Here is a 113508-nt window from a genome sequence, read left to right as displayed (position 1 = left end):
TTTTATTTTTATTTTTGAATCAAAGCTCATTGCTTTGCATCAAATCTCATTTATATATACTCCATATCGGGTTTTATTATTTTATATCTTAATCTCATCCATATGTACCTTAATCCCATTTATTTATATTTGATTTTATCTATTTTAATCTCATGTATTTATATTTTTGTTTAAAAACCCGAAATGCTTTGTACACTTTCAGTAACTTACATTTGAAATTCAGTAGATGCGTGTCTTAGTAACTTTTTAGTCAAATGATAAAAAAAATTGAAATTTCAAATGGGATTTTTCTTGGACCTCTTATTATGGAGTAGTTTTCTTTCCATTTGTTCTCACTCCTTAGCACATGCACATTGGACTATCAAATGAGATATGTTGCATCATGTTTATGTATGGTTTGTAGAAGAAATAAAATGAAAAATATATTAAATTTTAATATTTGATATTTTTTAAATAAAAAATATATCATATGTTAATGTTTGTTATTAAAAAATATAAAATCTTTTTCATCTTTACTATTATTTAAAAATTATTTTATAATTTATCATTTAATAATTATTTCTTATTTCTATATTAATAATATTCATGATTAAAATTTTATAATTTTATAAATAAAAAATATTAAATTATATTGATGGATATATAAAAATGTTTTCTATTTATTACATATTATATTATTACACATTTTATAATTCTTTTCTTTTTCAAATTAAAATTTTAATTTTTTTAATCATATTAATGCTCCAAGCACTATTGTTTATTAATGGGAGCAAGTACAAAACTTGATCATATTAATATGTCAGCATGATCCTAGTGCACACGTTGGAATTGGTTAACTCTAAAATGTTCTACCTGTCTTGTTTTACAAATTTCAATTTGGCTTCCTTTGCTAAATTATTTCACATATATTGTGAAGAGGAAATCTTTCTAATATTTTTTTTAAAAATAAATTTAAGTATTAAAAAAATTAAAAACACTTCTTAGAATCACTTTGAAATGCATTATTAATCTATCAATTGAGTTAACCTTTTCATGCAAGCATTGAGTAATGAAAAACAAAATTCACTATTATGTTATAAAACATGTAATTATTATTATTATTATTATTATTTTTAACAATCTTTAATTGGGGTGATAAATCTTACATAATTGTTTCAATGCCTCTAAAAATATTTTAGAATTACTAAAAGAATAACCTAGGTAGTATACTCCCACTAGATTATAATACTACACATATTTTGATTATTATAATAAAATATTTTTTTTCTTAAATTGAAAAATATTTTTGGTAGATCCTCAAAATTTTGTCAAATGATTGGTGTTTCACTTAAACTATTGACTTCAATATGAATTTTGATTTTATCTCAAATTTCAATGATTAAACTTTCATTATTGTAGGCATTGGCTCATCATATAGGCCAATTTGTAAAAAATACAGAGCACAAACAAAATATTGCACCAACCTTCATATTAGAGCATTTCTTTCTTCAACAAACATAATTGCAAGATATGATATCCTAGTGCACACATTGGAATTGGTTAACTCTAAAATGTTCTACATGTCTTGTTTTCAATTTGGCTCCCTTTGCTAAATTATTTCACATATATTATGAAGAGGATTCATCAAAGCAAGTGAAATCCAAAATCATCTTAAGTTATTTTATCAATGTTATCCTTGACTTCTACATGGTAAAATTTAGCATATTCAAAACATTTTTTACTCATAGGGGCATTTTTAGTATGAAGTTCGTTCAAAATTAAATGTTAACTATTAGGTTTGAGAGATTAGAATGTACGAGGATGTAACATTCTTGATTTCTATGTTGAGTTGTGTGATATTGTCAACTCTAGTTTCAATCTAGGTGAAAATCCTTAAATATAAGGTAGTAAGAAAAATCCTTGGGTATCTCCCTCGAGAATTTTGACCTAAGGTAACTACCATATAGGAAAGTAAGAATGTTGACTCCATGAGAATTGATAAATTTGTAGGGTTTCTTCAAATTTATGAGATATTTCTACTAAATTCTAAAAACCCGAAGTGTGTAGTCCTAAAAGCTTTTATAAATGAAGGTAATGAGTTTGACAAACCAAAGGATCCATGTTGATCTTTTGACCAACTTTCCTTTTTTTTTCTAAAAAATAATGTAAGATTACAAAAATCTCTTACAAAATCAAACTTGAAAAAGGGGAAATGGCCAAAAATTAAGTAGATGGAAAAAGAGAAGGGTTTGTCTAAAAAGCAAGAAAATTGAATGCTTCAACTGTAGCAAAATAGAACATATGACATTTAAATCCTAAAATAGTAAAAAAGCAATGCAAGTGACTTGAAATTATACCAAGTTTGATGATTGTGAGTGTGATGATTCCTGATTCCTATAAACGTAAAGTAAAAAATAATTTAGTTACTTATGTTGTATTTGTGACTAATTCATATTGTGATCCCTTTTTTTAAAATGAATCAAAATTATAAAAGTAAGTTTAATTTTGATGATATTCATTTTACCTATGATGCATTGTTTGTAAAAAGTCTCTTGTACACTTCAAAATTTGTCTTAATTTTATTTTTACTTTAATTGATTTTTTTGGCTCACTCATACCCTTTAAATCTTATTTTTTGTTATGTTATGTTATATTATATTATATATTTTATTCATTTATTTTTTATTTTACTTTTTTTCTTCTTTCCTTTTTTTCTTTCTTTTATTTTCTTTGCTTGCTTTTATTTTTTCCCTTCTCTCTCCCCATAACACCCCCCCCCCCCCCCCCCCCCCCCCTTCCTCTAATTGTGCTTGCATTTTTATTATTAATTTACAAATCTTGGGCTAAAACCTATAGCATGTGGGATATTTCTATTGAATTATATTTGTTAATTTAGACTCATTTTAATTGGTGATTAATTTAAAGTTTGATTTGAATATTTGTTTTGGATTTTGTATATTTTTTTATGTTTACATTTGAACTATTTTTGTAAGTTAAAGCGAGTTTCGTCATCGAATGAGAACACACGTGAAAAATATGGATCCACACCTCTATTATGCTTTAAAAGTTGAAAATGGTAATCTACTTAACGATTTGGACACCTTAAAAATTGAGGGACAAAAAAAACTTTTTAATATGGTAAAATTTAGTGTGTTTGAACATAATGTTATAATTGTTAAAAATATTGTTGTAGCAAAGCAGTTTATTGAAATGTGAACTATCGCGGATTGTTGCTTTTTTGTCGGTCCATTAATACACCTAATTCTTTGCTTGGAAGTTAAGAGGCATAACCATGGCTCTACTATGTGTTGAATAATTTTCACTACTCAATGGTTTAAAAACAAGAATGAAATCTAGTCTACCAGAACGATGGATCAATTGATAATTCAAAATAGGTGATTTTAGTGGAAAAAGAAGTGCAAAGTTTAAAGAAAAAATGTTCTATTTGATAAATATTTTTTTAAATAGTTTTAAAAAATAGTTTTTGAAAACTGTTTTTTAAAACAAAAACTTATTCGGAACCTGAAATATTTTCAACATGTTTTTAATATTTTTAAATATATTTTAAAAATAATTTTTGTCTAAAACTTTATTTTTAATTAATATACATATTTTATAATTAATTTTTAAAATAACTCTAAAAAATAAATGAAAACAAGTAAAAACAATTAAAAGATAGTTTTTGAAAATATCTTGTTGAATGTTCAAAATAAAAAACAATTTTTGATTGTGAAATACATTTTTCAAATTTTTTTATAAAAAATAAAAAATTCTAATACCCTAATTGTCTTGATTGATTGGATTTGAAAACACCAAGTGAAATAAACGTGCACATCAAATAATCATGTGTGCAAGTGAATGGAGGGCAAAACCTTTTATGCAACAACTAAAAGTTCACAGTTCCATGCGCATGGATGCTTGGGTCCCAAAGTCTCATCCTTCTTTGTTGCAAAGAGATTTTCTAAACCACAGGCTTTTTCGGAAAAACACAAGTGGTGCTTCACTGAGTTTTGGGTCAAAATGACCCATTTATTAAAAAAAAAAAAAAGGATGTAACTACTTTATGAAACTTATATTCAAATTGATTTCTTTGGTGCCAACTAGAAGCTTTGTCATTGTAGACCCTCATTTTGGAGTAAGTCTTTTTTATTATTTTTGAAGCACTTTGCTGACAGCATGATTTAGAGTGGGGGGCGGTTTCCTTTGGAGCCACATGCATGGGACGCATGGCCAAGAACACACCACCACCTCACCATGGTGGTGGTTGAAATGGGATTGGTTTTGAACAGAGGACAGAGAATGAGATAGGGAGCAGTGGAACGGGTGATGGGAGAGTTTTTCAAAGAGAAAAACGGGTGAGTTTTTCGAAGGGGGGGGAGCTGTAAGAAACAGAGACGGTTGGGAGAGAAAGAAAAAACAAACAGAGTTGGGTGAAGTTTTTTTGGGGAAGAAAAAATTTGGAGAGTGGGTTCTTGGGGCAGCTGGAGGGAGTGAGGGTCTTCATTTTTGAAGCGTAGCTGTAGGAAATAGGCAGAGAGAGCTTTTCGGTGAGAGTTTTTTTTTAGAGCAGAGAAGAGAAAAGGAAATATAAGAGTAGCAGCTTAAAAAAAAACAGGGGGGTTGAGCTAGCTGTTGGGGGGAGTGCTGGAAAACGTGAGTAGCTTGAGAGAGATGAGAAGTGGAAATCTAGCTTTTTGGGAGAGGAAAAGAGAGAGTTGGACTAACGCGGGTGGCAGCTTGAAAGAAAAACAGAAAAATGGGTGAGTTGAGCATGGAAACCGGGGAGGAGAGGGGATGAAAAATAGTGGAAGCGGATTCCGGAGGGAGAGGTAAAGTGTAGGATAAGATGAGACTGGGAGAAAAGATTTGGGTGTTAAGAGTCTGGTGGTTTTTTATTAGGAAGTTGTGAAGAAGTCATTACATGTAGTGGGGTTTCCTCAGTTTTTTTCCATTTGGGTTCCTTCTCAAAAGGTGATATTTTTCTATTTGTTTATACATCTTCTGGTTTTCGTTTTTGTTGGGATTTTGTGATGGTGGGTTAGAGAATTTCTGCATTGTTTTGGAATCCCATCTCTGTTTTTGAGTTCTTGACTTATTATCATCATAATGACGGTTGGAAATTTTGATTTGGTCAGCTAGGTTTTTCCGCCTAGAAATGGCACAACTGAGACTATGAGCATAACATAGCATGGAAAACTCAACTAAATGATGGGTCCCAACACTATTAGTTCATTTCCATTCTTCCCATTTTCTCATATAGCCACCAAACCTATTTTTTTCTCACTATTTCCTCCACTTAAATTGATTTCAATTCTTTTTCACGCGGGTGCAACCCACATTTCCATTTCGATTTTTTATAGACTTGTTTTTTCTTTAGGAGTCACACTTAGGGTTTTTCTTTCTTATTTTGTTTTTCCCTTAAAAAAAATAAAACAAAAATAAGTGGCGACTCCAAGTCTTTTCTAAAAATCATATTTTCACCAAATTAATTAAAAAGCGAGTTGCACCATTGAGTGGGAACGCAACGTGCGAAATGCGGGGTCCATAGTCACAAAAAATATTTTTTTTAGTCATTTTAATTAAAGTCTCAATTGACAACTGAGATTTCATTTTTTAACTGAAACCTCAATTGGCAACTGAGGCTTCATTTTTGAACTGAAGTCGTAGTTGCTAACTGATGCTTCATTTTAAAACTGAAATCTCTATTGGTAACTACGACTTCATTTTTGAGCTAAAACTGCAATTGCCAATTGAGACTTTAGTTAATTTTGTTTTTAAATTTAAATTTAATTAAAAATTATTAAATAATAATTTATTATTGAAATAAAAAATATATACTTTAATAATAAATTATTTATATTTAAACTTAAGAATCTAATATTACTTCAACAAACATAAATTGATAGATAGAAGATATTATAAATGAATATTTTATTTATTAATAAATTAATAATCTTAAAATAATAAATTTATATAACATATAAATAAGATATAAAATTGTATAATTTATTCATTTAAGATATTTAATTTATTGTTTTTTTAATATATTAATTTATTTGTATTATATCAAATTTATCCATGGGTTCTTTATTTGTGGAGGCATATGAGATTATATGTGTTTTTTTTTTCCAGCATATAAATGTTTAGTGGGTATTTTTTGTGACTTTGATGAAACTACTAAAATTTTTATTTTTTAGTAGACTTTTTCTAATTAATTTCATTAACTAATTTTATCAAAAAATCCATATATCAAAACTTAAGAGTATACTATTATTTCGATAAAGATAAATTTGTCATAATACAAATAAATTAATATCTTAAAAAACAACAAATTAAATATCTTAAATTAATAAAATATAAAATTTTATAACTTATTTGTATGTCATATAATTTTATTATTTTAAGATTATTATTTTATTGTATTATATTTATCAATTTATGTTTATTGAAGTAATACTAGATTTTTAAGTTTAAATATAAATAATTTATTATTAAAGTATATATTTTTAATTTCAATAATAAGTTGTAATTTAATAGTTTTTAATTAAATTTGAAAGTAAAAAAAAAAAATATTAACTGAAGCTTCAATTGGCAACTACGATTTAGGAGTATACTATTATTTCGATAAAGATAAATTTATCATAATATAAATAAATTAATATCTTAAAAAACAACAAATCAAATATCTTAAATTAATAAATTATATAATTTTATATCTTATTTCTATGTTATATAAATTTATTAATAAATAAAATATCAATTTATAATATCTTCTATTTATCAATTTATATTTGTTGACATAATACTAGATTCTTAAGCTTAAATATAAATAATTTATTATTAAAGTATATATTCTAAATTTTAATAATAAATTATAATTTAATAGTTTTTAATTAAATTTTAAAATAAAAAAAATAACTCAAACCTCAGTTGACAATTGAAGCTTTAGTTAAAAAATAAAGTCTCAATAGTCAAATGAGACTTTAGTTAAAAAAATAAAATCTCAATTGGTAATTGCGACTTTAGTTCAAAAACTAAAGTCTCAATTAGCAACTGCGACTTTAGTTCAAAAATAAAGTCTCAGTTGCCAATTGAGTCTTTAACTAAAATTTTGAAAAAAAATATATTTCTATGATATGCCTCCTAAGTAATATCAAATATCAAAGAGGCTAATTTAAACATAAATTTCATAAAATGGTTATATCCAATACTTTTTTATATAAATGGGAGATTTTGACCCAAAACTCTGCTTCACTACTATTTGGTCAATTTCATGAGATGCCCTTTGACGTGAAGGTCTTTTACATTATTCCCTAAAATCGATTTTTCACATTGACCTTGGTCAATAGGCTGTGCTTTAAGCTTTGTTTACTGGACACGGTTGTTCATTTGGAAGAATCAAGGAAACCCCCCTTGGTGTCCTGGAATTTTCTTTTTTCCACTTCTGACATTCCAGATAAGAGTGGGTGAACCAAGTACGAACTTTTGAATTGGTCCATTTGGTTCTTATTGCAATTCAGTCGACAGCAAAGGTGATTTCGTACATAAGGACTTACTGGGAATCTTCTCCATCAATTTTGTGTTTGGTAAAATCTGATATATATGCAAACACCAATGTCACTGTTGTTTAGAACATTACAAATCAAATGGTCCTTCATACCCTACTTACTTGCCGTGCAAAATAATGAGGTGAAACCATCTACAGAGAGGAACAAGCCCATAGAAAAAGACCATGTTCAAGAAAAAGCAAATTGGTTGTTTTGTAGCTGTTAAAACATATGCCCAATGTGACGAAAGAGTAAATTCCAAAAACAGAAGGAACAGAGTGTTGGGTTGAGTTATTTCCTTCTTGTGGAGGAAAGCCCAAAGCCCAAACATTTAAGGCTTCTTAGGCCTTAATGTATAAAAGGGAAGAAGAAACCGTTTTCTTTTTTTCTTCTTCATTTTTGCAGCCCTAGGAGGAAAGTAAGAAGAAAAAGGAAGAGAAAGTTAGAGATAAAAAGAAGAAAAAGAGCCATCGATTTTTTTGAAGTTAGAGAGAAGAAAAACGCTGATTTCTTTTCTTCTCTTTACTATCCAGATTTCATCAAACGGCCGATCCCGCTTTGTGTGTGGTCCGATCGACCTGAAATTTGAAGGAGAGATTTTCAACTCATTTATCTCTAATCTGAACGGTGGAGATCGGATTTGGAGTTCCAGAAGGTTGTTGTTTCAGTCCATGAACAGTGCGTCTTTGTTGTTGAATTTCTTCTCACCCGGGCAGTTCTGATCTTCAGCTTTGATCGAGATTAATTCGTGGTCTGATCGAGATGATTTTTGGTTAGCACATTTTTAACTCATTGATCTTCATTTTGAACGGTAGAGATTGGATTTGGAGTTTGGAACAGTGGTGATTTGTGTCCGGGAACAGTGACTCTATTTTGGTGAGATCTCTTCTTTGTTTTATGCAAATTGTTTTCTATTTGCCAAGACTAATTGTCTTGAGATATGGCTGATGTAAATCTCTAGTTTCATCTAGAGAGAATTGTGTAACCCATTGATTATATTAGTGGAGGGTTTAAGTGGCCTAAGGGTCCCGTGGTTTTTACTTCTCACATTTGGGAAGGTTTTCCACGCTAAAAATTGTTGGTGTTCATATTCTTGTTGCATTGGGTGAATTGTTGTTACTATATTAAATTGATTCCTATTAGGTTCTCACAAGAGGGGACAAAATCTGGTTATGCATTGTTTGCGTTTATCCCATCAAAGTGGTATCAGAGCATTGGTTCAAGATAATTTGTGCCTTGTGTAGAACAATGGAAAGCAATACAAGTAGAATGATCACTTTGAATGGTTCCAATTATCATGTTTGGAAAGGAAAAATGGAAGAGTTATTGTATGTGAAGGATTATTATTTGCCTGTGTTTGCTTCTGAAAGGCTAGAAAATAAAACTGATGCAGAATGGAATTTACTTCATCGACAAGTTTGCGGTTATATCAGACAGTGGGTAGATGATAATGTTCTCAATCATGTTAGTGAAGAGAAACATGCAAGGAGTCTATGGAATAAGCTCGAACAGTTATATGCTCAAAAGACTAGCAATAATAAATTGTTTCTAATCAAGAAGATGATGAGTTTGAAGTATCAAGATGAAACTCCTATGACAGATCATTTGAATACATTCCAAGGTATTATTAATCAGTTGGCTGGAATGAATATCAAGTTTGAGGAAGATGTGCAAGGGTTGTAGCTTCTTGGTACATTGTCGGACTCGTGGGAGACGTTTAGAATTTCTTTGTCTAACTCAGCCCCAGATGATATTATGAATATGGACTTAGTTAAGAGTTGTGTTCTAAATGAAGAAATGAGAAGAAAGTCACAAGGTTCTTCTTTACAGTCAAATGTCTTAGTTACTGAGAAGAGGGGGAGGAGTAAGAGTAGAGGTCCGAAGAACAGAGATAGAAGCAAAAGCAAGACTAACAAGTTTGCCAATGTTGAGTGTCACTACTGCCATTTGAAAGGGCATATAAAAAAATATTGTCGCCAATTGAAGAGAGATATGAAACAAGGGAAAGTGAAGGATAAGAAGAATGACAATGGTGGTGAAGATGATCAAGTTGCCACTACCACTTCAGATTTCCTTATTGTTTATGATAGTGATGTTGTTAATTTTGCTTGCCAGGAAACCAGTTGGGCGATTGACAGTGGTGCCTCCATCCATGCTACACCTCGGAAGGATTTCTTTACATCCTACACATCCGGTGATTTTGGAAGTGTTAGGATGGGTAATGATGGCTCAGCTAAAGCCATTGGTATGGGAGATGTACGTTTGGAGACTAGTAATGGTACTATGTTGACTTTGAAGAATGTTAAACACATTCCGGATATTCGCATGAATTTAATATCCACAGGAAAGCTTGATGATGAAGGGTTCTGCAACACCTTCCGTGATAGTTAATGGAAGCTCACTAGAGGTTCTATGGTGATAGCAAAAGGAAATAAGAGTTCCTCATTGTATTTGATGCAGGCAAGGGTAAATGATTCCAGTATCAATGCAGTGGATGATGATAGTACATTTGAGCTTTGGCACAACAGGCTTGGTAACATGAGTGAGAAGGGCTTGATGATTTTGGCTAAGAAGAATCTTCTTTCTGGTATGAAGAAGGGATCTTTGAAGAGGTGTGCTCATTGCTTAGCAGGAAAGCAGACCAGAGTTGCATTCAAAACACTTCACCATACAAGGAAGCCAGGTATGCTTGATTTAGTGTATTATGATATGTGTGGCCCTATGAAAATAAAAACACTTGGTGGATCTCTATATTTTGTGACTTTTATAGATGATCATTCAAGAAAGATTTGGGTTTATACCTTGAAAACAAAAGACCAAGTGTTAGACGTGTTTAAGCAGTTTCATGCGCTTGTTGAAAGACAATCTGGTGAAAAGTTGAAATGTATCCGGACTGATAATGGGGGTGAGTATTCTGGTCCTTTTGATGAGTATTGTAGACAACATGGTATTCGACATCAAAAGACACCTCCTAAGACTCCTCAGTTGAATGGGTTGGCTGAGAGAATAAATAGGACACTGGTTGAAAGAGTAAGATGCTTACTTTCGCAATCATAGTTGCCAAGATCTTTTTGGGGTGAGGCTTTGAATACTGTTGTACATGTTCTCAATCTTACACCATGTGTTCCTTTAGAATTTGATGTTCCGGATAGAATTTGGTGAAATAATGAAATCTCTTATGATCACTTGCGTGTCTTTGGATGCAAGGCTTTTGTGCATATTCCCAAAGATGAGATATCTAAGCTGGATGCTAAGACAAGACCTTGTGTATTTATTGGTTATGGTCAGGATGAGCTTGGTTACAGGTTTTATGATCTAGTGCAGAAAAAATTTGTAAGAGCCGAGATGTTGTGTTTATGGAAGACCATACTATACAAGATATTGAGAAGACTAATCCAATGGAGTCTCAGCATAGTGGTGATTTGATTGATTTAGATCCAGCCCCTCTGACAAATCTTCCTACACAGGTTGAAGATGAAGCACATAATGACCAACATGACATGGGTGATGTTGAAACACCCACACAGGTTGAAGATGAAGCACATGATGACCAACATGACATGGGTGATGTTGAAACACCCACACAAGTTGAGGTGGATGATGATGTTCATGAGCAGTCACCAGCAACAGAGGCTCCATCAGATATTTCACTTAGAAGGTCTACCAGACGGTATTCTGTTGATGACTATGTATTACTAACTGACGGGGGAGAACCTGAAAGTTATGTGGAAGCCATGGAAGATGAAAATAAGATGAAGTGGGTTGATGCTATGCAATATGAGATGGAGTCATTGCATGAGAACCATTCTTTTGAGCTTGTCAAGTTGCCAAAGGAAAAAAGAGCTTTGAAGAACAGGTGGGTTTACAGAGTGAAGCAAGAAGAACACACTTCACAACCTCGTTACAAAGCTAGATTGGTCGTCAAAGGGTTCAATAAAAAAAAAGATATTGATTTTGATGAGATTTTTTCTCCTGTTGTTAAGATGTCATCTATTCGTGTGGTTTTGGGCTTAGCAGCTAGTCTTGATTTGGAGATTCAGTAGATGGATGTTAAGACTGCATTTCTCCATGGTGATTTAGACAAAGAAATTTATATGGAACAACCAGAGGGTTTCGTACTAAAAGGGAAAGAGGATTATGTGTGTAAGCTGAAGAAAAGTCTTTATGGCTTGAAGCAAGCACCGAGACAGTGGTATAAGAAGTTTGAGTCAGTTATGGGGGAGCAAGACTACCGAAAAACTACTTCTGACCATTGTGTATTTGTGCAGAAGTTCTCTGATGATGATTTTGTTATATTGTTGCTCTATGTTGATGATATCTTGATTGTTGGTAGGAATGTTTCAAGAATTGATAACTTGAAGAAGCAGTTAAGCAAATCCTTTGCCGTGAAGGATTTAGGGCCAGTAAAGAGAATTCTTGGCATCAGAATTGAGCGGGATAGAGCATCCAAGAAGCTATGTATGTTACAAGAGCAATATATTGAAAAGGTGCTTGCAAGGTTTAACATGAGCAAAGCCAAAATGGTTAGTTCTCCTCTAGCTAGTCACTTTAAGCTAAGCAGCAGACATAATTCTTTTACAAATAAGGAGAAGGAAGACATGAGAAGAGTTCTGTATGCCTCAGCAGTAGGAAGTTTGATGTATGCCATGGTATGTACTAAACCAGACATAGCTTATGCAGTTGGTGTTGTTAGCCGGTTTTTATCGAATCCAGGAAGACATCATTGGGAAGCAGTCAAGTGGATTATGAGATATTTACGAGGCACTTCCAAGTTGAAACTCACTTTTGGAGGTGGGAAACCAATACTTGTTGGATACACTGATTTAGACATGGCGGGGGATGTGGATAATAGAAGGTCTACTTCAGGCTATTTGATGACATTCTTAAGAGGTGTTGTGTCTTGGCAATCGAGACTACAGAAATGTGTTGCACTTTCTACAACAGAGGTAGAGTACATTGCAGCAGCAGAAGCATGTAAAGAGTTGTTGTGGATGAAGTGTTTCATGCAAGAGCTCGGGTTTAAACAACAACGCTATGTGGTATACTGTGATAACCAAAGTGCTATTCACCTCAATAAGAATTCTACCTATCATGCAAGATCAAAACACATTGATGTGAGGTATCATTGGATGAGAGATGCTCTCAATGTCAACTTGTTTGAAATTGAGAAGATACATACAGATAACAATGGCTCAGATATGTTGACAAAGACACTACCAAGGGAGAAGCTTGGAGTTTGTTGTTCCATCGTTGGGATGGTGAGTCCCTCCACATAGTCGGAAAGGGGGAGATTTGTTGGGTTGGGTTATTTCCTTCTTGTGGAGGAAAGCCCAAAGCCCAAACATTTAAGGCTTCTTAGGCCTTAATGTATAAAAGGAAAGAAGAAACCGCTTTCTCTTCTTCTTCTTCATCTTTGTAGCCCTAGGAGGAGAGTAAGAAGAAAAAGGAAGAGAAAGTTAGAGAGAAAAAGAAGAAAAAGAGCCATTGATTTTTTTGAAGTTAGAGAGAAGAAAAACGCTGATTTCTTTTCTTCTCTTTACTATCCAGATTTCATCAAACGGCCGATCCCGCTTCGTGTGTGGTCCGATCAACCTGAAATTTGAAAGAGAGATTTTCAACTCATTGATCTCTAATCTGAACGGTGGAGATCGGATTTGGAGTTCCAGAAGGTTGTTGTTTCAGTCCATGAACAGTGCATCTTTGTTGTTGAATTTCTTCTCACCCGGGCAGTTTTGATCTTCAACTTTGATCGAGATTAATCCGTGGTCTGATCGAGATGATTTTTGGTTATCACGTTCTTAACTCATTGATCTTCATTTTGAACGGTGGAGATTGGATTTGGAGTTTGGAACAGTGGTGATTTGTGTCTGGGAACAGTGACTCTGTTTTGGTGAGATCTCTTCATTATTTTATGCAAGTTGTTTTGTATTTGCCAAGACTAATTGTCTTGAGATATGGCTGATGTAAATCTCTAGTTTCATTTAGAGAGAATTGTGTAACCTATTGATTATATTAGTGGAGGGTTTAAGTGGCCTAAGGGTCCCGTGGTTTTTACTTCTCACATTTGGGAAGGTTTTCCACATTAAAAATTGTTGGTGTTCATATTCTTGTTGCATTGGGTGAATTGTTGTTACTCTATTAAATTGATTCTTATTAGGTTCTCACAAGAGGGGATAAAATCTGGTTGTGGATTGTTTGCGTTTATCCCATCACAGAGTTCAGAGGATTTTACACGTACAAAGTTGGTTTTACCTGATTTTAAATTAGTATTCAAACTATAATACAAAAAAGATTTTATGGAGGGTTTGTAATTGGAGACAAAATGTTGAGTTTTGAATGTGAGAAGGTAAAATGTAAAATATAGGTAAAAGTTTAGGGTGTAAAATGTATTTAATGAAATTATAATGTAAAACCTATCACTTTCAACTTTTTCAAAGGAAGATTTCATATCCCATTAGTGTTATACGTTTATAACCTTCAAATAATAAATAATTTATTTTTTATTTTAAAGTAAGATAATCAATAATTTCAAATCTACTTTCTCTTTTGAAAAGATAACTTCCATATTTTATCTGAAATTAATTTTTTCAAAAGATAATTTGTAATTAATATTATAAAAAATATTGTAAATTTGGAAATAGTTTTAAAATTGAAATATAGTTGCATCCTTAAGTTCATGCTTATTTGGGATATATATATATATAAATTTTGGAAAGTGAATGAACAAACTTAATTAAAATAATTAAAATTATTAAGAAAAACATTTTTTATTTTTATTTTTAAATACTTTCTTGGAACTAAACATAACATCATAAGATTACAAAAATGATATTTTTTTTAGTAATTTAGTATTTTTCTTTAACTTTTCTAAGGACAATAAAAAAATTATATTATACTATACATATAAATATTTAATTTCTTGTCTTCAAAATTTTCAATCCAAACATAGGGATTTGTTTATTTTCTTTTGGGACTTAATTGAAATCAAATTACCTCTTTTTTTTTTGGCCTTTTTTTTCAACTTATATTTTTTTATTTGATATTTTCATTTGAATGAAAAAAAAAACCAAAAAGTTTAGGTTTTATTCTAATAAAGAAAGTGAGAAAAAACAATTTGTTTCATCTCAAACTTTCCCAAATCTATTCATATAGTATGTTTCTTTTTCTTGAATCTCATAAGTATTACCCAGCATGAGTCAGTAAAAGAAAATTTTATTTGGGTCAAGTCAAAGGGCATTTTTGGCTAGTAAAGGGTTTTTTTTTTTTAAATACCATAATTTTAAAATTTATTTTTCAAAATATAGTAGTTTAAAAAATATTTCCAAATCTATGGCACATTGTGCCAACAAAACATAGATATCAAGTCACGATTTTAGTATGTTTTTTTGAAATCATGTATTTGAAACACAATTTTAATGTAAAAATACTGAAATTGTATTTTCAATTCATGACTTCAATGTAAAGTGTATAAATTAATGAAATCGTATTTTGAAGACACAAGTTTAATACATTTTATTGAAATCATGTTTTGAAAATACTTCAATATAAAATAATAAAAGTAAAATAATAAAATCATGTTTTCAATAAAAGTTCTTACCAACCATATTTTTTTAGGCGCTAAGGTAAAATTACCTAAAAATATCAATAATTTATCTGTTTTAACATTTAATAATAAATTATAATGATAAAGATACTTTGATTTAATTTAATAGATAAAATGATAAATTTGAAATTTTTTTTTTTTAATCTTTTGCATTTCTTTTCAAATGTTTATTTAATTATTCAAATTTGTATAAAATTATAAATGGATCAAGGCAATGACTTTATGTAAATAATTAAGTTTATTTATTTTCAATTTTTTATTTTTTTATTTTTAATGTTTATTTATTTTCGATTGCTTTTTCTTTGTTATAATCTTTGAAAACAAACCTCTACAAATGAACTACTCTTCATGTATATAAAATAATTATAAAAGAAATTATTTAAAAAAAAAAAACATGAAACAAATAAATTAATTTACATAAAAAAAGAAAAAAAATGAAATAGAGTTATATCTCGAAAGAAATAATAGAAAAAAAGTGAAATGAAAGAAGTAATATTTTGAACTTTTAATTTTACGATAATATACTAAAATTATGTTTTTAAGATACATTTTAAGAATAATATACTGAAATTGTGGCACCAATTGCCATAATTTTATCATTTTTTTTTAAAGTACCACTTTTTACAAATATTTTTTCTTAATTTACCATAAATTTATCAAAAATTCGGCTGATAAAACCTTTGGAATTTCTTTTTCCCATTCAATGGTCATTTCTTCCGAAAACACTGCTTAATGCCCTCAACCTTTCGCCAATGGAAGAACGAGAAGACTCACCTGCAACAGCCCTAACTCTAAACACCCACCTTTGTGCAAAGGAGTGCAAATTGAATCTATCAAAGCACACATGCCCAGGTTGCTTTGTGCGCTCCTGTAGTCTTCCTTGTTAAAGCTCACAAGCAACAAACTAGGTGTACGGGCAAGAGGCAGCGGACCCAGTTCGTTCCCCACTCTCAATTTGACGATAATCTCCTCTTATCTGGTAATTTTTTTCTCCCGATTTTGTTCTTTTCACTACCCATTTGGCCTTTCTGAAGATTTGTCATGAGTGGATTTCGGTTACTATTGAGGAAGGCTCTGTTGTTTTTTCCCTTGAAATTTTGATATGTTTCGCCATTTTGAAGATGGTCACTAAGGCTGTATTGTAATTAGCTTGAGGAATTTTTCTATTTGGTCTTCATATTACAGTGTTCTCTTTTGCTGGTTTGTCCATTCCTTCACAGGTATGTTTTTATTTAATAAAAAAATTTCATACCTTTTGGCTGCTTTGAAGGTTTTTTGTGTAGTATTATGCGATTTGTAATTGGTTTGCGGAAGTTGAATGTTTTGTCTTCAAATTTCAAAGTTTCGATACAAATTTAGGGTTTCAAAGTTTTTTCATGGGTTGATTGTTAATTTATGTGAAGAAGGTTGCCACTTTTTCTTCAGATTTTGGTACTCATTTTCTGATTTTGAGTTTTTAATTATGGGTAAATTATAATATTGTTAAGGAAGTTTGTTGTGTTGTCTTCAGATTTCACTTACCTTTTTTGCAGTTTGATTTTCTTTTTTGGTAGATTATAATTTGCTCGAGGAAGTGAAGAGAGTCGCAGAATCGGCTCAGAGAACAAGAGTTAATTTGTGCAGACATTCTCATTTTAAGATTCCATCCCATCCTCAAGGCCTTAGTAATGCTACACAGAGTCATAGGACGAAACTCCTATTTCTCCCCAGTAGAATGTCGAAGAGGGAGAAAAATAAATCTGAATACAACCAAAGGTAATCATGTATTCATGAGATAACTAGTTGTCTTTAGTTTTAAGGAAGATTACTACATGTCCACTTATGGGTTGTTTGTTAGTTGAATTTGATATGATTTATGTTTTACATGCAGTTTCTATTTTCTAGCTTTGTTTTCATATCACTGTTATTTAAAAAATTAGTAGTCAAACTAGTTTTTGAACTCAATGAATCGTCTTTGGCCTTTATTTTGTTTTTTTTTTAATAAATAAATTAAGAATTGTTTTTCAGTTCTTAGCATTACAATTTTCATATCTTTTTTGCTAGAGATAAATGCATTACTTGGACGATTGAATGGCGGTTTCATTCAATAGACATTGTTTTACTCAACCATGGGTGAGCTCTCTTATCTATTCTTATCTTCAGGAGAGCTTTTATAATAGTCTTCCTACTCTATCAAATTTTATTGTTTCATTGATTCATTCAATGTTATGACAGAATAAATGAAAACTCAATCCTCTCATCTGTAATTGAGAACCATCTAAAGCCTGGGCCATGGAATCATAACCTCAAACCGATTTGTTGAGAGCAGTTGGACTGTCTCAAATTTTTCATTCGTAAATATCCAAAGGTATTTCCTTTTCTTTGCTGATTCATAGTTGTTGACTTGTTGACTGTCAACCCTCTCATCTGTAATTGAGAACCATCTAAAGCCTGGGCCGTGGAATCATAAGCTCAAGCCGATTTGTTGAGAGCAATTGGACTGTCTCAAATTTTTCATTCGTAAATATCCAAAGGTATTTCCTTTTCTTTGCTGATTCATAGTTGTTGACTTGTTGACTGTGCTGAACCCAACTTTATTATTGGATTGCATTGAGCTAGTGTTGAGGCCATGAGCCAAAATGTCAGCTAAGTAATAGCACATCATCCATGCACCATTTGTTAATTGGATTTTTTTACTGTGGTTTATTGTCCGTCCTCTTTGGAGATGGTCCATTTATGCTAGGCACTGCTGCTAAAATCTTTGAAATTGAGAGGCTAGGATTTGCTCAACTTGCAACATGCAGTGCATTGCCAACCAAAAAATTATACTTGTCTCTCTGGTTCTTTGGTTCAAATAATGGTTTATGGTGGGTAAAATAATTGGTCCCCCAACTGGTCTGTTAATAAAATACCTGAATTTACATTTTTTTCCCTGAATTTGGGAAATGAGCATCCTGGGTTGGGACTGATTTGGGTTATTGGTGGATGCTCTATTTGGGTTTCTGTTGGCCTTCAATTCTACTGCACCCATGTTACCTACGAAAATAATTTTCTACTATTTCCACCAGAACTCCAGCCATTACTTGATGTCTGCTCAAATATTTTCCACCTGTAGCATTTCCTTGTATATAACTTTCCTTGCTTTATAGTATTAAAAAAAGAAAAAAAAAAAAACACCATCAAAACATTTTTTCCCCTCGTGAACAAGAAAAAATTCTATCTGAAAAAAAAATCTAATCCTTCCATGTCACTGCAGGGCCCCAGGTCACCTTTCTATGAGTTGGATATAAGAGCTCCAATAAGACATCAATTAGCCAGTTTAGTTATTCTGGAGTAGCCTCTGATTCATGTTTTCCTCCCTTCACATAGCTATGATTTCAATGTCATTAAAGATGCCAATCCCTGTCGTCATCAACCAGAGCTTAGGAAATCTATTGCCATTGATCACCTAAGTCCAAAAGGCATTTCATTCAGGGAAAAGGAAATAGAAGAACATGGTGGTTCTTCAAATCCTTAGATTCTAAGATCTCATGAAGCATGTGACATCGACAGAAGCTAATAAGCCACAGTCCAGCCCCCCAGAAGAAGGAACCAGGCGAGAACATGGATTTTGATTTTGATCAAGTCTTGTTTGATGCATACTCTGATATAATTGCTCAAATTAATCCTGATGATTTTCTTGATTGGGAAGGTTACTTTTCCAAGGAAGTGAAATCTGAAGAAAGAATAGATTGTTCAGATCTTGGTAGAGTTTTTCCAGTGGAGGAATTAGAGGAAGAGGAGATTCCTGGGTGCTGAACAATTGAATGCTCATTGATCTATTCAAGACGAATAAGAGCTCAAAATTGAAGAATCATCTCCTTATTATTATTTTTAAACATTATGAAGCGCAAAGTTCTCAATTCTCCATGCATGACACATTCCCATTTAGATAGAGCCTAAGGAGGTTGTGAATTGAGTGATTGTGGGCACTATACCTCCATTGCTTTGTGATCAATGGCAATTTTTATGGTTGAAACTGCAGTCTCTGTTGATGGGGTTTCTCAAGTTCTGAAACCGCCTGGCTTCTTGATCATCATCGGATTTCTTCAGAGGGCCCACACATTGATGTCTTGGAGCAACACTTACTGTAAGTTATTTATGGTCTTGTCATTTTGTTTCTCTCCAGTGTCAAACTTTCTCTTCTTCCAGAATGTTGTTACTTCAAACAATTACTATGATTCATTTATACATTAATTAGCTATAGTACCTTTTATCTCATTTTTGACCCGTTGATTTTAGTTTGAACTGGTCCTCATCACGTGGAATCCACCAAACAATCTTATAGGTTTTAACCCAAAAGTCATAGGCAGTATCTTGACTTCAAAGAATTGAATTTTCTCATGATCTACTTAGATTCTAGCAGTTTTTCAGTGATCTGACAAGAAGTTGGATTATTTTGTCTAAAATTGAGTTCATCTCTACTACACCAAATCCAATGCAATCTAGGGAATGATTTCAACTTTGCAATAGAGATAAACTCGTCACCTCTATTATTACTCATGTTTTAAATCTTAATTAACCATTCTACTTCATCTACCTTGTCTTCATTTTGATTAAGGAAATTACCCTATAAATACTCCAGATATCTCTCTTGCATGATGGTGGTTTAGGATTATTTGTATTGGCTTCATAATGGTAAAGACAACTACAACAATTAGGATCTATTTTCGTCCCTCTATGCACAAGCAATGACTTGCCAGAAATGAATACTCTTTCCAACTAATGACAAAAAATGCCAAACTCCAATTTCTTGAATGTTAATTTGAATCATAGAAAAACATCCTGAGAGAAAGAAGCTTAGCAAAAGGTACTTTGGAAGAATATGGTGCATAACTTTGATACTTTAAACTTAAGAGTGTGCTCTGTTTTGAACTATGTGGGTCGCTTTCGGCAGTTGTTTGGGTGGTTGAATAACTTTTGAGGTTTGAGGTTTTGAGCTTTCCCAACAGTGTTCTACCTAAAAGTTACATCTTAATCATTAGGAAAGCAGAGCAAACTTAATAACAACAGAGATAAATCCCAAGTAATAACCAGTCCATCATCCATAACAATAAGAATCATGAATCTGGGTTTTCTTTGTGTTCACAAGTGTACTGGAATTCATTTCAATCCAATCTACTTTCATAAGGTCCAAACATATTGCTTACCTATAGTATAAACATATCATCATTGGATTGTGCTTATATGATGTCCAAATGTTCTGTATATGTAAGGGTTCTTCTTTTCTCAGAGTAATGCGACATAAATTTTAACAAAATCTGATCAAGTAAGTAGCTCCTTTGCATGTGAAAGTGCTTGTTGGGCGTCATATGCCTAGCTATAAGATGTAGGACAAGAAGCCTTGAACACTTTAGAATACTCTGTTGGCTTGGAGGTCTCAGGAGTACTGTAGGCGCCAGAGCAGCAGTACTCAGGCTTGTTGAATGGCGTGCATGCACTGTTACGAGCTACAACAGTACCATTCCTTAGAACTTACAGGTCCTTGGGGCATCTCTGATTCAAGTCTGAAACACATGTGACTGCCTTGCACTCACCAGACCCGCCGGAAGGGAATATCGACTCTAGCATGTTGTATCTATCAACTAGGCTAACATCATAAAAATCTACAGGGCTATCAAGGGTAAACTCTGCAAGTGTTGCTGGTGGTACACAACTTCCCTATCTTGAGTTGTCAAATGAATAGCTACAGCGGCCCTAAAAACGGCCTGACCACCCTTGTGTGGCATTGATATCTACTGATTGACCTGGTCTTAATTCAAGCCTGCCATCCATTAGTTGAGGTTTTCCAGATCCAGGTGTGATCCCCTGCCATAGAGTTTTCCTGCATCTATTTTGTAATGTGAAAATCACTGCATCAACACCTGAGAAGAATCAAGAACATAATGCAACATTACTACTTATATTTAGATGTGTAGATCAACCAAGTATCACAGGAAATGGGAAGTTAATTAGTGTATTTGCTAGTACCAAATACATAGAAAACCTAGAGAAGGTGAATATATGATGATGCCATTGGAAAGTACTGAATGTAGGTTGTGGAAATTTGGTGTCTCAAATAAAAAAAGGACTAGAGATTTGTATAGAGAGGATCAGCAACACACCACCCTTAAAGTGGGGTGAGCTAGTTTTCTAAATTAAGGCGTGGGGGTGAATCTCTGTTATGATATGTGTTCTGTTTTTCAAAGTGGCTAGCCATGTCTTGTTATTTAGAACAGCAAAAGAAGCCTAGGATTTTCCCTTTAGAAATAGATGTTTATAGAGGTGATCTGTTGCCATTTGGCATGCCTTTGGTTGTTGGATATTTGAGGGTTGTCTTGGCTTGAATCCAATATTTTTAACCATGCACTTGGCAGAAAATCAGATGACCTTTTTAAATTTAGAATTGTAACCTTCTCTAATGCCGGTTGTTTCAAAGAATATGCAGAATTCAAGGTATTTGGGGTACAATGTTTTTAGAATGTTTTAGCTTTAACGATAAGCCCATCTTGATGAAATCTTTCTGTTTTGTACAAAGATTGAATCCCCAACTCCATTGAGGACAAAACCTTATGTGGCATGCTTTTGTCTTTGGACCAACAGGGAAATAAATGTTAACAAAAAATTTAAGTGTAATGGAGTAATCAATTTTATTGGAAGAGCTTATTTCAAATTGGTTTGGGTTCTACTCTTTTGTAAGCATTGCTTGTTCTACTTAACTGTAATCTTAGCCTCAGGTTTAGAGCTTTACTTAGTGTATCATATAAATCCTGACAACATCCTTTTTAAAACAAAAGGTTGTTTCTAACTCTAGGCAATGAACATTAAAGGTTTCCTAAGTTGGTTTAAATTATTGTCTTTTCCCTGGAACCTTGTGGGAAATGGTGAATCAATAGACTTCTGGAATGACTATCGGTTTCCAACTAGGTGATATGGTCATGGCAGAGGCTCTGGACTCCTTTAGTCAGCCTTGGTTGATCAGCCAAAAACATACGATAAGAAACTATGTCTTGTTATATTATAATTCATTCTTAGACATGGAATAACTGTTAAGATATAGCTGGAGAGCATTGAAGCACCTGGGACATAGATAATAATAGCATCCATTATAGAATCAAATGCCTCAATTTATATCCCTCAAAAGGGTTAAAGTTAACTTCGGGATGACATATGAATGAGTGAACCATGCTTAAGGACATGCCTGGCTAGATTGCATATCAACTTAGCCCCATGTCCATCTGCACCAGCCTTCCAGCCTTCCAATCAAAGCATTGAACAACATCAACCATGGTATGCATCAAATTGGATACCAACAACATCCCTGGGCAGCCTCTGCTTACACTGCCAAACAAGACAAAATTGATGTTTTTTTCCTTAGTTTGTTCAAAATCCTCTTGTTCTTTCGAGCAAACCAAGAACCCTTTTATTGGAACTCATTAGGATCATCCCATTTCTCATGGTCTTTCATGCCAGATGTCACAGGTCATGGAAGGTACAGTCTGAGTGTTTCTTTCATAACTTCTTACAAGTAGGGGAGGTTTGGGATATCTGATTCTGGTGGCAAGTTTGTTAAGATTACCATTCATTTAGGAAGTCAAATCAATTTTATTAAAAGGGCTGTAAGCTATTCTTTATTTGCTTGTAAGACTAGAAAATTGGTTTGTAGCTGATTATCTCTATATGGAATTGAAATTCCATAAGCTTCTAAGCTTGGAGAGTGAATGTAGTTTGGAAGTTCTCCTCAATCCATTTGTTGTCTATCATTAATTCTATTGTGTATTTGGATTTATGTGGGGTCTTTTCTTTACAGTCCTCAAAGTTGGGTTCATGGTAATGTAGTTTTGGTGGAGTCAAAACGGCGTCGTAGGGCGCTTTTACCATAGATAGTGTAGTGAATTATAGTCTTTGTCCATGAAAAAATGGTCCAACCAGCCGCTTCCACGTGCTATAAAAAAATCTGGTGTGTAGATTGAAAGTGCTAAGCCACCCTAAAGTGTGACTGACGTGGCGGATCTTCCACCAGTTAGATCTCAGCTTTACAATTACCAAAGCACCCTCGTCGTTTGAAAGAAACGTCTCTCATGCTTCGTCAGTCCAGCTTTTTTTTAATGACTGAAATGTCCTTCTCTCTTTATTTCAATTTTGACAAGTAAAAAAGGAAAGAAACATTAAAAATTGGAAACCATATAAAAAGTTTAATGAAAAGAATGAAATTGATGGTAAGAATGAAAAATAGTAAAAAATAAAAATAAATAAAACATTAAAATAAAACTAAAAATAATAAAATTTTTATCTACTTTTTGTTTATATATATATATATATAAAGAATTAGATGAAATAGAAATACAAAAAGAGCTTCATCTACAGGAAATGATTATATTATTAAAATTCAAGAAATAAAAATTAGAAAGAAAAAAAATTTGTTGATTGACTTTTTAATAAATTTGGGGGTTGAAATGTTGCTTTTTAATAAATTTGGACGGTAATGTATTCAGTTTTAAATGAAAAATAAATTAAAATAATAGTTACAATTTGGAAAAAATAAAAATAAAATAAAAACTATTTGAATATTAAATTGATTTTAAGGAAGATTTTATTTATTATTTATTTTAATTTTTAGAGTAATATTTAAAAATATGACAATTTAATAAATATTTACAAGTTTATATACTTTGAAATAATCTAATTAAAAGTTATCTTGAGAACTTTTTATCATAAATTTGGAAGTGGTTTCAAAATTGAGATATTGTAATAAATATTTTACAAGGAAACGATGTTTCTATCAATCCCTCTTGAGTACGAATCCTGGGGAGGCCACTCTAGGTCGCTTTGGCACCAGAGCAAAAAATTTCGGGCGCCGCATTGGCTCAACCTAGGCATCGAGATACAAATGCACAACAATTGCATCATCAACCTTAACTGATATAATATTTAAAAATAGAAGAATGAAAGAGGATAACGAATAAGTCAAATAATAATAATAATAATAATAATAATATGAGAGATTAGTTAATGCTTATGCTAATCTTGATAAGAAGACTAGAGGTATAAATCATTAGAAACAACTAATTCTTCTCTTTCTTACATTTACATATAGGGTAACCGAAGGAGGTATATTTAGAAGATATGTGCAAGAAAAGGAAAGAAGAAAGAGCAAAAGGGGCCTCGTCAAGAATTACACTATTCAAAGATCTCAATTCTCATTTTAAGGTTTGGTTGCAGAGGAAATATAACTAAAATTTTTGCAACTCTCTTTTCAAATTTCCAATCACTCTTCTTATCTTTCCCAGTTCATTTTCTATATTCCCTGACAATGAAAAATGTTAAAAAGACTAAAACATATTAACACCACAAAAATCAATGAAGGCATGTATAGGTTGAGCAACTTTTAGGAAGTCTACATTTATTGAATATATATATATATATATATATATATATATATATATATATATATATAGTTATTTATGGATCCTATGGACATTATATATTTTATTATGGAACTAATATAACAAAAAGAAATATATAATTAAATCTAAAGCTACATCTGGTTCATGAAAAGTGCTACAAAGGACAAATGAAAAAAGTTAAGATTTTTTTTTTTTTTTTTTTTTATGTTTAGTTTCACCATAAAAAAATACGTAATAAAATTAAATATAATTATAATTAATTTAAAAAATTTATGTATTTTAAAATTATTTATTTTTACAAAAAATAATTTAAATAAATCAAATAACTTTAAATAAAAATAATAATTTATTAACTTTAGATCTTTTTTTTTTTTTTACCCTTTTTTTTTAATGTTTTTTCCTCATAATTTTTCGTCAGGAATCAAGAAAAAATTAAACCAAAAATCATTTAACCGGGCATGCCCATGTCCATGCACATGGGAGGACGTCCCTTCCTGGTTTGGGCTTGTGTTAACTTATTTATTTATTTTATTTGGTTAAATTAAATTACTTGGTTTTTTTTTTTTTCAAAATAAATATTAGTGTTACGATTTAAGTGCGGTTAAAATAAGAAAAATAAAAATTCTTTTCTGTCCCTTCCCTTAAAACACCAAACAAAGGAAAGAATTTCTTTCATCTCAATTCTTTTTTATACCAACTTTTTGGTTAATTGAAATCCATTTATTTCATTTTAAACTTTAAAGTTTATTAATTGGACTATTCTCCTTTTGGGTTTAGTCCCAAATATAATTTTACATTCCAATTTATTAAATTTTATACTGAATAAATTGAAAATTATGACGGTTAAATAAAAGAAAAATTTTGAAAAATAAATAGTTTTTAGACTTTATATATTTATTTATTTATTTTTAAACAGTAAAATTTAATATTTAACATTTTGTTTTTTATTTTGTCTTTCAACGTCTTATGAATAAAAAAAAAATCCTAAGTGCTATATTATTATAAAGTTATATTTGGTACCTGAAAATGGGACATAAGATTGAATATTTTATTTCAATTCTTATTTATCTATGAATATGAATGAATTTAGTGGTTTTAATTTTTGTGTTTTGTAAGATTACTTAGAATGATTATTTATTTCTACGCTAATGTTTGATGAGAATGAAAAAAAATAATAATAATAATAATACTCTTAACACATTATTTAAAGTAAATTTTTATTTTTATTTTAAAAATATCTTTTGAGAGTATTTTTGTTAAATAATAGAATTAAAAAAATAATACTTACTCAATAAATAAAAATTTATTATAAAAAAATTATATAAATATAATGGAAATAAAGTGGTAAAATTTATTATTATTATTACGTAGTTTTACAGTTTTACTTCACCTATTAGCATATGATAGAAGTTATCTACGTTGCATGATTTTAACTAAAATGACCAAAATGTTTAGAGTTATAATAGTTGAGAAATTTTTAGTAAATTTACAAGTTAGTAGTAAATATCAATAAATAATATAGGAGGAACTATTTTTTAATCTGGCTGCATTAGTACAACATGATATCTTATTATTTGTTTCCACCTTTAAAACTTAATAATAAAATTTAATAAAAAATTTCTATTTATCAAAAACGTTTTAAACTGTGAAATCTTTTCTTGGATATATTTATTTTTTTATAAATTTTATTATGAATATATCTTTATTTTCAATTTGTAAAATTAAATGACAAGATTACATATGTTAAAAATAAAAGAGATGCATATCCTAACTTACATTAATTAAGAGGAGATACATTAAGGAAGAATAAAAAAAATTATTAATAATAAAATAAATTATGCATAAATTAGTATTATGTGTTAATGGTTTATGTTGTCGGAATGTAGTAGATATTTTCATTTTTTTTTAAATACATTTTATGGTGGTGTAGAGATTTTTTGTATAAGAGTTTTTAAATTATAGTATGGATTTTAAATTTTTTTAAAAAAAAATTTTGAGTAAGCTTTTTTTTTCTATATATATTTGTTTTTTTGTCTGTAATAATATGTTATCTCAGTAATTTAAAAGAAATAAAAATTATTTATCCCAAATGGCTTAAAAAAACTTTGATTTTATGGATGTCCAATCATGCCATGCGCATGATTCCTGCTCAACTTCTTTTGTCTCATGCCTTTTTCCCATTTTGTTCCTCCATTCATCTCCATTCTGTTTTTAATCATGTTCTCTTAACTTAAACCATTTATTCAATTCAATACACTCTCCTTTTAAATCATTTATTTTAATTTTTATATTTCATCGATTTTCATCATCATATACTCACTCCAAAAATATAGGTATTCATTAATTAATTTTAGCATCGTATTTGTGTTTCATTATTGAGAAGGTTTTGAGTATTTTCTTGTTTTGTTACTGAATTTCATTAATAACTTGTTGATTAAACACTCAAAGTAATTTCATTTACTTGGCATCACAGTGAGCAAGTGTAAGGATTAAGTTCCTCCATTGTATTTCAAGCTTATGCATTATTCCTTATAATGTTGGGCGTTCTCTTCCAAGTGAAATTTCAAGGCAACAGTACTTCTCAATTTTAGAAGAATAATGCAATTTTCATATGATTGTTAGGTTCAAACTTCAAATGGATATATTATTTGTTATTATGATAACATAAGTCAATTTTATTTTTATGTTTTTCAAATAATTATCAAGTAAATGTATTATTTCCAAAATTTATCACGTACTAAGTTTCATCTATTGGGTTTCACTTATTTTTCTTTTTATTGTTTAATTATATTTCACCCATTTTCAATTTTCAATTTTTGTAAGAGACAAACATTATACTAACATAAACAATTTTTTTAAAAAAAATTGCACAACTTATGACCTAGGGAAAGTGAGTAGACATTGGAGCAATTCCGAAGGCCCACTAGGCCAACCTAAGAATGGTCGGGCCAGCATGGTCCGTTTACATGCCTATCTTTTTATTATAGGCTCACTTAACTGCATCTCTCAGGAAGTGAAACACAAACGGACCCCAATAAATTTCCCGACTCAATGCACTTCTTACAATTCTACCAAAAAATATCTAATTTCTCATTACATAATTTACATTCTCATTGAAAAAATGAGAATAAAAACATAATCAAGTTATGGCACAAAAGATTTTTTTTTTTTTTTAATTCTATCTAAACCTTAAAAAATTGAAAATAAGTAAAACAAAAAGATGAGTTATAAACCAAGCGCACCAAAAGTAAATCCAAAAGTGGGATAACTGGGTAGGGAGAATAATCTAAACAAGTAGACTTATCAATTGTTGAATCTATAGAAGCTGTAATCTCCCTAGACATTATGAATTATAGTCAATAATTTGAATTTCTTATACTGTTGGTGGGAAAGTTGATTCTTCTACACGACATCAGCCAAGAGGGATTATGAGACATGTACGAACTTTTTAAAAGACAAAAATCTTAAGAAACATAACCTATTAAGAAAATTTAAAAATAAGTAATTTTTAAAAATATTATGAACAACAATTAAAAATATGAAAAATATTTTTAAAAACTTTTGTAATGCATGTAAATAAATAAAAGATAAGATGAGAAAATTATTTTCATATTCCGAGCTGTAAAATAATTTTATTCCTAAAAATAATTGAAAAGCATTTTTAAAATCTGCTATAAAAAAACTATTAGAAATGTTTTTCAAAATATTATTAGACAAGCCTAGTATTGTCCTTAGTATTTTTTACTTATATAAAAAATTAATTTTTAGTGGTTGGAAATTATTATAAGTTTAAAATGTGTGTATATTTTCTTTTTACTTAATTTAAAAGAATTTATCCCACATCAATGGGGACAAAATATTTTTTCCATTTAATATTTTATCTCATGGTGTGATGTGTTTTTACTTTTCTTAAGCATTACAAAATTGTAGTGGGGCCTAAATCTCATTTCCCACTATACCTTAAAAGAATCAAGTGGGCCATTGTTAGTAACTTCATCCACCATGGTTATATTATTGATATCTTGATGGGAGAAGCTGTTTTTAATGTTGTTTTGATAGTAAAACATTGTATTTTATTGTTTTGTAAATTTTATCATCACTCGTATATTTATTTTTTATTTAAAATTAAATAAAAAATTAAAATTCTTAGAAAATACGAAAAAAAAGTATATCACAACTTATATTAATTAAGCGTCTTTATTTTCTATTCTAAAATGAAAAAACAAAATTAAAGTTAAGAAGAAAAAAGTGCATTCCAACTTACATTAATTAAGGGATGATATACTATGCAAATAAAAAATAGGAAAAATAATTAAAGGTTAAATAAATCACTTAATAAGTAGTATGGGTTGATGGTTTCATTATTAGACTATAATAAGGATTTCTTTTTCTTTTTCTTTTTAAATGCATTTCATGGTGGTGTAGAATTTTTTTTGTATAAGGGTTTTTAAATTATAATATATATATATATATATATATATATATATATATATATATATATATATATATATATATATATATATATATATATATATATATATAGATAGATAGTTGTGTTTTGTCCTAAATTCCAACTTCCAAGTTCCCCAACATTATATAAAAATCCCTAAAATCACCTACTTCTTAAGTTTCCTAACATTATATAAAAAGCCCTAAATTCACCTATTAGGGAAATGCTATTTGATGCACTACCATCACCATAACCTCAACCTCGTGCAAAGGTATCGAGTCGTTACTAATAGTAAAAAATAAATAATAAAAACAAAATGTATTCATTATTCTTATTATTATTATTATTTTGTACTTTTACCATTCATTATTCATATCTTAGCATATGGTAGAAAAGATGATAAAAGATTATTGTATAATTTTAAGTGAAATGATCAAAATATTTAAATAAAAAAGTAATAATTGATGAAGAATTTTTGGTAAATTTATAAATTTGTAATAAATATTGATAAATGATAAACAAAGTAGTTTTTAAAGTGATTGCAGAAGTTAAACATTATATCTTATTATGATTTTCCACCTTCAAAACTTAATAATAAAATTTGATAATAAAGTTCTATCTATTTAAAACTTTTGAAATATGAAATCTTTTATTTGACATCTTTATATATATACATTTGTGAATTTTATCTTTATTTTTCATTTATAAAATTATAGGATAAAATTAAAACATTAAAAATAAAAGAGAAGTATATCCCAACTTACATCAATTAAGAAAAGATATATTAAGCAAATAAAGTATAAAAAAATAATGATAAAATAAATCACTTATTAGTTAGTATTTAATGATTTACATTATTTGATTGTAGCAATGAGTTATATTTTTATTTTTGTGTATAGGGGTTCTTAAATTGTAATATATTTTTTTATTTTTGAGTTAGTTTTCTTTTCTGATATATAGTTTTTTTTTTTCTTTTTTTTTTGTCTTTGATATTGTGCTATCTGCAGTTTTAAAAGAAATGAAAATTATTTATCCCACATCGTTTCAAAATTAAAAATATTATATATATTTATTAAAACTTTGATACCCTTAAAAAAAAGCAAGTACAAAGCATTAAGCTAGACGCACAAAAATTCAACATCCATCCAAGCATGGCTTTCTGGATTGGCGGTCAACACCTACAAGTACAACAATAGTCGGAAATTGGGAAATTTCCAAACTGATTCGTCAAAATGTAGTAGGACTGCAAACCGTAAGTCTTCCGGGAGCAAGTAACCCTATAAATAACAGACAGGCTTCTTCTACAATATTCATTCCCCTCCCCTCCCTTCAGGCTTCTAAGCAAGAGCAACAGCATCTACAATATCTGCCATGGCCACACAACCACGGTATGCCGCCTTTTCTCATGTCCTGTTATTTTATGGTTGCCTAATCATGCCATACACGTGATTCCTACTTTCTTCCCCATGCCTCGCCCCTTATCCATTTTGTTACTCTATTCATCTCCATTCTGTTTTCGATATTCTTTTACCTTACTCAACCCATTTGTTTAATTCAATATACTCATTTTAAATCATTTCCTTCAACTTTTATGTTTTACTCATTTTCACCACAAGTATTCATCAATTAAATTTAACCTATGCGTGTGCCTTCATTTGATATATACTCATTTAAAAATATATCTTAACCCATTAAAATTCTCTCATGTATGGGTTTCAATAAAAATAATACCACCGTTGGCATCACTCTTTTCCCTCAACGCTCTTCTACTTGTGAGCACTTAATATTTCAAACTCTAGTTTTAGGCAAGGAAGAAAATATCGCCGAAACTAGGCGATATTTCGGCGAAATATCGGTGGGTGCCGACACGACATATAGTAAGGATATATCGCCAGTCAACCCTTGGTCAACGCAGGCGGTCAACTGTCAAAGCTCAAAATTGAGCCTTTTTTATCCTGCTGTGTGCATATAGTAAGGATATATCGCCAGTCAACCCTTGATCAACGCAGGTGGTCAACTGTCAAAGCTCAAAATTGAGCCTTTTTTATCCTGCTGTTGGGGGGATTCGAACCCCCAACAAAAGGTTTCCAATACAACTCCACTTCCACTAGGGCAAACATGCCCTTTGATAAATATTATGCACTATATAAATATATATCAAAACTTAGGATATAAATAAAATATTAAAAAAACACTTTAAATAATAAATTAATTATAACTATTTTATAATTAAATGAAAAATTTTCATTTAATTGATTAGTGAAAGATATCATAATTTTATTCATGGTGTTTTTAATATTATTAATATATTAAAAATTTATATATTTATCATCATTTATTTTATAATATATCATAATTTTAATATTAAATAGATTTTAAAATTAAACATATTATAATCACAATATTATCATCAAATAATATTTTATATAATTAAATAATCAATATACACTTATTAAATTTATATTTTTTATTAACATATATATATATATATATATATCAATTTATTTGAAAAAAATAACTTTAAAATGTCTATTATGTTTTTAACTTCATTTCTAAAAGTTTTATTTTATATTTTTATAAGTTTTGATCAATTTTAGGTTTACGGATTTTTTGTGTTAAAATATCCATCGAAATATATTATAATCAAATATTACAATATAATAATGAAATAATATTTAATATAATTTAATAATCAATATACACTTATCAAATTTATATTTTTTATTGACACTTACAATATTATATATATACATTAATTTATTTAATAAAATAACTTTAAAATATCCACCGATATTTTATGTCAAAATATCCACCGATATATCTATATCCGAATATATCTCCGATATATCCGATATATCTGTAAAATCAAAATACCTATATATCCGTAATTACCGACATTTTCATCCTTAGTTTTAGGTTAAATTTTCATCTCAATTATTTGCTTTTCAAATATACTTGTTGGATATTACATGTTTTATCCACTAAAACACAAAGTGTTGTTCTTCATATTTATGATGTACTTTTAATATTTTAAAATTATAATTGATTTAGATGATACTATATAATATTCTCTAAAATTAGATAAAAGGATTGATTTGATCATATTTATCTCATTTTTTTAATTAATACTACTAGTATCTTATTTTCACAAATCTAATTGAATTTCCTACTTATTTATTTATTGTTTTCATGACAGAACTTCATCAGCTTTCAACTCTTTCCTTACGATTTTGGGTTCAGCTACCCTTGCGAAATACCAATATGATAATGTTTCGCCCTTTGCGCAACACAATATAGCTATGCGAATCTCCTTGTTTGCAACATTTATATATTTCATGGTGGTTGTGGTTTATGAAATCCTTAATCCAGATGGAACTGTCAAAGTTGAAGATGATGGAAAATATCTCCTTATTTTGGGTCATGTTCAATTCTTAAGTGGAACAATAGCTATAACTTTGTTGATCCTGATCTTGATCCCATATTTTGGTTGGCTCCTCCTTGCCATATGGACCATGTTCTTAGTGAAAATAGTATGTTATTGGGATAAAACATTTTATAACTTCGACGTGTTCAAGAATAAAAAAAATGTCAATGATGGGGAAGGAGGACAAGAGGAACAACGAGCCCAAGTTTAGAGTAGGTTTGGCCCATAAGAGGTTATTAGTAAAATAAATAAATAAATAAAGCAAAAAACATATTTTGTTCTTGTAATTTCGAAAGTGTTGTATAAGTGTTTTATTTTTAGTAATGAGAGTATTTTTTTTTTTTCCTTTTTTCTTTTTCTCTATACATTGTTGGTGATTATTCTTCGCCGGAATACCACAAGGCTATGACATGTTTCATTGCAAATATGGTTTTATATGATAGAATTATGATTGAACTAATAAAACATATTTTCTGCATATTGTTTAGCTGGGCCTCCCAACTACCTCTCGGTAATATACTCTGAACATAGGAAATATAAACTAATAGCAAGTGCTAATTCTTTCCATTCTTACACAAAAAAACCCAAGGAAAAGGTATATTTAGAAGTTGCATTTTCTGTGTTCCCAAACAATAGAAAATTCAATACATGGCACAAAAATAGTGAATGCACTCCCATTCCTAAAAGCCCGTTCTAATCTGCAACAAAGTGAACACAAGATTGCTAGAAAGCCTACACGAAAACTATAACCCACCATGATTGAAGGCAGTAATATACCAATCTATCAGGTTCCATCATCTTTAACAAAATATCAAGGACATTAGCAGAATGGAAGGACATATGATCAATAAATTTATGTCAAAAATGAGAAAAAATACACATGAGAAAGTATTATAGATGTGCATACGTTTCGAGTCTTCAACATTCAAAAACCATCTCTAAATCAGCCATGACTTAGAATCTCTATATGTTTATACAATTTACACTGCAGAGATTAGAACCAGGAATACACATTCCCATATAGTCCAGAGCAACTCTTACCAAGGGCTCCATCTTTGTCATACCCAACCAAAGTACAACAATTGTAGTTGATGTGTAACAAACACAAGAAATTTATAAATTTCTGTAGTATTTCATGAATGAAAGATGTTACTAAACACCTGGAAGCACTCCAATGTTATAAAAGAGAACATAAGACTGAGAAATAAGGACTAAACCAAATATCCCATGTGACACTAAACAGTTGGCAGTAATAGATGCAACTCAATTTTCATAACAAAATAATTACAGCATCCTAGGAAGAGCCAAAATAAGGCCCTTCAATAACTCCATGATGTTGATACTCCATTAAAGAATAACCTTCGAGAACACTAAAGTCTACATCTACAAAAAGTTGAGGGTAAGGGTAAAAACTGAAATAATCTTTTTTTGAAGAAGTTGGTCACATAGAGCACCAGTCAGAACCAGTGTAAGTTATCAAAGCACGAGATAACATGAAATAAACAAATCTAAGTTCAACAAATTCACATTAGCAAGGTTAATTCGACCTTGGAATCAGTAACTCCAACTTTCATTCATAAACAATCATTCAATTTAGAAATAAAATGAGAACAAATTCTGCCAAACAACTCTGATTGGACAGCCAAACTATCATACTTCCTAATACCTTTCAACTTTTCAGTATATTTTGTATGGATAAAAAATAGATAAAATCTTCAAGTCAGGAAAGAACTAAGAATGGAAGTGTGACAGTTTAGTAAGATTTATCATTCATTTTAAGAAACCAACTGGAAAGGCTGAATTGTGGGCTTTTGCAGTTAAGTGTGTCACAAGTAGAATGGTTCTGAAGGTTTAAGACATTAGCAATGGCAAATGAAATTAAACATGGATATTGTTGATGCACTGTACCTGTTCCAACCGCAAAGAGAATAGAAATCGAGCTATCATGTGCTAATTTTATTCAAATTGCACAGAGATGGTACATGTCCTCCAATCACCATATGATCTATTGGCCATTAAATCTAAAATGCTGAAGCTACGAAAATTACATCCCTCAACTTCCACCTCCCAACTCCCCAAAAAAGGAAAAGAAAAAGAGGGTTCAAGTTTTCTTCTGATACAGCTTAGGACTTAGAGGCAATAGGAAAACAATATCCACCAACCACAAAATATCCTCCCTCCTTATGAAAAGAAAATAATTGATGATTGGGCAAAGAACAGAGAGACTTAAAAACAATCATAAGAATCATAATGAACAAGAATGCAAAGGATCCTAAACCACAATTGAAAGAATGTTTTACCAAGCACTCTTCTCCCCAGCTGAATAGTACTTGAGATACCACCTAACAAATTTTTTCAAGCCTGTCTGCAGATCTGTTGTGGGCTTATACCCGAGCTCCCTTTGAGCCAAGCTGATGTTGGCATGGGTAAACTGCACATCCCCATTCCTTGGCATCTTTATCATCTTCCTTTTTGCCTCCACCTTCAGGAGCCTCTCCAAAATGCTCACAAGATCCGTAACTGGAACTGGTGATGTGTTGCCCAAATTGAAAATCCTCAATTGAGCTGGCCCCTTCTTCTTCCCTCCACTACCAGTGCTCTTCTCCGCTGTATCCAATGCTGCCACACACCCCTTCACGATATCATCAATGTAAGTAAAATCCTGGGCAACCGTACCATGATTTGGTGCCTCAAAGATGGGAATCGATTTCTCCTTCAAAATATCCCGCGTGAAAAAGAAATACGCCATATCAGGCCTCCCCCAAGGTCCGTAAACGGTAAAGAACCTCAACCCAGTAAGCGAAAGGCCATATATATGATTATAAGTATGGGCAATCTCTTCGCCAGCCTTCTTGGTGGCGGCATACAGGCTGGCAGGCTGATCAGTCCGATCTCTCTCGGAAAAGGGTACCTTTGTATTGAGTCCATACACTGAACTCGAAGAAGCCCACACAATTGCAGGCTGTGGATTCGCCGATTTACAGACTTCAAGAAGATTAACAAGACCAGCAATATTACTATGAACATATGAACTTGGATTTTCCATTGCGTACCGAACACCAGCCTGAGCGGCCAAATGCATTACATGGGTAAATGCAACTACCTCGAATAGTTTCTTGAGAAGCTTTGAATCATTGATATCACCCTCGACAATGAATACACCTGTACGCTCAAGAAGAGCTTGTCGGGCACGTTTCAAGGAGGGATCATAGTAGTCATTGAAGTTATCCAGCCCGATAACGCCATCGCCGCGGCGCTTGAGTGCGGCGGAGACGTGGGTTCCGACGAATCCGGCAGCGCCGGTGACGAGGACAGAGATACCATTGCGAGCGCGCACTTTGGCCGATGATCGGACCCGCTTTTCCCAGGCAGGACCGCCCCAACTGTGGGTCCGGAGGGACCGCCGGGTGGGATCGGACGGCAGAGATGAAGATGACGGCGATAGGAACAAAAGATGAAAATCAAGCCCGAGAAGACGAAGGACCAAAATGTGAGCTTGGCAAGAGAGGAGTGCCACCTGAGTCTCTTCTCCATCTTGAACTTACCTGGGGTAGAAGGGATATTGTCAAGATGGGACATTTGCCTGAGCTGAGACTTTTTCCAGAGAAAATGATGGACTCTGAAACAAACCCAGATTTTCTCTTCTTGTGATTCCCCACAATGCGAGTGAAATTTAAAGGAAAGAAGAAATCTAGGGTTTGGGTTCCAGTAATGAACCTTGAGAAATTCTTGCTGTTGCTGTTGCTGTTGAGGAAAACGAAATAAAAGAAAAGGGTTTGTTCTCCTTCACCTCTCTACCTTACTGAGCATACATATGCATATATGGAATCTTGCAGTTTCTTGGAAGTATTGGTTGGTGGTGGTCGTCACATTTCGGGCTTACAGTTCTACAGACGAAAGATGGAGACATGATCGTGAATCAATGATTAAGCAAATACTGATTTTCTAGAGAGAAAATGACAGAATTTAATGGAGAGAAACATCAATGTGTTTGATGAATTTAAAATGAAGTAGTGGATTGGGATCAATGAGAGTCAAAGCAACTACAAAAACAGTGTGGAATAGCTCAGATTCAAGAGAGATTTGTTTATATATTTTATATCAAGCAATGGTTTCATTATGAGCTTAAAATCATACCAAAAAAAGCAAAAAAAAAAAAAAAAAACAGTACTTAACAATGGACAAATGTTGTAAAACGACAAATCTATCTGTCTTTTTTTTTTGCCACTTTGAATTGACAGGGGCCCATGACTTTTGACATCTCCATTTCTAAACTCTCCTTATTTAACATTATTTTGTGTGGGGCTTATTATCTTCCGCGTGATGAAGATGGTGTGGATGAGATTTCGAAACTAACAATGAAAATGAAAGAGAGGTTTGTGGGGATTTGGAAGTGATTTTCTCTAGCTTGTCGTTTATGATGACCTAATCATGTTAAGAGTGGCAGACCACCAACCAAAGTTATTATGAACAAGTTTTAGCCTTGTTTGGCAACTATTTGAAGAAGAGTTTTCTACTTTATTTATTTATTTATTTTTAATAATAAAAAAATATTATTATTTTTTTTAATGCGATAGTATTTTTGAGTTATTTTTATTTATTTTCTAATAATTATTTTAAAAAATAATTATACAAATATATAAAATAATTAAAATAAAAATACGGTATATGAAAATTATTTTAAGTTTTCAAATAAATTTTTATTCTATAAAACATTAAAAATAAAATTTAAAAACTATTCCTAAAAATTATTTTTTAAAACTGTTTTAAAAAAATAATTACCAAAAAAAGAGATTTTCATTTGTCTCTCATTCCCTGTACATTCCCACTTTGTAAATATCATAATATATTACAGATAAGACACAAAAATATTACCTATAATTCATATTTAATATTGAGACCGAGTTGTTATAAAGATATGTATAATCTAAAATATTCTTGTTAATTAAATATGATATTAATAAAAAAATAATATTATAAGGTATCATATCCAATAGAATGTGTGTTATATATTTGAATTTATAAAATATAGAATAAGAAAACATATTATATTTTGATAAGTAAATAAAAAATATATTGTTTCCAACATTGTTATTAAAAAATATGAAACATTTGTCATGTTCAGTATTACTTAAAAATCATTATATAATCTATTATTTAGTAATTAATTTTTTATTTTTTATTAATATATATATATATATTAGTATTATTTTATATTTTATTATACGTATATTTTTTTAATTATTTTCTTTTTTAATTAAAATTTTACTTTTTCGACCCTATGAATGCTTCAAGCACCGTCATTTACTCCTAGAGGAGCAAGTACAAAATGTGATAATTCTACCTCATATCATAGTCAAAAAGTCATATTAAGACATGAAGTTTAGGTAAAAAAATAATGACCCTCAAGGCTCACACAATGAGAAAGCATGAATACATTCATCCACATTCTTATTATAAGGTACTTTCTGTCAAAAAGAGAATGTCTAATTCTCTAAGGGAGAAGGGAATGGTGCACCCTCGTGCATTTCAAAGATGAGTTTATATGGCAATCATATAGTGTGTGCACCCATATCCTAGTCCACGCAAGACTTGGTTCATAAGGGTTTTCTTTCTTCCTTCCGAAAATCTTAATGTTGTCCTCCATTGTGAGTATACTATCTATCCCTCCTAACCACTACAAATACCAACAAACGCATTTAACTACCAAGCCATTACCACCAAGACCTCTCCATTGATAGCATTGCAACAAGTAATGAAAATTCTTATATTTGATTTCTTCACTCTTAAAGAATCATGACGTGCAAGTGAGTGCAAAGCAAAGCTTGTTCTACAAGAAGTTCTGAAAGTTCACAGTTCCAGATACATGAATGCTGGAAAGAATCAAGGAAACCCCTAATGCTAGAGACTAGAATCTTGGAATTTTCTTCATTTCCTTTTCTTCTGACATTTCAGATATGAGTGGGAGAACCTTATGAAACCGGTCCATTTGGTTTAGCTTAAGCATCTGGATTGTCTTATAGCAATTCAGTTGACAGTAATATTTGGTAAGAAATACTTGCATTATGGGTGCTTCATAGGTTTGGCATAATAGAGGAAGAGGGACTATTTGTGGCCTGATGTCACCGGCCCAGACTTAAAACTAGGAACAGTAGCATTTGAATTTCTCATGGTGCTTGATAGGAGTATTGTATTCTTAGTAGCAATTTCTCTTTATTTTTTTTTAACTCTATAGCTTGGTGTTTTGAACAACCCATGTATTGATTTTTCCTCCCGGATTGAAACATCCCATTTATCTTTCCTTCATTTCAAATATATTCCACAATGGGAATGAAATCTGATTTATGCAAACCCAAACATCACTGTTGTTTAGGACATTACAAATCAAATAGGTTGTTTGTAGCTGCTAAAATATATGCCCGATGTGAAGAGATATTAGATTCCAATGACAGAAGGAACAAGTTCAGAGCACATGCATAGACAAAAAGATGATGTCAAAAGGATTCTAAACGTATACAACTAAGAGGAGTGATACCATGTATATGTTTGTATTAACACAGCAGAAGAGGCGGCCTCCTTGGTAAGCCGCCTGGTTTGTCTTTGGAATCACCTCACCTTGTGACACGAAAGCAACTTTCGATGATCACATCTCAAACTTTCTATCAACTTTCCATGGTAAAAAGCTAAGGTTCATGCAGCCATGCCACCAAAATAGTGAATGTGGAGCTACCAGTTCCATATAGATTGTAAGGGAGAAAGATCTAGTAAGGAGAATACCCCCACCATTCCTAAAAGCCTGTTCTAACCAATATTGCCAGAAAAATGCTTACACAAAAACTAACCCACCACCCTAAAGGCTGTATACCAAACTATCAGGTTCCATCTTCTTCCACAAAATTAATCAATTAAGGACACACAGGACTACAAGCTGTCCCAGACGAGCTTGCAGAATAGGAGGGCATCATTTAGAATTTTATGTCAAAAAAGAGAAAAAAATACCCACCAGAAGGATTATAGAGACCATGTGTATGTCTTTCTAGTCTTCAAGATTTAAAAACCATCCCCAAATCAGCCATGACTTAGAACCTCTACATGTTCACACAGTTTACAAAGCAGAAATTAGAACCAGGAATACATCTCTGTAGTCCAGAGCAACTCTCAATTAGAGCTCTATCTTCGTCATACTTAACCAAAGTACAACAATTGTCCTTTCTGTGTAACAAACACAAGAATTTATAAATTTCTATAGTATTTCCTGAATGAAATATGCTACTAAACAACTGGAAGCACTCAAATGTTATAAAAGAAAACATGAGACACTGAGAAAAAAGTACTAAACCACATATCCCATATGACAATTAAGGGTTGGCTAGAAACATGTAACTCAATTTTCGCACCAAAATAATTACAGCAACCTAGGAAGAGTCAAAATAAGCCCCTTCAATCACTCCATGCTGTTGATACTCCATTTGAGAATAACCTTCAAGAACACTTAAGGCTACATCCACAAAAGGTTGTTGAGGGCAAGGGGAAAAATTAAAATTTTTGAAGAAGTCGGTACCGGGTCAAGACCAGTGTAAGTTGTGAAAGGACATATACAAATCCATAGTTGCAGAAGTTCAACAAATCCATAATTGCAAAGTTAATTTGAACTCAAAATCAATAACTCCAACTTTTATTCATAACCAATCATTTGATTCAGAAATTAAACAAAACAACTTCTGCCAAACAACTATGATTGGACAGCCAAATTATCATACTTCCTAATACCTTTCAACTTGTCAGCATATTTTGTCTGGATAAAAAACAGATAAATCTTAAGAAAGTGAGAATGGGAAGTGCAACAGTTCAGTAATCATTCATTTAAGAAGCCAACAGGAAAGACGGGATTGTGGCCTTCTGCAGTTGTATTTCACAAGTAGGCTGGTTCTTAAGGTTCAAGAGATTAGCCATGGCAAATGAAATTATTGATGCACTATACCTTTTTCAACATATTTAATTAAACCACGAAGAAAATAGAAATCAAGTTATCATGTGCTAATTTTATTCAAATTGCACAGAGATGATACATGTCCACCAATCAGCATATTATGATCTATTGGCCATTAATTCTAAAATGCTGAAACTACAACAATTACATCACCCACTTTCCACCTTCCAACTCCAACCCCTCTTTCCAAACCCCAAAAAGGAAAGGAAAAGGATGGTTCAAGTTTTCTTTCGATACAGCTCAGGACTCGAAGTACCCAGAAAACAATATCCACCAACAACAAAATATCCTCCCTCCTTATACGACAACATGTAGATATATGAAAAGAAAATAATTGATAATTGGGCAAAGAACAGAGAGACTTGAAAACAATCATAAGAATCATAATGAACAAGAATGCAAAGGATCCTACCACACGGTTCAAAGAATGTTTTTACTGAGCACTCTTCTCCCCTGCTGAATAGTATTTGATGTACCACCTAACAAATTTCTTCAAACCTGTTTGCAGATCTGTTGTGGGCTTGTATCCGAGCTCCCTTTGAGCCAAGCTGATGTTGGCATGGGTAAACTGCACATCCCCATTCCTTGGCATCTTCATCATCGTTCTTTTTGCCTTCACCTTCAAGAGTCTCTCCAAAATGCTCACAAGATCCGTGACTGGAACCGGTGATGTGTTGCCCAAATTGAAAACCCTCAATTGGGCTGGCCCCTTCTTCTTCCCACCACTACCAGTGCTCTTCTCCGCAGTATCTAATGCTGCCACACATCCCTTCACGATATCATCAATGTAGGTAAAATCCCGGGCAACCGTCCCATGATTTGGAGCCTCAAATATGCGAATCGATTTCCCCTTCAAAATATCCTTCGTGAAAAAGAAATACGCCATATCAGGTCTTCCCCATGGTCCATAAACGGTAAAGAACCGCAACCCAGTAAGCGAAAGGCCATATATATGATTATAAGTATGGGCAATCTCTTCGCCAGCCTTCTTGGTGGCGGCATAGAGACTGGCAGGCTGATCCGTCCGATCTCTCTCGGAAAAGGGTACCTTTGTATTGAGTCCATACACTGAACTCGAAGAAGCCCACACAATTGCAGGCTGTGGATTCGCCGATTTACAGACTTCAAGAAGATTAACAAGACCAGCAATATTACTATGAACATACGAACTTGGATTTTCCATAGCATACCGAACACCAGCCTGAGCGGCCAAATGCATTACATGGGTAAATGCAACTACCTCAAATAGCTTCCGGAGAAGCTCTGAATCGTTTATATCACCCTCCACAATGAACACACCGGTACGCTCAAGAAGAGCTTGCCGGGCACGTTTCAAGGAGGGATCATAGTAGTCATTGAAGTTATCAAGCCCGACAACGCCATCGCCGCGGCGCTTGAGTGCGGCGGAGACGTGGGTTCCAACGAATCCGGCAGCGCCGGTGACGAGCACAGAGATCCCATTGCGAGCACGCACTTTGGCCGATGATCGGACCCGCTTTTCCCAGGCAGGACCGCCCCAACTGTAGTTCCGGAGGGACCGGCGGGAGGGGTCGGACGGCAGAGATGATGATGACGGGGATAGGAAGAAAAAGATGAAAATCAAGCCCAAGAAGACGAAGGACCAAAACGTTAGCTTGGCGAGAGAGGAATGCCACCTGAGTCTCTTCTCCATCTTGAATTTTCCTGGGGTAGAAGGGATGTTGTCAAGATGGGACATTTGCATTTTCCAGAGAAAATAATGGACCCTGAGACAAACCCAGATTTTCTTTTCTTGCGATTCCTCAGAATGTGAGTGAAATTTAGAGGAAAGGAGAAATCTAGGGTTTGGGTTTCAGGAATGAATCTTGAGAAATCCTTGGTGTTGCTGTTGAAGAAAAAGAAATCAAAGAAAAGGGCTTGTTCTCCTTGACCTCTCTTACGTTATTGTTCACACATATGTATATTTGGAATCCTATGGTTTCTTGGAAGGGTTGGTTGGTGGCGGTGGTCACTTTTACGCGCTTGTAGCTCTACAGAGAAAAGATGGAAACTTGATCGTGAATGAATGATTAAGCAAATGGTGATTTTCTAGGGAGAGAATGACAGCTTTTAGAGAGAGAAACCTGATTCTCTGTTATGAAGCCAATACTCATACGGAGTAATGGAGATCTAGAAGAGTCAAAATGAACTGTAAAAACAGCGTGGAATGGGTCAAATTCAAGAGATATTTTCATATTTATTTATTCATATCAACCTAGGGTTTTGTCATTACCTTTAAATCATAATAAAAAGGAAAAAAAAAAAAAAAAAAAGAGACTCCCTTTTCTTTTTTTTTTTTTTCTCAAAATTTCAACTTTGATTGATTGAGACGCCTTGAATTCTTCTACCTCCATTTTTAAACACTCTTTATTTAACATAGATTGTGTGGGGGTTATTGCCTAGGGAAGGAGTGATGAAGATGGGTGTGGATGAGATTTTGAAGCTCCAATAATGGAGGGATTTATACTTTTTTCGACCATTAAAAATGGAGAGATTTGTGGGGATTTGGGAGTTGGAATTTCCACGCCAATTTCTTATTTATTATGATGAAGATGATCAAGCTATCAACTCTAAATAGATTAGTCAAAGTTGAAATTAATCACTTAAATTATGTTCTTTTTTTTTTCTTTCCTTTTTATAAAAGAGCAATACAAAATTTTTAAAAATCTTAGATGGGTTTTGTTGGAACTCTTAAGGGAATGTGGGTAGTGGAATTTTAAGCCATTAAAAGATACCAATGATAAGATAATTTTAAAAATAAGTCATTAGTGTAAAGTGCAAGAGAATGCTAAATGTTTAATAATTCATCTAAGAGGATAAATTTTAAAATTTGAAAGCATACAACAAGAAGACTATTGTATATATATTAGACTATTGGGTGATCACCATTCACACCTATTTTTTAAGTGGTTTTTTCCAAGTGATTCTAATGATTATCCACATTATGATTATGTTTGATAAGGATGTTATTTAATTATTCCAATTTAAAGGGGAATATGAATGCTTGACATTTGTGCACATTATAATGATTAATATAAAGTATGGTTATGGCTAACTTTGAATGTTTATTTATACTTGTATTAAGCTATGCTATATTGGTGCTTTGCAAAGATGATGCAGTGAGAGAACTTATTTGGGAAATTTTCTATTTTAAAGTAGGCAAAGGACTGCAACAAAGAAGTAGACAACAATGGTGGATCCACAGAGTTAGAACAATCATGAAAAAAAGGGTCTTCACTCAACTACAAAACAGTTGGCAATCACTCAATGTTGGGGATCACAGGAAAGAAAGAAAAGTGGAAATATGCTGCAGGAAACTTGAAAGAATTTTATGTTTTCAAGCTAATAGTAATAATAATAAAAGGCTATTTATTTACTTTTTCTCCCTTTTGTTTTTTTTTATACCTTATACATGGTAGAAAAAATAGGGAAAATGGTTCAAGAAGTTAGGGGATTTGTTTATAAATTTATTACTATGGTATCGGAAGGGAAAAAGCTGTCTGTTTTCTTTTTCTCTTTTTTGTTTTTGGATTTTGTGTGTGAGGCTTTTTTTTTACCCTTTTGTCCTTTTGTGGGTGGATGTGTGAGTGAGAGAGATATGGGCAGAGGGGATGAGTAAATACAAGAGGAGACAGTGCATGTGAGAGAGAGAAAAGTCACATTTAGTGAGTGCTAGTAGTGCAAAACAAACTTGGAAAGAAGGCAAATCCCTTTTTTTCCAAGGACCCTTTATTAGATACCTTACATTTCAATTTATGTTAGGCTAGCATCATATGGGTTTGTACTTGAAATTATTTTAGAGACACAAACTCCTGGTTTCTTAAAATGAAGAGTAGTAATTTTCAAGGGAAATATACCCAATAGTGTGTGTCCCACTTTCTCTATATTAGACTCATCATCATAATAACCTTCATACCCTTAATCCTTAATGGGTCAAAGGATACCCAAACGAGGATGAGATGATTTTTGACCGTTTGGCACTCAAATTTTGACTGAGAGGGATAGCTTTGTTTCTTCTGAGACTGGTTCTTTAAGAGATAGTATGGCCTGAACTCTTATTTTCCATCTTGGAAATAAATGAATAAACTACTTTGAGAAGAAGGGAAAAGAAATAAATTTGTGACTAGGTGCCACCTGCACCATGTGACAAACTGATAGAAAAGTGAGGGGAGACATGTCCTTGCTGTTCTTTCTTTATACACAGGCATCATGTTCCATGCCTTGCTAGTTAATATAGGCTGGACCTGAACAAATTATCTTATATAATAATATGCATTGGGGCATGACACTCTTAAGATTAGGAGGCTTTCCTGGAAATGCTGCTTAGTGATAATAGTGAAATGGTTCCCTAGTGGCGTAAATTCACCCATACATTCAGCAGATATGAGATCAAGTTCATGCCCTCACAAATATCGAAAACACACTGAAAAACATGGATGGGCTTTTAATAATCTTGTACTTTTGAAGAACCAATCTCAATTGTTGAACAAATTAAGTTTGTGTTATTCTTGAGATCCCCACTATAAAAGAAAAAAAAAAAAAACTATGGAAAAACTTATTCTCAAGATCCATCCAATTCAATATGACTTCAATTCCACTGGCATCAAAGAGATTAAAACAACCAAGCTACTCATTAACTCAGAATAAAATTACTAGCTCAGGAACATCAATGAGCCCTGGCCAGCATAAATCTTAAAATATAACAAGAATACAAGGCAATAAAAAAGGGTGGCTTCCATTTCCCACTGCTGTGGTTGTCACAGTGGCGAGTCTTTCTTTTTAGCTTAAAGGTTGATGGTACTTCAATGTTTGGTAAAACGCTGGAGGACTTCGAAGTAGTCAGGGAAGGTTTTCCGGGTGCAACCAGGATCCTTGATGGTTACTGGAACATCTGCACAGGCAGCAAGAGAAAATGCCATGGCCATCCTGTGATCGTCATATGTGTCTATTGATGTCACGTTTAGTTTTTCTGGTGGAGTGATCACACAGTAATCAGGCCCTTCTTCAACTGTTGCTCCCAGCTGAAATTTAAAACCAAATGGCTCAGTATGGAAAATGCCTACAGAGTAGACAAGGTTATAGAATTTCAATTGCATATAAATGCCGCTGGAAACTGACCTTCCTGAGTTCTGTGCAAATGGCAATCATCCTTTCGGTCTCCTTCACTCTCCAACTAGCCACTGTTAAATAAGAGAACCAAGAGATCAGTGGAGCAGTTTTAACCAGATTTGTTCACATGCAATTCTAAGAAAATGGATTCAATAATCTACCTAATAAGATCTTTGTTTTCTGATGAAAAAAGAAATACTTCAAGTCAGCTGATCCTAATGGGAAAGGAAGTTTTCCTTCCAACTTTTAGTTTAGTGCAAGAAAATATTCTTTTCTTTCTTTTTTAAAACATTGGTAAGGGTTTGCAGTAAAGTTTCTGATTCCCCTGTGATAATCAGTAGTCCCTACATTGTTCTTATGCCTTTACATAAACTGTGAGCACCAAATGCCCACCCCACCTCCCCCCACTCCAGATAGAAATGGGGATTCCGTGATTCTCAATGTATAGACCAGCTATTTTCACTGCCATTTCTGCAGCCAAAATGCTAAATCAAACTGCATTTAATACCAATAGTAGAGGCTAACTCATTCCCATTTCCAAGGACATAATGAAATCAATTCACTATCATCTATGTGCCATGCACAAATTCTGAAGTAATAGAGCCCAAGTAATGGGAATTGCATATCTTAGTACAGGATTCCAAGAAATGGGAATCCCATAACTTAGGACCCAGCATATGGTATACACCAGTTCATTTCTATGAACTACACACATTTGAGAAGTCCAGGGGCCCAAAGAATGGGAATTTTGACTTGCCTAGTAAATAGTTAGTTTTTTTGTGATAAGCAAAAACAAATTGAATAACGACATTCCCATCTTTCACAACCAAAAGGCAAAACATACCATCTCTTATGGCAGTCGGCCCATCAGCATAAAGGGCAACTACAGCAAGAGTCATGGCAACATCTGGCATTTTGTTCATGTTGACGTCAATGGCACGTAAGTGTTTCCTTCCAGAAGAATTTCGGGGTGGGCCTGTGACTGTGACACTGTTCTCTGTCCAGGAAACTTTTGCACCCATTTGCTCAAGAACCTCAGCAAATTTTACATCCCCCTAAGTAAAAGGAAAATTGAGGGGAAAATGTGACTTCACTTGGTTAAGGAGAACATAATACAGATACAGCCAAACTCATCTAAATCATAAAAACAAAGCCAAATTTGGAAATCATCTGTCAATAGGAGTTCAGGAATCTAGGACTCAATCAAGAAGCACTAGGAAACATTGGAGAAAACACGATAGGAAAATTAGAGCAGGTGAAGAAATAAAAGTATACATTGCAATTCTGGAATAACTTGAAAGTTGGAAAATTAGTATTAGTTTACCTGTAGGCTGCTTGTCCCACAGCCTTCAACTGTGACAGTCCCACCAGTTACAGCTGCACCGGCTAGGAAGTAACTAGCACTAGAAGCATCACCCTCAACAAAAGCATTTCCAGGAGACCTGAAGGATTTTCAACCTATCACTCTCAATGGACTAGATTTCACAAACTCATGCAACTATGTAGAAGAAAAACCTACTTGTATTTTTGACCTCCTCGGATCAAGAAGCGGTCCCATGTATTACTGTGCTCTACACTAACCCCAAAACGTTCCATCAATTTCAAGGTCATTTCAACATAAGGAATGGAAATAAGTTTATCAATAATCTCAATCTCCACATCTCCTAGAGCCAAGGGAGCTGCCATAAGCAAAGCAGTCAAGTATTGACTACTAATTGATCCAGAGAGCTTCACCTGCAAGTAGAAATATAGAAAAAGTGGGTTGAGAGTGGACAAATCAGGGGTTGATTAGCAAAAGGCCAATCAACCCTTTTTTTTCTTTTTTTGTTTCTCTTTTTGGTGCCTAAAACAACAACCTACAGGTAAAGTCTTCCAAGTTTAGTTGTATTATACATTTTGCACAAAGCATTACCTATTAAAAATAAAGAAAAAGAGGAAAAAGAAAAATGATGACGATTATATTTTCTAGTATCAAACAGTTTTTTCAGCAACTTGTTCCTTTTCTAGAATGATAAATAACAATGGAAATATTCTTTTTTGAAATGAAGTGCTTACATTTTTAAAATGTGAAACAATTTTTTTTTTCTTATATTTTCTAAAAATGATCACATCTCAATTTTACAACACTTTTTGGAAAAGTGTCAATAAGCATGTCTTCTATGATTTTTCTTGTTTCTTTTTCTTTCTTCTTCTTTTTCCCTTTCATTTTCGAAACCAAAGAGGCTTATAATCTGTTTACAATTTTTTTCATTTTCAACCAAACAGGCTTCATGAAAGTGAAAGTTATAAACTAAAACATATCATATGACACATTTCCTTATGGTGACACCATGGCTGGAGCAATATTTTATGGAGGTTGAAAACAACAATAATATTTCAAAGATTTTACTCAATGCTGGTTCCTCCATGGTTTTGACAGTTTCATTTTTAAAAATGAAAAACAATTGAAATGAGAGAAAGAAAAGTGGGTCACATATGTTGACAAAATGCTTCAACTTGCCAGGATATTGTGCATAAATAATGGCTAGAAAAATCATAAAGTCAAGAACAGGACATGCAAATATAAGTGCAACTTTGGAGTAAGACCTAAAATTTATTATTCCAAAAAAAAAAATGAAATAAAACATATGCCATTGGATGCTAGAGTGCCAGTGTAAAGGTGAAATGAATATTACCTTTCCTCCTGGAAGGCCTCCATTCCCATTAACACGAACAGGAGGGCAGTTTGTTCCAAGAAAGCAGTTAACGTCTGCACCGAGCTGCTTAAGACCTGTGACTAGATCCCCAATTGGTCTTTCTCTCATGCGCGGCACCCCATCAAGTACATAGCTGAAAAGTTATTAATTAGCATAGAGGTGTCAGCTTGAAGAGTAACACAAATAAATGAGTGGATGATGTTGAGGAGCTCTGGGAGGAGAGAATAGCAGGGAGTGGCATGAACACAACAGTTGATGCATCCTCTTACAGAATCCAATCAAAATCCAATCTTTTTATTGTACCTCTTTTTCTTTTCTTTTTTCCCTTTGATAAGCAGGTGTCACATGATTTTGGCATGCCATTATTGTCACATACGTTTTAAAAGTAAAATAAAGAAAAAATAAAAAATGAATCAGATGACATTGTTGAGTAACTTGATTATAATATCCCAATCTGGCAACTTTAGGATCTAACTAGCTAATTGAAATTATCAAAAAGCAATCCTGAACATGTGTGCCACTTCTATGGCACGGTTTGGATTCTTTGGAGCTTCCTACTTAGTTGAAGTGATTTATGAAGACAAGAATGTCAACCTTTGTTGTCATTGTAGGTCAATTTCATTTTAGTATCAGAATTGAATCAAGCTAAAGTCCAAGCTTAACAGAAGAAATATATAGAAAGGAGAAGAAAAGGTTCTGTCTTGGAAAAAAACAACCCAAAATTTTTTGTAAAAGAGTGATCCCTATGTTTGCTTGCACAAGTTGGATGATAAAACATTTTACAAACCTTGCATTTCCACCAGCAGCTGTAACTGCAGCTGTCAATGGACGCATTGCTGTTCCAGCATTTCCTAGGAAAAGTTGGACTTCGCCTACTGATCCATTACCCACTGGAAATTGGCCCCCACAACCTTGCACAATAACTCTTTTATTTTCACTTTGCTCTTCCACTTGTAGCCCAAGGGTTCTCAGTGCTCCGAGCATGTAATGGACATCTTCACTATTCAACAAATTGTCCACAACAGTAGTTCCCTGACAAGATAATTGACATCAAAAGTTTTTAGAACCTGAATTCTACATGGAAAATTCACCCCACCTAAAGCAAAGACCATAAACTCGGATGTTCTAAAATATGTCTTCCAGCTTGAGAGACACACCAGTTAATCACACATACAATAGTCTACATTCTATAGCTATAGACTCCAAGTAAATTCTCCTGAAACTACATGATTTATTTTAGATAGTGCAACATCAAAAGAGTTCATGACTTGCTTACCAACCATTTTCTAAGGTTTATACATCAATTTAAAGTGTTAAGTTTTATACCTCACCCATACAAATCCATATTTTTCCAAATTCGTTTACTTCAAAGCCAGATTTCCAACACTACAGACACAAGTACCTTTCTTTGGTACCAATCTTTTCTTAGAAAAACCATTTTTTTTATAAGTATTTTCTTAGAAAAACCATTATTCGTCATTCCAATTTCAAAAAGAGATGCATAGATTTTCCCAGTTCTATATTTCATTTTATTTAAAAAAATCCAGCCTTTCATTCAATATATGATGCTAAGAAATATGAACAAGCTGCATCAAGAGTAGCAATCATTCACAATCGAATTTGAAAGGACGTCTCTACACGTATATAATTCACATAATCACAATTCACAAAGCATATCGTAATGGTACCCAATTTCCAATACAGAACCAAATCAGCTAAATCATATATTGAAAATCAAAACTTCACCCAACAAGAAAAGAATACAATCCTCATACCTCAGAGAGAGCAGCAAGAAGCAGAATCCGATTGGAAAGGGACTTGGAGCCCGGCAACGTGATGGTGCCGGAGATCTCTTTAATGGGTTGCAGGACAATCTCCGGCGCCGTCGACGGCTTCTCCTTAGTGGCGACAGAGGCCGAAACCCTAAACGGGGCCCTAACAGAAACAACCGAATTGCTAACTGCCCTCTCATGCTTCAAAGAAAAAGAAGAAACATTAGGCCCTGATCTCAAGAAGGGAGTAGTGAATGGAGGAGTGGGTTTGTGAGGCTTGGAGATATTGGGCAAGAGAGGGCCGTTCTGGACACCACCACTGACAATTCTGGTAACTTGAGCCATTTTTCTCTCTCTAGAAAACCAACTTCTCTCTAAACTAGAGGGCTCTGATGAAAGTGGGTATTGATGAAGATGGGTTTTGGGTATTGGTATCGAGCCTGAGGCAGAAGGAGGAGGAAGGGGAGGTGGTAGGGTTCAGAGCTCACCAACCAACTTCGCCAGCAGCCATCAAAATTATTGACGCAAACCGTCTTCTCTCCCACCAACCCCTTGATTGTTTTACTCACTCTACTTCATTTGAAAATTGCATTTATCCTCAAATTTTAATTATTTTGGTATAAGATTTTTACACATTTAGAAATGCCTTCATCCTTTCCATTCCTGCAATAATTTTTTATTCTTTTTAATTTAAAATAAATTTAATTTTTCAAAATTGACATGGTACAATGTGGAGGCTCTGTTTGGTGTGCGACTCGAACGGGGGAGTAGGCGGGGGTGGGACCCAGGGAGTAGGTATAATAAGCCATGTGGTTTGGTGACAGACCGCCTCCTGAATTAGGTAGACCAGTCGTGGTTCACAATCCATTCTTATTATTGGGCTTGACCAACAAATTCTAGCCCATGACAATCATCATCATTCATCAAAATCATGTTTTTTTATTTTTATTTTTACTCAAAATGCACAGGAAAAAAAAGGCCCCCTCCCTTAATAATAACCCATTCCCTCCCCCCCCCCCCCCAATAAGACTTTCACAATGATATTAAAAAAAAAAAAAAAAAAAAAAAACCGCCCCTCCCTTGATAATAACCCACCAAATCAAAAAACCGTAAAAAGTTCGATAAAAATAATTTTTCAACTTTTGAAAGGAGAATGCATCTTCAACAGTAATTTTATTCCGTATCTTTCAATTTTAAAAAATTTCTATAATTTTTAAAAATTTTGAAAATATAAGATAATTATTTACCTTTTTTATAAGAGTTATCATATTAATATTTTTATAGTCCGAGGTTTTTGTTTATCAAACAAAAAAAATCCGAGAATTTTGTCCAAACACCACCCTATTCAGCCATAATTTTTAGGGAAAGCAATATTGTTTTTAAACTTAATAATCTTCTTTCCTATATAATCTTGAGTTGATTTGACGTGTTTCTATTTAAAATATTTTTAATAAAAATATATTTAAAAAAAACATTTTTAGGAGAATCAAAAGCATTATAGTTGATTTTATAATATTATAAGTGATTTTTTTTTTAAGTGTTTCTCAAGATTTGTCAAATAACTTTTTTTTTTTTCAAAAATAATTTTTAATAAAAAAAATGTTTCTTAAAATTACTGGCAAATAGACTCTCAAACACTTTTATGATTTAAATCCATATATTACTTATTATGTAAAAATTTTACTGGAAAAATAATTGGCTTCCATACAGGTAATAAGACCTGACCTTTCATGACATCCCATGTTACCTATCTCCAAGCAGCATGTGCAACTTGGGCTTTTTCAAGGTTGTGATATTCCATTGTCTTCCAAGGTTAAAGGATTGAAGTAGCGTGGAAGCTTTTCTGAGTACAAGCAGCCTGGATCTTTGATGGAGGCAGCAAGGGAGAATGCCATGGCCATTGATCTGTGATCATTTTGTGTCTATTGCTGTCACATTTAGCTTTTCTGGTGGAGTGATGGAACATTAATCAGCCCCTTCTTGAGCTGTTGCTCCCGGCTGAAATTTTAAGGGAGAATTGCATTTTCAACGTAGTTAAGTCGGGTAATTGAGGTAAGGTCCTCCTATCACTTATAATTAAACTTAAAACCCAATGAAAGAGTAAAAATCGAGAGGAAAGATATTGTCTTTAAAAAATCCTTAAAATACCCTTATTATTAAATGAAAAAACTAACTAATCACCTCACCTTTCTCATTTTCTCTTTGATTTTTTTACCCTTCTCTCATCTATTTAATAATAAAACTAAATTAAATTATATTTTTATCAAATTGAATATGAAAGATTGTTAAAAATTATTATCATCATATACATTTTTGAAATGAATAACTTTTAAATACCTCATCAAATTCTTTTTTCAAACTTACATAGTATATAATAAATATTATTCTTTACTTCAAACTTATATTATTTCTCATATATATTAAATAATTTTTAAACATTTCATAAAATATTAGTTGTGGACCCCGCATTTCGGCTCATGCGTTTCCCACTCGATGGCGAGCTCGATTTTTATTTTTGAAAAATGATTTTATATTGATTAAGAAAAATGACTTGGAGTCGCCACTTATTTTTGTTTTATTTTTTAAAAAGGGTAAACAAAATAAGAAAGAAAAACCCTAAGTGTGACTCCTTATTTTGGAAAAGGCGGTCTACGAAAAACCGGATTGGGTTCGGGGGTCAGGTTACTTATTGGGAAGGTACGGTACAGACCGTAGCACCCCTTTAAGTCCCTAAAGTCGGGTCTCTACTAATAAAATGAAGCAATCATGGCAACTGATGAGGAGATCAATGAGTACCCAGAATAAATCATACACGCGTGAGAATCAAAATATACTTAGACGATTACCAGAGTGAAAGTAGGTGCGTACCTAGGCGACGAGCCACCACGCGCTATCAAGAGAGGGTTAGTACATCATATAGAGCACAAAACATATCACGTGCATCACGCAACAGGGATTAAAATTGTTCAAAGGAAAACTGGATTTTTGAAATTCATTTGAGAATCGGGATCTTAGAGATTATTTGAAAATCGGACTCTTAGGAATTAAATGTAAGAATGAGAACTTTTAGAAATTAAATTTGAAAGGAAATTGAGATTTTGAAGAATTATTTGAAAGTTCGGGATTTTTAAGAAAAATTAAGTTTTAGGACTATGGGAGTTAAATTTTGAAAGGGATCAGGATCGTAGGTTATTTAAAAGTAGAAATTATGAAAATTGATTTATAAAAATTGGAAATCTTAGAAATCATTCGAAGGCGGAGTTTATAAAAAATAATGAATAAAATGATAGTGATAATGATAATAATAAGTAGTGGGATAAATATGGGAACTGGAGCATGGGAAACTGAGAATTGAGTTCGGAGATAGGACAATTGGAATTTCAGGTAGCTAGATTTAGAAATCGGAACCTTGAAGAATTAGACTTTAACGATTGAAAATTTTAAGAGAAATAAATGGGGAAGTATGGAACAATGTTACTAATTAATCGTAACGATGTTCGGACGGATGAATAGTGAATAGTGGGATTTTTGAAAATTAGGTTTGAAAGTCGGATCTTTGAATAATTGGACTCTATTTATTGGAATTTTCAGAGGAAGGAAATAAGTAAACTTGGAATTTATAACAGTGATGACAAAGATGATATTTGGGTGAATAAGAATGAATGGTGGAATTTTTGAGTCTAAAGATTAAACTTGGAAATCCGGTTTTGAAGAATTGAATTTTAATGATTGAGATAAGTAAATAAATAAACATGGAATAATGATACTAAAAATGTTTAGACGAATAAAAAAAGAGAATAGTGGAATTTTTCTAATTGAGAATTTGAATTAGGGCGTTGGATTTTAAAAGGATATGACTTCGAGTAAATAGATAGGTATGGGATTATAATACTAATTAACGAGAATAATATTTGGGTGAATAAAGATGGATAATAGAATTTTTGGGACTGAAGTTTTAATTAAGGCATGGGGTTTTTGGCAGATTGGATTTTGAACAAGCATAGAATAATGATACTAATTGATGAGGACAAAATTTAGGCGAACTGTAGGATTTTTAGGTTTTGAGAAATTGAGTTAAGACGAGATTTTTGAAGATATAGGTTTTAAATAAATGGACGAATATGAGATAATAATCCTAATTGATGAAAATAAGATTTAAACAAATATTTGAAGAATTAAATTTAAGCATGGGATTTTTGAAGGATTATACTTTAAATAGATAGGCAAATGGGGGAGGATGATTCTAATGAAAATAAGATTTGAGTGAATTGCGGAATTTTTAGAATTGAAAAATTGAGTTAGGGAGTTAGATTTTCGAGGGATTAGACTTTAAATAAGTAAATGAATATAAGGTACTAATTCAAATTAAAGAAAATAACATTTAGCCAAATAGTAGAGTTTTAGGATTGAAAATTAAATTATAACATTGGATCCTTTTAAAGGATTGGATTTTGAATAAATAAACTAATAAAGGATGATAATACTAATTAACGAAGATAATCATTTAGAACGGAATAAAAAGAATAGTGGAATTTTTAGGGGTTTGAAAATTAAATTGGGACATCGGATTTCTAAAGGATTGGATTGTAAATTAGTAGACTCGTACAGGATGATAATACTAATTAACAAAAATAACATTTAAACGGAATAAAAAAAATGATGGAATTTTCAGGGTTGGAAATTAAATTAGGATATGGGATTTTTGAAGGAATTGGACTTTAATGAGTGCGAATCTTAGAAGAAGGTGAATGAATATATATCGAATAATAATAATAATTAACAAACGTAGTATTTAAGTGAGTGAAATTGAATAGTGGAAATTTCGAGATTGAAAATTAATTTAAGAAGTCAAGTTTTTGAAGAATTGGATTTTGAATAAATAAATAAATATAGGATGACAATTCTGTTTAAGTAAAGTAACTTTTAAATGAAAAAAGAAGAATAGTGGATTTTTTTTTTTAGGGGTTTAAAAATTAGATTTGGAATTCAGATTTTTGAAGGGTGGAAACTTTAATGATTTTTTTTTTTTTTTTAATGAGATGAATAAATATATATGGGATAAAAATAATTATTGACAAACATAATATCTAAACGTATAAAATTGAATAGTTGAATATTTAAAATTGAAAATTAATTTAGGAAGATATTGGAGTTTCGGAAACTAGATTAAAATCTTGAATCTTGAAAATTGACTTTGGAATTGGGGAGCTAAAAAAAAGGAACATTATGAAATAGAAACTCTTAAAAATTAGAAAGGATTTTGGGGAACTATACTTTGAAAATGAAGATTTTGACAATTAGATTTAAAAGTTAAAAAGGGTGAGGATTGAATCTTGACATTGAGAATGGAGAGATTGCACAAATAAGCAAATATATATGCATGAGTGACACTCTCCACCGACTGCATGCATGAAAGTAAGTGGGGCAAGTGGGCTTTGGAAGTGGGCTTGAGGGGGGAAGATTGAATCTCAAAGGAAGCTAGTGGGCCTTGGGCATCATGGTGGTGCGGGGATTGTTCAATTCCTTTCTTTTCCTGTTACAAAATCTCAATGATCATGGACCTCTTTTTTTTTTAAATCAACCCATGTGTGTAATGAGTTGAGCACTCCATGCACGTGCCCAGATATGAGCGTTTTGGCCAAAAGGGTAATACCCTCTGGTGATCAGATTCTGATCATGCAAACTGGAATGCCGGCCAACACCATTAGACCACGACCCCTTGCAGCAGTCACCGTCATTCCTTCGTGCAAGCCATGGGACGTCTCGGCAGCAAACTCAGCCAAGTCGTCAAGCTAACGCAAAACCTCAACAAGGCCAGCCATGGCGACACCTTCAAAAACGCCTTCGGATCATCCTCATGGGTGGCACGGAAGAGCTCAGGATCCACCAAGCTGTAGAGAGAATGCCCAGATGCGTGCTGTGATTGAATGCAAATGAAGATGGGTCATAGCTTAGGAGTCTACCATCCGGCGTTGGCTTAAGAGACTTCATCTTCAGCAACGAGGTTGACAGCAGAGCACATGCGGGCATGAATGAATTAGTGGGTACGAAGCCAATGAGTTGCACGAAGGTTAGGATGGATGTGGTGGTGAGAATAGTGTGGAAATCTAGAGAGAGAAATGGGTATATGCTTGGTGGTGTAAAGAAGAAGATATAGGCAGGCATGCGGGAATGGGGATTTGCATGGGATTGGTGGCATGGTGGAGAGAGAAAGTGATACGGGTGTGGAGAGGTAGAAGCGTGAGCATGAGTGGTGATGAGTTCATGCATGGAGATGGGTGCGAATGGTGATGAGAGAAAAATGCAAGCATGGGGTTGGCAGGAGAAGGAGAGAGAAAAGGTGGTGACAGTGTAAGGGTTAGCCATGGGCGCGTGTATCGCGGGTTTGGTTGATATGGGATGAGCTACATGCATGGGATTAGGAGATGGAGTAGGACTCTATTGACCTTGTACCCACGCAGAATTCTTCGCCAGGAGCTACATGTCGCAACCATGCTCATCAACTCAAACCATAACTCACCATGTTCACGATTCATTCCGTTAAGAACAAAGAAAAATGTGAAAAAGAGCATTTACAAAACAGAGTTCAAAGACAGGAGAAGCAATGATTGGAGACCCATTTCCTCGTTTCGTCCATGGGCTTGCAAGGGGGTGGAAAGATCTAGGAGTTTACACAAAAACAGGGGGGCAAGCATTGAGATATCTCACGCTGGAGCTAAAACAGAACCAAGGTCTTTGCAAGAAGAAAAACATGGTACAACAATGACAACAAAACCGTAATCATCCTAAAGATCAGTAAAAGCTAATCTTATGGCCTGAGATTCATGCATAAAACAAACAAAGATATCCCACAACAAGATAGTGAAAACAATGAGCAAAATCCATACCTGAAAAGCTTATTTACAAGCAAACCGAAAAGAAGATGCTCCTAGGAAGTCCTTCATCTCCTCGTAGCAGGTGTCTTCCCTTTCCAGTCTAAGGATTCTCTCCAAAAAAAAAACTCCCTCCAGAAAAGAAAACTCCTCCAGCTTCATCCCCCTCTCTCTCCTTTTTTTCTTTTTCTCCCTCTATCCGTTTTTCCTCTCCTGTTTCTATCTTCCCCTGGAAGCCACTACTAGCTCCACTATTCCTCCATCAGCCAGCACGACTTCTCAACCACCAGCATGGCCTCCTGCCATCTCCATGCCGTTCATGCAGCTTGTCTCACGTGTCGGGAAGGGGCCCCCATACTTGCCTAGGGTGCTGCCAGCTCTTCCAGAGGGTGAGACGACCTCCTTCCAATGCTATAAAAAATCTCCTAAAAAAAAAAACTACAAGTCTTCAGCCCTTGAAAAGGGGGTCTACAAATATGCCCCTCTTCGGTAGAGTTCACGAGTGTAAAGAACATGAACACTGGAGTGAAAAGCAGGTGCGAATAGTGAGTGAAATGAAGTGAACTCTACCGAAGAACCAAGGAGACCCCCATAGGAACACTAGTGAAACACGAACTCACTCAAACTAACAGACAAACACAAAGGCTCTAAACCTGAGAGAAAGCGATGTCTCAAAATGTCCCTGAAGCCACACTGAGGACCCAGGCTTCCTTTAAGACGTCTCCAAAAGTGACTCGAAAGACCATATCAAGGATGAGTAATGGTCGAACCACTCTAGAAGTACAGGAAAGAATGTGCCAGAAGAAGACTATCCTAAGTGAAACTATATGAAAATGACTAATGTAGGGTGCTCAATAACATGACAGAAATACGTATCATGAACTCAAAGGACATCGTCATAAGCAAGTGAGAAGGGAGATATGAAAGGACAATGACGAATAGGCGATAAGCATGGGGAGACTAGGTAAGGAAAACGAGGATAAATGCCAATCCATGAAGGCAACATGCGCAATGCTAGTGAATACCAATGCCAGGAGACGTGACTCTGAGTGCCAAGACTGACCCTAAACGCTAAACTGAGAAAATAATAGCTCTGGAAGCCAAACCAAAAAACTAACTCTAAACACTAAACTATAAGGCCCATAGGTGAAGACCTACGGTGGTGACAAATCTGAAACAAAGGGAGATTCCCTAAGCAAACTGACAGTAGGAGAATGCTCTAAACAAACTGAAAATAGGGGGATGCCCTAAACAAGATGACGGTAGGGGAATGCCCAAACGAAATGACAGTGGGGGGTTGCCCCAAACGTAAAGGACAGTGGGGGGATGCCCCAAACATAAATGACAGTGGGGGGATGCCCCAAACGTAAATGACAGTGGGGGGTTGCCCCAAATGTAAAGACAGTGGGGGGTTGCCCCAAACGAAAAGACAGTGGGGGGATGCCCCAGTGTGACGACTCGCAAAGATCAAGAAATAGATCAAGTAGTGAGAACGATCTGCAAAACAACTGATGAACTCAAAGACGGGGGTATGCCCCAGTGTGGCGTGCTGCTGCGAATCCCAATCCGCTGGAAATGGCTGAACGGGACTCTACGAGTCTCGAATGACGCTCTACTGAGATCTCATATCGCTGAAAAGCCCAGGAATAATGGTCAGTGAGGCGAATACAACATATCTCGGCCGAGTGATGGAAACTGTAACGGATATGTGAGAGAACGATCGCCTCCAGGGCTAAATGAGGGCAATATGCCCCCGTATGACATCAGATGTACCCGATCTATCCTGATGACCCGAGAAACACCAATGGGACGTATAATAGATCTGATATGTACCCCACGGAAATGATGACGCAGGAAATCCAAGCACCAGAGACAACTCCATCCAGGAATCACGACTATATCAAAGGGTATGAATCTGGCTGAATGACTCAAGAGAGGCTCCTCGGAGTATTCGGACAAAATGAAATCAAACATCGACCTGGCGTGTATCTCATAACCGTGGATGATCATGTAAACCAGTGGGGATCTATAAATCTCGATCAAGATGGGGAACATGCCTCAGTGTGGCATCGAGAATGTAACATGCCGAAAAAATCAGATGAGCTCAGATCATCTCTGCCTGCAACTGAATCAAACCCACATATCGAAGAGGTATCCCTCGGAAGAAAGCATGACGACACCTAAACATCTAAAAGCGCGGGCCTGGCTAGATGGCTCTCGATAGGCTCCACCAAGGACTCATCGTGAGGATAGCGAACATATCGTCATCTCTGCATACATCTCGCAAATAAGGATAAGCATGCAACTCCCTCGTGATCTATAAATCTCATCCGAATGGAAACATGCCCCTGTATGGCATCGAAATGTATGATAGGTCGGAGATCAGATAGCATGGAATCATCTATCCTCGAACATGTGACCTCTGCGAAAATCCATAAAGATCCTCCGAAATGGAATATGCCCCAATATGGCATCAGGTGCGCGACAGGTCCAAAGAACAAATGTCATGAAATCATCCATCGTCGAGCACGTGTCCTCCATGAAAGTCCATAAATCTCATCCGAAACGGAAAATATGCCCCAGTATGGGCATCAGATGCTCGACAAGTCAGAAATCGAGCGACATGAAATCATCCATCGTCGCGCATGTGACCTCCATGAAAGTCCGTAAATCTCATCCAAAACGGAAAATATGCCCCAGTATGGGCATCAGATGCTCGACAGGTCAGAAATCGAGCGACATGAAATCATCCCTCGTCGCGCGTGTGACCTCCATGAAAGTCCGTAAATCTCATCCGAAACAGAAAATATGCCCCAGTATGGCATCAAATGTATGATAGGTCGGAGATCAGACAGCATAGAATCATCTATCCTCGAATATGTGACCTCTGCGAAGATCCATAAAGATTCTCCGAAACGGAATATGCCCCAGTATGGCATCAAGTGCGCGACAGGTCGGAAGAACAAATGTCGTGAAATCATCCATCATCGCGCATGTGACCTCCATGAAAGTCCGTAAATCTCATCCAAAACGGAAAATATGCCCCAGTATGGGCATCAGATGCACGACAGGTCAGAAATCGAGTTACATGAAATCATCTATCATCGAACATGTAACACTGGTCGTCTGAATCCATAACTGAATCATGCACACATCTCCAAGATGTACCTCCCGGATGGAGAGGCATGATGGCATCCAAGTGTCGAGAAGTGCGGACCTGGCTGGGTAGATCTCAGGGGCTCTGTAAGGTAACGATCATGTCTACGTCTCAGTGAGCATCCAGTAAGTGATGATCATGCAAGTCCGTGAGGATCCATGAACCTCTAAATGAAATGGGATATGCCTCAGTGTGGCACCAGAGGTATGATAGGTCAGAAATCGGGTGACAGCAAATCAATCATCGTCAAACTCGCGATCCCGGTAATCCGAACACAACTGAATCAGACCTGCACATCAAAGAAGCGACTCCCAGAAGAAGAAGCATGGCGATATCTAAATATCAACCAGATCTCAATCACCTGTCCAAGTAGAGGCTGCTGAAGACGACATCTGATCCCATGGCCTCAGGGTGGTCTTAAGACACGGGACGTAACGTAGGCCAAGGTGATAGGGTGATAGAAACGAAAGGAAACTAGGCTCAAATACCCAATGATCAAAACTCATGCCCTCATATATGAAATGCAACATGTATAGTGAACCCCATGAGCCATGGACCTGAGGATGCCTAACGTGAATATGATGTCGATAAGGAGACAAATGAAGCAACATGAACTGATAGCGGTATGTGTAATGATGATGCGAAATGAGTATCGAACCCGAGATGGGTCGTTGTAAGGAGGAAATAAGATGTGAAGGGAATGAGATGAATCACAAGCAACGATAAAAGCGACAGCGAAACAATGAATATGTGAAGAAATGTGGTGATCGCCTCAGATCAAACATGAAGTGAAGTCACATCAATAATGAACGTAATGATGGAAAGGACAATGACTCAGAGTCCTTAGGAGAAGGTCACTCATCTCTCTCACAAATAGATATGACGAAGCAATACAAATAACATGGGATCTCAGAGAGCTCACATACGAACTCCCAATAACGAACATACTCGATAAAAATGACCCCCAAACATCAATATACATACTCAATGATAAAAAATAATACACACCTATGTTTTTTTTTTTTTTTTTTAATCCTTTTTTTTTTTCTTTTTTTTTAATTTAATTTATTTATTTATTTATTTATTTATTTTTATTTTATTTTTTTATTTTTACATATATACAAACACGCGTACCCCGAACATGAATAAATGAACCCCAAAGATGATATCAATAACAAATGGACACACTCCCAAGTGCTAAGGTAACAAACAAACTCTCTCTGACAAGATGACCTTCTCAAACTAAAGATCTCTAAACCAGTGTCCACGAGACAGATGGTGGAAATGATGTGACTATCCTCCATGTGATGAACTGAGGAGGCTCACCACTCAGGGTGGAGAGAACATGAGACGAACAAATAGTAGATAGGATAGGGAAGAAGAGATGAATAACACAACCAATAAGATGAGATGAAAATGCAGAGGTACAGTGATAAGAAAAGATGATGAGAAAAACATGCCCCTAGTCCAAGACTCATGAAACTCCCAAACAATGCATGCATACATTAAAGGGCCCCTGTCCCGGTGTGAAAATGTGAGCAAGGCGATAAGAAAGAAAGGATATAATACGCATGTGAGGCTCAATGGGCTAGCAACGGACTATGTATCACAAAGGAATAACAAGGTAATGGCTAACTGAAATGATGGCCACCCATCCTACGACCATGGTCTCAAACATAGTACCTCTTTAGCTGATCCACATTGGTTGGCTCTGAGAATCGGTTTCCGTCTAAATCCATCAGCCATGCAGCGCCCTCTGAGGTCAACTCCCTGATGAAATAAGGTCCGCTCCAGTTGGGTTTGAACTTCCCTCTAGGATCTCTGATCAATCCCCTGATGACTTTCAAGACTAAGTCACCTACATGTAGTGGTCTAGGCTTGACCCGCTTTTTGAAAGCGCGGGCCATCTTCCTCTGATATGCACGAACATGGTCTGCTGCTCTCAATCTCCTCTCATCTAGGAGATTGAGCTGATCAAATCGAGCTTGAGCCCAATCTGTCTCGGGAATCTGCTGCTCTAGTGCTACCCTCAACGAACCCATCTCAATCTCGACGGGTAGCACCGCCTCCATGCCATATACCAATGAGTAAGGTGTGGCGCCTGTAGAGGTGCGAAGAGAGGTCCGATAAGCCCACAATGCAAATGGGAGCTTCTCCGACCAATCCCGAGAAGTCTCAATCATCCTCCGTAGTATCCTCTTAATATTCTTATTCGCGGCCTCTACTGCCCCATTCGTCTGCGGCCTGTACGCAGATGATCTATGATGTCGAATGCCGTATCTCTGTACTAAGGTGTCAACCTCTCCTCTGAAATGTACCCCTCTATCTGAAATCAACTCATGAGGGACCCCATAGCGACAGATGATGTGTGATCTGATGAAACCAGCGACTCCAGCTGATGTCAATCTCGCATATGAGGCGGCCTCCACCCACTTGGTGAAGTAATCGATGGCGACCAGGATGAACTCATGACCACTGGAAGATTTCGGCGAAATCTTCCCGATGATGTCAATACCCCATACGGAAAATGGCCATGGCGAAGTAAGCGCATGCAACTCGGAGGGCGGCACGTGAATGAGATCTCCGTGTATCTGACACTCGGGACATCTCTGGACGAACTGACAACAATCCGTCTCCATAGTCAACCAGAAATAGCCGGTCCTCATGATCTTACGGGCCAACATATGTCCTCCCATATGTGGTCCGCAGACTCCCGCATGAACCTCTCGCATCACTCTATCGGCAGAAGCCCGGTCCAAACATAATAGTAGCATCCCATCAGGTGATCGTCTATATAGCGCCTCGCCACAAATCACGAATCGGGCGGCCAACTGTCTCAATGCTCTCCTATCCTTGGCAGTGGCGGCCTCAGGATATACGCCGAGTCTCAAAAAGTGATATATGTCGTGGTACCAAGGCAAACCATCATCTATCTCCATATCCTCAATCAGACAACAGTATGCAGGAGCAAATCTCGACTCAATCAATAATGGGCGAACAGTGGCATCGACAGGAATGTCGATCATGGAAGCTAGAGTAGCTAAGGCATCAGCAAACTGGTTTTGCGCTCTAGGCAGATGGGTATATCTCAAATCATCAAATCTCCCGACCAGTAGCTCCAAATACGCGTGATAAGGCCTAAGCTTCACATCTCTAGTCTTCCACTCGCCCTGAATCTGTCTCAATACCAGATTGGAGTCACCAAACACCTCCATCTGTCTAATCCCGAGCTCGAGGGCTGTCTCTAACCCCAAGATACAAGCCTCATACTCAACAATGTTGTTCGTGGCAGGATGTCGATCCGAGAATGCCAAACGAACAGATCTGGGAATGTGATCACCATGAGGGGATATCAACAGGACGCCTATCCCGTATCCAGAATGGTTGGCCGCACCATCAAAGTACATGCGCCAACCTGACAGACTAGTCACAGCAGCAACATCCTCGTCTGGAAAGTCGTCATCAATGGCCCTGCCATCGGAAACCGGTAAAGAAGCTAGATGATCTGCGACAATGCTCCCTCTGACGGACTTCTGAGTGACATAATGAATGTCAAACTCAGTCAGAAGTACCAACCATCTCATGAGGCGACCTACCAGGGCAGGCCTGTCAAACAAATATCACAAAGGATCTAGACGGGATATCAAATGCACTGAATACTCGGTCATGTAATGTCTCAATCGTCGAGTGGCCCAAACCAAAGCTAAGCAATAGCGCTCAATCATAACATATCTCGTCTCGTAGTCTAGCATCCTCTTACTCAGATAATAAATGGCTCGATCCTTGCCCGAATCATCGAGCTGAGCCAACATGCATCCTAATGCTACGTCTGAAACTGACAGATATAGGAGTAGGGGACGGCCTGGTGTGGGAGGCGCCAAGACTGGAGGCGACAACAAGTACTCTCTGATCCTCTCGAATGCGTGCTGACACTGATCATCCCAAACAGTAGGCTGACTCTTCCTCAAGAGTCGGAAAATGGGCTCACAAATGTCTGTCAATCTGGCAATGAATCTGCTGATGTACTGAAGTCTGCCCAAGAAGCCTCTGACCTCTCTCTCTGTCCTCGGTGCAGGCATGTTAAGGATGGCTCTAATCTTGTCCGGATCTACCTCTATGCCTCGCTCACTGACCATGTATCCCAAGAGTTTCCCAGAAGTCACCCCAAAAGTGCACTTCTTAGGATTCAGTCTCAATCTGAACTGCCTGATCCTCTCAAGAATCTCTCCAAAGCTGCTAAGTGATCTGATCTACCTCGGGATTTCACTATCATGTCGTCTACATAAACCTCGACATCCCGATGCATCATGTCATGGAAAAGCGTGGTCGCTGCTCTCTGATAAGTGGCTCCTGCATTCTTCAATCCGAATGGCATGACTCGGTAGCAATAAGTACCCCACTCGGTAATGAAGGACGTCTTCTCCATATCCTCTGGAGCCATCAAGATCTGACTGTACCCGAAAAATCCGTCCATAAAGGACAACATCGAATGACCTGCCGTACTATCAACTAGCATGTCGATGTGTGGAAGAGGAAAATCATCCTTAGGACTGGCCTTGTTGAGATCTCGGAAATCAACACAGACTCTCACCTTGCCGTCCTTTTTGGGGACAGGGACGACATTGGCCAGCCACTTCGGGTACTCGACCACTGATAAGAATCCTACACTGAGCTGCTTCTGGATCTCCTCTTTCACCTGCAAGCTCCAACGAGGGTGCAATCGTCTCAACTTCTGCTTAACCGGTCTAGCATGGGGCAGAAGTGGCAAACGATGCTGGACGATAGATGGGTCAAGGCCCGGCATGTCCTCATAGGACCATGCGAAGACGTCCAAGTATGCTCTGAGCAACTGGATGAGGCTGTCTCTCTCATCTACAGATAGATCTGACCCAATCCTCAACTCCCTAGGCTGATCTGAGGTGCCGAAATCAATAATCACTGTGTCCCCTACAGCAGGTGAAACCCTCTGATCAACGGGATCCGAATCGGAAACAGAAGATGAGTCATCGTCTGAGTCATGCTGTAAAATCTCATCGTCAATATCAAAAACCTGTGATGTGGGTGAAGATGGTGCAGATAAATCAATACCAGAAGAGACAGGCAAATACTCAAAGATGCTCAAATCCATAGATGAAGAGTCAGAAACATAGTCAGAACGGGAGACGAACCCCGACAGAACGTCAAATGAAAGAGGTGGGCCCACAAAGTCGGGCGCTCCCTCTATAATGCGAACATGGCTATCAAACAAATCATCAAAAACTATAAGGTCCTCAGCGGACTCCTGAGCAGGGGCAGTCTGGACCTCCTCGGCGATCTCGAGGACGGACACCCCGAAAAGATCAAATGGCGAAGCGAGCTCCGGCGGGGCTATCTCCTCGGTCTGGATCAAGCTCATCGCGAGCATCTCATCAACGTACTCATCACGCGGCACAGCTCCGTCCACTACGTCCCCAATCTCGGCAAAAGTCCCGTGATCATCGATCTCATCCGGGAAGCAAAGCGTCATAAGGCTCGTGCGATCTGGGGAGGGAGGAGCAATCAACACAGAAGTCGAAGGGCCAGGGGCACCGTCACTCAACTGTAACTGCTGGACGAGGTGCTGAAGCTCGGCCTCCTGGGTGGTGCTGAGTCCTCCGATGACCCCATCAGATGGTGCATGTGGCTCTGATACCCTCACAAAGTAATCGGCTAGACTCATGGTGTATGGGCGGACAGGATAATAAAAGGGCGTACGAGTCAAGCGAGCCTTCACCCTCTCCCTGCGCAGTCGCGCCATATGACGATAGTCAGCCTCAGTGGGAATGAATCCGAGCCCGAATGGTACGTCGCGGTCCGGAAAGGCCATGAACTCACTAGGCCCGTGCTGACGCCGCCCCAGGCCCATACCAGGAAGATAAGACATACTCCGCATAATATCGAGCACCACCGTGCTGCTGTGCTGGTCGAAGGACATGGCTACAAAATCTCGACAGAAATCCTCCATCTCCAGAGTCTGTACCTCATCAAAGGTAAATCCGGTCAGAAAAAGATCATCATCAGCGTGACTAATCTCGAGTACGGGCTCGGCAGAGATGAACCTATCACTCGCAGACTGCACCACGACGACCCGGCCATCATGAATAAACTTCACCTTCTGATGAAGGGAAGAAGGAATAGCTCCGGCTCTATGGATCCATGGTCGGCCCAGAAGCAGGTTAAAGGATGTAGGAATCCTCAAAACCTGAAACACGGCAATGAAAGTGGCCGGACCGATCAGCAGCTCGATCTCCAATGTACCCATGACCTCCCTCCGAGTGCTATCATACGCGCGAACGGTCTGAGTGGAGGGACCGAAGTCAGAAGGAGCGTATCCGAGGGCAATGGCAGTGGCGAGAGGGCACACGTTCAAGGCCGACCCATTGTCCAGAAGGACAGATGGGACTCGGCGGCCTGAACAACCGACAGATATGTAGAGTGGACGCGTGTGATCTGAGCCCTCCGGTGGCAAATCATCGTCTGAGAATACGATGCATGTGGCTCGGCCGACCGTCATCATGTGGATCAACCCCTCGGGAGTGGTCGTGGTATCAACTCTGATCTGACTCAAAGCTCGAGTCAGTGCATCCCGATGAGTACTGGAGGACGCCAAGAGGCTCCAGATGGAAATACGAGCCTGAGTGCTCTGCAACTGCCTCAAAATCTCATCGTCCTCGGCTCTGACCTCCTCGGGAGCGGACGTACCCCCAACTGGCCTAGCTGCCGTGGGAGGTGGCTGTCGCATCACTCTACCTCCTCGGAGAACATACTGAATGTCCAGAGTCTGGGAATCGTCAACGTGTGGAGCCTGAACCTCCTCAACATCCGGGATCAAGATGAAAGGCGTCCGGACGCTGTAATGCGGCAAAATCAATGGCTCAACAGTGGTAGCCTGCACCGATGCCGCCTCGGGAACCAATCGAAATGGAGCGGGCATCCGAGGACCTAGAGTCACCCCACTCATCTCATAAATCACATCTGACATGATGGGCTCTGGTCTGAATCGTCATCACTCAGCATGTGGATGTGGTCATCGATCTCATCAAACTCTAAGAAATGAATGCCATCGGCTGGGGGAGGGACTGCATGTGTGGTGTGAGCAGGCAACGGGTTCGTGGTCACACTCGGCTGACCCAAGTGTACCAAACCCTGGTCGATCAAATCCTGAATGGCATGCCTCAAAGCGGTGCATCGATCGGTCTCGTGTCCAGGCCCCTGATGGTATGCACAGTGTAGATTCATCCTGAACTGAGGCGGAATCGGCTGAGGCGGTGGTCTCGGAGTGAGAGCGGCCAATACTCCGGCCTCTGTGAGCTTCCGAAGAGCTTGGCTCAACGGCATGCCTATCTGGGAGAACTGTCTCTGCGTCCTCAAAGCAAAAGGAGCAGAAGTCTGCTGAGCTCTGGGTCGGGGATAAGGAGCTGCGGGTCTCGCAGTGAACTGGGCAGCATAGCATGGCTGTCCTGCAGCCGTGTAAGAAATAGGAGGCCTCTCGATGCTCTGAGTAGCATAATAAGGCAAAGCCAAAGGCTGAGGCTGATATATCTGATTATAAGTCGGGTAAGGTGCTCGTGGCCTGTACTGCTGAGGCGTGTAAGATGGACGAGCCTCCAGAAGCTGTGGAGTAGGCTGATGACGCCTGAGAGGCCTCTGACTAGAGGAACTGATGGCACTCACATCTGTCGATCTCTGTCCTCCGAAGGGTTTCTTCCCCTTAACATCACTAGGGAAGAATCTGCCCACAAACCTCTCGAGATGCCGTCCTCGACATCATATAAAGCCAGAGCCAGAGATCCAAAATCTGTAAAAGGTACCCCGACCACATGCCTGGCAATCCTCGGCTGTAGGCTCCTCAAAACCATCTGAATCTGATCTCTCTCCGACGGTCTGTCCACTATCTCGGCAATCTTCCCACGCCAGCGGGAGATGAATGAAGAAACTGACTCGTCTGATCTCTGCCTAAGAGCCTCGAGCTCCCTCCTCGATACGTCAACGACAGTATTAAATGCATACTGTCTCAAGAACTCTTGGGCCAGATCATCCCAAGTCCGACGACGTGATACATCCAAAGAAGCAAACCAACGCTGTGCAGCGCCGCCTAAAGACATGGGGAAAAGCATGATCATCTGAGCCCCGTCCAATCCATGAGCCCTCATGATCGTACTGTAAAGCCTCAAATGGATGCGGGGGCACCCAATCCCCGTGTATCGCTCGATCTCTGGCATCCTGAACTTGGCCGGTAAACTGGCCACTGGCATCCCATCGAAATCCTCCCAAGTAATGGCTCTATCGGAAGTCCTCAACTGCCTCAACCCCTGCTCAAGCCTATCCATGCGAGCATGTGGGTCCTCTGAGGTCGGGGTAGGCACGGTGACGGGAGGCGGAGCAACCTCGGTCTGACTATGTAGGGTGAACGGCATGGCCTGTGGTGCTGACTGACTGGGTGGAGGGGGTGGTGGCACTGTATGGTCAGACTGGGCACCATCCGGGGGCGGGACCTGCTGGGCTTGCTGCCCATCTATCCTCCGGCTAAGGCTAGCTATAGCCTCCTGAATCGAAGCCATGGCCTCGGCAAACTGATCGACGGTAACTATCTGTGAATCCATATCCCTCTGATCTGATCTCTGGTCTAACTGGTCCGATACTCTGATCAATCTACCCCCAACTCTGATCCAAGAAGTCGAACCCAGACTGAACGTATCGGTACTCCTACAACAGCGGAAACACTAGATAAGGTGCGGGGTAAGGGAAACTTCACAAAGAATGTCTATCAAACGTGTCAAAAGGTAATCTGGAAGCAATCAAACTGATATCCAATCCTGAGCAGATATATAAGAGACTACTGCGAAGGTAACTAAACCTGTCACTACTGAACCGGCTCTGGAGGCCCACAGATGCACCCACGTGTTTGGGAAGGAAAATTCTAATTGAAATGTCTAAGGCTCAAACTACAAGGTCAAGGTGGCTCTAAAAGGAGATAGGTGGACTTTAAAAGATCCCTAGCAGAAGCGATCGTACCCTCCGATGGTACGCAACCCTCTGCACGCCTCCGAAGAGACGGGGCGCTTCCATGCAAGGTGGTCATCACCTCCACACATGCACTACCTCGACATCCCAGGGGGTTTCCTATGGCGAAACCTCTCAAACTCTCAACTCTCAATGGTCAACTAAAGTGCACAGTGAATGGTGTGGGTGCATCCGAAAAACCCCAAGAATTTAGAGCAGAAGAGGAAACACACTGGTCGCACGACTATCCATGAAACCTAGCTCGGGGCTATACAGGTCTTCAATGATCGGACTCCAATCGACATCAAAGTGTCGCTCTCCTCCAGAATGCTCCCGTGCATCGACATAGCCCGTCGCTAGACCCTACTCCTAATCTCTGGCTCGGTCAGAGAGCAAGCACACAGAAGGTCTCACACTTGCAATAGTGAGAACCGAGATGAAAGGAATGACCGAAACCAAGAGAGTTGGAGGTAGGGGGATAGAAGTGAGACCCACATAGACAGACGACATGCAATCATGCAGAGGGAGGGCAGTCATGCATCATACAGTCAGGCAGAGCAGGATACATCACTTACGTACACACAAGATAAGCGAGAATACGACAATCAAGACGAATAGTGATACAAACATCATGCTCACGGACGATCAAGATAATATACAGGCAAATGAATCAGCATGTCCAACCAAAATGATATACAGTGGTGAGTGTATGCATGTGAGGTGACCAGAACAATCACGCAAAATCAGAGTCAATGTGCTAAGCAATACAAGACGATCAATCAACAACAATCCAACACGTTTATGTCTCAAACGAATGTATCAATGAAGTACATAAAATCATGGTATTGGAGATCTCAATCAAGACAAATCAGTCAACGTAGTCATCATGTCAAAATCCCAAATAGATATAACATCTAAGCATGCACAAAGAAACTCTCAATGTGCAATCAAGAGACGGGCATCCACTGATCGACTAATCAAATGCCATGTTTGCTTCACTTTAGGTTCAAGCTTGACCCTCTAAAAATCCCCAGTGGAGTCGCCATTTTGTGGACCCCGCATTTCGGCTCATGCGTTTCCCACTCGATGGCGAGCTCGATTTTTATTTTTGAAAAATGATTTTATATTGATTAAGAAAAATGACTTGGAGTCGCCACTTATTTTTGTTTTATTTTTTAAAAAGGGTAAACAAAATAAGAAAGAAAAACCCTAAGTGTGACTCCTTATTTTGGAAAAGGCGGTCTACGAAAAACCGGATTGGGTTCGGGGGTCAGGTTACTTATTGGGAAGGTACGGTACAGACCGTAGCACCCCTTTAAGTCCCTAAAGTCGGGTCTCTACTAATAAAATGAAGCAATCATGGCAACTGATGAGGAGATCAATGAGTACCCAGAATAAATCATACACGCGTGAGAATCAAAATATACTTAGACGATTACCAGAGTGAAAGTAGGTGCGTACCTAGGCGACGAGCCACCACGCGCTATCAAGAGAGGGTTAGTACATCATATAGAGCACAAAACATATCACGTGCATCACGCAACAGGGATTAAAATTGTTCAAAGGAAAACTGGATTTTTGAAATTCATTTGAGAATCGGGATCTTAGAGATTATTTGAAAATCGGACTCTTAGGAATTAAATGTAAGAATGAGAACTTTTAGAAATTAAATTTGAAAGGAAATTGAGATTTTGAAGAATTATTTGAAAGTTCGGGATTTTTAAGAAAATTAAGTTTTAGGACTATGGGAGTTAAATTTTGAAAGGGATCAGGATCGTAGGTTATTTAAAAGTAGAAATTATGAAAATTGATTTATAAAAATTGGAAATCTTAGAAATCATTCGAAGGCGGAGTTTATAAAAATAATGAATAAAATGATAGTGATAATGATAATAATAAGTAGTGGGATAAATATGGGAACTGGAGCATGGGAAACTGAGAATTGAGTTCGGAGATAGGACAATTGGAATTTCAGGTAGCTAGATTTAGAAATCGGAACCTTGAAGAATTAGACTTTAACGATTGAAAATTTTAAGAGAAATAAATGGGGAAGTATGGAACAATGTTACTAATTAATCGTAACGATGTTCGGACGGATGAATAGTGAATAGTGGGATTTTTGAAAATTAGGTTTGAAAGTCGGATCTTTGAATAATTGGACTCTATTTATTGGAATTTTCAGAGGAAGGAAATAAGTAAACTTGGAATTTATAACAGTGATGACAAAGATGATATTTGGGTGAATAAGAATGAATGGTGGAATTTTTGAGTCTAAAGATTAAACTTGGAAATCCGGTTTTGAAGAATTGAATTTTAATGATTGAGATAAGTAAATAAATAAACATGGAATAATGATACTAAAAATGTTTAGACGAATAAAAAAAAGAATAGTGGAATTTTTCTAATTGAGAATTTGAATTAGGGCGTTGGATTTTTAAAAGGATATGACTTCGAGTAAATAGATAGGTATGGGATTATAATACTAATTAACGAGAATAATATTTGGGTGAATAAAGATGGATAATAGAATTTTTGGGACTGAAGTTTTAATTAAGGCATGGGGTTTTTGGCAGATTGGATTTTGAACAAGCATAGAATAATGATACTAATTGATGAGGACAAAATTTAGGCGAACTGTAGGATTTTTAGGTTTTGAGAAATTGAGTTAAGACGAGATTTTTGAAGATATAGGTTTTAAATAAATGGACGAATATGAGATAATAATCCTAATTGATGAAAATAAGATTTAAACAAATATTTGAAGAATTAAATTTAAGCATGGGATTTTTGAAGGATTATACTTTAAATAGATAGGCAAATGGGGGAGGATGATTCTAATGAAAATAAGATTTGAGTGAATTGCGGAATTTTTAGAATTGAAAAATTGAGTTAGGGAGTTAGATTTTCGAGGGATTAGACTTTAAATAAGTAAATGAATATAAGGTACTAATTCAAATTAAAGAAAATAACATTTAGCCAAATAGTAGAGTTTTAGGATTGAAAATTAAATTATAACATTGGATCCTTTTAAAGGATTGGATTTTGAATAAATAAACTAATAAAGGATGATAATACTAATTAACGAAGATAATCATTTAGAACGGAATAAAAAGAATAGTGGAATTTTTAGGGGTTTGAAAATTAAATTGGGACATCGGATTTCTAAAGGATTGGATTGTAAATTAGTAGACTCGTACAGGATGATAATACTAATTAACGAAAATAACATTTAAACGGAATAAAAAAAATGATGGAATTTTCAGGGTTGGAAATTAAATTAGGATATGGGATTTTTGAAGGAATTGGACTTTAATGAGTGCGAATCTTAGAAGAAGGTGAATGAATATATATCGAATAATAATAATAATTAACAAACGTAGTATTTAAGTGAGTGAAATTGAATAGTGGAAATTTCGAGATTGAAAATTAATTTAAGAAGTCAAGTTTTTGAAGAATTGGATTTTGAATAAATAAATAAATATAGGATGACAATTCTGTTTAAGTAAAGTAACTTTTAAATGAAAAAAGAAGAATAGTGGATTTTTTTTTTTTAGGGGTTTAAAAATTAGATTTGGAATTCAGATTTTTGAAGGGTGGAAACTTTAATGATTTTTTTTTTTTTTAATGAGATGAATAAATATATATGGGATAAAAATAATTATTGACAAACATAATATCTAAACGTATAAAATTGAATAGTTGAATATTTAAAATTGAAAATTAATTTAGGAAGATATTGGAGTTTCGGAAACTAGATTAAAATCTTGAATCTTGAAAATTGACTTTGGAATTGGGGAGCTAAAAAAAAGGAACATTATGAAATAGAAACTCTTAAAAATTAGAAAGGATTTTGGGGAACTATACTTTGAAAATGAAGATTTTGACAATTAGATTTAAAAGTTAAAAGGGTGAGGATTGAATCTTGACATTGAGAATGGAGAGATTGCACAAATAAGCAAATATATATGCATGAGTGACACTCTCCACCGACTGCATGCATGAAAGTAAGTGGGGCAAGTGGGCTTTGGAAGTGGGCTTGAGGGGGGAAGATTGAATCTCAAAGGAAGCTAGTGGGCCTTGGGCATCATGGTGGTGCGGGGATTGTTCAATTCCTTCCTTTTCCTGTTACAAAATCTCAATGATCATGGACCTCTTTTTTTTTTTAAATCAACCCATGTGTGTAATGAGTTGAGCACTCCATGCACGTGCCCAGATATGAGCGTTTTGGCCAAAAGGGTAATACCCTCTGGTGATCAGATTCTGATCATGCAAACTGGAATGCCGGCCAACACCATTAGACCACGACCCCTTGCAGCAGTCACCGTCATTCCTTCGTGCAAGCCATGGGACGTCTCGGCAGCAAACTCAGCCAAGTCGTCAAGCTAACGCAAAACCTCAACAAGGCCAGCCATGGCGACACCTTCAAAAACGCCTTCGGATCATCCTCATGGGTGGCACGGAAGAGCTCAGGATCCACCAAGCTGTAGAGAGAATGCCCAGATGCGTGCTGTGATTGAATGCAAATGAAGATGGGTCATAGCTTAGGAGTCTACCATCCGGCGTTGGCTTAAGAGACTTCATCTTCAGCAACGAGGTTGACAGCAGAGCACATGCGGGCATGAATGAATTAGTGGGTACGAAGCCAATGAGTTGCACGAAGGTTAGGATGGATGTGGTGGTGAGAATAGTGTGGAAATCTAGAGAGAGAAATGGGTATATGCTTGGTGGTGTAAAGAAGAAGATATAGGCAGGCATGCGGGAATGGGGATTTGCATGGGATTGGTGGCATGGTGGAGAGAGAAAGTGATACGGGTGTGGAGAGGTAGAAGCGTGAGCATGAGTGGTGATGAGTTCATGCATGGAGATGGGTGCGAATGGTGATGAGAGAAAAATGCAAGCATGGGGTTGGCAGGAGAAGGAGAGAGAAAAGGTGGTGACAGTGTAAGGGTTAGCCATGGGCGCATGTATCGCGGGTTTGGTTGATATGGGATGAGCTACATGCATGGGATTAGGAGATGGAGTAGGACTCTATTGACCTTGTACCCACGCAGAATTCTTCGCCAGGAGCTACATGTCGCAACCATGCTCATCAACTCAAACCATAACTCACCATGTTCACGATTCATTCCGTTAAGAACAAAGAAAAATGTGAAAAAGAGCATTTACAAAACAGAGTTCAAAGACAGGAGAAGCAATGATTGGAGACCCATTTCCTCGTTTCGTCCATGGGCTTGCAAGGGGGTGGAAAGATCTAGGAGTTTACACAAAAACAGGGGGGCAAGCATTGAGATATCTCACGCTGGAGCTAAAACAGAACCAAGGTCTTTGCAAGAAGAAAAACATGGTACAGCAATGACAACAAAACCGTAATCATCCTAAAGATCAGTAAAAGCTAATCTTATGGCCTGAGATTCATGCATAAAACAAACAAAGATATCCCACAACAAGATAGTGAAAACAATGAGCAAAATCCATACCTGAAAAGCTTATTTACAAGCAAACCGAAAAGAAGATGCTCCTAGGAAGTCCTTCATCTCCTCGTAGCAGGTGTCTTCCCTTTCCAGTCTAAGGATTCTCTCCAAAAAAAAAACTCCCCCAGAAAAGAAAACTCCTCCAGCTTATCCCCCTCTCTCTCCTTTTTTTTCTTTTTCTCCCTCTATCCGTTTTTCCTCTCCTGTTTCTATCTTCCCCTGGAAGCCACTACCAGCTCCACTATTCCTCCATCAGCCAGCACGACTTCTCAACCACCAGCATGGCCTCCTGCCATCTCCATGCCGTTCATGCAGCTTGTCTCACGTGTCGAGAAGGGGCCCCCATACTTGCCTAGGGTGCTGCCAGCTCTTCCAGAGGGTGAGACGACCTCCTTCCAATGCTATAAAAAATCTCCTAAAAAAAAAAAACTACAAGTCTTCAGCCCTTGAAAAGGGGGTCTACATTAGTATTATTTGTTTGTTTTAACTTGTAAATTAGATATCATCAAATATATTTTTTTTCAAATTTATAGAACATATAATAAATACCTCATAAAATATTATTATTTTTTTTTTTAACTTACAAATTAGACATATGGTGTTTATTATCTCTCATATTATTTAAAAAATAATGTAGACACTCATGCATATATATATATATATATATATATATATATATATATATATATATATATATATATATAGAGAGAGAGAGAGAGAGGGTAATTTTAAGTGTCTTAAACTTTTCTATAAGCTATCTTCACATGAAAACTTTGCTTGCAATTACACTTTCGACCCATTATTTTTTAGCTAAAAATTTATTATAAATAGGATTAATTTCGTTCACTTCTCCGAGGTTTTAACTAACTACACTTAACTTTGATTTAAAATTTTATAAAATACCTTTTATATTATTTTCATTGGTCTCCTCCCTAACTTAAAATAAGGTCAAATATCTTATTATCGTCTCTTTTGTCTTTTAAGTTTTCTAAGGGGGAACCTAATTGATAATAAAAAATTATATTGACTTGATCCATTCAGTTGACATATTCATAAAGCATGGCTGATCACGTTTTATGCACAAAGACTTAAGAAGAATGAAGAACAGGCATGGACCTTAAGGAGTAATTAATTCAATAGGTCATCATTTCTGTGACATGTATGGACACTTTGCTTGCAATGGTTGAAATGGGCATGTACATTTAATATGTTTATGTTGAAAATACATCTTAAAATTCAATTCCATACCTATGTGTGGACCCTGCATTTTCACGTGCGTTCCCACTCGACGGCATGACTCGCCTTTTTATTTGTTTAGTGAAAAAAATTGATTTTTAGAAAAAGACTTGGAGTCGCCACTTATTTTTATTTTATTTTTGGAAGGAAAAACAAAATAAGAAAGAAAAACCCTAAGTGTGACTCCTGAAGGAAAAAAACAGGTCTATGAAAAACCGAGTTTGGGTTCGGAGGTTAGGTTACTTATTGGGAAGGTACGGTGGTGAGCCGTAACACCTTGTTAAGCCCGTATACATACGGTCTCTACTAAACTAATTGAGAGAATTATGACAATTAACTAATTAATCATGGATGCCGAAATTAATAACATAAATCAATATACACAAAAGTGATAACAAAATAAAATGACAAGAATGTACAAAATAAATGACAATAGAATTATGCAAATTGATTTATTCAACTAATAAAAAAATAATTAAATAATAATAATAAATAAATAAATAAAATAATAATAATAATAATAATAAGGTGGTTGTGAACGCGATAACTGAGAAGAGATAGTGACTCTGAATGCTAAATTGTGAACTTGACAACGATGGCTCTGAACGTCAGAACTGAGAAGCGATGATGACTCTAAAATGCATGAGTGGGCATGAAAAATGGCTCTGAACGCCAAACTACGAAAGATAGTGAATCAAAATGCATGAATGGGTACAAAAAATGGCTCTGAACATCAGGGATGGAGGAAAAATGGTGATGGAACTGGATGTGAATATGAGACTATGGTTCCGAACATCAAACTGAAAATGAATGACGGCTCTGAATGGCCAAAGTGCAAATGTGGCTTTGAACGCCAAATGGGAAATGAACAATGGCTCTGAACGCCAACTAAAAGCATGACTCTGAATGCTAGAATGAAACAATGGCTCTGAATGCCAAACTGAAGATGATGAAGGCTTTGAACGCCAAACTGAAACAGCGGCTCTAAACGCCAAATGGAAAATAAACAATGGCTCTGAACGCCAAATGGAAAGCGAGCAATGTGATAACTCTAAATGTCGACCCAAAACCGTGGCTCTAAACGCCAAACTGAAATAGCGGCTTTGAACGCCAAACTGAAAGTACGACTTTGAACGTCATACTGAAAAAGTGACTCTGAATGCCAAAAAAAAAATGTGACAGCACTGGATGTCAAAATGAAAACACGGCTCTGAACGCCAAACTAAAAAGGTGGCTCTGAGCGCCAAATGAAAAAAATGTGACAGCACTGGATGTCGAAATGAAAACGCGGCTCTGAACGCCAAACTGAAAAAGTGGCTCTGAACGCCAAACTGAAAAGGTGTCTATGAACACCAAACTGAAAAGGTGGCTCTGAGCGCCAAATGAAAAAAGTGTGACAGCACTGGATGTCGAAATGAAAACGCGGCTCTGAACGCCAAATTGAAAAAGTGGCTCTGAACGCCAAACTGAAAAGGTGGCTCTGAACGTCAAATGAAAAAATGTGACAGCACTGGATGTTGAAATGAAAACACGACTCTGAACGCTAAACTGAAAAAGTGACTCTAAACGCCAAACTGAAAAGGTGGCTTTGAACGCCAAATGAAAAAAATGTGATAGCACTGGATGTCAAAATGAAAACGCGGCTCTGAACGCCAAACTAAAAAAATGGCTCTGAACACCAAACTAAAAAGGTGGCTCTGAACGCCAAATGAAAAAATGTGACAACACTGGATGTCGAAATGAAAACGCGGCTCTGAACGCCAAACTGAAAAAATGACTTTAAATGCCAAACTGAAAAGGTGGCTCTGAACGCCAAATGAAAAAAATGTGACAGCATTAGATGTCAAAATGAAAACGTGGCTCTGAACGCCAAACTGAAAAAAGTGGCTTTGAACACCAAACTGAAAAGGTGGCTTTGAACGCCAAATGAAAAAAATGTGACAGCACTGGATGTGGAAATGAAAACACGGCTCTGAACTCCAAACTGAAAAAACGGCTCTGAACGCCAGACTGAAAAAATGGCTCTGAACACCAAATGAAAAATGTGATAGCAGTCTAAATGAAAATGCAACTCTGAACGCCAAATGGAAAAAACGGTTCTGAATGCCAAATTGAAAAAGTGGCTCTGAACGCCAAATAGAGGATAGATCTAGGTGTCAAACCAAAAGCGAACAATGGCTTTAAACGCTAAGATGAGGATGCGACTCTGAACTCCAAACTGAAAGCGATAGCTATGAATGTTGAGCGGAAACAACGACTCTGAATGCCAAACTAAACTGAACACCCATGAAGGTCAAGCTAAGAATGACGACTCTGAATGTCAAAATAGAGAATGACATGGTGGCTCTGAACGCCGAACTGCAAGGGAATGATGGGGGGAAATATGCCCCAGTGTGGCATGTCGCATAACTCTTAATCCATCAGAAGGGTCTGAAAGAGACTCCATGAGTCTCAAAAGATGCTCTGCTAGTGAGTCGAGATGATCAAATCAAATGATCCACTAGGGAATCTCAAAAGAAATGATCTGATAGGGTAACCACCGTGATCTCAATACAACAATCTACTGAAGAATCACGGATAGCGAGACAGTCACAACCCGAACGTCCTGCTCCACTGAAAGCTCATCTCAATGAAAATCAAAGGAATAGTGACCAATAAAGCAGACACAATATCTCTCGACCAAGTGATGAAAACCGTAACAGACCTATGAGAGAACGCTTATCTCCATATCCAAATGAAGGAAATATGTCCTAGTATGGCATCAGATGTATCCGATCTGTCCTGTTGACTCATGAGTAACTCATTGGGGATGCATCGTAGATCGGACATGTGCTTTAACAAAATGATGATGTGAGAGTCCGTGAGCCTGAGACGACTCCATCCAAAAATCACAATGACATCGGAAAGTATGAGCCTGATGAAACGACTCAAGGAAAGGTCTACCGGAGAATCATGACAAAATGAAACTGAATCCTCAACCCGGCATGTATCTCGTAATTGGGGATGATCATGCAAATCGGAGGGGATCTACAAATCTCGATCGAAATGAAAAATATGCCCCAATATGGCATCAAAGGTGTAACAAGCCGGGAAAATCAAATGACATCAAATCATGCATCGACAGATATGTAATCCTGGTCATCCAAATCCGTAACTGAATCATACCCACTGATCCAAGAGGTATCCCTCGGAAAAAAAACTTGACGACATCTGAAAGCTAAACGGCACAAGCCTGGCCAAATGGCTCTAGAGAGGCTCCACTGGAGGGTCATTGTCTCGATGTGTATCTCATAAGTGGGGACGAGCATGCAACTCCACGAAGATCTGTGAATCTCAATCAAAATGGAAATATGCCCCAGTATGGCATCACATGTATGGCGGGTTGAAAATCGAGTGACATGAAATCATCCATCATCAAATGTGTGATCTCTGTAATCCAAACCCACAGCTGAATCAAACCCACGTATCAAAAGAGACGCATCCCGAAAGAGAAATATGACAATATCTAAATGTCGAAAAGCGTGAGTCTGACCAAATGGCTCAAAAGGGACTCCGCCGGAGGATCATGACAAGATAACAAATAGGTCATCGCCCCGGTGCGTATCTCGTAAGTGGAGATGAGCATGCAACTCCACTTAGATCTATAAATCTCAGCAAGAGAGGAAACATGCCCCAGTATGGCATCAAATGTGTGATAGATCGAAAGATGGGTGTGGACCCCGTATTTCGGCTCAATGCGTTTCCCACTCGATGGCGAGCTCGATTTTTATTTTAAAAAAATTGGTTTTATTTATTATTTGAAAATGACTTGGAGTTGCCACTTATTTTTGTTTTATTTTTAAAGGGTAAACAAAATAAGAAAGAAAAAACCCTAAGTGTGACTCCTTATTTTGGAAAAGGTGGCTTGTGAAAAACTGGATCGGGTTCGGGGGTCAGGTTACTTATCGGGAAGGTACGGTAAAAAACCGTAGCACCCCTCTAAGTCCCTAAAGTCGGGTCTCTACTAATAGACTGAAGCTGACGTGGCAATCAATGAGGAAATCAACGGATACTCAAATCAAACTTGCACATATGAAAATAAGAGCATGCATAGAGAATAATCAATATGAGAATGAGTGCGTACCTGGACCTCTAGTGACAAATGCGCTATCATGAAGCAGGATCAGTGAACAATGAATATGTACATATACTAATACGCATGTCAAGGAACAGAATAGATTAAACACGCATGGCAAATAAATCAACCAAACGGTCAATCAATCACAAGATCATGTATGTGGGGCCCCCACCAAAGCCCGTTTATTTTGCATGAATCAATTCCATAAATTCCATTACTCGGAATTACGGAATTTAAATTCATGTTTATTTTAAAACGTTTTAAAATCATGAAAAATTCGAAAGTGGCTCACCGAAAAGAAAAATGGCAGCCAAATTTTATTGAAGAAAACGGATTTTTGGAACTTGAGAGAAAATGCTAAGGATGGGAAACAGAATTGAAGAAATCATTTTAAAAAATGAGGTTGAGGAAATTTATTTTTAAAGTCAAAAGGAAGGAATTCAGGAGGATGACACGTGACCCTAAGTTGGCCATGCAAAAGGTGGCCATGCTGTGAGTAACTTCTCCTGTAGCTTTTGTAGAATCCATTCTCTCCCCACTTCTCACCCCATGAGTTCTTTACGATCCAGTAAGGCCTGCCCTTCATCCGGATGAGATCATGGCCTGCTGAACCCTGCCCCACCAGCAGCACTCAATGATCCAATCTCCTAGAGCATATGTATGGGCGTGACACTTCCCCAATATATGTCTGCATGAGCACTGTATTGATGGCCACTGCCATTGGACCATTTTTCACAAGATTAGCGGCAATCTGATCTTCATCAAGGAATGAACCAAAAGCTTTGGCAGCATCGGACTTCTGGAGAAGAATTGTTTTGATTGCATTCAATATCTTATCCACGGATCTTCCTATGTTAATGTGTTCTGAAATAACCTTCCATCTTCAAGACGTTCCTTTGGGATATTTCAGCATCCCTTTTATCAAAAGCCCAACTTCTTCTCTTCTTTTGTACTTTCTTGGCAAAGGACTTGTCATCAAACTTCTCCACTTTGACCTTGGAAATGTCAACCTTTATGGAAGTTGCAGTCACATAAGCTTGATTTACACGCCTTAGAGGAACACCATTAATCTTGAATGGCCCGGTAATCAGAAGCAACCCGGATGAGAGCTGTTTCAGAAAAACAACTCTCTTCCTTTTAACCTCCTAGCCAAGATAATTAACACTGTTTTAGGAGTAATACTTGCCCCGAGTTTGGTCGGCTTGGCTTTGTGCTTATTGATCAATGGCTTCATGACGTCACCGGCCGGGTAGAACCTTGGCAGCTTATCCAATGGAGCTGGAGCCACCGACTTCTTCTCGTGGCAAGGTAAAACACCACCGTTTTTAGCCTTGATGGCCCAGAGACCACGCTTGTGGTACATTTTCGATCTAGAGAATTTGCCGACGCCAAGAATCAGATCCGGGTTTCGGCTTGTTCTTGGGGTTTTCCTTGGTACCATCGCTGCGGCTCCCAAGCCTCTGTCCTAGCAACTACGGCACTGTTAAGGAGACTCTAAGAGAAGCATCTTGTAAACCCCTCTGACAACGTGATGAAAGAAACAGAAGAACTGGAGGTGAGCTTGAGAGTTCTTCCTTAGCCCATGCACAATAGCTTCAAATCAGTCTAAGAGATACATCCTGCATGTAAAGGTGTTTCCTCCAACAGGTGCTGAAACCCTATAGCTTCAATAGAAGATTGACCTGAAGATGCTGATCCCATGCCGCCACCTCCATCATATGCCGGAATTTTCAGAAACCAAACAAAACTCGTCTATAATGGAGGACAACCATGCAGCATCAGCAAAACAACCAAGACAATTTCACCTAAAACCAAATCCTTGGAACAAGAGGATTTGACGAGCATCATGATCCACACTCGTGTCGATATAGCAGATTTGGAGTTCTTCACCCGCTCTAACTTCACAGTGAGCTTTCAGTCTCGCATTCATATTACCTACCCATACGATATGCGTGTTCGGATCCATGAGAGATGGGTTTGATTCAGCACATTAATATACCATTGCTCAGTCAGAAATACCATGCCTTCATTTTTGTTAGTATTCTTCCAAGTAAAACATTGAACTCGAATTGAACCCATGTCAAGCAATGGTCAGGATTGCTAATTTCCATAGTTCCTCAAACTCTGTATAGGACATCATAGGAAGGCTCACAGGATTTCCCGCGTGGAGGAGCAGAGTTCATAAGGTCATTATCTCCTTTTAGAACCATTTCCACGTCGACACCTGGACTGTGCTTTAAGCTTCCATCAGGTAAGTGTAAGCTGAACTGATCTGGGCTCTTTTGAAGACTTGGTGCAGCACATCATGGCTTGGAGGTGGGTTTAATGGGTATTAGAAAAGATCTAGAGAGAGAAATGGGCTTAGTGGTATGGTTAGATGGAGGATGGTGAGTGAGATAGGTTCAGGGGTATGTGAATATGGGTAGAATAGGAAGATGGGCAGATAGGGTGGTGGTGTGAGAATATGGGTATGATGTATTGAAAGGTGAGGAAATGGATAAGGTGGGTAGGAATTATGAATGGAAGGCATGCAAGGTGGGATAGCCTTGGGAGTGGAGACTATGGTGTGGGATATGTCGATGTGGATGCAGGTAGTGAATCATGATGGTGCATGAGGGTTGGAAAGGGACCATGCATTACCATGCAAGGGTTCAGTGGGTGTGAAACAGTGGGCTTGGAGGTGGCCATGTACATGAAGTGTGGCAGGTTGGTAAAATGGAATAGGTTTGAAGGATATCGGGGTAAGTATGATGGATGGTAGGAACGAAAGTGAGTCACTGGTGATGAACACTGTAAAATGTGAGATGATTAGTGGGGGTGTGGTTAGAGGGGCACTTGAGGCATGAAGTTTGAAAGGTGATGAAGGGAGATGGTTTCGACGGTGGAGACAAGGGCAACGTGAAATATGGGAAGGCTATTAGGAAATACTGTGCTTTGTTGCTGCTGTCAAGGCATTATTCCACTTTAGGATTCCCTAGACCGTGATCCAACATCTTCAATATATGTGTGGGAATGAAAAGCTTTTGCTGAGCCTCGAATCTGGAATTCCCTTGATTTGAACTGGTTCAATAAAACTAGGCAGAATTCATCACAGATTTTTAGGAACTTAATCACCAACTTCGCAATAAAATACTCCGTCTAGTAATTGTTACCAAAATAGTGGCCATAGTCCGTTAATGTCATCCTTGTCATCTGCCATGGTTTGATGTCCTATAGTAAATTCAGAATTTTCTCCAGAAGGAACGACACCTTTTCTTGAGCAACAACAGCTTCTTTGGCATCTTCACTACTTGAAGTTCGGCAACTTTCACTGGATTCCACAGGTAAATTTTCCTTTTCCTGCTTGTGTTTCTTCTTGAAGATCCTGACTTCCTGGGTTCATCTGCATCGGACTCTAACATTTTAACACCTTTCTTACTTCCCACATCTACATTGCCTTCTTCTTTTCTGCAATCACTTTGACCCTCAAGGCCTCTTCCTTGTTGCAGTCCATAGGAGATTCAAAAATCAAATATCATGCACAACCAAGAGGCAACAAGATACACCTGCATGTGTTTCACACATCATCCAGAGTCTCCATTCATTCATCCTCTGCTTTGGCCGACGGAACCTCGCCAAGTGCCCACATATGAGTCTCACTCTCCTTAATGTCTCTCATGATCGTAACAGCAAAGTCCTTCCCCTCCGGAGCACAAATAGTCACCGGGAACAGAGGGTAGATAGCAAGGGTGCAAGCATAAAAAACAGAGCATCAAATGAACTAAAACAACTTTAACTCAACCTCATCTCATACAGAAATCGATGGGCTTAATATAGGTGGGAAAAACCAAGTGGGAATAAGATCCAAAGATATGACTCAAAACACCCAAAGGAGAGTTAAAAAAGAATTAGATTACTCTCTAACAAAATTCACATGAAGAACCAAGCACAGATTTATTAATATAGTTACAGCAACCCAAAGAAAATCAATGGCAATCAGTACATGGTTTAGAAAACGCACCTGTCTCCTTTCTTGCCTCTATTCCCGTTTTCCTTTCCTCCCAATGCTCCTTCCCTCCGTAGTAGCCTAAGCTCAAGGAATACTCTCAAGAAAAAATCTCCTCCCTCCCTCTAAAGCTCTTTGCTCCTCCCACAATCTTCTCTCCTCTCTCCGGAAAAACCTCACTCCCTCTACAGCTACTCAAAATATCTCGTCTCCCTTACCGCAGTGGAAAACTCATTCTCCCTAACTCTCTCACCAGTCGTCAATGGAGGCCTCTCCCCCCTTCCCCAAGCTCACAGGATCCCCCTTTTACTAAAGTGAAGACTCCCCTCCAAAATATCTTCCCTCTGTGGTTTCCTCTCCTAGCTTCTCCTCTCCTACCCCTTGCTATCCCAAAAACGACCAAACAAAAACTCCCTCAAACAGCAGTCACTCTCTCTACCATTTTGCTCCCTCTCTCTCCACTCCAAAAAAAAATCACCAAAACAAAAGTTGCCTCCCCCTCTAGCTCTCTGCCGCTTTCCTCAAAAGCCTCCAAAAAAATCTTTTCTTCCTCCCCCGGATTTGCTCCTCTTACAACCTACAGAAACAGCCACCAAAAGCACCACCACCAGCCTGCAGCCTGCCTTGTTTCTCTCTCATCCGCTCCTACTAACAGCCTGTAGGGACCTTCTAGAACATTCCTCCAAGTGTCCATCTATGATTGGTCCATCAAAAAGCAAGGCTGATTCACCTGTGGCCATTGAAGGTGCGACACGTGGCTCCTTGAGATCATGACACTTGGCAAAATTGGGCTGCATAAAAACGAGCCCTAAATGGGGGTCTACAATGGGACAACCTCAAATCATCCGTCATCAAATGTGTGATCCCGATAATCCAAATCCACAACTGAATCAGGTCCAAACATCAAAGAGGCGTCTCCCAGAAGAAGAAGCATGATGATATCTAAATATCAACCAAATCTCAAATACCTGTCCAAGTAGGGGCTGTCGAAGACAACATCTGATCCTATGACCTCAGGGTGGTCTTAAGACACAGGACGTAACGTAGGCTAGGGTGATAAGGTAATAGAAATGAAAGGAAACTAGGCCCAAATACCCAATGATGAAAAACCATGTCCTCATGTATAAAATGTAACATGTATAGAAAAGCTCGTGAGCCATGGACTTGAGGGTGCCCAATGTGAATGTAATATTAATAATGAGATAATGAAGCAAAACGAATTGGTAATGAGATACGCAAGAATGATGCGAGGGAAATGTCAAACCTAGAATAGGTCAGTGTAAGAAAGAAGAAAAAAAACAACGGGGGTGAAGCGAATGGGCTGAATCATAAGCATTGACAAGGATGATAAGAAAACAATGAATATACGAAGAAATGTGATGATCAACTCAAATCAAACATGGAGTGAAGTCACATCAATAATGAACATAATGATGGAAAGAACAATGACCTAGAGTCCCTAGGAGAAGGTCACTCATCTCACTCTCAAAGAAAAATGACAAAATGAATACAAAGAATGTAGGGCCTCGGAAAGCTCACATACGAACTTTCATCAACAAACATACTCAATAAAATGACCCTCAAATATCAATATACACGCTCAATGATGGAGAATACTATGCACATACACACATATGCTTTTTTTTTTTTTTATTACATATATATACAAATACACATACCCTGAACATAAACAAATGAACCCCAAAGATGATATCAATAATGAATAGACACATTCCCAAGTGCTAAGGCAACAAAAAAAAAAAACTCTCTCTGACAAGATGACCTTCTCAAACTAAAGATCTCTAAATCAGTGTCTGTATGATAGATAGTGGAAATGATGTGACTATCCCCCATGTAATGAATTGAGGAGGATCACCATTCAAGATGGAAAGAATATAAAGCAAAACAAGTAGTAGATAGAATAAAGAAGGAGAGATGAAGAACTCAACTAATGAGATATGAAAGAATGCAATAGTGCAATGGTAGGAAAAATAATGAGAGAAAGGTGTGCTCGTAGACCCAAGGCTCACAAAACTCTTAAATGAAGCATGCATACACTAAAGAGCCCCCATCCCGGTGTAGAAGTGTCAGCAAGGTAATAAGAAAGAAAGGCTCTGATGCACATGCGAGGCTCAATGGGCTAGCAGCGGTCTGTATATCCCAATAGTATAACAAGGTATATGGCTAACCAAAATGATGGCCACCCATCCTACAACCATGGTCTCAAACATAATACTTCTTCAGCTGATCTACATTAGTTGGCTCTGAGAATCGGTTTCTATATAGATCCATCAACCATGCAGCGCCTTTTAGGGTCAGCTCTCTAATGAAATAAAGTCTGCTCCAGTTGGGTCTGAACTTCCCTCTAGGGCCTCTGATCAATCCCCTAATGACCCTCAAGATCATCCCAAGCTGCTGAAATGTCAGATACCCACAACTGCCTGATACGTTGCTCAATACGATCCATGCATGCATGAGTATCCTCAAGGACTGTGGTCTGTACTACTGCAGGTGAGGCAACCTCAGAATGACCATGTAATAGATAAGGTGGGGCCCGTGGCATTGTTAGACCAAGTGGTGGTGGTAGTGGTGGAGGTGGCAATGAATCATAAGGCGTCTCATCCTGAACTACAAGTTGTTTACTCTGCTGACCGTCTATCTCTTGTATGAGACTAGCCAAAGACGCCTGAATAGAAACCATGGCGACCGTGAACTGATCAACTGTGACAACCCGCCGATCCATGTCTGATCTCTCGAAAAAAACAAACTAAGCTCCCCTCTACTCTGACCCAAGATGGTAAATCCACACTGAGAATGAAAGACCAATCCCCAAAGAGCATGAAGCACGAGATAGAAGAAATGCTAGTCTGAACTGGAATGAGCAAGACATCAAAGTATAAAAGGACTGTCCGACTGTAACTCAAACCCGTACTGATCTCGGTGCACCCTCAACTAGAGACCAAAAGAGAGAACATTGAATCCAAACTATGACCAAAGAGGCTCTGAAGGCCTTTAGATGCACCCACGTGTAGGGAGAGAGTTCTAATCGAAGGATCTACAGCTCAACCTACAAGGTCAAGGTGGCTCTAAAAGGATAAGGATGGACTTTAAAAGATCCTTAGCAGAAGCGATCATACCCTCCGACGATACACAACCCTCTGCACGCCTCCAAAAAGACAGGGCGCTTCCATGCAAGGTGGTCATCACCTCCACACATGCACTACCTCGACATCCCAGGGAGTTTCCTATGGTGAAACCTCTCAAAACTCTCAACACTCAGTAGTCGACTAAAGTGCACGATGAACGGTGTGGGTGCATCCGAAAATCCTATGAAGCTAAAGTAGAAAAAGAAACACACTGATCACACAAATATCCATGAAACCTAGCTCTGAGCTATACAGGTCTTCAAAGATCGGACTCCAATCAACATCAATGTGTCGGCCTCCTCCAGAATGCTCCCAAACATCGATATAGCCCATCGCTAAACCCTACTCCTAATCGCTAGCTCAGTCGAAGAGCAAACAAAGTAACAAGTCTCATATCAAATACAAGATCAAGTGAAACAAGGTCGACCGAGTCTAGAGAGTTGGAGGTAAAGGGATAGATGTGTGTCCCACACAGACAAACAACACATGCATCACATAAAAGAACAGCAGTCATGCACCAAGCAGTCATGCACCAAGTAGTCATGCACCAAGCAGTCATGCAAATAACAAGTATATCACTCATATCTACACACAAGCTAGGCAAGAATATGATAATCAAGATAGAAATATAACAAGAATAGAGAAAATATTCAAATAAACAAGATAATATACAACAAATAGAAACAATTATGTCAAGATGAATGAGATATACAAAAATGAGAATATACATGTCCAGGAAAGCAAGATAATCATACAGCAAGAAGAGTCACTATGCTAAAGTAGGTAAGAGAATCAATCGATGTAATCAACATGTCAACATCTCCAATGAACAATAATAACCAAATATGCATCACAGATAAACATATTAAAGCTCTCAACGCGTATTCAACACTCAATCATACAAAGACACGTAGAGAATGGTATCCAATTATCAACCAATCAAACGTCACATTTCCCTCAACTTGAGTTCAAGTTTGACCCTCTAAAAATAATCCCCAGTGGAGTCGCCATTTTGTGGATCCCGCATTTTCACGTGCGTTCCCACTCGACGGCGTGACTTGCCTTTTTATTTGTTTAGTGAAAAAATTGATTTTTATAAAAAGACTTGGAGTCGCCACTTATTTTTATTTTATTTTTGGAGGGAAAAACAAAATAAGAAAGAAAAACCTTAAGTGTGACTCCCGAAGGAAAAAAACAGGTCTGTAAAAAACCGAGTTTGGGTTCTGGGGTCAGGTTACTTATTGGGAAGGTACGGTGGTGAGCTGTAGCACCCTTCTAAGCCCGTATACATACGGTTTCTACTAAACTAATTGAGGGAATTATGACAATTAACTAATTAATCATGGATGCTGAAATTAATAACATAAATCAATATACACAAAAGTGATAACAAAATAAAATGACAAGAATGTACAAAATAAATGACAATAGAATTATGCAAATTGATTTATTGAACTAATAAAAAAAATATTTAAAAAAATATATAATAATAATAATAAATAAATAAATAAATAAATAAAATAATAATAGTAATAATAATAAATAAATAAAATAAATAAATAAAATTAGCTTTCTGAAAATTTCAAAGGATTTTATTAAAAACAATTTTGAATGGGTGATTTCAATTAATTTATTTACAAAAACATTTTCTTCAAGTGATTTGATTTGATTTGATTTGTATTTAACTTTCAAGAAAAGTTATTTACACTTATGGTATCAAAAGAATTTATTACAAAATTTCAATTTGGGCACAAAGATTAATAATGAATTTTTACAATTTTATTTACAAAATTATTTTGATTCATTTTCATTTAAATAAATAAATAAATGAAAATACAAAAAATTAAATCCTCTATTTCTCAAAATACTTTTAATCTCATTTTAATTAAGGAAAAGGAATTCATTTAAAAGAATATTTTTGGACAATTTTATTAAAAATTAATTTTTGGGACAACTTTAATTACAAAACAATTTTTATTAAGCAAAGAAATTTTTGGACAATGTTATTAAAAACAAATTTTCAAATTCTATTAAAAACAATTCTTTTGAGTTTTTCTGAATTTTTATAAATAATAATAAAAAGACTTTCTTTTATTAAAAATAATATTTTAAAATTATTGTTTTATCAAAACACATTTATTGAATTCTTCCTCTCACTTAAACAAAATTTTAATTTGTTCGATGTTCAATCCTGTACACAGTCAATAAATATATACAAACAAATATTTATAAGAACTAATAAAAATAAAACCAAATAAAAGTCGGAAATAAAATATATGTCAAAATAAACTTACCACAAGCTCCACGTGTCATCAACTCGTACTCAGCCAACAAGATTGCAAAATGGGTTCATGCAAAAACAAAGATAGCACAATTGTAATTATTCAAAACGTGCAAAATTTCAAACAAATATTCAAATCCAAATTCCAATTTCAAATTAATCTCATAAATTTCATCAATTAAAATAAACCCAGATTACTACAGGTCTTAACCCAAAATATCCAAATTAATAACCAAAAAAACAAACACAATCACCCCAAACCTAAAATTGGATAAATCAAAATAAATTTTACTAAGCCTAAATTAATATCCACCACAATTGTCCCATATCCAAATTGAATAATTCAAATTGGCTAAACTCATATTAAATATTCAAATAATCCAACAAATCTCACCCATCTTCTATGCCCCAAAATTCATATCAATTAACAAGCTGTGGACCCCGCATTTTGTGCTCATGCGTTTTCCACTCGATGACGAGCTCGATTTTTATTTGAAAAATTGATTTTATTTATTGTTTGAAAATGACTTGGAGTCGCCACTTATTTTTGTTTTATTTTTAAAGGGTAAACAAAATAAAAAAGAAAAACTCTAAGTGTGACTCCTTGTTTTGGAAAAGGTGGTCTGTGAAAAATCGGATCGGGTTCGGGGGTCAGGTTACTTATCGGGAAGGTACGGTAAAAACCGTAGCACCCCTCTAAGTCCCTAAAAATGGGTCTCTACTAATAAAATGAAGCAATCATGGCATCTAATAAAGAAATCAATGAATACCCGAATTGATCATGCACATATGGGAATCAGTACACGTATATAGAGTGACCAGAGTGAGAATAGGTGCGTACCTGGGCAACGAGCCGTTATGCGCTATCAAGAAGCGAGGTTAGTGCATAATTAAGGAATATTTTCGAGCATGCTATAGAGCAGAATAACATCAATCATGCATGGCAAATAAATCAACCAATCAATCAATCAATCAATTATAAAATCACATATGTCGGGCCCCCACCAAAGCTCGTTTTGTATTGCATGAATTAATTCCATGGATCCCATCTCTTGGAATTACGGAATTGAATAGATGCTTATTTTAAAACATTTTAAAAACAGAGAGGTTATGAAAATTGCATGCCAAAGAAAGCAAATTTTATAGGAAAACGCATTTTTGGAACCTAAGAAAAAGGCTAAGGATGAAAAATTTGGAGGTTTGAAATCAAGAACTTGGGAAATTATTTACAAAATGTGGTTTGAAAAATCGTTTTAAAAAAAAAAGATAAAGAAATAAGAGATGGCACGTGGCATAAGGGTGGCCATGCAAAAGGTGGCCATGCAAGATCTTCGTCAATGAGGATTGATTGGGTGCTCCCTCAGAATCTGCCATCCTCTTCCAATCAATCCCATCAAACCACTTATGGCTTTTGACAGAATCTGGATTTTGGCTTCCAAGTCCTGTGCTTTCATCAACTTCAAGTAACTTTGTTATGAGAGCAACAGCTTCAGGACTAAAAATGGCGCGGACGGTTTAGCTGTCCCCTTGCAATCTTTGCAAATGTATCAAGCTCACTTTCTCTCCATGATCCAAATGGCATTTCACTTGTAGCATAAAATAGATCAAGACTTCCAGTGCCCACCAGTCAGCAGGAAAGCCATGCCCTCATTTATTGCCTCAGCAGTGGCTTCAACATTCCATGGAATATGAGCCAATGACAAGAATGATTCCCTCGAATTTCCAGTCCCACCATCTGACCCGGTTGCAGTCCTCCTGAACTTGACACATCGGATGTAAATGTTAAGTGAAGAGTGGATGCATCCACACTCATTCCTGATATCTCTGGAGCAAAAGAAAAATGGCCATTGGATGCCACTGATAGAGGACTCGAAGCCACCTCTGACTTGACTCCAGCAGTAGGAATACCGGTTACCAGATCAGATGCAGTTTCATTCGCAACATTCATTTGAATAGGATGGAATTTTCCTGATGCAAGGATCCCCTTTTCCACACGGGAAGAAGACATACTGCAGCTCATGGAGTTGATATGTGTAGCTGGAAGAGGAGGCTGCTGCAGAACAGGGTATCCCATAGGCAAATTGTTAACAGGCATGTGATGAATCCCATTCTGTATGGGAGCCAGTGGAACATTTGGAGGTATTGGGTGGTTTATCAGATAGCAGAGAACCATGTTTTCGTGTTGGAGCATCAAAATCCAAGAGATGGACAGTGTTTGAATTAGAGACATCTTTCTTAAGAAACCGTTGAGTATGATGCCAAATTCCAAAGCTGGAAAGGTACGTACCAACATGAGAACCCCTCATCTTGTTTTCCGAATCAAGAACTTTATATCGTCAAGGAGGGAGCGACAGGTGAAGGGCAATGGGATTATGAGTTTAGTGATTTCATGGATGGATGAGGTGGAGAACCAGGGGTGGACACTGCTGGGTGTAGGAAATGGGTGCGAATACGTTTAGAGAAAGAAACGAATTTAGTGGGATGATTGAATGAATCTATGCATGGTGGATGTGAGACATGGGTAACGAGGTATGGTGATGTGGTGATGTGGTGATGTAGTAATAAGACTGCGGGTACGATGAGTAAGGAGAATGAAGGATGGGCTTAATGGGCAGAGGGATAAGGGTATGCGTGGATGACCATGCATGAATGAGGTCAAATGGGTATTAATTAGTTGGCCAAATATTACAGCATTTGCGTCAATCTCCCCCCTAATAGCGGGGATACCCTCTCCACAGCATCAATAGGAGCCAATGATGAAGATATCCGTCACTTTCTTCGGTCCAAATATCAATTCCTTGAGAAAAGTTTCATTTCGCATGGCCTCCAATGCATTGAAAACATCATAATTCTTCTACTTTGCAATGATATGTGCACCGTTCACCAGCCATATAATTTTCCACCGTGTTTTCAGTTAGGAAAAGCAAGGTGCTCCACATCACGCTCATCAAAATCTGATACAGCTACAAACTGGCTCAAGTAGTTTCTCAGTAGGTAAGCAATGATAGACGCGTCTCGAAACTCCATTTTTCTGAAGCCAGGGGTTATTGTTGAATCCGACAACTTACAGAACTTGACTGTTCCACTCATTGTCATTCATGCCCCCAAGGGCTTCTTCCCTCAAGCACAAATCAGATTACAAAACCAAGAGTCCAAAATAAATCCAGAAATGTGAACCAGAAGCCAAAATATAGATTAAAATACCAGAAATGGAGGAGGAAAAGCAACGAGATATAGTGTACCGGTGATAAAGCAAACAAAATGAGCCAAGCATTAGGTGGTATCCCCTTTCATAAATCTCACCTCATGCAAGGTATTGATGAAACAGTTACGAAGAAACAGAGCATCTCTTTGAGCGACAACAAATAGTGAAAGAGAAGAAGGAAAGAAAAAATAGAAGAAAATAATAATCATGAAAGATAGAGAACTCATGTAGTCTCATCTCAAGATCAATCTATGGGCTCAAAACAGGTGGGATGAAGGAGAAGATTAAATCAATTCATACAATCCATGTACGTGGTAGCTTCAAATGAAACCCAAGACAATGAGATATTAGCAGGGCAAGTATATCTAAACAGTGGATGAGGGTTAAACACACAGGAAAACCATGAAAAACAATGTTAAGCACATAGAAAAACCATGAAAAAAACGATGTAATAGGAAAATATGAACTGAAAATCCACCATGCCTGCACCTGGGAGAGCTCCTTTCTAGCAGAAATGAGCAAGCAGACTCCTCTCTTCTTCTGCTATGCTCCCCTTTCACTCTCTGGTTCAATCACCCTTCTCCTCTAAGCTTTTTCTCACATTTCCCCTCTCAAAGTCTTACCTCCCTCAGCTACCCTCTGTAACCGAAAACGTTGCCCCCCACTCTCTCTGCAGAATCCCTCTCTCATACGCTCCTCCCAACTTGCACTAACGGCCAGCAGATTTTCTCAGAATCACCTTTACAGGTGTCAACCCCTGATTGCTCCTGCAACTCCACTATTGTGATTCTCTAGCAGCTAGTCAAAATGTGACACATGGCTTCCCCTAGATGGTGACACCTGGCTAAAAGCAAGCTGTAGAAAATGAGCCCCAAATGGGGGTCTACACAAGCCCACATAAAAAATATGCATAATAAAGGAAAATAATATTTCAAGCCCAATCCAATAAGCCTAAACAAATAACAGGTTAACAATAGGCCCAAATCCCAATAAATAATATGCAATTGATATAATCCAAATTTCCCAAATTAATCACTAAATGTAATATAACCACAAAACCTAATTAACAAATTTCAAATTAATCCATCAACAATAAATTAACTCAAATTTCATATTAATTAACAAAGTTCAAACATAAAACCTACAAACAAATATAAATACATAAACCCAATTTCAATAACAATTACTATTAAAATTAAAACAAGAAATATTTTTAAAAGGTAATAATAATAATAATAATAATAAGGATTTTACGGGAAAGTGAGGAAATGGGAAAATGAAAGAAAAGGGAAAGGGGTCACCGGCTGCTGGTTGCTGTTGTGGGGGGGGGGGGGGGGGGGGGGGAAGAAAAAAAAAAAAAAATGAGGGGGCAGCCATGTGGGAAGTCCAGGAGAGTGAGGGAAAAAAAAAAAAAAAAAAATATATATATATATATATATATATATATATATATATATATATAGATAAATAAAAAATAGAAATAAAATGGGGATGAGCCGTATGGGAAGAGGGGAAAAGAAAAAAAATGGGTTAGTTCCCCTTCATCTCGTAGCAGCAAAAGAAAAGAAACCACCCCCCCCCCCCCTCCCCCCCCGCATTGGGGGTGAGAGAGAGAAGAATGGGGGAGTGGTGGGGCCGCGGTGAGGGGTTGGAAGAGAGGAGAGAGGAAAATGGGGGGAAAAATGGGAGAGAGAGAGAGAAGGGGTGGCCGGTGGTGAGGGGTAGGAAGAGAGAGGAGAGAGAAAAATAAAAAATAATAATAAATAAATAAAAATAAAAATATAATATAATATAATAATAATAATAATAATAAAATAAAAGTAATGATAATAAAATAAAATAATATAATATATAAAATAATAAAAATTATTAAATGATGAATGGAAAACATATGTAATTAGGATTTGAAATCTAAGCATAAAATTAGATTTAAAATTAATATAAAAATAAAATTGGGATTTTGAGGTCTACACTATGAACATTGCCACTCAATAAAGTTCATATTTGTCGTACTTATGACTTTTAACAAATTGAACCTATCTCTGGTTTGAAACACTAATGGAGTGGAGTCTGAAGGATCTCTAACGTGGAAAACTATGAGTATGTTGGCTCAACCGACTTCCATAAAAAAAATAAAAAAAGCAATTGCCTTAGCCATGTGTCCTAGCTAGCTGCAATCCAAACCTAAGCCTACGAAAGCTAAGCCGATGTTGTGATTATGAGAAGCCTTGTCCAGTGTCTGAATTTTCCAAAGATGCTTTACGTCTCTGCATTGGAGGCCAAGTTTGATAGGCTGACTTAGTCCAAATTGGTGGCTTTTGTGCCTACTGACTGAGCTTTTTGAAAAAATTGTTCTGCTCCCACAGCATTAATTTCCACGCACAACTGCACTAGCATCCATATTTTTTAATTTTTTTATTAATGTTTAATTTTTTTATTTTTTTTTATAATAGCTTCTTCCAATTTATTGGCTTGTTAAAGACAATATTTTTAATATTAATTTATCATCCTTCCAATAATTTTGAAAGTATAAATAGAATAATTTATCAAATTAAAGTATTTAAATATTACATAAAAACTAGTTTTTAAAATTTTTAATTAAAAAATAGATTATTATTATTTTTTAGTAAATGTTAGAAAATAAAATTAAAAAAATTGGGAATTTTCTTGCATTTTTGTGGCATTCATGATCAAGATAGATCTAAATCATACAAGTGCCGTGTGGACAACTCCACCTAAAAACCGGCCATTGAAGGCACCATCTTCCTCCACTCCACTTGATGGGAGAAGTCATAAACCTAAGGAAAAAAGAAAAAGAAAAATCAATGACATCAATTCATTTTCACAAATTTCATTTTTCATTGACTCTAAAAAAATATAACCCAAATTCTCATTGTTTCATACTCAAATCTCATTACTCGGTTTTTAACTCATATATTATTCATCTAATTCATACATGATCGTATTATTTCATGCCTTAATTTAATTTCATATATCTATAATTTCATTTAACAATTCAAATTTCATCGTATATATCACGGGGTTATATTCAAAATTTTATTATCATAAATTTTTCATTTAAATTTTTTCAGGTGTCCTTTCTTCATAAGGGCAAGGTCCTACTCCTACCGACCCCATACCCAAAGAAGATGGGAAATTTACACCTCAACTTTCTTTGAAGCTTCTTCTCAACTGTTCCCGACCTATATCTTTTAAAGAGTGGAACGTTTGTTATTTAAAACCATTAAAATAAATACTTTCTTATTAAATCAATTTTTTTAAAGTAATAAAATAAAAATCATGAAATCTTCAAAACTATAATTACAACAAATATTTTTAATTTTAAAACTAATTTCATAATTTAAATTAATGATTTTAAAAAATAAAAATATTATAAAAATATTTTTTGTTTATTTTTAATTCCATTTAAATATGATTTTTTTAATCTTTATTGATAACAATAAATTATGTTTATAAAGGCAAAATAATAATAAAAATATTTCATTTAGTTTACTTATAATGAATAATTAAAACATGATTATTTTAATTTTATTTCTTATGTGTTAATTTTTGTAGGGAATGTCTTAATGACATAGTTTGGTAAAAAAAGAAAAAAAAATTATTAATAATTCTCTTAATGTCAAACTCAAGTTGTTTAAAAATCGTACAAAATCTATTACGAGTCTTATACAACTTTATACACTTAGCACATTTCCTTTGTACAGTGAGTATAATACCCTTGTACAATGACATAAATTTTATAAATTTCATAAGTTATATGTCTATATGAATGACTTAGGGTCAATTTTTTTTTCTCCAAAATATTATTATTGGGGAAAATATTAAAATTTTCATATGAGAGTTAAATAAAATGTATGATATAGGTGTACAATCCTTGGGTTACAAGGAAAATAAAAAAAATGGTTTAAAATAGATTAAAATCATTCATAAAGGGTAATCTTGTACACCTTTATACAATTAATAAATTTTCCTTATACAGTCAGTGTAATACCCTTGTACAACATCATAAAGTTTAACAACTTATTCTTTTACTAGAATGATAAATAACAATGGAAATATTCATTTTTGAAATGAAGTGCTTACATTTTTAAAATGTGAAACAATTTTTTTTCTTATATTTTTTAAAAATGATCACATCTCAAATTTACAACGCTTTTTGGAAAAGTGTCAATAAGCATGTCTTTTATGATTTTTCTTTTTTCTTCTTTTTCCCTTTCATTTTCGAAACCAAAGAGGCTTATAATCTGTTTACAATTTTTTTCATTTTCAACCAAACTGGCTTCATGAAAGTGAAAGTTATAAACTAAAACATATCATATGACACATTTCCTTATATCAATAATTTTTTATAATTTCAATTATTTTTTATTAGGTGAGGTAGTTTAAAAAAGTAATTCCTAAACTATCATAATATGAAAAAATTCAAAATAATAATTCAATATTAAATTAATGAAAAATAAATTAAGACAATAGTTGTAACTTGAAAAAATAAAATAAATATTAAATGAATATTAGTAAAAAAATGGTTAAATATGTTTTATCCCTCAACCTTTCCACGTGTTTTACATTTTATCCCTTCACATTTAAAACCTAATATTTTGCACCCCAAATTTTTATAGACAACACTTTGTCCAATTACAAAGCCTTCATAAAACTATTAAAAAGATTACTCTTTTTCATACTTTGGTTTGAACATTAATTTGAAATTGAGTGTGTCTTCAAAATATAATAACTATCAATTTTGACTTTTGATTTTAAAAAGATGTTTATATGACTATTTATAATTTTTACATATTAATGTATGACATCGAATAATAAGTCAAATAATATGAGAAATTTTTTTAAAAAACTATTATAAAAGGGCTATAGAACTGAATTGTTAAATGACTTCTATTTTTTTTCTTAATTTTTTTCTCATATATAAAATTTAAAACTTATTATTGTTTTCCAACTTTAAAACTTAATAATAAAATTTTTAATAACAAATCTTTATTTATCGTTTTAAACTATGAAATCTTTCCTTGGAGATATTTACATATTTTTCTCTTTTTTTTTTTGTAAATCTTATTATGAATGTATCTTTATTTTCAATTAGTAAAATTAAATGACAAAATTAAAGACGTTAAAAATAAAAGAGAAGTATGTCTCAACTTACATCAATTAAGTGGCGATGTATTAAGCAAATGAAGAATAAAAATGATTAATGATAAAATAAATAATGTATAAATTAGTATCATGTGTTAATGATTTATGTTGTTAAAGTGTAGTAGAGATTTTCATTTTTTTTAAATACATTTCATGGTGGTGTAGGGATTTTTTGTATAAGAGTTTTTAAATTTTAGTATGGATTTTTTTTAAGTAAGCTGTTTTTTTTCCTATATATATACATAGTTGTTTTTTGTCAGATATTTTGTTATCTCAGTAATTCAAAAGAAATAAAAATTATTTATCCCACATCGCTTCAAAACTAAAAATATTATATATATTTAATAAAACTTTGATTTTCTTAAAAAATGAAGTAAAGCGGATACGATTAAACATATTATTTAATCTAAATTAGTGTGTGCATTCATTCCAATGACAGTATCCTTCATCTCCTCTACCTTGGGTCGTTGGAATGACCTTGGGTCGTTCTTGGGTCCTTGTCATTCCAAACCTTGGGTCCTTGTCATTCTCCTCTACCTTGGGTCCTTGTCATTCCAAACCTTGGGTCCTTGTCATTCCAATGACAATATCCTTCATCTCCTCTACCTTGGAATGACAATATCCTTCATCGTTGTCAGCACTTATGATACAAAAACTGGATTCAAAAGCACTTCAGATTCATAAGAATACGAACTCAGCACCGCAATCCTTCATCTCCTCTACCTTCCTCCTCAATCCTTCATCTCTTCTACCTTCCTTTTCCTTCCTCTTCATGGCGCGAGAAGCAAGGTATGCTTCGTTTTCTTATCTCTTTAACTCACATACATACCTCCTATTTTATAGTTGTCCAGTCATGCCATACACATGATTCATGCTCCTCAACGTCTTTCGCCTCATGTCTTTTTTCCATTTTGTTCCTCTCTTCATCTCCATTTTGCTTTTAATAATATTCTCTTAACTTACTCAAACCTTTTGTTTAATTTAGTACACTCTCTTTTTAAATCATTTACTTCAACTTCTATACTTCACTAATTTTCACCATCATACACTCACTTCAAAAATATAGGTATTTATTAATTAAATTTAGCATTGTATTTGTGCCTTCATCATCAAGAAGGTTTTGTATATTTTCTTGTTTTATTACTGAATTTCATTAATAACTTGTTAATTAAACACTTAAAATAATTTCATTTTCTTGGCATCATAGTGAGCAAGATCAAGGATCGAGTTCTTCCATAGGGCAAGCTCAAGGATCGAGTTCCTCCACAGGGCAAGCTCAAGGATTGAGTTTCTCCGTTGAGGCCCGAGTTATGTTACCCTTCCTTTCAATATTGGGTTTCCTCCTTGAAGTGAAATCTCAAGGCAACAACATTTCCCTATTTGAGAAACATAAAGCGATCATATATTCTTTTGTTGTTGCTATTTCCATTTACATGGGAACAATTTTTGTTGGTAAAAAGCTTGGGCTGGAGGCTATTAGGCCCATTCAACTCCTTTCTGGCACAATTGCCCCAATCTTACTCTTGTTGATTTTAGTTCCAAATTTTGGTTGGTTGCTGCTTGTTTTATGGGTCTTCCTTGCAGCAAAGATGGCATGGGACTACTTACCACAACTATATCATTATCTTCTTTCCCAAGAAGGTGGTCGAGTATCCAACTTATTAGCCAGACTCAAGACTCTTAATTCCACATCTGTAAATGGATCACAAGATGATCTAGTTTAGACTCCATTTCTCCCATTTGAATACCAGGTTTGATGCTTAAAACACTCTTAACCACTTTGATAGGAGATTTTGTCATATTTGTTTGGCACTTTTAGACTTGCAGTGCGAATTTTCAAGTTGTATGAATAAGATAGAATTGAACTCATATTTATTGATATTCAAGAATGTGTAATTCACATAAATGTTTTAGTTAGAATATACATCATCCTATATGATGTATACAACAAAAATTTAGTCCTGAACAAGTGCATGTTGGGTCTAGACTGATGATACCATTACTTATTTATTCATGTTAACCATGTACTCACCCTTCCATGATCTATCCAATCTTATATTTATATATATGCTACTTGAATAAACCATTTTATCACTTTGATATGTTCAGGACTCAAAATAACACCAGCGATGGTGACACAAAGGACAAGAGGAGCAGCTATCCTGTAGGCCATTAAGCAATTTGTCTTTTGTACTATCTTTAGTTTGCTTCTATATTTAAAATGTTACCCTAAATGTCTTTTTTTGTAATAAGATATTTCCACAAATGGTGGAGGAGCAGTTACCCCTGTACCCCTGTAGGCCATCACCAAAGGAAGATTAAGCCATTTGTCTTTTGTACTATCTTAGAAATAATTTGTTTCTATATTTGAAGTGTTACCCTCAAATGTTTTTTGTACTCAGTTATTTCCACTAATGGCCTCCAGCTACCTCTCCACAATATCCCTTGAACATGGGAAGCATAAACTAACAGCAACTGCTAATCTTTCCCATTCTTACCCAAAACAGAACCCAGGAAAAGGTGTTTTTAGAAGTTGCATTTTCTATGTTCCCAAACAATAGAAAATCCCACATATAGCATTTTGCTATCTACTATTCTTCCCCGCATTTTCTCATGAACCAAATATGTTAACCTCTCATCCCAAGATCCAACCAAAATTGAAAAACGCTTTCTTACAACAAATTGAAGTGCTGAATGTACTCCAATTAAATGAAACAAATAAAAACCAACCTCCTGAAAACTCCAAGAGATACGGATCGACAGCCTTGAGGAAATCTTGTGTAATACCCATTTTAATTTCTATTGATCTAGCGTATATAAATCCATTAAAAAAAAACAGCAGATCAGTAAATAATCGAAGCTCACTGAGCAGAAAGATTTTAAGAAATCAGCTCAGCTCATCATCAACTCAAAAACTTCCCATTAGATATTTGGAATCTCTATTTATCACTTGCATCTTTCTCCTCTCATACAAGTAATTAATTCAAATGTTGTTATTATTAACACACAAAAATTAAACTTTATACTCAACAACCGCTCTTCTCTCCCCCGAATAGAAACTATCCGTCTCAAAGATTTAAACTTTATACTAAATAAAATGAACACTAACCCCTGTAAGCTCACAAAATCCCATTGCAGCAACAACACAACAAATGTGTCTCCAAATTAACAACCAAGCTGCAGAAATTTTGAAGCCACTAAAAATCGTATCATCAGCCTAAAAACTTCTGAAAAACCATTGCAATATTCCAAAGAAATTTGTTTTCTCTTTCTTTTCTAAACTTTGACGACAACCAAATAAAGATCCCCAATTTCTTCAGCAATCAAAACCGAAAAACTCAACACACTGTTGCCCAATTTCGAAAAAACCTACAAAAAATGAGATTCACAGACCTGAGACCATGAGAGATCGAGATGGACACTAGGATAGGGTGTTGACCACGCTCTCGAGTCTCTTTTAGTTCAGCTGGGCTGCCTTCATCATTGTTATTATTTTCTTTGTTAGTGGGGATATTTTTCTCAATAGTTTTCAAGCCACCATCTTCCTCAAAATATTTTTTGTTAAAAAATAAAAAAGAGGACTGAGGTGTCAAAATCCTCCTTGTGAAAATGAGGAAGTAAAAAGCAAATAGAAGAAAGGGGATCTCTCCGGCACAAAATACCCTAGATTAATTTCAAATTATTTTTGTACTCCCTGCTTTCTAGAAATATTTTCATAGCACAAAGCACCCAAGTAACACACAGAAGTTCAATGTTTCGTATGAATGATTGGGTATTATATATAAGGTTATCTCTACCCTCATTAACTTAAAGATTTTGGACATATACGTGTCTCACTCATAAATATGGACGTTACTAATTGAATGAAAGTGTTTGATGTATGACAAACATAATTTCATATTAGTTCATGGGAATGCTTTTATAATTGAGCTTAAAGTTAAGTTTGACTTACATTTTAAAATTAAGAAGTTAAATGATAAAGTATTTTCATCCATTTTAGGAGTGGTTAGCTATTTTAATTTAATTCGATTTTTTTAAAAAGTATTAATAATATTTATAAGGACTTTATTTTACATATGTTTCAACACAAAATCAAATTCAATTTCAAGTTCAACATATAATAATAACAATAATAAAGTTTGGTTACTATTTATTTCTGCCTTGCAACCCTAAAATTGTTTGAAAATATTTTAAAATGCTGAAGACTTTAACCGTTACCTATTTTTATTATGCTTTTTCAAAATGCTGAAAAATATCTTACAGACGCGTGGACGTGTAGGACACGTTTGTTACCCATTTCATTTTCAAACTTTCAAAGCCTCCGAGAAGTTCTCAAATTGCATGTGAGCCTTATATATATATATATTTTATATAATCCGTGTGTTACGGTTAGCTGTGGCCCCCTGTCTGTAGCGCCAAGCCAACATTGACACCTCCATATTTTTTTCTATATGTATAGAATTTATGGGTTCTCGTCATTATTAACTACAATCAAGTTGACAAGCAACCCATGAGAAAAAGAAAATTCATTATCTAAAAGGCTCTCCTTAGTTTGGAGACTTTGGAGAGAAAGTGGGGAAGATCCCCAATTTCTTCAACAATCAAAACCGAAAAACTCAACATACTGTTGCCCAATTTCGAAAACCCTACAAAAAAAAAAAGAGATTGACTGACCAGAGATTATGAGAGACCGAGATAGGCACTAGGACATGCTGTTGACCACGCTCTTGAGAGTTGAGTCTCTTTTAGTTCAGCTTCTCTCGGTTCCCTCAGCTTCGAAATGAGGCCAACTGAGCTGCCTTTATTATTGTCAGTATTATTTTCTTTACCACTATGTGGGGATATTTTTCTCAATAGTTTTCAAGCCACCATCTTCCTCTGAATATTTTTTGTTAAAAACTCAAAAAAAAAAGGGACTGAGGTGTCAAAATCCTCCCTGTGAAAATGAGGAATTAAAAACAGCAAATAGAAGAAAGGGAATCTCTCCGGCACAAAAACAGTAAAATTAATTTAATCCGATTTTTTTTAAGTATTAATAATATTTATTTTACATATATTTCAACACAAAATTTGAATTTAATTTCAGGGTCAACATATAATAATAATAATAAGAAGTTGAATTTTAAAAATTTATAATAAATTCATTTATAATCTAAATTTTATCATATTTAGGAGGAATCTAAAGAAATTTATAGAATTTAAATTTCATGAAAAGTTTATGAATTGTAAGATGAAAATAGTATGTCATAAGATTCCGAGAGTAAAGTGTGTGTATCGCATAATGTAGTAAACATACTCTTGCAAACAAATCTCCATGTGAAGAAGTCTCAAATAATGAATTTGTCTGTTCCCACCAACTGCAAAGTCCATCATCCCCATTCTACACCCAACTTCTATTTGTAAATTTTTGGTACCAAATTCTAAGCTTTAATCTCCCTTGACCTTCGGCCAATGAAATTGGCATATACCAAGCATCAAAAAGGAAAATAAAGAAAAAATAAAAAATGAATCAGATGACATTGTTGAGTAACTTGATTATAATATCCTAATCTGGCAACTTTAGGATCTAACTAGCTAACTGAAATTATCAAAAAGCAATCCTGAACATGTGTGCCACTTCTATGGCACAGTTTCGATTCTTTGGAGCTTCCTACTTAGTTGAAGTGATTTATGAAGACAAGAATGTCAACCTTTGTTGTGATTGTAGGTCAATTTCATTTTAGTATCAGAATTGAATCAAGCTAAAGTCCAAGCTTAACAGAAGAAATATATAGAAAGGAGAAGAAAAGGTTCTGTCTTGGAAAAAAACAACCCAAAATTCTTTGTAAAAGAGTGATCCCTAAGTTTGCTTGCACAAGTTGGATGATAAAACATTTCACAAACCTTGCATTTCCACCAGCAGCTGTAACTGCAGCTGTCAATGGACGCATTGCTGTTCCAGCATTTCTTAGGAAAAGTTGGACTTCGCCTACTGATCCATTACCCACTGGAAATTGGCCCCCACAACCTTGCACAATAACTCTTTTATTTTCACTTTGCTCTTCCACTTGTAGCCCAAGGGTTCTCAGTGCTCCGAGCATGTAATGGACATCTTCACTATTCAACAAATTGTCCACAACAGTAGTTCCCTGACAAGATAATTGACATCAAAAGTTTTTAGAACCTGAATTCTACATGGAAAATTCACCCCACCAAAAGCAAAGACCATAAACTTGGATGTTCTAATTTATGTCTTCCAGCTTGAGAGATACACCAGTTAATCACACATACAATAGTCTACATTCTATAGCTATAGACTCCAAGTATATTCTCCTGAAACTACATGATTTCTTTTAGATAGTGCAACATCAAAAGAGTTCATGACTTTCTTACCAACCATTTTGTAAGGTTTATACATCAATTTAAAGTGTTAAGTTTTATACCTTCACCCATACAAATCCATATGTTTCCAAATTCATTTACTTCAAAGCCTGATTTCCAACACTACAGACACAAGTACCTTTCTTTGGTACCAATCTTTTCTTAGAAAAACCATTATTCGTCATTCCAATTCCAAAAAGAGATGCATAGATTTTCCCAGTTCTATATTTCATTTTATTTATAAAAAAATCAGCCCTTCATTCAATATATGATGCTAAGAAATATGAACAAGCTGCATCAAGAGTAGCAATCATTCACAATCGAATTTGAAAGGAAGTCTCTACACGTATATAATTCACATAACCACAATTCACAAAGCCAATCGTAATGGTACCCAATTTCCAATACAAAACCAAATCAGCTAAATCATATATTGAAAATCAAAACTTCACCCAACAAGAAAAGAATACAATCCTCATACCTCAGAGAGAGCAGCAAGAAGCAGAATCCGATTGGAAAGGGATTTGGAACCCGGCAACGTGATGGTGCCGGAGATCTCTTTAATGGGTTGCAGGACAATCTCTGGCGCCGTCGACGGCTTCTCCTTAGTGGCGACAGAGGCCGAAACCCTAAACGGGGCCCTAACAGAAACAACGGAATTGCTCACTGCCCTCTCATGCTTCAAAGAAAAAGAAGAAACATTAGGCCCTGATCTCAAGAAGGGAGTAGTGAATGGAGGAGTGGGTTTGTGAGGCTTGGAGAGATTGGGCAAGAGAGGGCCGTTCTGGACACCACCACTGACAATTCTGGTAACTTGAGCCATTTTTCTCTCTCTAGAAAACCAACTTCTCTCTCTAAACTAGAGGGCTCTGATGAAAGTGGGTATTGATGAAGATGGGTTTTGGGTATTGGTATTGAGCCTGAGGCAGAAGGAGGAAGGGGAGGTGGTAGGGTTCGGAGCTCACCAACCAACTTCGCCAGCAGCCATCAAAATTATTGACGCAGACCGTCTTCTCTCCCACCAACCCCTTGATTGTTTTAGGGAGAATTGTGTTTTGGGCCCAGCTGGGCCCAAAAATTAATAAAAGATCCTCATAAGTTCCATATTTAAGCCCAACACCTAAAAAAAGTTTACAAATTGAAAAGAAGGATATGAAACATTCAATTTTCCGAAAATGCCCTTTATTGTCAAAAAGAAAAAGAAAACAACTAATTTCCTACTCTCTTTCCTTCTTTTTTTCCCTCTCTCTTTCATCGTTCACCTTATCTTTTTCTCTCACATATTAATTGGTGGGACATGTAAATTAATTCTTTTCTAGACAAGTGTTACTATTTTCATCAATTATTTTTCTCCCAAAAACCATGCCTAATAAATTAAATATTGGAAATCAATGGTTGAAAAGGATTATTACTATATTTTTAAAGTAAATATTTTTTAAATACCTCATAAATTTTTTTTTAAAACTTACAAAATATATAATAAATATTTTTTAAACACCTTAAAAAATATTATTATTCTTTTTATCCAATATATATATAAATATCTTTAAGGTTGTAGACAATTATTTGAATATTTTCTCTATTTTTTGGACAATACATTGATATTGTTTTAATATATTATTTTGTAACATGATCATTTTTTAACTAATGGTGATAATTAATTTTTAATTGAATAATGTATTATAACTTAATAATTTGAAAAATATTCAAATGCCCTTTTAAATCTAAAATAGATGTGGACTTGACATGGTTTAAATTATTAAAGGATGATGTCATTAAGTCAAGTAAATGTATCATATTAAGAGATGTGTATGTAAATTATATCATAATTATCTCTTTTTTTATTTTTTTTCCTCGTACATGATATCTTTTGTATAAAGTTTTGTAGATGAAAAATAACAAAATCTTTTGTTATGTAAAGAGGCATAACAACACATTAAAATTGAAAAGAGAATATAATGGAACACAAATTAGATGAAAATCACTTTAAATAAGGATATAATAGAAAACATATAAATGTAAGAAAAAACAAGTTTAGATGAAATTTAAAATAAAAAATCAAAGAAAATAAATTTAAAGTAATAATATAAAAATCGTAGAATCTTCAAAACTATAATTACAACAAAAAAAATTATTTTAAATTAACTTGATAATTTAAATTAATGATTTTTTATAAAAAAATTACAAATGTTACAAAGATAATTTTTTATCCTTTTTAATTCTATTTAAATATGATTTTTTTAATATCTACTAACATTATGTTTATAAAGGTAAAATAGTAAAAATATATATTTCATTCGGTTTACTTGTAATAAACACTTTAAATGTAATTAATTTTAATTTTATTTCCTACGTTTAATTTTGGTAGAGAAGATCTAAATGACATAGTTTGGTAAAAAATATTCATAATTTTTCCTCAACAGTTATTATATGTTGTTTATATTGTCTTAAGTTATTTGAAACAATGACATTAATGTGTTATCCATTTATATTAATTTGATTTCACAAAAAAAAGGTAATACCTAAATATTATGGTTAATTTTCCTTTATATAGGATGTAAATGTAGTAAGAAAAAATATTGTTAAAACTACTTAAATGAAATATGCAATTACAAATTTTGGATGATGAAATTTAAAATTTAAAATTAAAACAATTTTTAGGTGAAGGAATGTGTGAGGGAAAAGTGTTCAATCCTTAGGTGACAAGAAAAAAAAAAGTTCAGAATTGATTAAAATCTTGCATAAAGGATAACCTTGTACACCCTTGTATAATTAGTACATTTACCCCATACAGTTAGTACATTGCTTTATATAGTGAGTGGAATACTCTTTTATAGTTAGTGTAACACCCTTATATAATAGTGCAAATTTCATAAACAATTTATGGGTAACAAAGAAAATAAAGAAATGATTCAAAATTAACTAAAATCTTTCACAAATGGTAGCCTTGTACACCCTTGTACACTTAGTATATTTTCCTTGTACAGTTAGTACATTTCCCTTGTACAGTTAGTGTAACATTATTGTACAATGGTGCAATATATCCCTCTTAAGTTGTGTGTCCACGTAAGTATATTAATCTTATTTCTAATGGTTTGGCTAACAAAATGGTGGATGAATTAGGATTAATTTTTTTTTCCCAAACATTATTACTAAGAAAAGTATCGAAATTTCCATGTGAAAGTTAAATAAATTGCATGACATAGGTATGCAATCTATGGGTGACAAGGAAAATGAAAAAGTGATTCAAAATCGATTAAATTTTTTTATAGATGGTAACCTTGTACACCCTTGTACACTTAGTACATTTTCCTTGTACACTTAGTACATTTCCCTTGTACAATTAGTGTAATACCATTGTACAATATATCTATCCTAAGTAATGTGTCCATGTAGGTGTGTTAACCATATTTCTAATGGTTAAACTAATAAAAGGATTGATGAATTAGGGTTAGTTTTTTTTTTTCCCAAACATCATTACTGGGAAAAGTATCGGAATTTCCATATGGGAGTTAAATAAAGTGCATGACATGAGTATGCAATTTGTGGGTGACAAGGAAAATAAAGGAGTGGTTCAAAATAGATTGAAATTTTTTATAAATGGTAATCTTATACACTACTTGTGCACTTAGTACATTTTCCTTATACAGTTAGTAAATACTCTTATATAGTGACACAAATTTCATATCCCTGTAGTATATATATGCCTATATATGTATTAAACATAATTCTAGTAGTTTGATTAAAAAAATGACGAAAAACTTCAATCCAATTTTTTTATGAACATATTACATTTTTGTGAAAAAAATATACAATTGACCAATTTCTTTATTTAATTGTGAACATATTATATTTTAAAAATAAAAAAGAATAATTAATAAATGAAATTTAATTCTTTTTATTATCTTAGCATTAAACAAGGTCTTCAATTTTCATTTTTAAAAATATTTTTCATTTTTTTAATTAAATGTATTTTCAAAAAAAAAAAACAATATAGAAAATAAAAATAATTTTTAAAAATAAAAAATAATAAAAACTAGAAAAAATATTTTAAAACCAAACTCATACATAATCTATATAATTTTTAACTACTTGTTTTTATTTAAAATGAGTAAACATATCATTTAACCCTTTTGTATGAGAAAAAAATCAATCTATATTATAGTATGTATTGATATAATCCATTTTTAAATACGAAAACATTTTAGTTGGATATTTAAAATAAAAACTCTTCATCTATCCTCTTTCTCTCTTTTCTTTTTTCTCATTCAATAAATTTTCAATTAATTCAAATCATTAAAAAAATTCCTTAATAAACAAATTTGGAACATTTATATAACTTATTACAAAAGTCTATGTTCAAAAAATTATTAAAATATGGAAAGAAAAAGATTAAAAAAAACTTTAAACTTTTTATTTTATAATAATAAAAAAAATAAACTTTAAAATACTTTTTAGTATAAAAGAAAAAAAATAGTAAATATATTTATTTTAAATAGTGTTTTAATCATTAAATTATTTACTTGTAAAATGTAAAAAATAATTTTTATTCATTTAAATTAATATTTTTTTCAAAAGTATGTTCCAAAATAATTTTTGAATCATTAATATGATTTTTATTTATTTATAATTTAAAAATAGAAAATAATGCTGATTTTTCAATTATTTTTAAAGGAATTTAAAAAATAATAAAAAATAAAAAAATGATTAAATAAACGAGAATTTTATGGTGGAGCATGTAAAGAGTGGTGGTATAAAGACAAAATGACGAGTGTAAGTAAAAAGGGATATTTTTGTCTTTTCCAACCTTATATCCTTACAATCAATTATAGGTGTTTGGAGGATCTTTTATTAATTTTTGGGCCTAGCTGGGCCCAAAACACAATTCTCCCATTGTTTTACTCACTCTACTTCATTTGAAAATTGCATTTATCCTCAAATTTTAATTATTTTGGTATAAGATTTTTGCACATTTAGAAATGCCTTCATCCTTTCCATTCCTGCAATAATTTTTTATTCTTTTTAATTTAAAATAAATTTAATTTTTCAAAATTGACATGGTACAATGTGGAGGCTCTGTTTAGACTTGGAGTTTTGGTGTGCGACTCGAACGGGGGAGTAGGTATAATAAGCCATGTGGTTTGGTGAGAGACCGCCTCCTGAATTAGGTAGACCAGTCGTGGTTCACAATCCATTCTTATTATTGGGCCTAGGGGAGTCCCTGTTCCAATTGACCAACAAATTCTAGCCTATGACAATCATCATCATTCATCAAAATCATGTTTTTTTATTTTTATTTTTACTCAAAATGCACAGGAAAAAAAAGGCCCCCTCCCTTGATAATAACCCATTCCCCCCAATAAGACAAATAAAAAACTTTCATAATGATATTAAAAAAAAAAACTGCCCCTCCCTTAATAATAACCCACCAAATAAAAAAACCGTAAAAAGTTTAATAAAAATAATTTTTCAACTTTTGAAAGGAGATTGCATCTTCATCGGTAATTTTATTCCGTATCTTTCAATTTTAAAGAATTTCTATCATTTTTAAAAATTTTGAAAATATAAAATAAGTATGTACTTTTTTTGTATAAGAGTTATCATATTAATATTTTTATAGTCCGAGGTTTTTGTTTATCAAACAAAAAAAATCCGAGAATTTTGTCCAAACACCACCCTATTCAGCCATAATTTTTAGGGAAAACAATATTGTTTTTAAACTTAATAATCTTTTTTCTTATATGATCTTGAGTTGATTTGACGTGTTTCTATTTAAAATATTTTTAATAAAAATATATTTAAAAAAAATATTTTTAGGAGAATCAAAAGCATTATAGTTGATTTTATAATATTATAAGTGATTTTTTTTTTTTAAGTATTTCTCAAGATTTGTCAAATAACCTTTCTTTTTTTTCAAAAATATTTTTTAGTAAAAAAAAAATATTTCTTAAAATTACTGGCAAATAGACTCTCAAACACTTTTATGATTTAAATCCATATATTACTTATTATGTAAAAATTTTACTGGAAAAATAATTGGATTCTATACAGGTAACAAGACCTGACCTTTCATAACATCCCATGTTACCTATCACCAAGCAGCATGTGCAACTTGGGGTTTTTCAAGGTTGTGATATTCCATTGTCTTCCAAGGTTAAAGGATTGAAGTAGTGTGGAAGCTTTTCTGAGTACAAGCAGCCTGGATCTTTGATGGAGGCAGCAAGGGAGAATGCCATGGTCATTGATCTGTGATCATTTTATGTGTCTATTGCTGTCACATTTAGCTTTTCTGGTGGAGTGACGGAACATTAATCAGCCCCTTCTTGAGCTGTTGCTCCCGGCTGAAATTTTAAGGGAGAATTGCATTTTCAACGCAGTTAAGGCGGGTAATTGAGGTAAGGTCCTCCTATCACTTATAATTAAACTTAAAACCCAATGAAAGAGTAAAAATCGAGAGGAAAGATATTGTCTTTAAAAAATCCTTAAAATACCCTTATTATTAAATGAAAAAACTAACTAATCACCTCACCTTTCTCATTTTCTCTTTGATTTTTTTACCCTTCTCTCACCTATTTAATAGTAAAACTAAATTAAATTATATTTTTATCAAATTGAATATGAACGATTGTTAAAAATTATTATCACCAAATACATTTTTGAAATGAATAACTTTTAAATACCTCATCAAATATTATTCTTTTTTCAAACTTACATGGTATATAATAAATATTATTCTTTACTTCAAACTTATATTATTTCTCATATATATTAAATAATTTTTAAACATTTCATTAAATATTAGTATTATTTATTTGTTTTAACTTGTAAATTAGATATCATCAAATAATTTTTTTTCAAATTTATAGAACATATAATAAATACCTCATAAAATATTATTATTATTATTTTTTAACTTACAAATTAGACATATGGTGTTTATTATTTCTCATATTATTTAAAAAATAATGTAAACACTCGCATGCATGTATATATATATATATATATATATATATATATATATATATATATATATATATATATATATAGGGTAATTTTAAGTGTCTTAAACTTTGTTATAAGCTATCTTCACATTAAAACTTTGCTTGCAATTACACTTTCGACCCATTATTTTTTAGCTAAAACTTTATTATAAATAGGATTAATTTCGTTCACTTCTCCGAGGTTTTAACTAAATACACTTAACTTTGATTTAAAATTTTATAAAATGCCTTTTATATTATTTTCATTTCTTATTTTCATTTGTCTCCTCTCTGACTTAAAATAAGGTCAAATATCTTATTATTGCATCATTTGTCTTTTAAGTTTTCTAAGGGGGAACCTAATTGATAATAAAAAATTACATTGACTTGATCCATTCAGTTGACATATTCATAAAGCATGGCTGATCACGTTTTATGCACAAAGACTTAAGAAGAAAGAAGAAGAGGCATGGACCTTAAGGAGTAATTAATTCAATAGGTCATCATCTCTGTGACATGTATGGACACTTTGCTTGCAATGCTTGAAATGGGCATGTACATTTAATATGTTTATGTTGAAAATACATCTTAAAATTCAATTCCATACCTATGTGTGGACTCCGCATTTTCACATACGTTCCCACTCAACGGCATGACTCGCCTTTTTATTTGTTTAGTGAAAATTTTGATTTTTAGAAAAAAAACTTGGAGTCGCCACTTATTTTTATTTTATTTTTGGAGAGAAAAACAAAATAAGAAAAAAAAAACCCTAAGTGTAACTCCTGAAAGAAAAAAACAGGTCTGTGAAAAACCGAGTTTGGGTTCGGGGGTTAGATTACTTATTGGGAAGGTACGGTGATGAGCCGTAGCACCCTTTTTAAGCCCGTATACATACGGCCTCTACTAAACTAATTGAGGGAATTATGACAATTAACTAATTAATCATGGATGTTGAAATTAATAACATAAATCAATATACACAAAAGTGATAACAAAATAAAATGACAAGAATGTACAAAATAAATGATAATAGAATTATGCAAATTGATTTATTGAACTAATAAAAAATATTTAAATAATAATAATAATAATAAATAAATAAATAAAATAATAATAATAATAATAAGGTGGTTGTGAATGCCATAACTGAGAAGAGATAGTGACTCTGAATGCTAAACTGTGAACTTGACAACGATGGCTCGAACGTCAAAACTGAGAAGCGATGATGACTCTAAAATGCATAAATGAGCATGAAAAATGGCTCTGAACGCCAAACTACGAAAAATAGTGAATCAAAATGCATGAATGGGTACGAAAAATGGCTCTGAACGCCAGGGATGGAGGAAAAATGGTGATAGAACTGGATGTGGATATGAGACTACGGTTCTGAACATCGAACTGAGAATGAATGACGGCTCTGAACGACCAAAGTGCAAATGTGGCTTTGAACGCCAAATGGAAAATGAATAATGGCTTTGAATGCCAAACTGAAGATGATGAAGGCTCTGAACGCCAAACTGAAACAGCGGCTCTAAACGCCAAATGGAAAATGAACGATGGCTCTGAACGCCAAACTAAAAGTACGACTCTAAACATCAAAATGAAACAATGGCTCTAAACGCCAAATGGAAAGCGAGCAATGTGATAACTCTAAATATCGACCCAAAACCGTGGCTCTGAACGCCAAATTGAAACAGCGGCTTTGAACGCCAAACTGAAAGTACTGCTCTGAACGCCATACTGAAAAAAGTGACTCTGAATGCCAAAAAAAAATGTGACAGCACTGGATGTCGAAATGAAAACACGGCTCTGAACGCCAAACTAAAAAGGTGGCTCTGAGCGCCAAATGAAAAAAATGTGACAACACTGGATGTCGAAATGAAAACGTGGCTCTGAACGTCAAACTGAAAAAGTGGCTCTGAATGCCAAACTGAAAAGATGGCTATGAACGCCAAACTGAAAAGATGGCTCTGAGTGCCAAATGAAAAAAATGTGACAGCACTGGATGTCGAAATGAAAACGCGGCTCTAAACGCCAAACTGAAAAAGTGGCTCTGAACGCCAAATTGAAAAGGTGGCTCTGAACGTCAAATGAAAAAATGTGACAGCACTGGATGTCGAAATGAAAACAAGACTCTGAACGCCAAATTGAAAAAGTGACTCTAAACGCCAAACTGAAAAGGTGGCTCTGAACGCCAAATGAAAAAAATTTGACAGCACTGGATGTCGAAATGAAAACGCGGCTCTGAACGCCAAACTGAAAAAATGGCTCTGAACACCAAACTGAAAAGGTGGCTCTGAACGCCAAATGAAAAAATGTGACAACACTGGATGTCGAAATGAAAACGCGGCTCTAAACGCCAAACTGAAAAATGGCTTTAAATGCCAAACTAAAAAGGTGGCTCTGAACGCCAAATGAAAAAAATGTGACAGCACTGGATGTCAAAATGAAAACGCGGCTCTGAACGCCAAACTGAAAAAGTGGCTTTGAACGTCAAACTGAAAAGGTGGCTCTGAACA

The 113508-nt window shown here is 35.2% G+C and overlaps 4 protein-coding genes and 3 pseudogenes across 4 annotated transcripts; 1 reads left to right on the top strand and 6 right to left on the bottom strand.

Moving 5' to 3' along the window:
- The first annotated feature begins 15852 nt into the window (after positions 1-15852).
- Positions 15853-19368, top strand: LOC117931518 (annotated as a pseudogene).
- Positions 19369-34280: 14912 nt separating this feature from the next.
- On the bottom strand, positions 34281-36493 carry LOC117931570 (annotated as a pseudogene).
- Positions 36494-40419: 3926 nt separating this feature from the next.
- On the bottom strand, positions 40420-42505 carry LOC117932253 (UDP-glucuronate 4-epimerase 3). The gene has a single exon (XM_034853402.1). The coding sequence runs from the start codon at positions 42118-42120 to the stop codon at positions 40831-40833; it is 1290 nt and encodes a 429-aa protein (XP_034709293.1). The 5' UTR covers positions 42121-42505; the 3' UTR covers positions 40420-40830.
- A 2465-nt stretch (positions 42506-44970) lies between these two features.
- LOC117932252 (3-phosphoshikimate 1-carboxyvinyltransferase 2) lies at positions 44971-50541 on the bottom strand. The gene is made up of 8 exons (XM_034853401.1): positions 49996-50541; positions 49008-49252; positions 48200-48353; positions 47044-47258; positions 46849-46966; positions 46369-46579; positions 45534-45595; positions 44971-45436 (listed from the first exon to the last, which is right to left on the bottom strand). The coding sequence occupies exons 1-8, from the start codon at positions 50335-50337 to the stop codon at positions 45218-45220; spliced, it is 1566 nt and encodes a 521-aa protein (XP_034709292.1). The 5' UTR covers positions 50338-50541; the 3' UTR covers positions 44971-45217.
- Positions 50542-80497: 29956 nt separating this feature from the next.
- On the bottom strand, positions 80498-81307 carry LOC117931904 (annotated as a pseudogene).
- A 9575-nt stretch (positions 81308-90882) lies between these two features.
- LOC117931903 lies at positions 90883-91451 on the bottom strand. The gene is made up of 2 exons (XM_034852979.1): positions 91165-91451; positions 90883-91102 (listed from the first exon to the last, which is right to left on the bottom strand). Exons 1-2 carry the CDS (start codon positions 91449-91451, stop codon positions 90883-90885), a joined length of 507 nt encoding a protein of 168 aa, XP_034708870.1.
- Positions 91452-102160: 10709 nt separating this feature from the next.
- LOC117932254 (3-phosphoshikimate 1-carboxyvinyltransferase, chloroplastic-like) lies at positions 102161-104999 on the bottom strand. Its single transcript, XM_034853403.1, has 3 exons — positions 104491-104999; positions 103533-103777; positions 102161-102548 (listed from the first exon to the last, which is right to left on the bottom strand). The coding sequence occupies exons 1-3, from the start codon at positions 104830-104832 to the stop codon at positions 102542-102544; spliced, it is 594 nt and encodes a 197-aa protein (XP_034709294.1). The 5' UTR covers positions 104833-104999; the 3' UTR covers positions 102161-102541.
- Positions 105000-113508: the final 8509 nt, after the last annotated feature.

This window comes from Vitis riparia, chromosome 15 (genome assembly GCF_004353265.1).
Source record: "Vitis riparia cultivar Riparia Gloire de Montpellier isolate 1030 chromosome 15, EGFV_Vit.rip_1.0, whole genome shotgun sequence".
NCBI classification, from domain to species: Eukaryota; Viridiplantae; Streptophyta; class Magnoliopsida; order Vitales; family Vitaceae; genus Vitis; species Vitis riparia.
Note: the sequence above shows the minus strand (reverse complement) of the source record. Positions and strands in the feature narration are given on the sequence as shown.

What these genes read in the sequence shown, in the direction of transcription:
- LOC117932253 (XM_034853402.1), bottom strand. Translation starts at nt 42,120, where the DNA reads ATGCAAATGTCCCATCTTGACAACATCCCTTCTACCCCAGGAAAATTC.
- LOC117932252 (XM_034853401.1), bottom strand. Translation starts at nt 50,337, where the DNA reads ATGGCTCAAGTTACCAGAATTGTCAGTGGTGGTGTCCAGAACGGCCCT. An exon ending in TTCTTGCTGCTCTCTCTGAG is followed by an intron (nt 49,253 to 49,995) that starts GTATGAGGATTG and finishes TTATCTTGTCAG; the next exon opens with GGAACTACTGTTGTGGACAA. An exon ending in GTGGGACAAGCAGCCTACAG is followed by an intron (nt 46,580 to 46,848) that starts GTAAACTAATAC and finishes CCTTTTACTTAG; the next exon opens with GGGGATGTAAAATTTGCTGA.
- LOC117932254 (XM_034853403.1), bottom strand. Translation starts at nt 104,832, where the DNA reads ATGGCTCAAGTTACCAGAATTGTCAGTGGTGGTGTCCAGAACGGCCCT. An exon ending in TTCTTGCTGCTCTCTCTGAG is followed by an intron (nt 103,778 to 104,490) that starts GTATGAGGATTG and finishes TTATCTTGTCAG; the next exon opens with GGAACTACTGTTGTGGACAA.
- LOC117931903 (XM_034852979.1), bottom strand. Translation starts at nt 91,451, where the DNA reads ATGGTTCTCTGCTATCTGATAAACCACCCAATACCTCCAAATGTTCCA. An exon ending in ATTCCTACTGCTGGAGTCAA is followed by an intron (nt 91,103 to 91,164) that starts GTCAGAGGTGGC and finishes CTTTTGCTCCAG; the next exon opens with AGATATCAGGAATGAGTGTG.